This window comes from Haemorhous mexicanus, chromosome 3 (genome assembly GCF_027477595.1).
Source record: "Haemorhous mexicanus isolate bHaeMex1 chromosome 3, bHaeMex1.pri, whole genome shotgun sequence".
In the NCBI taxonomy this organism is placed as follows: Eukaryota; Metazoa; Chordata; class Aves; order Passeriformes; family Fringillidae; genus Haemorhous; species Haemorhous mexicanus.
The window spans coordinates 43,823,167-43,967,345 of record NC_082343.1 but is presented as its reverse complement, the minus strand read 5'-3'; the positions used below and the strand labels follow the sequence as shown (position 1 = coordinate 43,967,345).

General features: G+C 40.0%; 1 protein-coding gene and 1 long non-coding RNA gene across 7 annotated transcripts in view; one reads left to right on the top strand and one right to left on the bottom strand.

The window, feature by feature from the left end:
• Positions 1-5,832, bottom strand: part of LOC132324924 (uncharacterized) — a 9,161-nt gene extending 3,329 nt beyond the window's left edge. For all 3 annotated transcript variants that reach the window (XR_009485771.1, XR_009485773.1, XR_009485774.1), the window contains exons 1-2: positions 3,669-5,832; positions 3,044-3,163 (exon numbers count right to left, since the gene is read on the bottom strand). This is a non-coding gene — a long non-coding RNA (uncharacterized LOC132324924). The remainder of the gene's footprint in view (positions 1-3,043; positions 3,164-3,668) is intronic.
• Positions 5,833-49,116: 43,284 nt separating this feature from the next.
• Positions 49,117-142,637, top strand: GALNT2 (polypeptide N-acetylgalactosaminyltransferase 2). Of its 4 annotated transcripts, none has more exons than XM_059841583.1 (17): positions 52,927-53,059; positions 55,664-55,765; positions 101,955-102,045; positions 103,894-104,047; positions 109,028-109,126; positions 109,710-109,777; positions 110,678-110,743; positions 113,806-113,927; positions 120,527-120,614; positions 124,395-124,482; positions 125,017-125,120; positions 128,923-129,049; positions 132,497-132,589; positions 132,791-132,874; positions 134,643-134,769; positions 138,434-138,553; positions 139,762-142,637. In XM_059841583.1, exons 4-17 carry the CDS (start codon positions 104,013-104,015, stop codon positions 139,915-139,917), a joined length of 1,377 nt encoding a protein of 458 aa, XP_059697566.1. In that variant the 5' UTR covers positions 52,927-53,059; positions 55,664-55,765; positions 101,955-102,045; positions 103,894-104,012; the 3' UTR covers positions 139,918-142,637. The 4 variants fall into 4 exon arrangements, with proteins under 4 accessions (XP_059697564.1, XP_059697563.1, XP_059697566.1 ...); XM_059841582.1 differs by having other exon boundaries at positions 55,664-55,795; XM_059841581.1 differs by lacking the exons at positions 52,927-53,059; positions 55,664-55,765 and adding an exon at positions 49,117-49,164.
• The last annotated feature ends 1,542 nt before the right edge of the window (positions 142,638-144,179 follow it).

Genomic DNA, 144,179 nt, shown 5'->3' with positions numbered 1-144,179 from the left:
GAGCCAGTGGAGGAAGAGGGGAAGCTGTTTGCAGGGACAAGATGGTGTCTTCCCTGGTGTCCTAGCCTCCCTCCCCATAAAGCTGGACACCTAGGCTCTGAGTTTGAAAAGAAGCTGGCCTTAGAAAAGGAGAGGAAGCAAGTGACTCATCTGCCACAAGAGACAATCCCCCTGTCCAATTGTAACTCCAGGCACGGTGATTTACACAGGAAAAGCCCTGGTGCATTCTGTCAGAGAGGATGGTGAATACAGAGGGCCGGAGTTCACTGCCTGTGAGATGTAAGATGCTGGTTCTTGGTGCTGGGGATGGTTCCCCAATCCCCTCAGGCCCTGGTGCAACCAGACCTCTGTTACTGCAGCAGCCATGACATGGGCATGGTGAGGCTCAGTGGGATGGGGTGAACACCTCTCCATGTGCAGAGGATGGGAAACTGGCCCCAGCCTTATGTCTCAATTGCATCTTTTCCCTCATGGTCTGTGTTTAAAAGAAAAATAGACTTTGTCTGTGCTAAATTACTGGGATGTTTGTCTCCCCAGAACCCAGTACTCACACAGAACTGGGGCTGCAGAGCTGCTCTCATTTTTTTTGAGCTCTGTAGGAGAAATGAGTCCCAAGGAAACGCGAGTGTGTTTTCCGATCTTGAAAAAATGAGTATCTCGGTCCCTCCCCACCTTGCTGGAGTAATTCCCGTAAAATAATCATTGCTTTTGAAGCCAGTCCTACTTTCCTCTCATGCTTGAAAAGCTGCTCCCTCCAGCTCTGTGTACAGGCACTGATTGGCTCTTCTCCAAGTAATACTCAGTGAAGAAATGCCTGCTTGCGTACCTGCTGCAACTATTTACATTTCACTCTCTTTGGCAATAAATTAGTTCCACAGAGGTCTGAGCAACAGTTGTTTTGAGCAGGGAGGGAGTTTGGATTCTGCAACTGCATTTACACAGCCAGCCCTTATCTTCATGAATATAAGAGAGCAGGGAGCTTGTTGATGCAAACTAACACCAAGTGAACTGTGTTTGCCAGCAGAGCAGCTTCCCATGTGAAAACCCTGATTTCCTTCTTCTTGATGAGGCTGTGGCACAGCCAAGTCAAAGACAGAGCCTCTTTTTTTTCCAAACCAACTGTTAATGGACTAAGTAATTCTGCAGACCTGTCTTTCACATCTCACTCACTTTATATGCAGTCTAATTAATTCTGTCGGGGAAAATAATTGGCTCGGATCTGGTCGATCCAACTGAAGTTCTAAATAACTTTGGCTGAGTGGTATTTATACTGCAGCAACTAGTCTTGGGTGAAGCGCTCGCACGCGCAGAATACTAAGGCTGTGCTAACTTGGCACAGAAATAGCGCTGTGGTCCGTCAAGTGGCATTAAGTCCCATCTATAAAAAGCCTTGCAGCTGCCTCTGAAGTGTGGCTATCTCGGGAGAGGGGGAGGGGAGCACTCCAGCCTGTGTCGGTGCTGGACAATGGGCAGCACGGAAACGCTGCCAATCGTGGAGAGCGCGGAGTGAAAAGCTGCCCAGCTGCAGAGAAGTGATTGGAATGACCCTGTGGGGACACGGGAGTTGTTGAGGAATGATTTCAAGGGTGCAGTCATGCCAGGAAGGTGGAGAGGCAAGGAACAGTCAGTGTTGGGGAGGGTCCAGGTTTATGGACAAAGAAGGAAGATCTGGAGTAAAGGAGAATATGGGGACAGAGGGGAATGGCACATCAGAGGCAAAGAGAAGGCTGGTATATCTGTAAGCTGTGACTGTCCTCACTCGGGGGATGGACCCAGTGGGGGAGGATGGGCCTGAGTGCTGCCAGGGAGATGTTCTGACAGCTGGACTGCCATGGTCAATAAGTGAATACCATCCTCTCGCTGTAATGTAGGGTGGGGTGTTCTCATCTGTGATTTTTTCAAGGCACGAACATCTTGACTTTAGGACACAGATGGAAGGCAGGTGTTACTGTGCTGAAGGTCAGAACTACATTTAAAAGTACCTTTAGCTTTCTTCATCCTACAGTTTCTCTGTGAACATTTGGGCCAGCACATCTCTCCCCCTCCACCCAACAAATTTTAGATCTGCAGCCAGATCCTCACTCTCCAACTCAGCCTTCATCTCTGCTTGCAACAGCATCAGCCCACTCTCTTGGATCCTAGAGAAGGAAATTCGTCTTTCCATCTGGTCCTTTTCATCTCCTCGTTCAATAGGTAGCATTTGCCTGAGATAGCTCACCCCGTAGTGGAGAACAACAAGTTTTGTGCTGCTCTGACTGCTACAAAAGGTCTTCTTTCCTAAGCAAATTGTGTAAACTGGTTCTCCTACTGCAAGCCTCCTCTAGTAGCCTGTGCTAGCGGCTGGTCTCTCCAGGGAAGCCTGGGTAAATGAACAAGTGTGAACAGCAGCGTCGCAGCCTTTTGCACTTCCTTTCTCCCCAGATCTAAAAATAAGGTCTCATTTGTAAATAAGATATCTCCTATTTTTATAGTGCTTTTGAGATGCACTGGATTAATAAGTCTGCATCCTGATTCCCTCTCCAACCACAGCTTGTGCCCAGCCTGGGCAGTAGCTGTGCTTGTCGTGTCAAATCACAGCACGCTGTTGATGTGTTTCCATCCTGCTCTGGTGGATGCATCCTTGCGAAAGTGAGCGGTTTTCATTCCTGCTCAGTCTCTGATTTCTCCCCCGGGATTACCAACATGACACCGCACTGGCAGTTTCTGGTCTTGTAATGAGGACACCAGTCTGCAAAGCCTACCTAAGCTTCTTCCCAGGGAGTAACTAAAAGGTGCAGAGCACTCAAGTATCACCATCACACTCACTCTCCTGCTTCGTTTTTAGCCAAAAGCTTCCCGCTGACTGACAGGGTTTGCCAACACCTCAGGATAATTGCTGTCATTAAAGAACCTTGTCTCCTTTCCCAGCCCTACAAAGGAGCTCACCAAAGTGAACGCTTCTTTCATCTAACTCCCATGTTGACCCTGAAGTTAAATCCCTGCAGAAGTCAATGATACTGAAATGAATTTTCCCACAAAAATATGTGAGTGTTGATGTGCTTACCATGTAGACACTGGGCAGCCATTCTCCAACCCTCCTTCATGTGTCTGGATGAGGTTGAGCTGTGGGACATCATGGAGAAAGACTGCTCTGAGCAGATCATTTATCCTTCTCATTGATTACCTAAAAAAAGCAGAAGAGATCAAGCTGCTTGAGCTGCAATTGCAGCCATCATAAGCAGAATGGATCTAGTCTTGATGCAGCTAATTTGCAAACCACTAGCAATAAAATCATGGCAGCTCAAAGCCCAGGAGGCCATGTAAAATTGTGCCTGGAACTTTGTAGTGCTTATGGCAGTCTGAGCCACTGCTCTTTTATCTCGAGCTATGTCTGAGCCACCCTTGTCAAACTTATCCTGAAGGCATGGCACTGCTAGTTAGGCTGCCTTCAGCTGGGATGGGGTCTCTAATTTTAAGGAAGCAGCAAGGGATTGAAGTTTGTCCAGCTTCATCCCATGGGGTACTCCAAATGGGGCACTCTAAGTCTTCGGTTAGCTCCCAGAGCCTCCAAATCCAAAAAGGATTCTGGCTGTGCTGAATTCACCGCTGATGAATTAATCAAGAAACCTCTCGTGGTGACACAGAATGGATCCAAGCTGGTGGGATAGTACAGAAATCTTGTAACCTACCTCAGGATCCTCCTCATCCCACCACTCAGCTGGAGCAGAGTCTGCCTGTGATAATTTCAGCACTTTCAGATACTGTCCTAAGCAGGACCAGCTGGATGAAATCCTGTGACCTGTGTTATGAATGAGATAGGCAAGCTTTAAGTCTGTGAGTCTGGGAAAAAACCCCACCACCAAAAATAATACCCTGCCATGGGAAATTTCTGTGAGAGTGTTACCATTTCTCATTTTACCTTGAAGAATTTTCCCCATCCTTCCCTTCCCCCACTTATAGATTTATTTGGCTTCCTCCCTCTCAAAGCTCAATCCAATTAAACAAAAAAATTACTTTATTTATATGAGTATTCGGTGAACTTTACTCAGGAAAAATGCTGAATATACCAAAAGCAGAGAACATTTTTTATGTGACTAGGCTTTTCCTGGGATCTTTTTTCTTGCTCAGCAAAGCTCTTAAGTAAAAAAGTGGCTGAAACCTCACACTTCAATATACAGGCAAGTCAAACATCAGCGAAATGACAAAAACATGGAATGCTATTTTATCTGTTTTATTGGTCACTGAATTTCTTTTCCACATTGGGAGCATTTCCATACAAGAGATTAACAAAATAAGACCTTGATCCTCTGAATGTAAGAGGATTTTTAAACAGCAAAATTAAGCTCTTGGAATATAAGAATGGTTAGACTTAGGATTGTCTGGGCAATATTCATTTGATTCCCATTTTCATATGTATTATGATACCATCTTTCATCTTGTACCTACATACTTGCATACTAATTTTTGCCTGGGAACCTCTCCTACATTCACCATCTAAAATAAATTGTGATCTCATGATCAGCCATTTCATACTTTTCATCATTTCTCTTCATTATTCAGAGTGCATCTCATGCCTTATTTACAATCCGCTGTTCAAACTGTGCTGTGGAGGAAATGGACAGCAATTTCCTGATTAACTTTCCTGCCTAACCTCTTGTGGTACCATCCAAGCGCTTTCCAAGTTTTTCTGAATTTGTCTAGACAGCTTCTGTGTGAGGTCTAATAGGCTGCCTAGAGGCAGGGGTGTTAGAAAAAGATCTGGAAAATGGGATCGATAAGAACAAGCATTTGCAAGGCAGCCTAATAATGAAGGAGAAATGAGGCACGGATTAGCCATGGTGCTGTGTACAGAAGGACAGCTAGGAGCCTGAGAGAGGGCAAAAGTGCCTGTGGGGGAGCAGGGACGCTGGCTCTGGCTGTCCTGTGAGGGGCTTGGCTGGTCATGGCAGCAGCTCTGTCAGGCTGTTGATGCCATCACAGATCTCAGCAGCACCAAGCAGTCCTCCTCCCACCTTTCCTATCTCTTCTCTTCTGCTGGAAGGAGCATTTCCAGGGAGTGTTCTTCCTTCATGTCAGGGGCTTGGCAGTCAGACTGCTGCTAGGGGAGGATGTGCTGGACACGATGGGGAAGATGTGCTGAAAGCCCCAGAGGTAGGTGCCAACTAACACGAGCTGAAAACAGCCACAGCAAGGTTACTGGTGGGACATTGCATCAAATTCATCACCAGTCCATCACACTGCAGCTCCCTGGCAGTCCAGACCATGAGGCAAGGTCTGTATCCAACAGAAAAAAAGGTGTCTTCTCAGACATGGGATCATGATAATGAGGGGCTTCTCACCAGGACTAATCACTGGGGGGAAAATAAAGAGCAGGAGTCACTCTATGAGTGGCTGAAAAGGACAAGTGGAGATATTCCCCTTGCAGGAGAGCAAACACCTGTGCCCAGGCATCCTTCATCTCTTTTCCTGGAGTGTCCATCCTTTCTCCCTCTGAACCCACCCATACTTTTTTTCTGATCTATTCACATCTGTCTACTCAAGGGTGCCTCAGCTGGGAGGTGCAAGTGTTGTTACACCAATGTGCTAAAAAACCCAGGGATTAACAGGGATTAAGTAGATCCACATTTACACTGTTCATACCACTAGTGATTGTATTGCATGCTTTGAAATCTCCAGGGAATATAACTCTGGGTTTGCCATTCCCCAATGAGATTGCTTCTCAATTAAAAAGCAGTCACATTTTCTTAAGAGGAAGGAAAAATAGCTCTAAGAAGTGTTATCAGCAGAGCCACGCAGGTGGATTATGGATATAAATGGAATGTAATTGAATGTTTTGTAAGGGAGGAAACTTTTGATGTGAATTTATGGATTAGGGGGTTTATTTTCATAGTGAGCAAGGGAGGTATATGCATATACATACATATGTATATATATCTGTATTTTAGGTGTGGTACAGGTAGTTAATGCTTTGGACGATAACCGAATGTGATTATTCCTGCTTTTCCGATTTTCTGGCTTTATGCCTTTACTGCCTTTCTGAAACTGAAGCCTGCAAGTACATTAAAGGCTGAATCTTAGCCAGGATGCTGTCAAACAACTGTATTTCAGCAAAACTTAGTGTCATGCCTCCATGGCTCTGTCCTGAAGCTAAACTCCATGCCATGGAAATAGTATGGCAGAAAAGAGCATATTGAACCACACAAAGGTATGGATCAATGAAGTCATTAGCAAGGCAACCTTATGGGTAGGGGAGACAATGCAGAAACCTTGTGCAGTGGAAGCTCAAGAGCCCTCTTCAAGAGCAGGCTGCACAGTAATGACTGGTAATGCAGAGAGCGGCAACATATTAAGGAGGCCCTTTACAGCAACCCCCCTAAAACTAAATTTCCGGGAACAAAAGAGCTCTTCTCTCTCTTTCCTGCCAAGCTTTGTTGGATCTGTCGCACTGGCAACGTTCAGAGCCTGGTTCAGGGAGGGTAGCCTTCTTGCTGTCACCGCGGGTGCTGGTCCCCTTTCGTGAGCACGGTTGTCCCCTGCCCCTGCCTCCTGCTAAGCTCAGGGTGGGCACAGGGTAAGGCCCCCTTAGGGAAAAGCAGAAAAAGACAAACAGCAACTTTCCAGAGAGGACCTGGCACTGTGAAGCTGTGAGACTTTATGATTAAGCTGTAAACTGCCCCCTGTAGCCTCGCCTGGCTGGCTAATATCTTGCATAATAAATGGAATGAGCACAGAAAGATTTACTGTTTTGAGCATTTCTGTCCCTATTATGAATTCACCAAGTGGAGTGAAGTAGGCACCAAGCCTCCACGAGGCAAAGTAAATAAAATAGAATGAAAATCTAATTTTCTCTAGATTCACACAAGCCTTTAGGAGGACAAGAGGATTGCAAGAGATATTTGTTTTCCTACAGTTTTCCAATCATACTTTTGTTGCCTCATATCGCCTCTACATACTCAATGCCTGTTTATTTCTTCCCCAATCCATAAAAAGAGGAAATAAGTTGGGGAAGTCTAATTACTGAAATTTAATTAAAACAATTTAAAAATTGCTTAATCAATTTTCTAACAAGAGATCTTTTCGGTAACAGCTGTACACAGGCAATTTATTAGTTACCGAAGCCAACCTTGTTTTTTAATATAAACAGACTAATTAATCAGTGGTTAACTCTCGTAATGACCAGCTCTAGCATGTAATTATTGCTGCTGTCATGAAGCATAATAGCTTATTTCCCGGGCTTATTATGCAAATTGCCAACATTGACCACTCTGTAAAGTTTAAAGTGCTTTCCATGATTATCTCTCATTTCCACATTCTCGGGACATTTTGGAACACATGTTTTTCCTGGTGTGAAAAGCTTTATGTAGCTTTTCAGTTCTGCAGCACATGTCTGGGCATGCTGGAGAGAAACATCCCAGTTCTTCCAGGTTTTAATTACTGGAGGGAAACAAAAGAAGAAAAAATGTTCATTTCCCACGTTAGAGACCGGCTCTGTGCACACCTTTTTGGATGGGCCTGTGGATAGAAAGAACCAAGATCTCAACAGGCTGAAGTTGGAGGTATTTATTTCAGCAATTAACTAATTTTGGAGGTGAAGCCCTGTACATCCATCGAGGTGAGGCAGACCCCTGTGGAGGAGAGCCAAGAGCTCTCCACAGCTCAGTAGAAGGCAGAAGCCTAAATGTAGGCACAGAGGAAAAACAGCTCAATGTAAGACTAGCAGGAGAAGGCACAAAACCTCATGAAGTACCCAGAGCTCACAGACAGTGGACTAAGAGCTTCTTGGGGTTAGAAGAAGGGGAAACGAAAATATCACAGAGATGACCTAGTCCTGACCTTGGCCTTCAAAGACTTTGGGACAATGACCAAGATAAGTATAATACATGGAATAATAGCACTTAAAAGGAGGCATGGGCATTGAGTAAGGCATGAAAGTCTCTGAGGTGAATATGCATATCTGGAACATGTATCTGCAGACTAGGCAAGGGCACATGGACAGGTAGGTGGAGAGATTTGTGTGTGTGGACAGCCTGTAAATCACCTCCCAGCCCCTCCTTCTGCTCACCCCATGGTAATTGTCCCAGCACTGACCCAGTGCATGCACAGGGACACTGGGGCCACTCCTTCTGCTTCCCCATCGTTACCCAGCCCTGTGCACATTACGGAGTTAAAGATTATTTTTAACAGATCTAATAAACCTGAAATTTCCAGCAACAGATGCCAAATTTTATCATCTCACTGGAGCTGGCAATAAAGAGGTTCACACAAAGACAGCAGGAAGGAAAAGCAGAGTGAGCAGAGGGGCTGTTAGAGAGGAGGCAAGTGTGAGGCTATTGCAGGCAGCAGTCAGTAGGGCAGTAAAAGCTAATAAAACCTTGATGTACAAACCACACTAATCAAAGAACAGATATTACATTCCTGTCTCCCATTTCCTCGGCCTTCATGCAGCAGCTGGTGGGAATATCGAGCTTGTTTTTGTAGATAAACAGATCCCAAGTGAGCTATACCTGAGCATCTCTGTCAGCCCACAGATGTACAACAACCCTTCAAAATCTCTAAAATGAAACCATGAACTTTCATGAATTTTCTCACTGCCAGCTCTCCCTAGCCTTGTAGTATAGAAAGGGCTCAGAGCTTTGAAGGCTTTGAAAGTCTGAGTCAGCATCAGGGAAGAAAAGGAAGGAGGAAGGGAGGGGGAGGAAGAGAGGGAGAGGGGGCCTTTTTCCAGGACCCATTTTTGGCCTGTTAGACCATCTGTGTTAACTTCAGGACGGTGAAAGGAAGGAGTTGCTGCAGTGGACCCGGACTAGACACGGATCTAAATTTCTGCCTGCCATGACCACCCTGGTCCAACTCTTTGGATGAAGGCACCCAGTCCCCTTTCCCCATCACAAAAATCCTTCAACATCTGCAGCCTGCTGTGGGTCTGATTCACAACTGGAAAAAATGAGACTACCTCCTTAGAGAGACAGTATTACATATGATTGTCCGGGGCTTGTCTAGGATTGAACCAATTTTGAAAAATTTAGCCCTGTTCCACCACTGGTGAAGGCAGAATAAGCCCTGGACATTATTTTTGTCAAAGAAATAGTTTCTTTGTGTCTCATATCCAGAGCTGGGGTCAACCCAGCTGCCACCTAACTCAAACACCAAACCCAGAAGGAAGCAGAAGAGCAGCTCTGCCCGCTGGGAGCACGCTGTGGGAGGCAGTTGTTCTTGCCCTGGCTGCTTAGACCACAATAAGCTAAAGTATGACCTGAGAGCCTGTGCATTTACTGCCAGTGCTGCAAGATTGCATGGGCTGTAAACAGGCTGAGCGTGCCAGTAAGTGCTCCCCTTGCTGGGCCAGGACGGACAGACCTTTTGTCAGGGTCTGTGTCTGCTGTCACTGGACACAGCAGGAAGGATTTTGCTGGCATCAGTGGCTTTCAGCAGATGTAAAAGCAGCCTCCTCCTGCAAGGGCAGAGCCAGGCTCCAACAGTGATGGGCCAGACACCTGGATGCTGTATGTCCCAAACACCAGGAAGCAGCTGAGATATGTTGCCTGTTGTACCACTGTGACTGGAGAGACGAGAAGGCAGCCTGCCTGACTGCAAGGCAGGACAGCAGGAGGTGTGCTCAGCTGGCTGAACATTGCCCTGCATGTGTATTTCTCACTTATCTCAAAGGTTTTATGACTCAGAAGTTTGTTTTCATGGGTTGCAAAAAGGGAAATTTGCATTATTTCTTGTTTGTGTACCACAGCGTGTCTCCGGGAGCACAGATGCTCTTACAGCTCTTGATACCAACAGAGCAGAGATTGGTCTGGTCCAAACCATCACATTTTTACCAGGCATCAGGGGGTACCCCTCCCTCCAGGAGCTGGCAGAAGCAAGTGGTTTGGTAACTGATGTTACATCTCCCATAAGAAAGTGCATGGAATTAGGGCAGCCATATATTTCCTCCAATTTGGCATTGAACCGGAGGCATAGAACAAGCGTAATTTCCACATCAGGCTGGAGATGTAATGGGAAAGCCATCTAACAGGTGAAAAATGAAATGGCCCCTGACACGGGCAGTTAATCCCTCCTGCCTGTCACAGCTTTCCCCACTGCTCCCTGAAGTCTCTGTGCAATATAAACTGTGCTCATTTCACAAGCTCACTGCAGGCTAAGCAGCCGGTAATCGCCCTTGACTGCGCTGCTGGGATCATCTACAGCATTCGGCTCCTGGAGGGAAACCTCCACACTGCTGCTGGAAGGCAGCACGTGCTGTACTGCCCAGGCTGCTGGTACTCCAGGCTGGCCTGCAAAACCTGATGCTGAAGAAGCACAGGCTGTGCTGTGGGCTCTAAAAGCTTGCTGGCAGTCTGGGCACCCCCCTGTGCCTTCCTGACCTCAGCTGGGTCTGTGCACGTCACAGCTGCAGCTCCTGGCAGGGCAGTGCACGGGCCTGAGACAGCAGGAGTGGGACCAAATTTTTATTCACATTGTGGTGATCCAGGTTGCCAGCAGGCCCTCGGAATTTGGTGAGGGTGGAGCATCCCTGCCACTGCCATGGCCGGGCCTCACTGCCTGGAGCTGATGCAGTGGGGTCCTGGCTGCAGGGTGAGCCCTGCATGTGGTGTGTGTGGGGAGACCACACAGACTGGATAGTGAGTCTGCTGGATGGGCAGGCAGGTGGGTAACAAGCACAGGTTGCCAGAGCTTGGCAGTAAAAGCCTTGTTCAACAAGTGCCTTGCTTGTTTCACGTTCCTAAAAGAACAGCCACTTGCTTTCCTGTGCCTTCCCTCTGGGGTCCAGCATCCCAGGCATGACTTGACGTTTCCCCAGTCCTGGAGAAGCCCTCCTCTTTCTGCATTGGACCACTCTCAGATGCACCTCAACACCACCAGGGAAGTCTTTCCACAGTCCTAAAATACTTTCAATGGGTTTCATTAGCAAAAGAGGATCTGCTTTGAAAGTGATTTTTCTTTAGTGGATGTTTCTCTTTGCAGTTACCCTAACTTAACACTCTAGTCTTGATTTTTGCAGTATTTAACTGAAACCCAAGTGAGCTTCCCCTGCTCCCATTTTCTCTCCCTGTATGCTATATTTCCTCCCCTGAACATCAGCCCGCATTAAGTAAAGGCAATCTTTTTTTTTAATACCTGATATCTTCAGTGTTTGCTGCTTTGATTGCATTACCCCTAGCTCACTTATACCTACTGCATAAGCAAGGGGCTAGGAACTTTGTTAATTTTCAAAACAAAACGCATCTTTAGGCCTAGACCTGTATGACTGATGAGCAACACGGAGCTGTGGCTGTGGCTTGATTAGACCTTAACATTTAAAATAATTGAATCTCCTTTAAGTGGTGCTCACACTTTTTTTTCTGCCTACTCCTCAGCCACCATGAGGAGACATGGTGGAGCTCGATTAAAAGAAAAGGATTTCAAAATAGTGTTCCTATACATGGGCACCCAAACTGAATTTGAAATGTTTAAATATGCATGCCTGCTTTGCCTTCATGTTAATCAATCACAGAGGTGAACTGGCCCATTTTCTGTTAGCTAACCAATTAGGCAGCACAGCTTACAAGCTCTAAGTCAAATATTGGGCAAGATGGCTGTCTGTCACATTTGAGAAATAGATTTAGGAGTTAATGGTCTGTCCCCAGATATGTTATGAACAAAATGTTGGCCTAAATGTGTAGAATGAATTATTTACTGTGCACAAGTCTCACGGTTTTTCTCGTTCAAAATGCAAGAGAGTTAAACACATGCCATTATCTCCACTTTTCTAGATTCATAGATCTTAAGGCCAAGGGGGTAATTAAGACCATCTAGGTTGACCTGTAGCTTAATGCAGGCTAAAAACTCAGTTCTGATTATTTCTGCATGGAGAGCATAATTTTTGCTTGAGCAACAGCACATCTTTTAAAAAGACAGCTAATTATGGTTTGGAAACATCGTGTGTTACAGAATCCAGCACATCCCTTTAAGCTGTTTGGATAATTACCCTCGCTGCTAACATTTTTTTTCTTGTTTCTAGTCTTTTAGCTTTCAGCCGTGGAATCTTATTATGCCTTTACATCACCAGATTACAGATCCATCTGCCACCAGAAATCCCTTTCATAAAGGTTTGTAAGTCAGGATCAAGTCACCTTTTGTGTTCTCTTGAATAAGCTAAAAGCATTAAGCTTTGTTCATCTTTTACTATAAAGCCTGGTTGTCCCATCTTGGATTATTCCTGCAGCTTCCACCTGAACCTTGTCTGGTTTTAGTTTTTATTAGGCAGGCACAACATTTCCTCAGAATTGCCAAAATCCATAGCTGGCAATTCCCTGTCTGGGGGACTGCATTCAGCATCATAAAGCTCTGAATTAGTCATTAACTCAGAAAGAAGGGTGCATTGGGCACAGAGCTGAAACTTGCCTTGTTCTGTGTTCCTTTTACATTCATAGAAGCTAAAATCCAAGTCAGTAACATAGAAGGCTTAGTAGTTAAAAAACCCAGTTTCCTGATGTCAAAAACATATAAAAGCCAAATAATCCTATAGAAATAATTTGAAATGCAAGACATCACAGTAGTTTTGTTTCCCTGCAGCTCCAAATGAGTAAAGAAGAGGTAGAAAAGTTCAGAGGAGAAGTAGAAAAGTTCAGAGCAGGACAAGAAGAATGATCACAGATACAGTGAAAATACTTTCATTCACGGAGTGATTAAATAGACTAGACTTCGCCAGCTTGGAAAAGAATTGATTGAGGAGGGAAGGTGGCAGAATGCAACTGAAAATGAGGCAAAAAAGGTGAATGGCAATGACTGAGTGCAACAATGAGGGAGGCATCGAATGAAAAGACAGAGTGAACAAAAAGAGCTGCTTCTTCATTTGTCCTCTCACACACTTTGATGTTTCTTGTCACCGGGCCTGTGTGGCTGCTAAAAATCTATCTCTATATTCCAGAAGCAACCAGGCAAAGGAAGGGAAGAAAGATCCACTGAAGGCCTCCAATGCCAGCTTGGGAGGACAAGCAGGGTCTGGAGGGGTTGGAGGGGAGGTAGAGGGAGGTGCTGCTGGTGTTTGTGCTGCTCTGTTTGTACTCCAGGCAAGCTGGCTGCTGCTGGAGGGTCACTTTGGAGGGCCCTTGATTGCACTCTTTCCAGCTGTTCTCGTGGTCTTAAAATGGGAAGTGTAATTGGGAATTTTATGCAGTTTCTTACTGCATGCCCCAAAGCCACGCAGCTCCCCAAGAGAAAAAATGTTGCATTGGTAAGAAAAACCAGACTGGCTTGAAATAGGCAAATGTAGCTGAATACAAATGCACACACACAGAGAGGGAAAGGAGATAGTAAAGAATATCAATTAGAAGGATGGAAAACCAGAAAAAGTCTTAGTGAAGTGACAGGACACCAAGAAAAAACCTAAGGTAAGAGGGCCATTGGCAATAAAAGAAAGGTTTGACTATGTCTGCTAATACTAAAAAATTCCCAACAATGATTCTAGTCTGTAAAAACATGTTTTTAATGTAGAAATGTCAAATAGTTTCAATATATCTTGTTCCAAGTGTTTTTTTTTGAAAAGTCTGCATGAAGAATTCACAGAGGGTGAAGATGAAATCTGTTCCCTTCCAACAGTAACTTGGCATAATGCAGAGCTAATAAGCTGGCTGTTTTTAACCAGTTGGTCTGGATGCAGCAAGAACTTTAAAGAGCTGGATGAGGAGATGTGTGGGCTATTAAAGTTGGTAAATCATGGGAATGCTAGAAAGGCTTGCCTAGAGAAAAAGAGGATTCAGATATTGGTAATTATAGACATATCAGCCTGACATAGACAGTGAGCTGGAGCAAAATAGTGCAATCTTGTTAACAACAAGGCAAAAGAATAAAAGAACTGCACTTTACAGTAATCAGTTTAGGCTTAAGGTAAACAAATTGTTCAATACCATCATGGCACCACATCTATTTGTTTGGTGGCAGAGTTGTTTGGAACAATTTATTCATATTTGTCTGAGGTATTTGATATTGTAATATATATTTTTTTTGTTAACAATTATTCCAAATAACAAGTCATATTAAAAATATGGTAACATACTAGGTCTAAAACCTGCTGTTGAGTATAGGGCTATATTCAGTAGGGAACTCATGGCTTTCTTCACCTGTGCTGTCTAACCCTTGGCTGTATGAATGTCTTAAAAGCAAATCTCCAAATATTATTGAAGGCTGGGGAGACAGGATAATGAAGACACAACATTAAGACAAATCACTTCTTAGAATGGAAGCCTGCAAATACTGTGTACTTGAGTACAGCCAAAAGTGAAGTGGTTCTTGTAGGGAGGACGTGAGTAGGCTGCACTTCCAGAAAGGGGGATACTGCCTTGAGTAACAGCAACCCCAGAAGGGACTTGACCTATATAGCTACGCCAAGACCAGAAATCTGATCTTGGAGGGCTCCTTACCCTACAGGATCCAACAGTCTGAGCTGCAGCTACAAAGCTCCATTTTGAGCTAAGATCCATTCTTTTTAACACCGGGAGTTCCTAGCCATCTAACTCCTTCCTAAGATTTCTCACAGACTCTTTGTTGCCATAGAAGCATATAAAGCTCTTTTATACAGGAGGTCATTCCAGAAAAGCAATTTTCATTTTATTCAGTAAATGGACTAAAAAAAATTTCCATATGCCTACTCTTTTTGTGCTCTTTTACAGACCTTCCACAATTAGCCCATGGACACCTCAGGAGACCAAACTGGCCTATCGACCCCCTCTGCACACAAACACATTTCCATGAGTCTCTGAAATGGGCACAGTATTTCTGTGAGTTCCACTGGATTTTTACAAAGGACTCCTCCACCTCCTTGGTATTTTCTCATGTCAGCTGCATAACCATACTGTTGCATAGGATGTTAAGCTGTGTGCTCAGGCTGATCATCCTCACCCTTTTCTGTGTCCTGCTGTCCAGCTTTTAGGTAGTACTGTGTTCTTTCTTCCTACAGACACGATCTGGCTCCTACGTTCTGAACTCCCTGGATTGCTATGTAGAAATGAGGTGTCTCCTTCCCTACTTCATGCTCCCTTCTTTTTAGGCTCAGCCAGAACATTATCATTGATGATTTTAATAATTTATTTCAGATAGGAGTGTTAAATGCAATTAGCTTGCAAACTGATAGTAAGCAGAGGTCTTTATTGCCCAGCCTAATTCCTCACCATCTACAAAGACTCTTTGACTTTGAAGGGAGATGGATTCAGATTTGACCAAGCAAATTATGTTAGGATTAGGATGGTAATTTTGTACTTAGCTTGTTTTTTCTGCTTGGACTGCTAGACAACACTTCTGTCTCATTTATTTCTATAACAGCAATAAGGGACAAAGCCAGGATTCAATTGAGACAAAGAATGAAAGGCAGAAGAAATGTTCTTCAGTGGTACAGGATTGTTTCTCTCTGCAGAAGCACACAAAGTGCCTGTTTGTTGTGTGTGCAATTGCCAAGCTGAGAAGTTATAGACAATATTGATTTGGGCTCCCAGCTCTTTGGAAGCAGGCACTGGGTGGAAGCCAAGAAGGCTGAAGTCTAAATGCAAAGCTGTTCGGGCTCAATGAGCCATTCTTTGAGAGAGGGGACCCTTCTTTTCAGTGTTTGCACCTGTGTGTGTTGTGTGTGTGTGTATAAGGAGTTAACAGGAGGCAGCATTGTCCAGACACCACGGCAGGGAAACCAAGGGAAGGATACTCCCCACTAGCTCCTGTTTCCAAACTCTCTTGCTGGGTTTGCAGGCAGTCCGTGTGAACTCTTTCCTAGGCTACATTTAAGTGCTCTCAAATGGGGATAACATGATGCATAGCATGTTGAGTATGGTCAGAGGGGTCTAAATGAAAGCAAAAAAAAAAAAAAAATGTAGTAAGTTTCATTTTGAAATTTCACAAATCCTTTTCATAGGTTTTGATGGCTATTAGCTTCTCATATCGTTTCATGACTGTGTAAACCACAAACCTTCTTTCACCAGCCATGAGATGAGTTAATCCAGATTGATATGGCTTTTATTTTTTCCGGTAAGCCTTACAAGATTGCACAATAATTGTTTGACAGTGACTTCACACAGGTAAGAAGAAATATAACTTTACCACCTTTCTGGGCAGAGTGTTTGGACTAGATGTGGAAGGTGAAGTCTCCTTAATGAAACTTTTCTGCTATTTGAAATGTTTCTGTCATTTTCTCTTTCTGATGTGGGGAGCTTGCTGACAGAGAAGGTATTTCTCAATCACAAAACTGGTTGGAAAGCGTGAATTTGAATTCTCTTTTCTTCTTTTATGAACAATACCATTTCTATAACAACATTTACATGGCTTATGACTCTATCTGGTTTTTATGGCTTGTAAATGTGGAAAACGTGTGCCAAAGGGCAAAAGCATTCCCAGAGATCGATATAATACAAACAGCTCTCCACAGCCAGCCTGCAAGAAAAATGTGATGGTTGACAAATTCTTTGCTCCCCGCAGGAGCAAACTCTGGGTTCTTGGCTAACCTCAAGCGTACATCAGTTAAAGTCTATGTGGATGGCAGGATTTTGCTCACATCGGCATTGTCTGACCTCTCCATTTCTGCTGCATATCTGTGTCACCTCCTGATTGCTCTCTCTGTAAAATAATCCTCCTTAAATTATTTAGATACATATTCTGTCTTCCCCTTGGCTGCCGTTCTAATTCTGGCGAGTGAAATGACCTCAATTAGAAATTCTTGCTAAAACATACAACATCACTGAGAGGCTTGCAGTTTGTCTTGTCCCTTCTTGCTTTTCTTAAAGGCCCATTTTGTATGTGTTTGCTTGTCTGCAACTCATTAACTCCTGTCATTACTTTCCCTTAAAACAAAACTAAGTAGAAGATAATTATTCAGTTTGCAAAAAGGAATTAAAAAATGCCATAATTAAGGTTACAGTTTTCCTTTTTATATCCTTGAGGGGATACTATGTTCCCTAATTATATAATCATACAAAACCAAGCACCATACGCACATATGTGTGTGTTTTATATCAGCGGGGGGTTTTTTATTATTTCATTAGAAATGCTTCCAATTTGTGGCAGCAAAAGCAAGACTGGTGTGATGGCTGTTAATTTGTAACTCAGAGCCTTTTATTGTTGCTCATGTTACTATACTAATTAAGACATACAGTATTGAATGTCTCTTAACAACTCTGTTTCAGTATCACTTCCAAATATGCTTTGCACATTATTCTTATGTCAAAATCAGTAGTACCATGGTTCCAAAAGGAGCTGTTTTTTGACAGAGTACTTTAATTTATCAATTCTTGCAAAAAAATTGTTTCACCCCAGCATCCACTTACTTACGAACATTTTTTTTTTTTGTAGAAATGATCTGGAACTTGATCTGAAATTTAATTCTGTAGCCCAAAAAAATTTTATCACATTTTTACTTTTTATTTCACCTATTTGAAACTTCTGGTGATTCTTCATTCTTCATTCCCCCTGAGAAAATCAGGACTGATGACATTGAACTCTGACCTCTGCATGAGCCAGGGGTCTTCTTCAGGTCAGGCTTTCCAAGGTCACCCCTGGCTGTCACATCCATGTCATCTGAAGTTTACTGAAAATATGCTTCAATTTTTTACCTCATCTGTCCAAAAGAAAGGTACTTTGTGGAGAAAACCCACATCTGTCTGACATGATTTGACTTTCAAAAAACTCTCCTGACTCACAATTAATAAATAATTCTCTCAGAATGCACAGTTTATGGCCCAACTGTTTGATCCCTAATCTCCAATATTAACTGTGGATTAACTCATACTTGCCTGGTACTTTGTGTCTGTATCCTACATGAGAAGCTCTTTTGCAGTCTTTCATTAATCTCAGTAGTGTCTGGTTTGGACTCAGTATCCACACATGTCCTCCACAGGTTTGTTATTAACTAATTCAGAAACTAGGAAAACGTCCAGTTGGCTTTTTTTTTCCCCCCAAGAGTTCTATTTATTGACCCATTATTTTTCTGCAGTTTTCCTTTCTCCACTATGCTGATGACATTTCCTTTCTTTAATGATGACATTTCATTTCTATATTCTATAATATTAGAATAATACTTCTATATTTATACACTTTCTTCTTGGTTGCCTTTCCCCCTCTTTTTCTTGCCGTGTTCTAATGTTACTCATGTCTTTTCCTATAAATTCTGAAGATTGCTGCTCTGGTGTTTTTTTCTGTACCCACAGTTAGACCATCGTTTCTTTACTGGAATCCTGGAAGTATGGCCAAATTCCACCCTGATAGCATTTGTTGGATTTGGCAGATGAAAACCAAACAACCCACATCCGGCAATGGATTCATATGTAGATAGATTGCAAAATCAATCTTATATTTACTTCAAATATTTACTGACGTCAAAAGACACCTTTCTTCTTCCTCCTGCCTTTCCCTCTTCTTTTTCCCCCTTCATTTTTTTTTACCATACATCACCATATGCTGCATCCTGGACCGTGTCATGGGGGAACATCTCCTGGAATCTGTCTCCAGTCACCCTCTTGCTCCTAGCACTAAACACCTCTGGCATTCATGTTGAAGGCTGTTGGATGGGCAAGAAGGAACTGCTGTCTTCCCCTTGAGCCACTGGGCAGGAGCAGGAAAAAGAGAGTGGATTGAGCACAGCACAATTTTTTTCTGCATCATCTGATATCTCATTACAAATGTATAACTTAATGGGAAAAGAGGATTGGTTAAAAAAGTGATTGAGGCAATATCCAGGAAAAGGAAAAGTGTTTGAGGAAAAATGAGAAGCGCTCCGCTTCAAACTCGGTCAAATGAACATGACCTTGCTCTATTTTGTAAAACACTATTTCTGTTTTTTCATCATTTCTAGCAAATACACAGGAAAGGTGCTGACAGGGGAAGAGATTTATGGTGGCAAATTATAGTCTCTGGCGAAAGTAAGGGTAGCCTTTTTCACTGACTACAACAAGACATTTGAGATGATACGAATCCAGCTGTCTGCAGCCTGTTGAACATAATAATCAGAGAGGTACCTGGTGGGTTTTTTAATCTGTGTCAATTTATTATGTAGAGACTCCACACCTGGTGGCTGCGTGCACCAGTATCCAGTATTTTGCTGTCCCTGCTGCCAGTTACTATACCTCGTAAATCTTCTCACTGGCAACAGCACTATCACTCAGTTTTGACCACCTGTGTGAGAGCAGAAGAGGCAAACTAAACCAGACTGCTTACACCTACTGCCACTTTTGGTTTATTTATCTTTTTATCACTTTGCTTAGCAATAGTGCTTTGAGACTCTGACTGTGGACTGAAACCCTACTGTGCTACATGCTGTGCAAGGACAAAACAAAAAGGAAGTCCTTGCCCTGAATAATTTACTTTTTCAAGATAAAACCCACCCAGACAGCAGAAAGAGATAAAGGAACAATAGTCATCCTAGCAGTAGCGGTGCACCAGGATTATAGGCAGGGGATGTGGGTCTCTGCAGCATTGTCCCTGCAGAAGGATAATGGTTGCTTTAGCCAGGGAAATGGATGTTAGACCAACAGAGATGTGAGATGATGAGGAACAGGGTAAGATTCTTGCTGGGCAATTGCATCATATTATGAAAAACACGTGATTCGGAAAGAAAAGACTGTGGGACTAAGTGGAGAGCCTTGGAGCCCCAAAACATGAAGGGAGGACAGAGAAGACTTCCTAGCTGAAGGAACGGGAAAGAAATGCAGCAGCTGCCTACACTGAGAGTGATGGACCAGCCAAAATAAAGGATAAGGAGGAAGGTGGAATCTTGCAGTCTGATTTAGAACAGTCATTAAGACTTGCCTGTAAATCCCTTGCCAAATCATGTCCCTAATGATATATGAACAGCAAAAATATATCATTTTCATGTCCTCAATTCCTATGTGTAAAGCAGAAAAGGCTATTCACAGGCAGGTAGAATAAGCAGATGTGCAGAGAAAGCAGCATCCCTGTCTAAGAACTATGATTGTTCAGGAAAGAGGAAAAGGAAGGATTAGAAGCTGCTCACACCTTCTCAGCTGCACAGTGCAGGAAGAAGGGAGCTGCAGGGAGCTCTTGTAGAAGCCAAGAGCAGTGGCAGCAATTGAAAAAGGAAGCATGGGGAGTCCAGGAATGATGCTGAGGTTGCGAAAAGCACATGGAAGAGGAAACATGAGGAAAACAATTGAAATGCCAATAATACAATTGGCAAGAGAGCTGATGAAATCCACCAAGAGATCAGGAACATCAGGACAAGGGGGGTGAGGGAAGAAAATAAATATCAAGATGATGCCGATACACCCCTGTGTGTGTAGACAGTGGCCCATGGTTCCTGTGCTGCATCCAACAGTACTGCTTCTCCAGAGATGCTGGACAGGGCAGGTGGTGAACAAAGATGTTGGCCAGACACCATGGGGCTGGTGTCCAGTGAAAGGATTGGTTCTGCTGTGACCTTCTTCCCCTGCACATAACCCACCCCTGCCCCAAATTGCACACCTGAAACAGGCCATTTTCTAACCATCAGGACTTTTAAAACTCATCCTATATTTTCTGCTCATGGCTTGTGACAGCATCTTCTTTATGTTTATATTCAACTTGGGTTGTTTCTCTGTTTCTTCATGTGTGGATTTACACCTCTGCTTTGTGGTGTGTGAGATGGGGAGAGCCAACATAATATATGGCAGGTGATGTTTATTAAAAAAAGGAGGCCAAAAACAGAGAAGTGAATGATTTGGTACAGTAACTCAATAAGCTAAAACATATTTTACAAAAAAACCCACTGGCAATCGTGTGGTATAATATCACATGCTGAGCAAAATTCGTGGCTATGCATAAGTTAGTGCAGTGCCTTGGCAGATAAAAAGATTAATGAAATCTTCCCTTTCTGCTCACAGAAAAAACAGTTCCCACAGACTCCCTTAAATCACTTGTCATTGCCAAACTCCCATTTTCCTTTTCCATGAACTCAAAAGCCAGGGATGAAAAGGCATAGAGAAATTTTGCCAGCCTCCAGCTTCATATTTTCTGGCACCAACATTTAATTATCTCTGCAGGCATGTGGCAGGCAAGTCTGTTGCCATACATTTTTTATACACAGAGTATGAAATTTTGTGTGGTGACTAGAAGGTACCTGATGTGGGATGAGGAGATTAATTGGCTTTAAAATGATTGTCTGTGTATCATCAAAAGTATGTAGGGCACTTTACATACAAATTTAGAAAATCTAACTCACAGTGAAAAGGAAAACTTTCCATCTCCAGCTCTGCACTGATTTACATAGGCACCCAAATTAACCTGCCCATGCTGCTTTAGGGGACTTGGAAACCACTGGACTTGATCCAGTAAGCCCCATATGGATGTTTGGAGACAATTGAGGTGCCCCTGGATAATGTGCCACAGCTGCAGCTGGTGACCTGGAGTGCTCCAGAGTTCCCAGGCACTGCTCCACCTGCCCATGTGTCAGGAACTGGAGGACCTCTCTGGCAGCACCAGAGGAAACCTGGTCCCCAGGTGGCTTTGGGAGTCTCTCTGGGTGGCATTGAGCTCCTGGTGAGGTCAGAGGTTTGGGATGCCCAGGTGCTCGAGGTGCCTGGGCCGGGTGACAGCCAGCAGACACTGAGCTGGACAATAGGGTGAGAATTTTCCCTGGCACTGCTTTCCCTTCCAGGATGCTTTGTTAACACCCAGAACAGTGGTGGAGAGGACTGAAAAGTGAACTTAACATTCATTGTTTTCCCTCAGACAGGACTCAGCTGCAGCCTGGACAGCTGTTCTGTCTGCATTCTTGCTGGCTGTATTTTTCTAAGATGCTCATTATTTTAGGTGCTGAGTTGTTCAAACCCTGTCCTTCTTCACAGCTGCCCTTTTAGCAGCTCTGTGGATTGCCAATTGATTTTCTTTTACTTTTTACTGTATGTGAGAATAAAATTGGAGTGTAGAAGAGTTCATTTCCATATTTACAAGACAGATGCATGCTGGCAGAAGGAGTAACTACACTCATTATTCAGTCTTCCTTGTGGACTTTCTACCCTTCTTTTCAGACCCTGCTCATAGTCTCTGCACTGTCATGTCTTTCAGCTGCTGAAAGGGCTCCTCTTGGGAGGCTTGGTGTGTCTACCCAGATGAGCTGGCTGATGAGTGAGTTTGTTACCAGCACAAAGCAACATATGTAGTTACTGCGAATGTCACATGGAGACAAATAGTGTATTTTGACAAAAAAAAAAAAAACAAAACAAAACCCAAAAACCCAAAAAAGGGACTCTTTATCATGACTTTTTTTTTTTTTTTTGGGGGGGTTTGATTTAAAAAAATCATTCTGCTTTATTTGAATGCCCCTCCACTGTTAGTATTTTTATTTATGTATTTATTTTCATTCTCCCTTTGGAAGGAGTAAATGTAAAAGAAAAGATGTAAAAATATAAAATGATGGATTTTCCCCTCAGCAAACAAACCAGAACAAACCAGAGCTGAATATTTTTAACCAATTTCCCTAACTCACATGGCTCTTTGCATCAGCAAAGAGTGTAAAAACACTTAAGCTCTTGCCTAGAAAAACAGAGAGCAGCGAGCCCAAACTTTCCAGCTTGGTGGGTCATGATGTCATTGTGGTGTCAGGGTGGGCTGGATGCCAGACCCATTTCTCTTCTATCTGACTGGATTTCCTGCTCATGCACCATACAGTCCAGCACTCGAAACCCCAACCCCTCGTCAGTGCATTGCACAGCACAGGTCATTGGCTGCTGCTTGGGGACACTGAGCAGTCCCCCCGGCAATCTAAGAGCAGATTGTACAAACATCTGTCAGGAGGGCTGCAGGTTTAGCATATGATGAGACTTGATGGCTCCAGGGTCCATCCATATGGTTGTGGATGCTGCCCACAACATTCTTGTCATTCCTGGGGAGCTCCCAGGAGGTGGCCACCAGCAGGGCAGTAATGCTGCCTGATCTCCACCACCCTTTTCCTGAGAAATGCCTTCAGAGCAGGCAGACAGAAATGCACTCTCTGCTGTAGCTGCCCTGACAGCTGCTGGGAAAACTCCTCCTTGGTCACTCCCAAGAGAAAAGGTACCAGGGGCAGGCTGTGGACCAGGTAAATAGTCTTGGTAGTCTGCATTTGCTCTATATATGAACTGAGTTTGGTATTCTGGTTGCAGATGCCTCAGGACCTCTCCAGGTGACACACTAAGGTGCAGGTAAAAGCAATGCAGAAAACTATGAGTGGAAAAGACCCACAACAGTGAGACATTTGGAGGAAGACCAGCTGGTAGACCTCGAGATTTTCATCCTAAGGAGCTGAAGAGGTAGTAAGAAAGATGTTGAAGAGGCTGGAGGAGACTAGACAGATGGCAGCAAATTGGTGTGGGAAGCAGCATCCATCCCAGAGTCCTTCTGGAAAAGCAGCAAGGGAAAGCATTGAGGAGGAATGGGGTAGAGGTTCAGGGAAAGGCAGAGCCAATGGGAGCACTTCGGTATGTGATATGGGAAAGAAAGAAAGGTGGTGCACAAGAATCAGGCCAATAGAGGACAAGGAAAGATTGAAAAGCTAGGAAAAGAGGTTATCCATTGTACTGGTTTATACATGGTATGGTTCAGGGAAGGATTATGGTTACCCTGTGAAATGAGGGTGAAGTGACAGTAATAGCCCGGCAAGTGTGTGGCCCAGTATGAATTCACAAGCTGTGTCTGGCTTTTAATCACTCAGAGACACATCTGGCGAGGATTAGTGTGCTCATGACCAGAGCAGCTCCATTAGCTGTGCCTTCAGGGTGGGTGAGACAGTGGGCTGGCAGTGGCTGGAATGCAGTGAGATCAGGGATAGAGACTGAAAAGAGTAATTTGAAGCCAGGTCCTCTCTCAAAACCTCCAAGCAGTTCTTTGGAGGACCTCTCTGCTTTGCATGGACCACAGGGGCAGGCCAGGGAGACTCACCTCCTGCCTCCAGCATCCTCTGTGCCTGGCAGTGGGGAGGGCAGGCAGGTGGGGTGCCCCAGAGCTCCCCTTGCCATCCCTCAGTCATTGATGCCTTTGCCCTGTCAGCACAAGCAACTGAAATCTTGGTCCCCTCACAGTTTTATTCAGCCATGTGGCTTGCAGAGAAAGGGCAACACCAGTGTCATCGGCAGGTCTGTCGGCCTCAGCTTGGTCCAAGCAGTACTCAGACTTGCAGGGTGTTAGGTGAGTGCTGTGATAGCTGCTAAATGCTTCCCATGTGCTATTCATGTTCGTATTGTTCTTCTGAGCCGTGACACCTTTTTTCCATTGAAATGGTGTCCCCTTGTTGGCAGGCTTTGGGTCAGCAAGGAGGAGACCTGGCCTGATTCAGTTAATTCTGTAATCGCCATCTAACTGCTGAGAGAAAGCTTTTGGGAAGCTTCCTAAGCAGCCTAATGATTTTACATTGTGTACACCTAGAGAAGCACTCAGCCTTTCCAGCTCTTTGGTGCACTAACATGTCATGTAATGAAACCATTGAGCTGAGATTAGAGGGAAGCTGGAGGGGCAGGCAGCAGGGAGCTGGCTGGTCACAACTGTGTCTTCCTGGCACTTGTATTGCCAGGGTCACAGAAATGGGGGGAGTGGAGCATGAAATGAGTACATTGCTGAGAGTCTATTAACAAACCAAATTGATGTTGAGCTATCTAATAGGGAGACTGAGATTTTGCTCCAAAATCCAGCTGTTGCAATGTCACCCTCAGATTCTTAGAAAGCACTTTCCTCTCTCCAAGAGCTTGAAGGACATCTTTGTCTGAGCTCAGTAAATTTCAGTGTAAAGAGATGGCAATTTCTATTCCATCATGGAAGCTCTCCCATGCCTTGTTATTAATTGTTTTTAAAAGCTGAAGTTAAGTAAGCAAAATTGCAGTTGTTCTTCCCCTAATCTTCCAGCCAAGGGAGGGAGCATATATACAGATACTGCTCAGAGTACTTGAGAAAACATTTGTTTGTGGCTTTAAGTAAATTTCCAGTGGAGCCCCCCATGGGTTATTTCATAGTTCTGTGCTTAGAGAACTCAGCTATGGTTGTGAAGGACAGACTTCTGCAGCCCTCCCAACTGCTGGGTGGCTTATGCTCCTGTGAGTAGCTCCCAGAAGATTCAAGGGACTGCTTTTGCAACCACAACTAAAATTGCTCATGGGTTTCAGGATTTACCTGGAAAGCATGGTGGAGAAAACTCAGAGAGTGGAGTGGTTTCTCATGCTCCAAAGAGAAGAAATTGTTTTTATTTTGTTCTGTCATTCCTTCATTTCTTTCCTTCCCTTACTGCCTTTCCGTCCTTCCTGGCTTGCTTTCTCTTCCTTCTCTTCCTTCTCCCTCTTCTCCAACACAGATAACTCAAAAGCTCATTCTGGAATTCCTTTGTCCCTGCAGAAGGCACTGAATAGTGATTCCAAAATAGTCCAACCTTTCTTTCAATCCATAATTCATCATCCTAAATTGTTGCTCCTCACTGAAACCCTGAACAAAATGTCAGATGCAGCATAAAGAAAAGAAATCAAGCAAATGAAACAGGGACAAAAGGAAAAGCAGAAAACCCTGAGGGTATCTGCAAAGACAAATAATTTAATCCAAAAAGCCTTCTCAGGTCTCACACAGGAGATCTGACTTGTGCCATGTGTGTCACCCTGTATTAGGGGAAAGCAAGACTGGTCTCATCTCGAGGCGTGCTGTAGAGCGACTTACTGCAGGGGGGAATAAAGCAGAGACATGGAAAGACAGTAGAAAACTATTTTATCTGCCACCTGTACTTTCAAAAGCAGAACTGCAGTGAGTAGCCAGGCTTGGCTCTCTTGGGTGGAGGCCTTCTCCACCCCATGTCAGACTGTGGTTTGCTCAGCTGACACAAAGAGCTGTCGCTGACTGAGCCTGGTGGCCCTGCCTGATCCCTGTGAAATACTGTAGCAGCTATGGAAAAGCCGTGAGACTGAGACAGAAAAGTGGGATGGGGTCTGCTGGAGGTGGTGGTAGCATCTTCAGGTCCCTGAGATCTGTTCCCAGTGCAAAACTCCTCACGCCTCTGAACATGCAGGTTGCCTCGCAGTGATACACACGCCAACCTGATGTTGCACTAATATGGATTTTCTTGAGAATGGCTTTAACTGGAAGGAATCTAAAGAGTGAGTTTTGTGGGATTGTAACCTGTAGTTTATCTTCATCTCTGGCAGTGGTCACCTGGAAGCAGCATCCTTCTGTAACCTGTGAAGTGCCACCAGCTTCAGGTATAGAAGCAGACAGAATCCAATCCTGCCCAGATAGGATTGCAAGAGTAGGCAGGTAGGAAGATAGCTAGGCAACAAAGGATCCTGAGGGCTGGAATAATTGAATTGATATGTACTAGTCGTTCTGCCTCTGTTGAGGTCAATGGGGGCTCTTACTATGATATTCACAGGAAACAGGATCAGGCTCACTTTGGGGAAAAGATCAAAACTGGGGACAAATGCTTGTACATGTGATTGTGCCATGATTTGAATCTTGTTTGTTTTCCTGTGTTATCCAAGCAAGGATGTTGGAGAAATTAGATTAAAAAAGATTTTAAGCTCCTCCTGTCAAGAGAAAAAGAATGGAGAAAGCCATGGGCTTAGCAAATGCAATTATTATCCATTCATTCCCCTTATTCCCTTAGGCTTGTGGCATTCCCATTAGAGTTGTCCTTTATACATGCTGATTTCAGTTAGCCTTGATGCTCCAAATAATGCCAGAGGAAAAAAAAAAAGATAAACATATTCAAAGCCTTTCAAAAACTTGTTCTGCTGTGAGAAAGAGAGGTTAAGTCCTTGATCCAGCAAGGTATTTTAACATATGCCTTTATTTTAAGTGTGTGAGTTGTCCCATTGATTTACAGTCAAGAATTCTGCTGAAGAGGGGTCTTTGGCTTGTGCCTCAGCAACACAGCTACGCACGTGCTTTGCTTTTGGCATGTGTAGTCCTGTGACTTTCATGAGGACACTCACATGCTTGGCTGGCTCAGGGCTGAGGGAGAGTCTTCAGGAGAAGAAGCATTGCAGCACGGCCAGGGTTAGAGGAAAAAATGTCCCAGATCCGTGTCTCTGTCCAAGTCATCACCTCTCTCTCAACTGTTTTGCTCTGTCCAACGGTTTGTAGTTCCGGGATAAACCATAGTAGTGGGAGAGATTCTTAGGAAAAAACCCAAACTTTTACTCAACATTTTGGCCTTTGCAGTTCTGTCCTTTGCCAGACATGGAAAAGAAAAGATGTAGCCAAAATTTTAGAGTGTGGAAGAAGAGGATACTATAAGTTTGGTTTTAATCAGAGAGAGGCGCTTTGGAAAGTGGAGAGGAAACAACAATTTGGGTCTAATTCTGCTCCTTCTGGCAAAATCCCACCCCTCACCCTCTGCATGAGATCATTAGTGTGGCTGTTCTCCAAGCTGATAGCAGAAGTGCCTGGCTCGTACGCTTTGCTCACATGCTCAGATAAACCTCTCGCCAGTTTTGGGGCTAAAAAGGATTTCTTTCCCAGGTCAGCTGCAGTGACTAAGTTTCCCCCTCCTCTGCAGACAGAGGCACAGTTTGCTCCCCCAGACCATTTAGGATGATGTGTCAGACCTCCTCCCAGTGCCTTCTGTGAGAATAGCTTCCTGTAGGAATAGCGTTCTGTGGGAATAGCCTCCTGCAGGAATAACTTTTGGTCTTTTACTACAAGACTTGAACTTATAATGGCACACTGAGAACCATTGTAGGGTGGAGAAGACTGTTTCTCTGCCCCAGGTCTCAGCCCACACTGCCTCCAATGCTGGAGTCTGGGCTCAGCAGTCCCAAGATGGTCCCTTCTCACCCCATGCCCTCTAAAATCCAGCTAGTGTGTGCACTGTGGGGAGAGACACCCATTGCAAGCTGTAGCTCATTAGATGCTGGCAAATAAATATTATTTTTGTAAGGGAGTGAGGTGGATACATACACAGGGTGTGTTTTGTCTATTCATTTTGAGCTGGAATATCTTCTGTCTCGCTGTCAATGCACAACCTCCCTGCTACTTTCAAAGCAGAGCAAAGCCTCTGTGCCAGACGTGCCACTAAAGCTTTGCTGGGAGCTCAGCAGCCCAGGCAGCTGGAGCAAAGCACACAGAGAAAGGTCTGAGCATACTGGGGTGTGGGAATGCTGGGGAAAGGATGATGGAGTTGTCTGGGATTCCAGCTTCTTGGGCCTGACTCAAGGCTTTACACTTTGTTTATGCAATAGTAATCCCAAGCACTTCACGTGATAGATCCCTGGTGATGCATTTCGGGGGGGTTTACACTGATTTACAGTGCTCGAGGCTTTGGCCTCTGTTTTCCAAAGAATTTTCCAAAATTTTCTAATGAAAAATACCAGAGTGGTCGGATCAGTGCAGGGTTAGGTTACCTCAGTGAGCAGGCTGGAGAATGCAGAGAGCCCCTCTCCCCAGTGTGCCCAGAGAAGCCCTGGGTGAAATTCCTTCCAGCCTGCTAAGGGGTGCAGGATGAGGTCTGTAGGCACTTGTCCTCCTGGAGTTTATCTGCTGGCTCTCACAGCCTGTGGAAGACTGTCTGTAATGCACTCGACTCCCACTTTCAAAAGCTGTGGGGCACCCCTTGGAAGGCACAGAATTTAAGTCTCAGCACTGATTAACTCCTTCAGGCCCAAAGAGCACCCCAGAAATATCCTTCTCCCATTGCCTCCATTCAGCTCCGGGAGTGGCAAAAATGAGATGACAGTGCAATAGGGCCTGCAAGATCCCATTTCCCAAGTCAGATGAAACAGCAGTAGGATCCAGACTTATTCCCCATGTTCCTGCTGCTGTACAGCTCAGAAACAGGCACTGCTTTGCCAGTACCTGCTGGGGGGGGGTCATTTGGCAGGAGGCAGGGAAAAGAGGTCAGGCTCTGTGCTCTGCTGGAGCCTCAGACCCACCTCTGCATATGAACAGCTCTAGTAGGTCAGCCATGGGATCCAACTTGCCCTGGCTCTTTTTTCCAGCAGTAGCACTAGTTGGATGTCACACTTGTGACCCTCATCACCCTTGGTTTCCTTGTCCAGAGCTTCCCTGCAAGGCACTGCATTCTTTTGATGTAGGTAGCATCTGAGCATTTCTATCCAGGTAGGAGGAATTTGCTTGTGCTGAGTTTATGGATCAGTGGAGAAAGGGTGTAGGAGGAGAAAAGGGATGATGAGAACTAAGTGTGCAATCTAAACCAGAGTGTTTGTCAGGATTTTGAAGTCTGTGTAAACCATATTATTAATATTTAAACAAGGCTTGCTTTTGAATTTTTTTTTCTTTCTTTTTTTCCCCCTCTCCTGCCTTCTTGTTACAGGATTGCAAAACTCATTTCCAAAGAGGCTTATTTTTTTGCTGTTACTATTAGCAGCAGAAGTGATTTATATGCACATTGGGAGAATAAGTGCATCTAAAAGAAAAAAACATCCATCCTTTCTTCCACCTGTATCCAAACTTACTCTTTTTTCTTCATCTTTCCCTCAGGGCTCAAACACACAATGAACTTAGTGTGGTTTCTGGAGCTGCAATGGTAACCTGATAGTGTGTCCAGGCCCAAGAAAAGCCCAGCTTTGCCTTGTTGAAAGCAAAGTTTTAGTTTCAGGAGCTGGGAAAGGCTGAGATGTTAAGAATATTGTCTGCCTACAGGCAGTGAGGTTTCCTCTGAAATTCACTGCTCTGGTTAGAATTTGCGTTGCAGATTTTCACCTGGAATTAATTTTAATGATTCCATCATTAAAATGGAATGATGGCACAGCTCTCACATCATGAGAGCTGTGCCAAAACAAGTTTATAATGGGAACATTGTCTTCACTTTAATGGGAGCAATGAGAGTGCAATATCAATGCCTGTGAATATTTAAGCTTGTTTGGGCTATTTTTGGTATTGGAAATCTGAAGGTCTTCCTGAGGAGCCCCAGCCCAGCATCAGGCTGAAGTGTGGTGGCAAGGCTGTGGGTGGCAGAGCTGCTGGAGAGGGAGGCACAGACCGTGGCCACACCAGCCCTGCAGTTGGTAGTCTTGCCTGAATGCTTTTCTGTGCAAATGTTTTGCAACCAGAATAGAAGAGCTCAGCACCAGCACTGTGCTTACACTGTGGGAGAAGGGACAGACTTAACTGAAGAAGACTTTCTAAGGTGAAACAAGTGGCTGTGGGAGGGTTTTGTCAGGTTGGAACACATGAAGCTGACAGCAAATACCGTGCCTGATTTTGGTGGGAGGGTTTTCTCTTTGAGGTTGGTAAAGGTATGTTAATGAGTATCATTAGAATTGGATAACAATGCACTTCCATGTAGGGTTGCCTGACTCTCTTGCTGTGCTTTCAAGCTGAACATATGTTTTCAATTATTAACATGATTAATGGGAGTGAGATGACTTGAATCCCAATGAGCTCTATCTTGCCATCACGTGCAAACCCCTTGGTTATGGGTATGTTTACGCAGTGTGGAAGTGCATGATTTCCTTCTCTTTCTTGCCTTCTCTTTCTTTCCTTGTCCTTCTTCCTGGTCTTTGGAGGCCCAGGTCTAGGTGTCTAACTCTAAACAAATTTGGAGATCCACAATCAGAGCCCCTTTCTGTATTTGAGTCCCTGGGCTCCTGCCCCTGTGTCTCCAGGAGTGTGGGATATGGAAAGTGCTGTGTGGGAGCCAACTCATACTGTGTGCCCCAGCTTGGCCTGGGTTTTGGTCCCAAGTCTGAAAAGGTTTGGGAAACATGAAACCACCTTCTCCCCATCATCACCTGGAACAGCCTACAGGACACACAAATCTCCAATTCAGCTGAGACTCTCCTACTAATTTGTGTGGGCTCTAAACCTCCCTTTCCATTCTCAGCAAATTTTGCTAAGTTGTGCATAATTTTTCTCCCTGCTCTATGTTTTTGGGAAGGGAGTAAAGTTGAGGATCTAGAACAAGAAAAACAAACATTGAATATTCTTGTAATGCTTAATTTTTCTCCAGCTGTTAGACCCAGAGATCATCTATATCTTGGACCTTTCCCCCCACCCCCCTCAGCAGTTAAGTCCTGTTCTAATTCCTTCTGACCGAAGTATATATCGCTCACCCAAAATCTGAAACAATGTATCTGCCAATGAGTCATTCAGCACCTTAGCAAACAGAGGTCAAAGCAGAATTGTGCAGAATGAGTGTGTTTGCCAAAGATCCAATACAGAAATGGATGGAGAACACCGTCCTTCAGATCAACAGAAACAAAGCAGCGCCATGAGCGCTGGAACCAATGAAATCAGATTTCCCATTGTTTTGGGTCTGGTTCTTGAATGAAAGTTCCTATTTAATTTTCCTCAGATTTCTAGACTTTCAAAATTCGCTGTCTCTTGCAGATTCTGTGCGTTAAAGAGAGGGTAAGTTCATACCACATCCTTTGCCTCGGTCCCAATACAGATTGAGGTTTTCTCCTGTGTCTCAATGCATAGGTTTGTTGATTCTGTAAGAAACTAGCCATTTCCAGGTAAGCTGCCAGAAAGGTTTGAGATTGCAAGGAGAGCAGGCAGGTGGAAGGAGAATGAATTCTTAATTTTTTATCGTTGGGAAATGTGACTAAAACTGCTATACAGCGCAAGCACAGATGGCTTTTACAGTACCAGCAGAGTGTGCATGTGTGTATGCAGATAGACATAAGTATGAGCTAGCATCAAGGAGCTGTGTGACTAAATCTCCTTTTTAGTTTTGAAATATTCTATATATGTGTAAATATGTATATATACACATAGGCAAAATTTATATCTTTCTGTCTGTCTCTACACTTATATGTGTGGATTTTTCTGTCTAAGGATTCTATATATATTTAGAAAGAGTGTACAGAATTGTTAAATAGGCTGATATATGATTATTTGTCTTACTGCACTTTAGTAATATACTTATTATTTTCAGATTTACCAAATCTAACAAACAGGTTGCATATCTGGGCTCTCGAATTCAGCCGTGGAAGAGTGTGTGGGGGGTGTGTGTGTTAGTTTAGGTGAGTGTTTGTGTGCAGTAGGTGATGTGCAGCTACACAAAGGTTGCATTCACTTGGATGAGAGACAGCTACATATCACAAAAGCAGTAAGGCCACCCTAATAAATGCTATCAGATGGTCCCTAGTCACCTGTTCATGCTGCATCTTTCTGAGAGGAATTTTACTGCTAGCAGATGTGAGAATTCATGTCACAGGAATAATCTGCAAATGGTTATGGGTCGTATTTCCCTGTGTGAGTCTAACTGGGATCTGTATGAACTAAAACTTGCCTAGTAACAAACTATGAGGTCCCAGACTGTAGAAGCGTACAGTGATCTGCACTCAACTGCTGCTTTGTTTGGGTGAGCTGCCAGGACAGAGAGGAACATTACCAGTTAACTGATGGCATGCTAGTAGAAATTATGGACTCAAGACCATCACTGCTAGAGGTGTACACAGAAGTTGCTGTCAAACAGCAACAATTTCTGGTAATTGCCAAGCACAGGGTGAAACAGCAGTGCTCCATATTCCATTACCCATTCTCCCAGACATCCACTTCTGCTGAGGAAGGGATTTTAGAAACAGAACCTATATTTAAGGTCAATTGAAGTCTGAAGAGATTCCAATTTCTTTTAAAGATGCCATTATTCAGTGTAATGCATCACTATGAGCATCTGGAAAAGGCAGTTCAGGGAGGGAGCTGCTCTTATGCTGAGAGCTTGAGCAGGTGTCTGGAAGCAAAGCAGCTGATGTTTGGTTGGGATAAAGCAAGCCCAAACTGCGGCCTTAAATGAAAGCAAACTGCAACTTGTGAGAGAGCATGTATGAGACTGTGAGCCACTTTCTGCATGATACTTTATCAGCATCAACTGGGCTAAAGAGGTCATTATTGCAGATGATGGGATTTCAAGCAGGAAAGAGAAACTGGTTTAGCAAAGGGTGTTGATGCATGCTCATGTAGGGCATGCTCTTATGGCTACCAGGCTAGATCTCTTTGCTTCCTGCATCCTTGGCTGCCTCCACTTGGGAGAAAGCCATGTGTGTGCTATAGCAGGACCTGATAAAGAGGACTGACTCCTTCTCACATCTTGTTTTTCTATATGTAGTATGAAGTAAATAACACAGGACAGCCTGAGTTTTCATAACAAATGTTCATCATCTAGGAAGTGCCTACAATTAAAGTTGAGCGGGAGTCCACGGTGCAGCAGTGCTAGCTAGCACCTAAACAGGTTGCAGGGTTTGTCGCCCTGTTTTGGTACCAGTTTTTGCTGGCAAACTTTCAAAAGCCAAATCTTTGTATTTCATTCTCAGCATCAGATTGATCAGTCAGTTGGGCTCTTATGTGACCCTGCTAGAACCTCAGTTCTTGAAATATCTAAAGAGGATGGAGAAAGGGGGATTTCCAAACATGGGTCTGGGAACTGATCATCCAGGCCAGGGTCCAGTATGCAGTGGTGTTGGCACTGCTGAGCCCCCAACTCATCCTACTCAGGATCTGGTGCCCTGAGATATAGGCTGTGAGCTGTGTAGGGGTGAGGAAGGAGTGGAGGTTTGCTTTATCCCACCCCTCCTTTCCCAACACTTTGGGTGGGCTGGCAGCCCCTGCCAAATGGCTCAGGGAGAGCTGTGGGAGCACAGCAGCAGCTGTGCCCAAGCCTGCCTTCCCTATGCTTCAGTCACAGCCTTAACTCTCTTCCAGAGTGAATTAAGATAAACCGAATTAGGGGCTCTCTATTTCTGAATGAGAGTGTTTAATCTGCTGCTGATTATGTGCCATCACCTAATCCCCTTCCAAAGATAAATCAGTTTAATTCTTCTGGATGTCCCCATATCAACAAGCCCTGAATATGACTCTCTTCCCTGCCTAAGGTGGCTGGAGAGATAACCAGGTTTAAGGACATCTAGAGCAAGTGATGACTGGAGGCAGGCATGAGGCATGGCAATAACCTACTTCTCTACAATCCCATGAACGTTTTCCTGCGAAGACCTTTGTGTCTGTGTCAGCAGAGGCATTTGGTGGCCTCAGTAGGAGAGTGAGAGCCAGAAGCCTGCGGGTGCTGGTGTTGGCTCTTTCTCAACTCCATCACTTCACACGCCCAGAGCACATTCCTGCAGCTGAAGGCAGCACCATGAACAAACCCACATTCTTCTGCCCACATTGTCTCCAGCTGCAGTAAATCTTAAGCAAAATCAGACCTTGTTTAACCAGGAAAGTTTACTTTTGTTACTTCTTCTTGCAGGTTTCAATTTGTAAATAGTACTTAAACCTCCGTATTAGAGTATTTTACCACTATGACATGGCAGGCTGTCAGTACAGTGCAGTACTTTGATGAATGCCAGAAGAGACATAGTGATCTGGAAGCATACCAAGACCTGAAACTCAGTTCTGAAAGTACTGTGAAAATTTGCCTAAAATGTAGATGTGTATTGGTACTATTATAAAACTGAGAATCTTTGATTTTTTTCCTTGCAATAGGATGACACTGAGAATACAGAGTTTGCTACTGCTGTGCTGCAAATAATGGGGTTCAAACCCAGCCAACTCAGACAGAAGAATCTTCACTGCAGACTGTTAGAAGGCTGCTAAGAGCAACGACAGTTTTGCTGTTGGAAACTACATCTAGAACATCACAGCAGGGAACCTGAGTCATATTTTAAGTACTTTTGAATTAAATGTTTGTTTGAGAGAGCTATTTGAATGCCACCCCCTGAAAAGTCAGTAACTGCTCATACAGGACAGAACAGGGAAGCATGTATGCTTCCCTCTCTGTAGCCCCCAGTAAGAATGTGTTATAAGCCTCTATGTGATGCACAGAGGGTAAGAGTATTTGCATGTATGAAGAGGTGCAGCTCTTTGAAAACCAGTATTCATGATTTTGTTTTATTTCGGAAAACCCTGGGATGATGATGATTATTATCATTATTATCATTATTATCATTATTATTATTATTATTAATGCAACATCATTTGAGATGGAAACAAACTATTTTATTTCAGATAAAACAAACTACTTCATGGAAATTAATTGCAGATGGGCTGTTATTCATTTCACAAAATCACTATTTTTTTCCCAGTCCATTTTTTCTAAACCTGGAGCTATTTTTCATTTTCTCCCTCCTGAAAATGCACACCACACTGAAAATCCAAGTATCACAAATCCTAGATCCAACTTTCTTTCAGCGCTGTGTTTCACCCACTCAGTCCTCCTGGACTGGAAGGATGTGTCCATGACACATATTAGCTATGACCTGTTTTCCAGCCATGGCAAACCCCAGAAACAGAAGGACTCACCTCTGAGCAGTGGATTATATGACACACCCTCTCTGCTGGTGTCTGGGATTTTGGAAAGAAAAAATTTTTCATGCAGAAGATCCCAGATTTGTTCGCTCTGCCAGATGTTGGCTGAGAAGCTGTCTTTAACTGCTGATGTGAAAGCCCAATTTTTGAGACACACGTCATCTGGTCCAGACCTATCAACATATTGTAGCCTGTGGCTTTTAGCTGAGCAGGATGAACAGGTGAGAAATCACCTGAAGAAGATCAACAGGGGATAAATATTCCTCTCTATGTAGTGATGGAAGACAAGATTGGATAATGAGTGATCTTCTGTTTCAGCAGATGGCTGTTGTGCTTTCTTCTTGCTCTCTGCTATACCCAGAATAAATTTCAGTAACTCATTCGTAAAAATACCATTTCATCTTCTGCAAATCTCATGTTGTTTGTGAAGTACTGCTCAACTGTTTTGAGTAAATGTTTATTAGATGTTAATCGCATGGTTTCAGTATTTCTAGTTGTATCTTCTAAAGAACATAGCTGTGGTACTTGTGCCCAGAACACAAGTATCTTATAATTTCTAGTCCTTCTCTTCATTTCTCAAATTCTTCCTTATAGGTTGTCTTCTTGCACTTGATGATTTGCCTTAAATATGATTTAAATGTATTTGACTTAGAGACTTTTTCCCTTGGTGCTTGTATGACAGCATGATTCTTGTCTAGCTATAGTATTAATAACAATCACACAATATTTTCTTATCACAGCAGGGACAAACATGATCCTGTGGCTTCATCCTGCTTCCAACTGAATTCTGTGGGAATTCAGATAATTCCCTATCTATGGCAGGGGCGAGCTGGAGTCCATTACAACTGCAAGTCATCAATATCACCCTTCAATGTGCATGCCAGGGGCTCGGAGGTTCTGCTGGCTCAGGGCACAGCTCATCTGCCTGGGTGCCTTTGTGGGGAGGTCTTGTGCTTGGTGCTGCTCTGGTCACATCTGGGCATCCAAAGCTGAACTGGAGGGATGGTCAGTTCCTCACCCTGATCAGCAATGTTTCTGGTAGCACTAAGCCAGGCAGTGGCTCTTCAATGTTTGCCCGAAGTGCCTGAATGGGAATAGCTGAGATGCCAATTGACAGCAAGTAGCTTCCAATCCAAAACATTGAATTGCAATTTCAGATGCATTTAATACCAGCTTGAAACAGCTGTTGTTCATCTGCTTGTCCATAGTGCTGAATTATTTACCTGTTGGCCATTGCACAGCATTTTCTTGCTGCAGTTTACTGTTTTGCACCCTGTACTCACTCTCAAAAGAATAGTACAGACTCACAGAAAAACTCTGCATGTCAATATCCAGCAACTAAAAGTCCCTTTTATTGCTGCAGTTCATTTTTTAACAACATGAGACAAAGGACAATTTCTGAGATAGATGTTGTTGCATCAACACACACTTTTGGGCCTCCTGCACTTTTCCAGACTTTTTATTTCACTCAGACCTCTTTCACAAAAAACAAGTGACGTACCATAGACAAGTCTGGCAGGTCATCAAGATGTAAAGGTTGGACTGTACACTAAGAAAAAAATCAGATATAGTTAACACTTCAGTCATTGTTCCCAGAACACCATCCTTTTGGTTTATGGGCCTAAATATAGTCTGACTGGTAATTTATACACTATTTGACCTACCACACCCACAGATTATTGTTTTTATCACACTGGAATAACTGGTGAAAAGTAACAATTCCTGTACTCTGAGCTTGCAGTGGAAGCACATTTCCCAGTGCTGAAGGCAACGTGCCATGTCCAAGGGAGTTCCACACTCAAGTAATTTCCGGGTATCCTTTCGGTTCTGCTGCAGATTTTGTTATCGCTGTTTATTTACCGAGTGCTGCCAACGAGCTCGGCTTTGCACACTGTGTAAGAAAAGCACGCAGAGCCTGACTCCCAGCCAAGTTAAACTGGCATGTTGTGCTCTGATGAGTCTGGCTCTCACTCCCTTATCCTTGGGGCTTACCTTCAAAGGCTTTCCCTGCTGCATTTGGTACCAAGCTTATTTCATTTGCTAACTGTACATTCAAACACTGTTGGGGAACCAGCCTTGCCGAGAAACTGGGACTTAAATCAGCTGCAGTGGGAATTCCAGTACCTCATTCCTAAACCACACCAGTCTTCTTTTCCTTTTATTGTGTTTCTCTTATTTCTTTTATACCACTTCTTGCACGCAGAAAAACTTCTTACTGTATCTTACTGGAAGAAAACACCACAAGGTTTCTCTCATTCCTTTGAACATCAAATCAAAATTCTCCTGGACATGAATAGCATCACTTGGCGATGTGAGGTGCTGCACAGCCAAAAAGTTAACCTCCATTACTTTCCTCCTTGCTTGGACTTCTAAATGCTGTTCACCAAGGGGCTACAGAAAGTCTCACTTGTCTGGGGGAAGGCTATTGTATTTGCAAGGAAATGATGAATCTGACTCCATGTTCTCAGAAGGTTAATTTATTATTTTATGATACTATATTATATTAAAGGATATTAAACTATACTATACTAAAGAATACAGAAACGATACTTACAGAAGGCTGAAAAGTTAATAATGAAAACTCGTGACTCTCTGTCCAGAGTCCTGACACAGCTTGACCCTGGTTGGCCATTGAGTCAAAACACTCACACCAGAAATCCAATGAAACAATCACCTGTGGTAAACAATCTCCAAACACATTCCAAAGGAGCAAAACACAGAAGAAGCAAATCAGATAATTATTGTTTTCCTTTTTCTCTGAGGCTTCTCAGCTTCCCAGGAGAAAAATCCTGGGCGAAGGGATTTTTCCAGAAAATGTGAATGCCACAGAAGGCCATTTCCTTGTGAAGAAAACGTCCTTGTGAGCTCTGCAGGGAGCAGCTGAAAGGCTATATTCCTTTGGCAAACTGTGGGCAGAGATGTGCTGAGGCATCATGAGTCGTAAGGAAAAGTACATAAGAAAAGGGGGCACAGTTCTCTCCACTGCCATTTCTAGACAGGACCATGTCTCCTGGGAAAGCCCTGGGAACATCCCCCTTTGAAGCCCAGCAGAGTTTCTGTGTTTCTCAGAGCATTCTGCAGCACAGGCTGGGGTAATGTGCAGGTGGCTAAAGGCTGTCATGCCCTGCTCATGGAGGTTGTGAGCTCCCTGCTGCACCTCTTAGAGCTACTTTGCTATGCAAGAATGGGCTTACATCTCTCTTGGGCCTTGTATTTTTGTCACAGCAATGAGCTGAGCCACAGCTATGGCTCCATGTATTTATTAAGACCGTAGACAGACTTTGCAGTCCATGCTAAACTCTGCATGGCTCTAGTCCTACTGTTTTCATACTGAGCTATTGTGAAACTAGATGTTCCTTCAGCTGTAATTGTACTCTGGCTTGTAGTGTGCTCATAGCTGGAGGGATAAGAACAGAAACTTACCCCACCTCCAGGGAACATGAGTCAAAACTGGGACATGATGGGAAATGTGAAAAATGTGAGGGCTTCTGTAAGGACAATAGCCAAAAGCAATAAATATATAAGTAAATAAATCCATAAATAATTGAGGAAACATGTCCTCAGGTGTCATAAGGAAAGTAAGTGGAAGATGGGATAGAATTAGAGAAAGGACTGGAAGAGAAGGAAAGGAGAAGTTATGAGAAAAACAGAGTATTTTACCATGTGTTCATTTTTCTTAGGGGAAGTTGGGAGAGGGAATTGTGGAACAGGAAGAAAGGAAATAGAAACATTAAGATCTGTGCAAGTAAGGAGAAAAAGGAAGATGCTGAAAGATGTAAAAAAATGTTAGAAATAGTGTTGACGTTAGTGATTGGAAAACACAGGCTGTGAAAGGAAGCCAAGAGCAAGCAGAACCAGACTTTACTGTCCTCACACAAAACATCTACTGCTCAGTGTGATTAAACCAGTGAACTCAGAGGGCTGCTCTGCAGAGCAAAGGGCCGGTCTGTGAGAGAGAAGAGGTAAGAATCTGGCAAGACGGTGAGGTAGATGGAGAATTGGATGGCTGAGTACGTGCAAGAGAAAAAAAGAAAAATCAATGTTCCTGTGGAAAGGCTGATGCCAGAACATTATGGCAACAAATATTAATTATTCAGTTTCTGCAGAGCACGACTGCTGAGAGGCAGGAGCACTGGGTATGTTTGGTGGTGGCTGAATTGTGTGTTCACAAGCCCCTGCATCTGGGTGCAAGAGTGAATCTACCTCATCAGAAGTTTTCTTGAGATTTTTTTAGGAGTCACCTAAGTGCATCCATTCAGCGACCTTTTTTGGTGCACAGTGATACATCAGAAGCCAACAAGACCAAGTTAGCAGGAGTCTTCCTTTATTCTGACTTAAAATCCTTTTTGAAAAAAATAGCAATATGAAAATAAAGAAACATCATCTCAAAGACTGGAGATCTTCCTTGCACCACCATGCAGTGTTTTTATTATGGTTGGAAAATACTCTCCCCCTGCTCCAACAGACAACCAAATTCGTGTGGAGAGGTAGTAAAGCAAAATGTAGAAGCTTTTATGCAAGTAATTCTCTTCTTAGAAAGTGTAAAAAGGTGCAATTGCCTGAGGCTGTCATTCGGTTGATTGTATTGTGGGGGGTTTAGGGCTGTGAACAAGTAAGAGCCACAGTGAAACAAGGCAAATCAGCTCGGGTGGTGCTCCATTCTCAGGCAGATAAACTGCATCTTGTAATTTGAGGTTGTCTCACGCTTGTTGACACCACACCACTGTCAGCAGCACACGAGAGTAGAGACTAAGACAAACATTGCCCACACTGCTCCTCAGCACCAAGACAGGAGCAGCTGAGGTGATGATGGTGGTACCTTCATCTTCTTGCAGCACAGGCACTCCCTGTACTTTAACCTGCAGGGGGTACACTGGAATAGTGCTGTGGATTCCTCATTTTCTGGGCCCTGGTGGGCAGCAATTCACACAGACCTGCACTGCAGCCCATGGTTCAGGTTGGAGGGGTTCCAGCATCCCACAACTCAAGCTTTGCCTTTAGCAAGGTTCATCCTGGGATGGAGATTGAATTTTAGGGGTCTTCATGGACAGCTGAAGCCTGAATAAACCTTCTCTGCCTTTGACTACAGAGAGGACAAAGATTCAGGGTGATCTAGAAAATATTATTGGCAGAGTTCAATGTCAGAACAAGATCCAGGAGTGACTGGAAAGGGGTTATGTGTGACCACTGGAGTTTACTCATGACATGTAGCTTTGAACATACACAGCTCACCAGGGAGAGAAAGGGAATGGAAATTCCTCAGGACTCCTACTACTGGAAAATCCACACGTGAAAGCAGGGAGCAGAGTTAGATGATGACAATGATTCCTGCTTGTCCAAGAAAAGCATGAGAAAGGAAAGGTGACTGATCCTGAATTTGCAACAGCCAAAGTGTTGAAATGTCTGAAAAGCACCTGCAGCTCAGCTTCAACTCTGTGGTGCTGCAAATATAGAGGAACTGGATGAATCTTTTGATAAAATAGGATTGAGAATGTTGACAAGCTGTATGAAACCACTGAGAAAATTTCCCTGCTTCAAGCGGGATAAAATATACTGGTAGCACTGTCAGATCTCTTCCTAAACTTTTCTACTAGCAGAGTCCCAAGTGTTCCTAAGAATTATTAGCCAGTTCTGAATTTTCTTTCATCACCCAACAGCCATTCTATCAGATCCTCTGGACTCTTTCCTGAAAACTTAGCAAAGGAAGTAAGTTGCCTTTTCTTGGACAGTCTTTCATATACTGGAAAACTATTATTAAATCTCCCAGTGAAGCTTCTAGAGTGGCCAACCTAATTATACAAGCTGTTTCTGATTGGCCATATTCTATAAATGTCCTACGTTTTTCTTGTCTGGATTTTTTTTTAAAGAGTTACCCAGAGCTAGATCCAATACACTAGCTGGCTCTTCACCAGTGCATTGAAGAGCTGAATAATTCCCTATTGCATTTGATACTCCTGTAATAATGCATCTCATGTGACATTTGTCTTTCAGGAGATTTAATTGCTTTCTTCGTATTTGCATTGAGTCATATTCTAGTTCTCACATCCTTTTTCCCCCAGCCCTTCCAACTCTTTTATGATTTCTCATTTTGTATTTGTGCATTTGATCTTTCATTTCTCCATTTAGTGCTTCATGCGCATTGTTACTAAATTCTGTCTTGATAATTTTAGACTATTTCTCCAACATATTGAGATAATTTTGTATTCTGATCCCATCTTCTAAATTACTTCCATCCGCTCCCACCTTGGTGTCATCAGCAAATTTTATAAATGCTCTCTCCACTTCATCATCTCTGAGGATGGCAAGAAGACACCGAGCTAGATAATAAAAAAGTATTTTTAAACTTTGCAAAGATAAATAATGAGCTAAACTCTGATAAAGAACACTTCAGGCTGAAAAAGGTGGGAATATATATTAGCTCTAGGATTCCTAATCCCAGTTTGTGTGACAATTTTGCATGTACCTACACACTTCAGTAAAGATTGGGAAAATACAATCCTTATTTTTGTTAGAGGCCTTTTTCCCCTACCAGCCTAACTGCAAATGAAAAAAGATGCTGGTCAACTAAAGTATAAAAAAAGCCATATTGTATAGTACAAGATAGTACCAGGAAGAAGTTTAGTATTCCGGGAATGTACGGCACTAAAGTACTTGTCAATGTTGCAGTATTTTGACATATAAGTGGGACACGTCTGAAGCCTTATCTTTGCCCTCCATTGCCTAGTGCTAAGACTTGGCACAGTGACAGAATTCATCTTGCTCAGGAGTCAAGATGTTATAAGAGCCATCTCTAGGAAAAAAAAGAAAAAGAAAGAAAGAGAAGAAATGGCAGCACCTCTAGAAGTCTTATACCTCTGGGTTGGCAATTGCATCATCTATACTCTTGACATGCTTGGAAGATTTTGTCTGAACTCAGAAATGCACAATTTGTGAACTTGGTCTCTGAGAAAATGTCAAGAAGCATTGGATGAAGAGGATACTTTCCTTAGCCTTTGGGATGCTGCCAGTTCTCCCAAATTGCTGTCAACCTTGCCACTGCCTGTATGATTTTCCCATCTGTGTAATCAATTGACAAAATATATCTTTTTGTTTCCAGAAGGTATTCATCCTGCCTTCACTAGAAGTGTTTTGTTGTGGTTTTTTTTTTGTTTTGTTTTTTTTTTTTTTTTTTTCTCTGTAGGGTTGTTTTCATGCCTGGAGATCTAAATGGAACAATGAACTGAAAGTATAGTAAATTCCAGTTGTATCTGTTCAATTTTTTTGGTTGGTTCCAGCAAATTTCATGGTTTTGAATGGTGCTGAGCCAAATACCTCTGTACTGATTCTGCCTTTCTTTTCCAGAGAGCAGGAACAGGATCAGTGCTGGCTTTACCAAGGCTCCATTACTGGTTTGTATCTCAGCCCAGAAAGGCTAAGAGAAGTGTAGGCACTCGGTTGTGGTCCCATCACACAGGTACCTGTTACAAGTGCAAATGATCATAAGCTGTGCTGTGGACTCTGATCCACGCTGAGTGGGCTAAGGCCAGACCATTTCAGAGACAGCTCTTGAGCAGCACTGGGAGGGACTGAGCAGCCACTTCTCTCTGGCAGAGACTGGGAGCTCTGCGTATGCTGTTCCCAGCTGCCTGGGGCTGCCAGCTCTCCCAGCAGACACATGAAGCCCCTGCTTGTGGCAAGACCAGTCTGAATGCTTCTGTGCGTTTCTCCAGGAAGCAGAGGAAAATCTTGGCAGAGAGAGACTTAAATGGGAAGGGAGTAACTGATTACACACTAAAAAGACTCCTTGGCTCAGCTGATTTATTTATTCAAACTTTTCTCAGCTCTAAATAATGTCACTTGCCATGGGCCGTGCAGGATAAAAGCACAGTTCTAGCACGGTTTCCTGCACTGGAGAGGTTCCTCTCTATAGACTTTATTCTTCTTTGAAAGCAAAACCTCTCCACCTGGTAAATTCAGACTTCTCTCATATTTGCAGGTACATGCCCTTTGGTTTTGCATTTCTCAGAATGTCAGAAGCACACTAACTCCCCTCAGCATCTATTAGCTACTGCCTCAAGTTTTCACCAGGACCCTGTTTCCTTCTCTGTGGGGGTGGGGTGTGGGAACCCTGTCAGGGTTCTCCTGGCTCTTGGAGGCCCTTTCTTTCAAGTTTTTTTTTTCCTCTGCATTGCCACAGCACAATTTTTCAAGAACTAATAGAATGACATATGCAGAGGGACCCTGACATGCACTTGAGATCCAAAGTCCCCATCTTTCCCTCTCTCTCTCCATGAGTGATGATATGAGCTCATGGCTGATCAAATGCAGCCATTGAAGCACCAGTGGGATTCTGAACTTGTTTGGTGTCCAATCAAATTCTTTGATATAACTGTATAACAGCTCAATGTTTTAGTGACTAGGGGAAAAAAACCCAAAACAACAAAGCAGCTCTTCTGAGTGTATTAGGACTGCTGATGTTTTTTGGCTTTTAGAACAGAAAAGCTAACTAAAATAATAATCTTGTGAACTGCTTCATTTTTCCTGTTTGTTATTGTTACTCAAGCACATGGTATGCCTGGAGATAATCTAGCCAAGAAAACAGCATTGAGAGCAAGGAAACATTGTGGAAAGCCAACACAGAGCATCATAAACCCAGGGTACCTCCAGCTGCCAGGTTAATTATTATTTACTCACATGGTGGAAAATATGTGATTAATTAAAGCAAGAAAATACATTGTCCTTTATTGAATTTAAAAGAAGTCTGCCTGCCAAGGAGAAGGACAAAATATGTGAAACTGAAAAACTGAAGTAGGAGCAGGAAAGAGAAAGACACAAGCTAACAGTGGTCCTGCAGTAGCTGAGGCTTCCCATTGCATTCAGCCTCTGGCAGGACCCCATCAGAAAGCAGGGAAAACCACGATACTCAATCACTGAGGATACTCCTTTTGTTCTGGCTGAAATGCTGTGCCATGTCAGGGTCCTGAGGAAGTGTGGGAGCACAGGGAGATATTTCTAAATACTGTGTTTCTCTTCGCTGTGCAGGTGTGTGCCTGGCTAAGGTGTAGTGCCATGGCCCTTTTCCTGACTGGATCCCTGCCTTCAGGTGTGGTGGTGTCTGTAGCATCAAGCCACCATCTTCCTTGTCCTCTCCTTAGCAAGAACTCCACGCCTCAGCTGCTCCATCACACGTAACATGCAGGATCCTGAAAAAGCAGATGGATCAGGATCCTGAAAGGGCAGACAAATGGCTCAGACAAATAATGGTTTAGGTGAGGCACTGCCAGACTTGGCAGGGACTGTGTGGGTTAAAGACAGGATCCTGCTGCTGGACTGCTAGGATTTTTGCCAAGGTCAGTACAGTGTATGCACATTTGTCTCACCACTGTCACACTGTACCTCTGCAGGTACATCTGTGTCCTTAGGCAAGTATTTAGTGAGCTCCTCTGTAACAAGGACACACAGAGAATAGCTGGTAAATGTTTTATATGGGACAGTACACTCAAGCGTATTTGTTCCCATAAGAGTGTCCTGGGACATCCATCTAGAGGAGATTACTCAGACAGTACCAAAAAAAAAGTATACAGTAGAAGTGCTACTTGCAAAGATATGATACCAGAAACAGTGCTTTTCAGCATCACAGAGTTTTCTATTCCCAGAATCACAGCGGGAAGCATTTTCCAAAATGTGTGAGGTTTCTTTCCTAAACAAGTGATGTGTGAGAGGCTACAACGCAGAAGCTTCAGGTCCCTATTGCTGGGCTACCTGACCCAAGCAGTATATCCCCATACTTCAACAACTGGAGGGCATGTCTTCTCTTTTTCAATTCTTGCCTCTTTTCCCCCTTCCTCTCTCTGTCCCACTCCCTTTCCCTCTCCCTCTCTTTCACTCTCCCTCTTCTTCTTTCTGGGCCTTCTTTACCCTTGCCTCCTCTGCCATCCCTGCACACAAGCCCCATGAGCATTTTCATGCCCAGTTTCCAGTAGTGATACTTTTGTAGGAGTGTTTGGTGAGATTTATATGCTAAAGTGCAGGACTCTGGAAGCACTTTTCTTTTCTCCACTGTATATGACCATTTTTTGGTAAGAGAAGGAGCTCTATAGGAAACCTGATTATTTTTTTCAACTTACATCAATTTAACCTGTTGAAATGACTTGGCCTTCTACAGAGTCACTCCCAATTTACACCAGTGTGTGTGAGATTACAACTGAACAAAGTATTGCTGTCTTGAACTTACGATGAATTCCTGAGGCAAAAAATGTTATTTTCATAGGGGAAGCCTCATTTACACCCCTATGTGCTGGAAAAATCTAATTTACAAGTAAAAATAAAATCATTATTTGACCACCTCTCCCCAGGGTGCATGCCTCTCAGTTCAGATATGGTTTTGAAAGCTAGAGAAAACAGTGAGCAATATCCTGGTAGAATGTGAAAAGAAAAGGGATATTAACCTCAGCTGACAAAGTCACAGACCTTCAGCTCACAGGACAAGGACAGAAAGTTCTTTTATTTGATGTTTGGAAGAAAACAGTTGCTCCTCTACCTGAAACTCTTGAAAGAACAAAGGGGATGGAAAATACATGGTCTCTTCAGGGAAATCCCAGCTTTTCTTTCAAATTATTTTGTGTGATAGGCACTGGGACCAAGGTCATTGTGGTTCAGTTGTATTATGGAGGGGGTGGATCTGGCTGCTTCTCTTGAAAGAGGAAGAGTGTAAAACTAATTTCTCAAGGTTTGTTGTTTTTGGTCCTGTTTTCAGAAACAGTCTTTCATGATTTTAAGGGATGATGATAAAGGTTTGAAGCCAAACTGGTCGTGAAGGTTACAAATGGGGTCAATTTCCATCTCTTGTGGTAAGTGAGCCTATTTACTGTCTGTTCCAAAGTACTGAAAGATTAAACTTGGGAGAAATCAATATATGACTTCTGGAGAGTGTGTGAACTGAAAGAAACATCTCTTTCCCCTATTATATGAAATACATTCTTGAGTGTGATAGAGATGACCTGTGTAATTTGTTGTAATGATCTGGGGATCCAAACACAAAACTTTGCAAATTGGCAAATATGCAAAAGGAACATGACAAACTAATATATTTATTGATAATGTGTGCTGTCTGAAAATGGTACTTTTAATTGCACAATGAAAAATATTCTTGAGCAATACCCAGGAGTACAATATATAGCGTTGATAAAAATACATTACTGGGGTTTATTTGTTTAGTCACTGTTGTGACTAAAAAAGCAGATGTGGTGCTAAGGCAGGTGTGGGGGGAGTGGTGTCCTTCACCTGGTGCAGAGGATGAACAGCACTGCTAACTGTCAGATTGCATCATGTCCAGTGGGAATAGGCTGCTATGGGCAGCACACCACTTTTGAGGCATGAGCTCCACTACGTGCACCTGAGTGGAAGGCAGTAGTATGAAGATGGAAAATTATATTAAAAAAAATTAATCAAAGCCATCTGAGCTGTATTCAGCCTGTTCATGATGGCATTTCTGATGTGACTTGCTATTGTCAGTGATTAGAATGTTTCTCCAGAGAACTGGAGACCTGTTTGCGCTATCTCAGACTAAAGGCACATGCTTTAACTCCTAATAAGAGGGAAGTGGGAAAGAAGTAAGAAAATGCTTTCCACTATCCAGCTGAATCTAAAATATTGTATAGCAAGGAAAGGTTTTCTCCTCTGCCCTTCTGAATGATACACCATCACTGAAGAGAAATATTTACAATATCTCATCCAATACTCGCTAAGCATCAGGTTCACCCTGCCATCAGGGTCTGATATCCTGGGTAGCTGGTGATCTGCACCACTTATCAATCTTTTCAATGCAGAAACTTTGGAAGTCAGAAGCAGCTTTGGAAGACAAAAACCTGTGTTGCTTCTTGTACCCTCACCTCCCCTCTTACCATGCCTCCTTCAGTCTTTATAATGTTTTCTTCTTTCTTTTTCTCTTTTTTTATGGCATTCTCTGTAGTGAGCTGATGATGGTGCAACTGACTAAGAAAATCTTTATGTAAAGACATGAGCAAAACTTGCCTCTCCTAAAACACGTTGACTATGGAAAATCTTTCTCTTAATCTCCATGAATCTGATTGTAGGGTAACTTAGCTGCATTTTCTATGCTTTGCGGCAGCAAACTTGTATCATAGATAGTCTCAAATTTCTTGGCTGTAGCCTTATTGCTCTGGTTATAAATTTGAATGGACAAAGTACCAGTTGAGATTACAGCCGCATTGTCTGATGGGTTCACACTTGTCTTTGCTCAAAAATAGGCTTGTGTATTATGCATTAGCACATAGTGTTTACCTCTAGCCTCAAATTACTTACAGTACTACAGCTGCACTCCACTGCTACATAGTGTTGCTCGAGAGGAAAGGATGGAATTTCCTGCCTCGTCTCAGATTGTAGATCATCAGTCTTTACCACTTCTGGCAGCTATGACCTTTGGAATTTGGATAATTCCAACTAAGGAGTGTCAAATTACCTCAATCAAAGGTGAGGTTGTTGTTTCTGCAAGTCTCTCTCTACAGCTGATTCTCTCTTTCATCTATCATCACTCTCCTATGAGAGAGACTTCTGAGCCATATCACATTTTGATATCCAATTCAGCCTACAGAATACTGCAAGAGGTTTGTTTTGCTCTGCTGAAGTTCAGTCCAACAAGCAAAGTGACTCAGGAAGAATAGCTGGCAGTGGGACTGCAGTTTGTTCTGGCTTCTGACATCTTTAGTGGGAGGCCGAGCAAAGGCTGAGTTGCTCTTTCTTTGTCTTCACCACCCATAGGAAAGGAATCTGTTTCCTCTCCTAGTTGAACTGAATGACTCCAAGGAATGTTGAACTTTATTAAATAGAGAGGAGAGGGTTCCAGATTTGGATAATTTGCCTTGGAAGCATGAGGGCTTAAGCTGATACTTCAAACTCATGTGAGAAAGTACAGTGTTTACAATATCTGCATTGCATGATGTAATGTGTTGATCAATCTCTCATGTGGAAACAGCATAACAGCAGTGCTATCAGAGGAAATAGCCATTATTTTATGCTTTAAAAAAGAAGATACTGCCTTCTCAAATTCAGAGTCTAGGATGAGAGAGCTTTAGTTCTGCAACGCCTGAACATATTTGGACCTTGCCTGGCAAACCCTGTGGTCAGGCACGGTGACACACTGTTTTCAAGGTAAAATGTGCACGTACAATATTGCTGCTTGGGGTTTTAACAGTTCAAAAAACATTCTTGGAGGCTAACAAGATTTTCTGGAAGTGAGCCACTTTTGAATGCTATTGCCAGCACGTCTGCCTACTCTGGGTAGCATCAGAAACTCCACTGAAAAATTAAACAAACATAGTTCTTGGCATCTAAACAGATGGGAAAGGACATGTTGACTCCCAAGTCTTTAGCTGAGGAGGTAGTCTGTTTCTCATTGTTACCACTGTGCAGTGAGGAATTGCAAAACACCTACATAGATTTTCAGACCTGCTAGCTGCACTTAACCTTTAATCCTGCAAGTACTCAGCCATAAGCATATAATTTTAAATGTCTGAGTAGTCCAACTGACTCCAATGGGAATACGCACTGAATGAAGTTAAACATTTGCATAAACATTTTCAGGATCAGGCTCTTTCACTACAAACAGAATTCCAGCACTACAAACACATACTGGCCTCGTGCTGGGTCAAGATTTCAAGATATTAGTAGACCTATATCCTCTACAGATGTATTTTGAATTTCATGTAAATGTGGGATTTCTGTGTTATAAAACACCCTACATTAGGCTAATAAGTAATCTTTCTCATGAGAGAGGAGAAATTATTTACTTTGTGACATAACTGCATAGATTTGAAAGAATGTAATATGAACTGGATCACCTACGTTTTAGCTTCCACATATCAAAGAGGTTGTGACATCTTGAACAGTTATATTTTTGCCTTTTAAAGTCTTTTAAACTTATTTTCTATGTTTTAGACCCGGTCTGAAAATCCTTCTTCCTATTTTTGCAAGGACAAGATTGCTAGCATGAGTAAGAGGTTGACTCACTTATTCCTGAAGGTGAGGATTGCTTTCCATTTGCCCTGCAGAAGGATTTGTTCACCTTTGACTAGATAATATAACTTCAGAAAAGGATAAGCAACTTTTGTGTTATCCAAATTAGTCTGATCATCGTTGTGGCTGGTTTTGTACCCTCCCTTATATGAGTTCAGTGATGTTCCCTCTGGTTTACACCCTAACTAGATCAGAATTCTGTCCCTCAAATCTAGGTGTCTGCAGTGCAGATCAAAAGCAAAGTTTTGATAATTCCTTCTGCAAATTTCACTCCCATTTGTACTCTCACATGCTTGATCTCTTTTGTTTAAAGAGCTGTGCTTGATACAGAAGCATTTCTATTCTGTGAATCATTCTAGCAATGCTGCTTTTAAAATATGCTAATATTTTCTTTTGAAATGCACTGGAAAAATAATTAAAAATATCTTACATTTTTCTTGAATTCCTTCCTTTAATTGAAGTGCATTTTTTTCAGTTTTTCTTTGCTGACTAAACATGTTAGGACTTTTGAGGTAAAAAGATATCTGTATGCAGATGCATTGTAATAGAACAGGCAGCTTTTCCTAGAGTTGAATCAATGTAACATTTTCCATTCTAAACCTCTGTGTTTTCTGTGGTCTCTGAAATATAAATGATTCAGGATGAAATCTGCCGAATTGGGACTTTGTCCAAATGTGAATATTTTGGAAAGACTTGAACAAAACTGGTTCAGCCAGTTCAGAATATCAGGAGAGTAGAAAAAAAAATTCTTGATCTAAATAGACTCTTACAACCTTTTTTTTGAGCATTTCTGTAATTTATCAGTGGAAGGCTGAAAAATGAACTCTGACATGGAAATAGCCTTCCTTGAAGTAGGCATGTATCTGCTTGTTTGAGAAGAAATTAGTTTTGATTTGACTGAGTTATAAACCTTTGAGAACAGTGGTTGTGCATGAGCAGTGGATTATTTCGATAAGCTTGTGAAGTGTGCAGCTATGTAAGAATTTTCTGCACATGCACGGCTGGCTAATTTTGCTGGAAAGGGAAAAACCTATCAAAGCACATTGCTAAAATCATAGAAAATACCTGCGGCTGCAGGGAGACCTTTGAAGACCATCCCAAGATATTTAAGACTATGAAAAGGGCAAGAAAAGTTCCTGTAGGCTTTGTAGGGTGTTTAAAGACTAAGTGGTCTGCAGATTTTGTAAAGTTAAATAGGATTATGGCTTCCCTTAGCAAATGAAAGTGTATGATGTTTTCTGTGGTGACATATGTCATGCAAAGCACCCTTTCTCTCAGCAGTCCAGTGAAGGAATCTCCCAGCAGCAGAAAAGTTACTTCTCTATCTCATTGTAGAGCTCAAGAAGTAGGAGTTTATCAGGATGTTCCCAAGCTGGGGTGGCTGAGTCCTCTGATTTATACAGAAAACTTCGCTATTAGAAATTTAGCTTTGGAGTGAGGGGTGTTTATGTGTGTATGTGTGCATGTGTCTTTTTAGATGCAGGCACAGTCAGTGATTTTGGAGGAACTGCTCTCACTTGCATCAAACACACTCTGGATAAATCAAAAACTCTCATCTAGAATATCTGTGTGTCTCCTGGCAGCCCATACTCTCCAGTGTACATCACTTCAAATATATGATAGCTATTTGATCCCAAAACTTGTATTTTGATGAAATTGGGTGTCTGTCTCCAATTCCCTCCAAACTAAATTCATAATGCTCAGTTTATTGAAAGATTCATTTGCTCTGAAGAAATCAATCTCTTTGTTTTACACTCCCTGAACTTATTTGGGATTCCTTCCTTTAGAATCCCAATCCATGGGTCTTTTTACCCATGCTATCTCTCCAGCAGTGCTATGGCAGGTAGGAAGGTATGCAGTTATCCCCTGAAATCTCTGCATGCCAAACAACTTCTGCCCAGGTAGTGCCAACACTGACACAATTCACCTTCTTGACAAGACTGTCAGTGGACTGACTGTGCTGGCGAGCAGGTGAGTTTTTGATGCCATTTCTTCTACCGCTGGATCTTTTCCTCTTTATGCAATAGAATTTATGCCAGACCCTCTGGCCACATCCTGGCCCAGCTTGGTGAGCAGTCTGCTACAGAGGCTCTGTAGCCACCGGTGTGGCTGGACTGACAGAAGCCTGACATTGGTGTGGAGACAAGGAGAAATGTGGGGTACAGTCAGAACACGTGGGAGTAAAATAGTCTACGGATAGTACACAGTGAGATGACAGAAAAAAACCCAAAACAGTTCAAACCCAGGAATGCTCTCCTTTGAGTTGATATTATGCCTCTGACATAGAAGTGCTTTTTAATTCTTAGAGAACATGTCTCTTGTTAGTTTTGTGTTCTCATTTCTTGATGTCTCACAGTGGGATGAGATAGCAGCAAATGCTGAACAACAGGAAACTCATTGGCATGGAATAACAGCAGCATGAGCTGTGCACATGCGAGTCAGTGAACGAGCGACACTGCAGTGTCTGTCCTAGGGTGTTCAGGGGTGGAACTGGTTAACTAGAAAGACAGATAATTTTACCAGACAATGAGCCCATATCAACAGACCAGCCTCTAAGAGCAGAGCCTTATGTGGGTCACCCATCTGGAAAAATCCAGGCAGAAGCCCCCAGAGATCCTTTTAGGCCTGCGTTAGTGGTGCCCATGCTTCCAGATTGGGCACTGCTGTAGTGGTGACTTCAGAAGTGCAAGTGGAGCAGGTACGTGACGTCAGTGGGGTGGTGGGCTGTCAGATCCCACAGGGCCATGGAAAAATCTCTTCAATAATGTCATGCAGAGGGTAGTGGACATGTCCTGACAAGACTTTGTTTTCTGACCTTTGAGGCATAATGAAGACCTGCCTCGCTACCTACCTCAAGTGACTTCAGGGACAACACCTTCTTAGAGCACATTTTCCATTCTGAAAAGAGTCAGAGACACAACTTGGGTTGTGGTCAGTCTGGAATTTCTGGTGGCCTGGGAGCCTCTATGTGATCATCCAACATGAGTAGGGGAACAAGACAACTCCAAAGAGGTGAGAGCCACACACTAGCGCTGTATTATGGTCCTTGGAGGATGCACTGAACGAGGGCGCAGCCACTACCATCCGCTGTGAGCCCGGAGCACCCCTCATGTCCGAGGTGTCGCTGCGGCACTGCCCACGGCCCAGCTGCGCGGGGACGCCGCGCACGGCTGCGGGAGCGCGGGCACAGACACTTCGGGCTAGGGCAGGCCGGGGGTGCGGGGCGCGGACCGGGGCCAGTCTGGAGTTTTTGCGGTACCGAGAGTCACGGTGTAATCGGCCAGTATGAGCGGGGAGGGAGTGGGACAACTCCGAGGAGGAGAGACCCGCACAGCCGCGCAGTCCCGCGGTGCCCCGCCGCCTCAGAGCGGGGAGCGGCCTCCCCCCCGCCGCCTGCCCGCTGCCCGCGGGGCGCGGCTCCCGCCCCCCAGCCCGGCTCAGGCAGCGCCCGCGGAGACCCGCGACCGGCGGGGGGCGCCCGGGGGTGCCCGGCGGCGGGAGGGGCCGGTCCGGGCCGTGCCGGTGCCCGCCCTGCGGGGGGCGCGCAGCCCCCGGCCCGCGGGCGCGGCGGAGGCGGCGGCCCGGCGTGCTGCAACCATGGCGACGGCGGCGGAGCCGGCCCGCCCCCCGCGGGGCCGGGCGGCGCGGGATTGGTCGGGGGGCGGGCGCTCGCCCTCTGCCCCCTGACCCTGCGCGGCGGCGGCGGCGGCGGCAGGAGCGGAGGCGGCGGCTGCTGGCGGCCGTTTCCTGGTGGCCTGGTGGCGGCGCGGGAGGGAGGATGCGGCGCAGGTCTCGGCTGCTGCTCTGCTTCGCCTTCCTCTGGGTGCTGGGCATCGCCTACTACATGTACTCGGGCGGCAGCGCCGCTCTGGCCGGCGGCGGCGGAGGCGGCAGGAGGAAGGTGAGAGCTCAGCCCGGGGAAGGTGCGCCCGCTCCCTGCCCCGGCGGCGGGGCGGCGCGGGCCGGGCGGGGGGCAGCGCTGCGCGGCCCTCGGGCTGGGAACAGGGGCGGCGGCCGGGGCGATCTCTTCACCACCGCTCGCTCGCAGGCGGCGTGAAACTGCCCCGGGCTGCTCCTTCCCCCTTCCCGCCCGCCCTTCTCCAGCCCGCTTCCCGGAGGCAGATGGCTTCTTTGTGGACTTCAGACCGATTTCAGCCCCGTCGCGTCGCTCCTTATCCAACTGCAGCCGGCCACGTCCCGGGCCGGGGGAAGTTGGTGTGGGAAGGGAGGGTGGGGAGGGCCAGGGCTGCGCTCCGGGGCGGGGGGGCCCCGCCTGGCTCCGCTCCGCTCCCGGCACTGAGCGTCTGCCCCTTTCAGCATTCCCCGCCGGCACCGGAGTCCTTCGGGCTCATGTTCCCACCTAGAGAGCACGCGAGGATCCGAGCTGCTAATGCATTTTCCCTTTGGATGCAAAGCGCTTTCCTTTCCCTTTAGCTCTGTGTCTGAAGGGTACCGTTTTCCGACCGGTTTTGCAATATTCCAGGAAATTGCCGGATTTGTCATGTTTTGTGTCTGTGGCGTGGAAGGTCTGTCTCTTCCTTCTTACAGCAGCTCATGTTACAAGTGTTAGTAATGTTCAAGAAGTTCCCTGCGGACAATACATGAGTAATTTTTCAGTATTCTGGCCATCAAGTTATTAAATAGATTTTCCAAGGTGTTGTAGTAATTCATCGATCAGGAGCACAGCTGGAAGTTAAGCGCATCACAGTTCACGTTTGTGTCAATCAGAACGGGTTTTTGTGGCATGATGTGGACAAAGTTGCCACTTCCCACTATCTCTGCTTAGAAAAATTAAGTGCTTTTTCTTTTGTGGTGTTTCATCTGCAATAAAGAATAGAAAATCAAGAGCTTTTAGAAACTGCTGTTTAAGTCTTCTATTTTGAAATAGGAAAGGTGTAAAGTATCTCATAATCATGTAATTTTTTTACAAAAAACCCAAAATAGGGCAAGAGGGCAACTGAATGAAGTGCACTACACATGTACGTTGTTGTTTGCTAATGAATTTCTGCCTCCTGTTAAATGAAAAATAGTGTTCTGTAGGTCTAGCTGATGTATAAAAAGAAGAATATTTTTATCTTTCTTTGATACAGTTTGGTTCATCACTGTATGTATTCCCTGCAAAAAAATGCTGATGACTGGTTCCTGTGTCAGGTTGTGGAAGCAAATACTTGGACGGCTACTTATGTGAGCAAGGGTTTAGAGAATGAGTCACTGCTTGCTGATAATTGCCTCTCTGTCCTGTTTTTTATTCTCTCTGTACCTTAGGAATGTGTTCAACAGGGACTTTTGATGTAATATATTAAAGTAAGTGTAAGTATGTATTGCCACATACAAGCTCCTGATCCTTCAAAGTAGATACAATAGCAGAAATAGATCAGGCATGTGATAGGAGGTAAGGCAGTAGCCTAAAGCCTTTCTTGAAGAACCACCAGAGTGTATTTAGAAAGTAAAAGCAATCTTACACTGCTGCTGTATAACGGGATAAAGAAAAGCTATCAAGGCAAATGTATCTGCAGATAGGGAAACATTTTTAACTCTTATGGTGCGTTGCACTTGGAGTTTCCAGATAGATTTGCTATTCTGTTCAATTAATTTTTACTGCTGGGGAAACTGCAGTGTGGGGGTAGTGATTTGCCCAAGGTCACCTGGAAGACTTGGTGAGAATAAAAAAGAAGCCAGTATTTCTGAGTAAGAGTCTGGTGTTTAATCTGCTGGAACCTGTTGCTGTTTATTATTGATATTAGTAGCAGTTTTTATTATGGTTTTAAGAGATCAATGAACCTGTTACTTGCTTCAGTAGCATAATTTGGTGTCATTCTGCACAAAATTTAGTAAACCATACTGGTCTGGGTAATTGGGAAAGTTTAGTAAGGAATAATTTTAAGAAAGTGAGACATTTCATAGACCTGAGCCGAAGCCCAGTGCTGTGTTTAAAAATATGGAAGTTTAAAGTAAGGCCGTGGTAAGGAAGAAAGTAGGTACTGTGACCACAAGAAACAAGTGGGGAAATTAACTATTATATGTGGATTGGTGATTTAGGATTCTATTTTCTGTCAGTGAAGCATAAAATTTAATCCCAGGCTTCAGCGTAGGTTAGCAAATGTAAGGAGAGGAAGATGTGTATAGTGTAATAGCTTTTGAATCAGAATAAAAGGCTTATTAACTTAGTGTCAGACACTGGTGTAAAGCAAAAAACACAGACTGTCTTAAACTTAGGAGCAAAAACCCTGCTGTAGTAAATTTCTTGATGTGTATGACTTCCTATACTCCTTTTGACATGCCCACTATTTCAATATAATGGAAACAGAGTTGCTTATAGGAGAACACAATTTTTAATAAATTGTAGTCTCTGCTGTTTTCAGTCTATAAATTTACAAAAAGCAGGAGGGAATAGTTCTTCATTTGTTTAAGTAATTTGCATGTTAATTACAGATCTGATTGTACAAACAGAATGTGTTTTTCCATAAGGATTATATTTTTCTTTTTTTTTTTTTTCCATGCACAGACCTAATGTGTTATTCAGACATACTGGACTTGTTTGATATGGCACCCAGTCCTGTGATGTGTTGAACAGCACCAATTCTCTTTCTCTTCAGTAGAGTTGAAGGTGTGTGCCCTCTGCCAGGATTGCACCTGAGTAAGAGAAAAGAGTGATTTTTTTTTTTTAATTTGCTTTCCTTATTAGAGTAGTGTCAGAGTTAATCTGAGCTCCTGTTTATTTTGGTTCTTCATCTGCAGCCTGTCTAATAAGACCTGTGAAGCTGTTTGGATGTTGCAGGGTGTGGTACAGCCTTGATAAAGTCTTTGGCCCCTCTCAACAGTGGTGCAATCCACAGCTCTGTGTGCAGTGTATTGGCCTGCTAGGGTCTGAGCAGACATGAAAGAGTCTAAAGCACACAAAGTACAAGATGTCTCACTGGTAAATGTGTAAATAATAATAACCTGAAAAAAAAAAAAGGTACAATGCTTCTCATTCTGGACCTAGGCATAAAAACTGTACTAAAAAGAAGTGATGTATTCCACATCTGGAATTTTGTGTGTGACAACTTTTTTTTTTTTTTTTTAAATCTGCTTGAAAAGAAAAGGGTAGAATCAAAGCCTTTCATTCACAATGTACTTGAAGGGGACAGAAATATTTTGGGTTTTTTTCCCCCCTTCTTCCCTCCAGTGAATCTCCAATCAAAATTTTTGTGAACATGAGAGAGCCATGTTCAGTTGACTCCTTTCCAGCTGGATCACTGAGTTGTAGATTGGAAAGAGTGAGTCTGATTCACATGTCTAAAGGTTAGAGAAATGATTCCCATACAGAGGCTGTGACAGAGAAGAGAGCAAGTTGAAAGCCTAACAATTGTGAGACTGAAAAAAAATGTGGTCTACTTTTATGTTCACTAAATGTGTTTTATATTAGAAAGCCTTGGGAGTTGAGACTGGAAGTTCCCTTCTTTTCATGGATAAATTTCCTAACCCAGAGCAAAAGCAGTTCATGCTCTCTTAGACTTGCATAAAAATGCAGCAGCTTCTGCAAGATGGGTAGAAAGCCAAAGTCCTCCTGATGTGATCCCCTCCTATAACTGGTGTGAATTTGTATATTTGTCGCACAGATCTTAAATTGTTGAACCACTAAGCACTTGCACAATAGAGTGACTGAATTGGAATCAAAAAGAAATTTAAAAACCCAATACAACAAAACCTCACACCAAAACCAGCCAAAAACTCCAGCTGATTTCTAAAGAACTTGCTCTTCTAGGCATTAAGAAAGTAGCTCCATGTAATTGAGACCTTCAGGCTGGACAGAGGAAGGTCTGCATCTTGTTGAAAGTGCCAAATGCTTTGCTGCTGCCAAGAGAGAAATCCTCAGAGGCATCCCCAGAAGGAGGAGATCTGTGGGCAGAATGGGGATTTACTGGTGAAAGCTAAGGCATCCAGAGAAGCCTGCAAGGTTAAGCCACAGCTGAACCAAGGTTCGTAGCCTTCTGGATTTAGGTGCCAGAGTGCTGACAAGCTTTTGCATTTGTTGCCACATAAAAAATCTCAGTTGTTTTTAAGTAGAACATCTGTCATCTTCCACCCTGTCTAGAGGAGAAGGCTAAAAGCAATATTTCAGTAAGGAGTTATGGATCACTTTCACAGGTAGTTCCTACATTTAGAAACATTCTTTGTTTTCATCAACTCCACCCCCCTGAAAACCAAAACCCCAAACTGTCTTGAACTAGAAGGCTGTTACTCTCTTGACTCTCCAGATTTACTGGGTATAATGGAATGAACTGGAGAAATCTAATTTAGGGCTAGTTGAGCCACAAGGAGGCAGGCTTTTACTGTGGAACTGGTTATCCTGTACATAGTGCTAGTTTTCCCTTCTCTTCCCTTGTGTTTGTTTTGCTTTTTTTCTTTATTATGGAGCAGACTTTAGATAGGTGTCTGTACTGGAGCTAGCTGAGGTGAAAAAAATGAAGGTAAAGGCTGATGCTTCATATCGAGTATGATTAAAAACGTCTCAGTCGCTGGGTAAAGCAGGGGGAAAAGAAGCAAGCCTTGTAAGTTCTTGTTCTGGATGGATAAAACTTTAAAATAACTCCTTTTAGCATACACAAAGCTTTCTTTTCCTTTTTTTTTTTTTTTTTTTTTTTTTTTTTGGCCTCCTCTACTATTTCTGTTACTGGTAAAAGAGGCTTTTATTGACATTGTACGTAATGGCACACATAGCACTCTTCCTCTCTTCCTGCATAAACTACAGATTTAGTGCTTTTTTGATGGTTTAGGTAAGGAGGAAAGGAAATGTGTGTTGACTTAAGTTCATTAATCGCTTTATGTGCAACTTGAGTGTTTCTCTTGAGGTATGTGAAACAAAGGGGTTAAACTTCAAATCTGTTGGTTTCTTTCATCACAGGAAGGCATTGCCTGCTTTAATTTCTAAATACTGTTTACTTTGCCACATCATTTTTAATGTAACTTTAGTCCCTTATGTGTTGTGACGTTGAATGTGATTTTTGATACCTTGATCCTGAGACAAGTGAAGATATCAGAGGTTAAAAAAGTCAAATTGTCATATGTCCTTTTCTGTATCATTCACATCCTAGAAGGTGCAAAGAGATAGAAAATGATGTTCCTCTCTATAACAGGTAACAGTTTCTGCTAAATAGATCTTTCTTTTCTATGATTCTGTAATAAATGGGAAAGAGATTAAATGCCCAGGCACTTCAATAATAAATCTGTCCTCTCACTAGAATGTAAATGTCATACATGTATATTTTCTTAATCTAACATATGTCAATTGACTAAATTACTGTCTCGGCAATTCAGCCACTTATTTTTATGGATTACTTCATAAAACTTAACTTTGGGTGCAATGAAAAGGTGGTCTATTGCAAATTCTGCGCAGTCACTTTAGGTCTGTAGCTGTTTTCTCTTTTCCTCTCATTTTTTAAATGCCTCTTTGAGGGAGTTTCTTTGTTTGTTGACATGGAGAAAGAAATTCTTTGCTTAGAATACTTGTGTTGTCCCCTGCAACCTGCTAGGTTAGAAGCTGAGTGATACAGAGGCTATGGCTCTTGGATTACTGTTAGCTGCTTGTTTCATAAATGCAGAAATAGAGCAGGGCCGTAGATATAGAAGGGGTTGGAGAAACAAGAATGACTTTTTTGGTAGTTTAATACCAAATGGGGTAGTTAAGCACCTTTCCCTGTTATTTTTCCCTTTCATGTGGGTATTGTAGTAGTTTGCTGTGCTTCTGTGTTATTTCATTGCTGCTGTGGTTTGCTGCTTTCTGGAATCTCTGGTACAAAGGTTGTAAGTTGTAGTAATGTCCTTTGACAGATTGGTAGTCCACTAACTAATTGTGCATTTGCCTTACCTGTTTTTGTCCCATCACTCTTGTGATTTGGGGTGTATTGCAAATAAATGCCAGTAATTTTTGACATGTGTTCTAGACACTTCCAAAGATATAACATAAAAAGTGGTGGAATGGCACTTTTTTTGTAATTTAGAAAGGGCACAATATGACTTCATGTGAAGTGGAAAAAAAGTTACGAGATTCATCTTAATGGTGCTACCTCACTTATTCTTTACACCAGCCTAGAATAAAAAGATAAACTGTGTAAACAAATCTTAGCAAACTTAATTCTTAGTCTTCAAAATTACATGAGCATTCAACATTTTTTCCTTGGAAATCCTGTTATTTTTTCCTCTTTTGACTTGCCTGTCCTTTTCAGTTTTTCAATGTGATGTGTTATCTAAGTGTTTGTGTATAACTGGTACTGTTTGGTTAACATGATGGTATGTTAGATGAGAGAAATTATATTGTCTGCTGGAAAGCTGCTTATGATGATTCCTTAGTACAGAATAGAAGAGACACCTTTGTCATGGAGCTGGGTGTCCCAACAGAGTGACCCTTGTTGCATGCCTAGAAGCTGTTTAAAAACAATTCTACCAGGCAGCCTAGAAAATGAGTTTGCTTGGCTTTTGGTAGCTACATATAATTTATACATAATTTAATATGCAGTACTTTTGGTTAATTTAAATCAGTTTGAAAAGAAAACATTAGAATGCAGTTGGTCCTGTGAATAGAAACTGCCTAAATTAAGTCAGTGCCAATGATTTGTTTTAAGTTGATTTGGTCCACTTACTTTTCTTAAATAACCTACTCTTGACAGTGGTTAAGCTATAGTGATACAAAGCAATATATAGCCAGGTGGTGTACAAGCATTTTTTAACTCCCAGCCCAACAGTAACATTGGGACTAAATGTGATTTTTATTAGGACTTAGAAGAAGATATGTATTGCTAATATGTTGGCAATGCCATGTGTTGGCAAATCATTTGAATTCTAAAAATGAATCTGCAGGAAGCAGTGAGGCATTTGCAATTTTTTCAGGAATATGGGGCTGAATGTCATTGCCCGAATATATCAGGATATTGTGGAAGTGGAATATCAGTGTGGGTGTTACAGAAGGAAACGCTAAGCAGGTTGTTAAAATTATATATTGCCATCATGTAATGCAAAGTGGTGGTATCTTAAGCTATATGAATTTTAAAACCTGGGTGCAGTCTTTCATGCTGTTTGTTTTGAATTAAGTTAGGTGCCCTCTTCTCTTCTGCTTTTCTATTTCATTTAAGCTTTCAAAGGAATAGGGGATGGATTGAGGAGGGAAAAGGGGGGAAAAAGTTAGGTGTCCACATCAAAATGTTTGGTTTGTGTGTTTGGGATTTTGAAGATATGGCATAAGAGAATCTAGCTAACACTAGAAATTGAACCATTTCATGTTCCCTCTAAGTCCATCAAGTTCTTTCAAAGGAATCTTCATACAGGGACCTTTTTTGATAAGTGGAAGCGAAGATATTTGAATGTCTGATGTTTTTTCCTTTTCCTCCATTACTTGGAGAATGAATTTTTTTGTATACCAGTATCTTACTGTCATATCCAGAGTATATGTTTAGCTGTCATTCACTTAAATGTTCATTTGCCATGTGTTCTTACCATGAATTAAGCAGACCTCCTATTTATTGTGTCACGTGAAGTCATTAATGATCAAGAAAGTTAAAAAAAATCATCATGTGTTTTCCTTTCTATGAACTGAATCCTGTGTTAGAATGTAGCATATTTTAAATTTATATTTGGCTTATAGATAGGATTTTTTAAATTGTTTCTTTGTGTGTTTTTATTGGATCTGTCACATTGAATGTTAAAAAATATGACTGGCTTCCAGTGTAGCCTGCTAAAATTACTATCAAGACTATTGTTTTTTTCTTTTTTACTTTTCGTCTGTCTAAACTGTTTAATTTTTCCACTATCCCTGTTTTAGACAATAGTTTTGTTAATTGCTCAGGGTACCTGTATTGTCATTTAAACAAGTTAAAATATGGTAGTTCAGATAGCTCCAACTGTCTGAACTACCATACTTCAACTGACAGCAGCACATTTGTGTAAAGGGACTGTGCAGACAGATGTTGGTTTTGAGCTTTGCTTATCAAATGCAAATGGGAAAAGAACAGGATAGTAAAAGAACAGCAAGTTTGAATTTTAGGGCATTCCATATATCTCCGAAATTGCTATGTAGTGCACGTCAAAGGCAATAATTTGGATTTCTCTTCTTTGTAGCTGTGGTCTTGTATGGAAAAAAAAGAGCCTATTGAAAAGGTTGCAAGTTCAGTTGTTAATAACTTCTCTGAAGCTGTAAAATTGTCATAAAACCTGGGAGCTTTATTAAGGAAAGCAGAGAATAGCTAGAGATTCTGCTGAGTTCAAGCATTATTAAAGTGCAATGGACCACCTGTACTGAGTAACAGATCTGCTTGAACAAAAGGACTTTGGCCAAGGAAAGACTATGCAAAGAATTGGCACCCAGCTAATGCTATTGTGCATGAATTCTCAAAGAGCTATGACTTGATGACCAGAAAATGTTTTCTCCTTGTATTAAGTTCCAAATGTTTAGCCACCCTGGAGATACAAGCACAGCTGAAATTTGTTACTAAAATAGATTTTCTCTATCTGGCCTGTTGGTTTACAGATGGTCAATAAATACATGAGTGTGTGTATATAATTGATATATGTTTTGGTGATGTGAAGGTTTTTAAGTTGCTTGGTTTTTCTTTTCTTACTTCTTTTATGTGAAATGGGAAAGTCTGTTCACTCAAGTACACTTTGACTCTCTCGGGGCCTTGGTAAGGAAAAGGAAAGTTTTGTCCTCATAAAGTAGTTCATTTGGTAGCAAATTGCTCCCGGCTAATGGTGGACCAGCCTAGATACTTAGAGGTTACATTGTTCCAATATTGGGAAATGCCCCTGTGGCAAAACTGCTGCTGTGGTATGTGTGCCTACCAAGAGCGTGGGGGTGATGGAATTGCAGTATCTCTCTGCTGGAGCGTGTCAGTGTGTCACAAAATTAGGTCTGCACGTGTTGTCCAGACAGTGTAATAAGCTCTTGTTATGGTGGTGGCATGGCTCCTGCTACAGTGGAATGCCAAAGTCCTTCCAGTTGCTGTGGCACACCATCCATCGACTGCAGCCTTGGCATTATCTGAGTGGAGCAAATGGGGGCTGGTCTTTAGTCCTCTGACTTGTGCTCTTACAGCACAAGTAAAATGTGTTGCTTTGCCAGCATCCACTGAAATGAAGATGTGCTACGTCATTTAGCCTCAACAAACATCAAACTAACTGTTCCACCATGTGGAATAGTTACAACACATATACACCATGTTAGTGACTACTCTTTAAGGAAATGTTCTTTTTTGTCCCAGTGATGCAGTGTATACCTTCCTTTCAGTGTCCTCTGAAAGTGCTGTGGGTGAACAGTAATTGTAGCAAGTCCTGTAAGGACTCGGTGAGAAAATTGGAGCTGGATTCCTAAAAGAGCAGAGTCATTCTTAAAACCGCTTAAACTTTGATAGATGTCTATCAAAGACAATGTCCCCACCACATAGGCTAACCTGTGTGCTTTCTGTTAATAAGTATGGTTTAAGAATTTGCAGGTCTTGACAATTAAATTAAAGGGCATTTGAAGTCTGAAATAAGTATTTAGATGAAAAGTAGCGGGCAGTGGGCTAGCAAAGATCAGCAGTTTTTTACATTCTTAGCTTTCTTAGTTTAGTGTTCAAAAAGTAATGTAGAGATTTGACTTATTTGTACTGCAAACAGTATGTCTGAAGGCCCTTTTTTGATGAAACTTCTTTTCCTATAGAGATATAAGTGCAAGTGTTGTTTAGCCTGGTAGATTCTTAGAGAAAAGATTGAACTGAGTGACAGGTTGTTGATACCACCCCTGAGTTATCACAAGACTTAGAAATATGTTAGGGCAAAATGTATACTGATGAGAGAATAAAAAAAAATACATTTTGAAAGACTTCTCTGCAATGGCTTTCAGATTTCTGAAAGGCTTGGTAAGAATGCGGTATGTCTTGTTAAGGTACAGTTTCTCAGTTATTCCCAATACGTTCTGAATATTCTCTAGTAAAAATAAGCAAGAGATACCTAAAATATCTGTCTTTTTACAAAGCAAAAGCTATTTGCTTAAAAATCTATTTCAGTTACCTACTGAGATAACTAATGCCTCTTGCATCCTACATACAATAGTGAGAAAATCATGGTGCATCAAGGTGTTAAAATCAGCCTGCAATCATTTAATGTTGTCTCTCATGTGCGTGCAATTCTAAGAGCCAGAAACTTTGGCAAAGTCTGATTTTATACACATGGATTATCATGGTGTGTGACTTTTCAAAAAATTTTTTTTGGTTTTCTTTATTCCCTAGTGGTTGCAGATGTTTCAGATTTGGTCATTGTTTTTTCTTTTAGTTAAGCATGTAGAAAATATTTTGACAGTTTCAGAGTACATTTTCTAGGTTGTTTCTGTATAAGTAATCCTTTTCTTGGTAAACTTGGCTGTTGTAAACATTGTTCAACTGTATTGGAAAGAGTGATGAAAGGATACCACCACTTGCTCAAAACACTTTTGAATGTTGTGTTGTAGCACTGTTTAGAGTTCTGGTTCTGTTGTGCCAGAGATTGAATGGTCGTAACAGGTTATTTCTACACCATGAACTTAGAAAAGGGTTTATTCCCAGCAGGATTTAGATACCTGAGTATGAATGTTAGCTGTGGTCGTATGGTAGAAATTCTCATGTGTTTCTCTCTTGCTGTGGCCTTTTGCTCAAAACCAGAGTTGTTTTGTACTCAGCAAACTTTATTAGATAATTGCCTTTTATTGATTAAGTCTCAGTAATTGAATGAATTTCAAGAAGTTATAATGTCCCAAGTTATATGTCATATGGAAAAGATAGCTCAAGCTTTTCAGTCTTCAGCACTGAGGTACAATGGGACCTTGTGCTTCTTACTGAGCTTACTAGAGTATGGATCTGGAGCTGGTACAGTAGTCAGGCTATGCAGGGAGCCATGTCTAGTGTCTAATCTTAGTTGATGCTGACCACTTCTGAAACCCTCAGTTCACATATGTTCAGTTTAGTTTAGAATTGTGATATTGTAATGTTTATTTCCAAGAGCAGCTTACAGCTCAGGGGCAGGCAACAGTTTGGAAATGTCATGGTATTTGTTCAAATTAATTGTGATTGTGGCTGTCATCTCATGATGTTGTTATCCTAGTTTCTGAGATGAGTTTCCAGTGTAGAAGTATGGAAGAAAATTGTTGTAAAAACTGATTGCTTTTTCAGTTGTGCTTTGAATATTTTTTTTTTTAAGGGAACTTTTATTTGAATGACTTGGTGAAATCTTGTAGGGACTTAAAAAACTATGTTAAGAGGTTCTGGTTTTAGTACACCCAGTTTGTGATGAAAGGCAGTTTGTAATGTTGAATAAGCAAGGTGTTGGATGCTGGTGGGTGTAGGTACTTGTTAGTTTTTGAAGATATTGTCTTCTTTCAAAAAAGATGTGACTGGTAGAGAGCTTAGAGCCCTGCTGTACTTAAGAAGGCAATTTCTTATAAAATATTCCACAGAAACACTGACATTATCTGAGTTTAAGACTCTAAGCATTTGTTTATGTATGCAAAACAAATGTCTGTAGTTGGCTTTGATTATTAATACTTTTTTTGTTTGAGTCTTATATCCCATCTTATTTTGAGTTTATCGCTAGCTATATATTTATGTAGGTTATCCCCTTAGCTATATGACTTAGCTGTGTCCTTTCTTCTTGTAGTGTCATAATGCATTGTGAGAACCTCCTGGCACATGATATGTGGTTTTTTTAAAGCATAATTAGTTTCGACAGGTTTTTAGGTAGAGATTCTATTTTATTATACAAATGAAGATAGATGTAGAGCTTATTTTGGCAAAATGTGAGTGTGACTTTTGTTCTCAGTGTTTTGGGGTTTTTTTTGTTTAAAACTAAAGACAGTGGCCTTCTTGTTGATACTGATAGTATTGTATGAGAAACAGCAGCAAACAAATTAAGCATATTTCTCACAGTATTCTTGCTTAGTTTATGAACTTCGCAGTAATGCAGCTTGATATCAAGTGAGTTGAAGATATTTGTCTCCATTTGTGTTCTGTAGGCTAAAGTAATGCACTCCCTATCCTGGAGGAAGGTGATAGAGCAGGAGCATTAAATGATCAATCTGGAAAATGTGATTTCTCATTAGCATCTTATCAGAATAATTAAAGAGCTTTTTGTGATTGGCTAGGGCTTGTGGATATCAAATTTCTAGCACTGAATTCTTTTGTCAGCTGGAGGAAGAAGAGTCTCCAATGGGAGAGTTTTTTTGGAATTATTTCAGTTGCTGTTCTGGCAACTGAATGATGTTTTCATTTAGACTGTTCTCATGCTCTTACTGGCAGTAGGCTATAGCAGCTGGGATGGCAGCATGTTTGCTTTCTTGTGACATGGTTTAGTCTTCTTTTTCTGGCTTATCAATTTAAGACAATAATTGTGTAGTTATTTTCTCCTCCTGTATTTGAATGGCTTTTTGCCATTATACCAACAGTGAAGAAAATGGCAGTGGAATGATAGGAAGTGCTAGTGCTGCCTTCCCTTCTGGTTTTGGAAGTCAGACTTATTTTTGCATGCCTGAATGCTATTATTTGCCCCAGCACAATGATCAAGCACTTGATTCTTTTCTTCCACAGAATATCCTGAGTTGGAAGGGAGAAAACAAAGCTTTCCCAGGTCTGCCAGTGAACAGCAGCGCTTTCCAGTTACTGCAATGATATTAGAATGGATAGAACTACTTTTGAGATGGGAATTGTTTCAATTGTACTCTTTGAATAGAAGCCTAACATTGTAGGGGCTACATTCCTCCTGTTTCTTTGAGTGCCAGCATCCATAAATGTGTGGTCTTCATGTCCATGTTAACCTGAAGATTAATTCCCTCAATACTTAGGCGAGTATAGGCTATCTCACGTGCAGCACTGTGTACTTTTTCAGCTGTTAACTTAATTCTCCCTGGTTTTTCTGGAAGTGCAGTTCTAGCTCTTATGCCTATTCAAATACGAGAGGTGACTTTAACGTACCCTGCCCTCTTACTCCCTTGAGAACTGAATATGTGCAGCAGAAATTGTATTGGCTCTATTTGCCCAGTTTCTGTGCTGTGCTCCTGGATTTGTATTTGAATTTCTAGCAGCTTTGCTCTTCATATCATAGTTGAAAATTAAGAACTGTGTAAATTAATTGCTTGTTCTTTTTCCATGCAAGTATGTAAAGCCACTGAAACTTACATGGCATATTCCTGCCAGGCAATAAAGAATATAGTGTAAGAAGTGTTCTTGGGAAATGTGCCGTCTAGCCAGCAGCTTAAAAAGACAAAGGTAGATGGACCCTTGATTATTTTCTGCTAACTAGAACTCTTAGGATCTTAGATTTAAGGATTAAATTATTGCATCCTGGTAGAATATGAAAAGAAAGTTCAATATTTCAGTAAGTAACTTAAGCTAGGAACTGGCTGCTTCTATTTTTGATGCCCAAACCCAGTGTTTCTGTGAAGGAAGAAGGGCTGCAGGAATCTAGTAATTTTAATAGTATCTGGCACACACTGACATTTTACTTGTGTTCTGCAACAGAAAAGAGAGAGATAATTATACAGGCTGCTGCTTTGTTTTAAAGGCTTACTAGCTGTTGTACGTAATTTTCATCAGTTGCCAACCATGCATCCTGAGTAGAGAAGGAAGTAATGTGTTGAAGATAAGCTGCAGGTCATAAAAAAAGAAAGGTATTTTAAAGATGTGTAGCCTTTTACTTTGCTTTTGTCTATCTCAGAAAATCATCACAAGCCCTAAGAGAACAAATGTGTTTTCACTAATCTTAGTGTTAGTATAAAATCATGCCTGTATTGTCTGCACTCTGCATGAAAGTCAAATCCAGTTGAACTGAAGAAAATCTGGGGAGAATACCATGCTGCAGAGTTTTTTTGATGTTCATTTGTACTAATGGCAGCAATATATAATTTTAATTATTCTATTAAATTCTCTTAGCTTTTACTTCTACAAAACGATAAATAGTCTCTGTGCTAAGAATAGCAAAGCAGTTTCAGGCTGAGCTGTTCAGTATACCTATTTACCAAGTTTGCTTGCAGGCAAAAGCAGTTATTTTCTATTCAGACCAAACATGAATAGAAATCTGTTCTCTTCATGTTTGTTTGGTTTTTTGGGCTCTTGTATCCCTCTGCTTGACCGTTCTGTCACTTCTTGACGACACAACTGATTTATTTCTTTTTCAGTCATGTTTGGATTTTAATGGTGACAATTGGGTTTTCTCAGACAGTCAGCTGCCTTCAGATTTGCATTAGCAGAGAAGGAGGCTTTTAGAAATGGAAATTACGTCTATCATGATACTATGGTGTCTTTTTTGTCATCTCTGAAGAATGGCATGTATAGAGAGAAATAAAATATGTTGTGTATGAGTCTTCAAATCAAGCTAAGCTACGATAGTCATGGTGTATGATCCTAGGACACCAGGTCATTTTGATTGTACCCACTTTTGATGGATAGATTTCCAAGTAACTTTCAAGTCACAGTCATCTGTAAAAACTGGGTTTTGTGTCACCACTAATGATGTTACAAAGACTGTTGGAAATATTCCTCTGGGTGGGAAAACTCACAACTGGCAAAATTAAGGTGTTGCAAATCTCTTAAGAGAAGGGTCAGTTTACTCTGTAACCATCACTGTGACTCCAGCTATTGAAAAACTGGATTTAGGTTATCTTTAAAGCTAGAGTATATGTCCCTTTTTTGCATTGATGGCTCTTAGAGAACTCACAGTAACTTTTGGCTAGCAGTGCATCGGATTCTGGAGTATGGATTGCCTGTGGCCTCCATTGCATTGTGTTTTTTGTGCGGTACAAACCAGTTGGCACTGAACTTGTTTTTCAGTCTTCCTTTCTGCTTGGGCCATCACTGCTGCTAGTCATAGGCACTGGCTTTAGCAGTGTCAATGCTTATCTTTATGTTGCACTTCAGCTTATTTCCAAAGAGATCAGAAGGTGTTTTGAGGGATGATCTGCTATTACGAAAGGGAAGTTAAATTGACAGTGTAGTTTTTTGCTGGGGTTGGGTACCTACAAATTTTAACTTGTTTGCTATTTTTGCAATGTGGTTTTTCAAACTCTACATCAGTGGTATGCTTGGACTGTTCATTAGAGAAGCTGTTTATTTCACAACAATGTTGTTCTGCCAAGGCTCGATTTTGCAGCTGCCTTTTTAAAGATGCACTAATTCTGAATGTGTTGCATATTCAGCATCCCTCTCTGTCCATCTTTGTTTCCTAAATCAAAACCTGTCTTGTCACATTACTGTAAAAAAATTGGAATGAAGATTTCTACTATTGCAACAAGAAATAACAGGCCCCATTTTTCCAAAACATTTTTACCATTTGATATAAGCATGTTATTTTACTTTATAAACTGTCTGGTTGAGTGAAAGTGGAAAGTATTATGTCTTATAAATAAAGGCTAATTTAATCTGGTTGTGATATTTTTGCCATTGTACTGTTTACAATTTAAGACTTCCTAGATATGCTGGAGCTTGTTTCTTTTTGGGATTAGCAAAATATCTCATTGCTTTTTTTAAATCACCGTTTACTCTGGGCTACAGTTTGGAGTAAAAGTGCTGTTGGAGCCTTCAATTCTCTACATAAGGCTGCAGACCAATGCCTTGTTTTCTTCATCTTGGGTTATCAGACAGTTGTAGTTGAACGTGTGTTCCAAACCAGAGAAATGTTGACCTGAAATGTCACAAGGATAAGGACTTTGTAATAATTTCCCCTGTAAAGAACTGAGGAAGTGGAATAAAATCCATGTGTACAGGTCATTTGTGTTTTATTTTTGTCTGTTGGAGGAAATGCACTGTTACTGAACTATTTCATGGCATAATACCATGACCATATGGTCATGATTAATGCATAAGTGGACTTAATTAAAAATGTGACAGTCCTTTCTTTTTTTCCCCCCTCTTTTTCCTCTCCTCAGTGTGCAGTGCGAACTAAGGGGAATGAAATTTTAATATATGCTATTCTTTTCCTTGACAGTTAAAGAGAGTGATAACCTTTGGGAGATCAAGTAGGTCTTGGTAGCTCTTGATGGAGCATGTTGTTCTGTATAAAAAAGTCTTTCTTCTGCAGAGACTGAACAGCACCTTCCACATACAGTTGTCACTATAAACAAATTTTGGTGTGTAGTCAAATGCTTGAAATTCAAGTAGGGTTTAGTAGGCTTTCTTTGAATCATTATAAAGAAGTTGTACAGAGGCTACCAAACTTAAAATTAATGTTTGTTTTCATCATGATACTGAAAAAATTCAGTTTTTCGAGTGTTTTTCAACACTAATCATTAAGTGTTCAGATGATTAGTTTGTTCCTGTACCGAATTGCATCATCGGCTCTGCTCCGGGAAGGGAGCTTTGATTAGGTTTATAAAGGTTGCTGAGTCGGTTTTCTTCCTGTGCTGATTGGCTTTCTTTGGATCAGGTAACCATGTTGTCCCCTTTGCTGTTGTTTTCTCCCTTTCTCCTGATATTAGACTGCTCCAAGTACCTGTCTAGTTCCTGTTGTAGTTCTCTTTCTTGTCTGTTGATGTTTTTGACCCTAGTGCAAACTAGTACCCTCTGAGGAGGGAGTTATAAAAACTTTGTAATAAAACAAGAAGAATTTTGACCCCCTCCTGTTTAGAGTGAATCCTCAAATCAGTGTGAGAGGGGGAAGTTCAGAAACGAAGGAAAATAACATGATTATTTTCCTGCTGGTGAGAAGGTGTGACAAAATGCTATGCTGATGGTAACGAAAACCCAAGGAATATAATGGTCTTAAAAACCCCCCCAGTCATTCTGTGTGAGAATGTGTGTTGGGTGCCAGAAGGCTGGAAGGCAGCACTTCAGTTTGCTGCATCAGGCAATTTGATGTTTCAAACTGATCTTGGATATGAATCTTTTTCAAAGATTTTGAATGAAGGTTAACTTAAAAATGGCTTCACAAGGACATGTTAAGAGAGTTTCTGCCAGATCTGCATTTGTTTTCATTGTGGGTTTTCTTTTTCCGAAGAAATCTGCTGCAGTAGCAATCTTAGAGTCTGTGAGTTTGTGTGGCATGGCATATCTCCAAAGGCTTGGGGATTTGTTTTTGAAGAGTGGTGATGTAGTGACTTCTTTATTTTAGTTGCATTCAAAATCAACCATCTTTGTTCTGCACATTCTAAGATATTTGTTCCATGAAATAGATATAACCCTCAATATTTTTCTTTGGAAATTCTCTTGCCTTGGTGACATTGTCAGTTGCTTGGCTTGAAGGACTGAGTTTCAAACCCATGAGTTGGTATTTACTGAGAGGAATATAAAAATTAACATTTCTGCTTTTCACATCTGAGATTTGCACATATGTGCATTGATGAGAAGATTACAATATGTGAACTGCAGGGAAATATGCTTTACTGGTGCAGATGATCAAGATGTAGGTATGGGTAGAAATTACAGGAATACAGAAACTCCCTCAAATTCAGCTTTTGAAGCTGCATGTCAACAGCTAGATTCAGGAGTTGAAATTATAAGTAGTTCAGAGTCGTTTCTGGAATTTAAAATCTGATTTTGGTATTTTTGGTTGTAAGCTATACATTTTTGTATTTTGGCATAGCCAATGTAAGTATTTTTCTGATATAAGAAAAAAGCAATCCATTCAGTGGCTTCTTTTACTTTTTGACAGCAACACACTAGAATTCTTGCCTGCCATTGCTCCCTCTGACCACATGACTGCTCTTAAGGTTTTTTTTTTGTTACTCTAACCATGTGACTGCTTGTAAGTGGTTTTTTTTTTTGTCAATTTAGTGTGGTTTTCCAGTGGAAAGGTTAAATTTTTCATGCAGTCTTTCTTTCCCATTGCCATAATAGTAGTATTGCCATAATCTTGAGTAGCTTGTTTTCTGATCAGAAAGCAAGTCTTATGAAGTACTGCATGGGCACTTACCTTTTGAATGGGTGAATAAGTGAATTTATGCAGAAAGCAAGTAAACTGACATAATTATTTTGTTAAGAGACAGATTTCAAATATGTTTGATTCACTGTAATTGCTGATTGGCTAGTTCAGTAATTGGCCACTTCTGTATATTGTGCATCTGGTAGCTTCAGACTTTTGGTAGAATGGTCCTCGTCTTGAAGTTTTGAAAAATGTAATACTTAATTATCAAGCTGGCACCAACTCCAAAAGCAGTCATTCTAGAAATTGTTTCAAGACCCAAAGCTTCCTAATTCTGCACAAACTTTCATGGAAGTTGTTCATAAAGGAGAAAAAACAGGTTTTCCTTTTCCTGTTTCAGAATTTAATCTCTCAAGAAGAACATGTGTTTAGGGGAATGGAATTCTTGTGTTGAACACAGGTGCCCCTGTGTTTAATAAATGAATGATTTTGATAGTTTTAACTATTGTTATGTTTTTAAAGAATGTGCTTAGAAGAGCTGATTTGATTGAATTGGTTAATTTTAAACTGATTTTAAGCTATACATCTTTGTGACCTTTCTTGCGGAGAAAGGGGAGCATAAGAAGAGTCTCAAGAGGGGTGTTACTGAATAAAAAAGGAAGTCTGGTGTTGGACTCTTAGGTACTAATTTTCCCAGTTCCCTAATTTTCTCAGACATCTGTGCATGACAGAGTGTGTTTATACAAGTGGCTATGAAGATGTCTTCTTAAGGGGTGAGAGGCTGCATGGTACTGTATACCCTTATTAGCACAATAGTATTTAGGGATCTTTTAAAAATCCAAGTAGTAAATTTTAAAATTGAAAAGCTGAATCTGTCAACTAATAGTGAAGATGTTTTGGTACTTCTAAAAGTACAATGACTTTCTTGCTAGGCAATCTAGGCTTCCATCTCCTCCCTGATTTTGGGGTAGGCAGTGTGATAGGTAGCTTCTCATGATTAATCTGTCTAGTCAGACTCCAAAGAACAAGCCTATGGACAAATTGATAAACTTGGTGATTCTGTGTTATGTTGGCATCTCCTTTGTGTCTAAAAGGCAAGTAGTGAAGAGGAAAGCCTCACAGCCAGGCGTGCAAATACCCCTTCTTCTTTGGTTTTGCTGTATTCTACAGTAATAAGTGTAGCCTACAAAAATAATTCAGTTATTTTCTCAGTGCTTACTCTTTGTGAGATACTTTTTCTTGTAATGTGACAATTCTTGATTCTTGGATCTATGCCGGAATATTGATAGACTCTGAACTCATAGCTAAAAACATCCTAGGGAGTGCCATTGTAAAAGGCCATTGTAGATGGAAGTAAGTCAAAATAATTGCTTTGTGCATGTTGGGCTGTGCTGTCTGTGAGATTTTTTGTCAAAAGCACTGTGGGGTGAATTCACAACTACAGTAGAGTGCAAGCCTGTGGAATTGCTGCAGCAGAAATAGCTAGCGCCTTGGAAACGCAGCAGTGTGTCTGTGTTGCAATGGAAATTAGACCTGCTCTTCCTGCTTGTGAATGACCATGTATTGTCAGCCTTGGCTCTCTGAGGTGAGTAGGATATGCTTTACTGTTCTCCACCACATTAGGGTGGATTACAATATGGTTTTGTGCATGTGGCTTATGCTGTCAGGAAGATTTTACTCTCTAGCCATGATAAGACTTCATTTGTACGACAGTATTGTATAAAAAATACTTTACATCACAAGTTAAAAAGGAGATTCTGTAAGCACCAAGAAGGTTTGATGGCTATTCATTTTCAAGTCAAGTGTATGACTATAGCACTTCATTCAGCTGTGCTCAGTGTGGTGGGTTAGCTTAACTGGCCACAAGGTGCATGCCAAGCTGCTCTATCACTCCCCATCTTCATCAGGATGGTGAGAAAACAGAAAAAAAAGTGTGTGGGTTGAGGTAAGGACAGGAAGATCACTGAACAATTGCTATCACTGACAAAACAAACTCAGCTTAGGGAAATTGATTTATTGCCTGATAACAGATTAGGGTAGTGAGAATTGAGAACAAAAACTAAAACCACGTTTTCCTACCCCTTCCTTCTTTTCAGGCTCAAGTCTACTCTTGTCTCTTCTACCTTCTCCCTTTTATCATGTAACAGTAATGTAAAACTCAGTTGTTTTTTAATTTTCTGCTTGTCCAGCTCTTTAAGTGAGTAGAAACTAATGACATTACTTAAAACTGTGGAAAGATAGTAAAGCAAGAGTAGTCATCAAATCCAGTGCACAGTTCATAGGCACATTTGCCTCGTTGTAAAATGCACCAGCTTGTCTTAAACACAACTGGGAACTACAACTGGGGAAAAAGGGGCTTCTGTATCATTAGGAGCGTGACCATTGACCTCTAATGATTTGATACTATCTGCAGGAAAAATGTATCAGCACACATGTTAAAACCTCTTGGTTATCACTGCTGTTTCATTCAGCAGTTGGAGCAGTGTGTGTGTGTAAATTCTAAGCAGATGTGTTCACCCTCACATTTTGAGGAAATAGAAGTGCACCGTGTAGCACCATTGATATATACCAGTTACTAGTCTTGGTAGAGGTCCCATAAATGTGTGTGAGGCCTTTCATGTAATAAGTGGGTTATTAGACAACGTGCTGGAGAAGTGGCCATGTGTTCTCTGACAAAGTTTGGTTGCCTTTCAATATGTGTCACTAAGCCTTAGGTGGTTTTCTAAGAGTGTTGTGCTAGTGCCCTTTTGTTTGGTCTATAAAGTCTGGTAAGACAGTGCATCATCTGGAAGCAAAGCAGCAGTGATTAGGAAACAATTTTCTGTTTACCTTGTGAATGTCAGTCTAACTTAAAGCAGTTTAGCTCAGGTGTGAGTCTGGGCTCCTGCAGGAGCCCTCTTTTAAGCGTTTTATTAACTTTCATTGGTTTATGTGATCTCACTTACTGTGTATCAATACTTAGCACTAGATAATTTAGTGGGCAGTACTGCTGAGTACTTTGCTAGAGCGTTTGCTCTAGACTCAGCTGTTCGGCAGCCCATAAAGCAAAGAGGTAGGAAAGTAGAATTGGGAAAGGGAGCAGAAAAGAAGCTAAAAATAACCCCAAAACAAAACAGTAAAAGTTGAGGAAGGGCAGAAGAAGAAAATATGTAAGGATGTATACCAAAGTCTACTAACACAGCAGAGTAGGAATAGTTGCTCTGCTTTAGGAGAAAAGAGTTGGCAGAGCACAGGGAGTGGGCACTGTAGAGCTGGAGGAGCAGATGGGTCTTAGCAAAAAGAGGGTAGATCATAGAATGAATTTAAGTGTGTTATTTTTGATCTTGTGCCTTTAAAGTGACAGTGGGTAGACCAAACACCTGTTCTTTATCATCACTTTTTAGGAAATGTAAATAAGTCGAAATGTTAATTGACTTGTAAAACTTCACCTTAACTTACTTCTAAAATATTTGCTGGTTTGTTTGTTCCCTTTGGCATGCTGAATTTTTACTGTAAATGCAGCTGGTGTGAGCCACGTCTGTTACCTCATTGTTAATGTTTTCAATGAGCTGCAATCTGCTTACTGAATGCTTGATTACATAGAATCACAGTATTATTTTTGTTTGAAAAGACCTTTAAGATCATCAAGTTGAACCCTTAACACACCACTGCCAAGTCTGCCACTAAACTATGCCCTGAGCACTACAACTCCCTGTCTTTAAATACCTCAGTGACAAATTCCCTCAGTGTAGCCCTTGTGTGTTGGCTGTGATGGTTTTTTTATGCATTTGTATGTTTTTTCATCAGCCATCAGGGCTTACAGGAGTATAACCATGACAAATTTACATGTGGAAATAAGCATGGCCTACTTTATTTTGTGCTTGTTTGTGATTTCAGAAAGTCCTAGCGCTAAATTGTATGAAATTACAACCCTGAGATTTCTATAAGGTAGTGCCAGTATTAGCCTGCACAACTTGAAGTTATAATTTTTCTAATCATTCTTGATTACATCTTCATTTCTTGCATCCCAGGGATAATTAAGTGTTGACTGATTGTAGTGCTTTAGATTTTTGCTGACAAAAGCCTGCTTTAGAAGGTGCAAATTCCTGTTATAGTTGTCTTCTTCCAGCCTATATTTTAAGATACAAAAATATCACTTGAAGGCTGTCTAAGTAAAAGTGAAAACAATCTGAATCACAGTGATTGGCCTCCTTGAACTTCAGGAGCTGTAGAATTAGCTGACTTGAAATGGTGGTGCTTACTGGGCACATCTGCCTGTACAGTGCTGCTTATATCTGCCAGCCACTTCTACAGTTCTTTTGCTGGAGTCCAGGGTAGCAAAGAGTTGTGTTTTCTGCTGGGTCGTTACTAACTGAATTCAGGTAATAGAAAGTTCAATTATATTTCACAAAGCACCATACAAAGATCAAATGTGGAGCATCTGTAAATGAGATCTCTAGTTGAGAGTTAGCAAAATAATTACATTGCAATAGAATTACATTCGTTGTAGAAAGCAACTATCTATGGGAATTGCAGGAAATTGAAAGATGTCCTGAAACACTAACCATAAATGTAGAAGAGGATGAAATTCTGGTGATACTCTTCAGCCTTTTAGAGTGTAAAAGGCTGCTTTTTGGTGTGCCAGCTGGCATAACTGGTTGGATATCTGAAGTGAATCCCTAAAGAAGGAGAGGGTAAAATGTATACCACTCTAGTCAGTATACTTCTGTGATGTTCTATTTGTCGACTTGGCATGGATTTTCAAGAATTAAGATATAAGTTGCTGAAGATTCATCTGTAGTTCTCCTAAACTCTAAGAAGGTTTTATTTTGAATCTCTAAGAGATTTGATCATCAGTATTTTATGTGCGGTACAGTGAGTTACCATACTGGAATCTTTTTTATAAGAAGTACAAACTCAATATCCCATAGCTTTTCTGTAACAATTTTTTTAAAAGTATGACGTATAGCCTTGAAGATTTAAAATACTTCTTCACTTACTGTGAATATAGGGTTGTAATTTTAGATAAGGCAAAATATTCTTGGCACTTCTTGTGATAATACTTCTTTAGTTGATTCAGAAAATAGAGAGATTATAGTGATTTCATGGCAGAGTGACCACAGAAAAATTATTCTTAGTACTGAAGCAGACCTTGGTTCTGGCTTTTTGGTTTTGCTATAAAGCACACTCACAAGCAATTGTGAAAATAAAACTTTACTTATCTAGCCTGCCAGGTGTGTTAGAGGAGTATTGATTGTTCTTGAAATTGATTTAGAGATGCAGCTTGCATTGTGTCTCTGTGATGACTATATAAAATCTGTGGGCCTGTTCTACATGTGGAGGTTTTTTTAGTGTTTCATTATAAAGAGCCTCCTGACTGTGCAATTGGCACTGCTGTGTGTGCTGCCCAGGAAACAGGCACTGCCAGTGTGCCCTCTGAAGCTTTGCTACAGCCCTCACACCCCTGTGCAACTTTTAATGGCCCTGTGTTAGATGTGGAAAACATCTTGCTGGGAGGATGAATATGTCTAATGTTCCTTAATGGCTTTCTTTTGAAATATCTATAAATTTTTTTTTTAATGTACTAGGCAGGTTGGTTTCTTGTGAGAGGTTATATTTTGTTTCTGTAGTTTCAGAACTGTACTTCTTTGTCATTAGCAAACCATCAGTACATCCAGTCATGTACAGATCTGCCACTTTCTCAAAATGGCTTTGATGATGACAGTGTGATTTGTCAGTGAAGTCAAATGTGTGTTTTCTCCTCCAAACTAGTCTCCCTTGAATGATGAGTTTTGAAACTTGACTGTCAATTAAAACAAGAGTTGGAGCTTGATAGTTTGGGTGGAACATGCAGCTGAGGTATTTTGGATGGGACCTCTGATGTTGGTGGTTTCTGACAGGAAGGTTACAGTTGGTGCAGTGTATTGCAATTTCTTTGTTATTATTCCAGCCATTTCCATTTGAATTTCTTGTCTTCCATATTTTCTCCTTAGTCACTTTATCCATTCACCTCTGTTCTTTTACTGTAGGTAAAATTCTGGTAAATAGATGCAGAGGACTCTTCCCTTGATGGGTCGGTTGTATTGCATAGCACACTGGGTGTACAGGCATCTATGTTCAGTCAGATTCCTGATCACTCCCTTCCCAACTCCAGTGAGTCTTTCACAGTTCTTAATGCTTTTGAAAAGTCTCTTAGTAATCACAATGCTAAACAAAGGTTTAGTGGTTCTGATCCTGGACTGTGGGTCTGGGAAGAAATAGGTTTTATTGTTACCTTCTGTCTGCTGGGTCTAACAAAAGGCTTCCCAAGCAGTACAGTTTCTCTGGCCTCTGGTAGCAGGTGTAGCATTCATCTAAGCTTCAGCTCCCCCTGAACAGGGGAAGTAAATGTTTTCTTCAGGGTGCTGCAAAAAGGTCACTAACCTTAAACGGTCACTTGTTTTTATTGCCAGATTTTCATAGGTTATGTTTCATAGGTTATTTCTCAGATAAGTAATAATGGCATCCTTCAAATAATTAAGTTCATGTTTCTGTAGTGTTTGGGAAGGTTTTGAACAAGAATATTTGGACAGCAACAGGGATGCTTCACTGTAAATTTGCTTTCTATTAAGTCCTGAAAAACTGTCTTTAGGGGAGAATTAATGTCATGTCTGACTGTCATGAAGGAAGATGAAAAACATCTTGACTCTGCCTTCATTTAATGTGATACTCGTGTTACTAGTGGTTTGCTGCTATTTTAGAAAGCTGAGAGGAGATACCATCTGATCTGGACAGTATCCCTAGCTGAAAATTACTCTAAAATAGAGATATGCTTATCTGTTTAATTCCATGTTGCTATAGGCTTGTTCTGTACCTTCTAAATTTCTTTGAAGAATAAGGTCTGTAGGAAATAAATTTTTAGAGTAATTGGAATTTCTTTGGTAATAGGGGAGAAAAATGGTCAACAGTGCAAATTAGTATGAAAAATCAGCAGAAATTGAATTTTTTTTCTTTGTATGATCATTGTTTTGGCTAAAATTCTAAAATTCAAGGTTTTATGTCATCTTTTGTGTGTCCTTCTTAGTTTGTCTGAGTACTTGAAAATTGACACAAACTATATGCCAAAAAGATTAAATATCAAAATGCAAATTCTCCTAATACTTGGTCTTCCTTGTGTTGGTTCCCTATGTTGTTACCCCTTCATGCTTTATTTCCTAGAAATTTTATGCAGGTCTTTGTGATCAGAGCTTGGTGTAAACATTCATTTTATTACCCAGCATGGATGCCAGTTCCATGATGCTCTAAAGAAGTTAGGGGCATTGTTAAGGTTGCTAGCTGCATAATTATGGTTTTGAAAGTGAATTTGGACAGGCTGAATAATGAAGATGTGGCTTCTAATGAATGTCAAATTATCTGGATGGGAAAAAAAGCCTTTCAAAAATTGAATATGGGAGAAACATGAGTGTATTTCTACTTTGTAAGTAGTGTTCCAGACTAAGCAGACCCTGGATATTCAACACAGAACTTGACAGTTCAAGTTATCAGAGGAGAAGATGCACACAGGCTATCAGTTCAGTGAGGGGAGAAATTACTTCTTCCTTTACAGCTGAGTGAAGAAAAATGTTTCCTGTTCCTTAATGTGAAGGTGCTCTATTTTTAATAGTTTATGTCACCTATGCCTTCTACTAAAGTGTGACAATTAATAGTTGAAGTCCTTTGATACAACTGAAACTAAACTAATTTGGTGTTCTACCCTTTGTTCTCTCATTTAAAAACCAAATTTAGGAAAAACTTTGAGGGCACAGAGCAGTCTTGCAACCAGTCCTTCTTTTTGTATTGACTTTTAAAAGATTTTCACTTGAGCAAGATTTCACTTGGAAAAAGCATTGTGTCTCATTTCTTGCGGTTGTATTGCAAGTTGTTGGGTTAAGGATATCTTTTGGAGTTTGTATCTTCTGAAGCTGTGAAGTCTGCAGTGGTGTGGATTTGTGGTTATGAAAACATTTTTTCAGAGCATGACTGATCAATTAAGACAAGACTTTCTTCCTTAGTTTAACAGGAAAGGAGCATGGTTGCTTGTGAAGACTCAGGGGGGCAAGTGTAAAATGTTTCTCTGGGAATTCTAGTTGGTTTCTTGCAAAAATACTTCTTGAAATGCATGTAGAGAGGGAAATTGCCTTTCACTTGTGCCTACAAGAGAAAAAAAGTTGTATTTCAGGAGCTTATTTTTGATCTGTACTGAAACCTATGGCAAGGATTACAATACTCCAGTGGCTCTTGGGAGTTTCTTTGTAGATGCATTTAAGGTATTTTGTAAACCTTTTTAGATGCTGGTTGCTTTAAATGTCTTTCTGGAGTTAAAACAGTGTATGAAACTGCTTAGCACTTCTGGGCTGGACATGTGTGTCTCCCTTCAGTCTGCATGCTTGTAAGCATTCATGGTGAATTTGCACAGTATTTTTACTGAGATTCTCCTATCCAAGAATCTATGGTATTGTCTGATTTTTTTATTTTTTCCTTCTGTTCCTCATAGTCATGAGGATTTTGAATTATTCTGAAGACACCACAGAGAGATCAGATTTTCCCCAAAGCATCTCTGCAGAACTGAAAGATATTAGAAATGTCATATTACTAATCTCCAATATTGCTTTAGCAATTAGGTGGCTCTTAAGTGCTCAAAATCCCTTTACCAATTAATGATGACATGACTTTTAACTACATGCATCTCTGAAATGAGCTTTATGTGAAAGCTCTGCTTTTACATGATGAATGTAAATCCAATCTACTGGCAGAGTAGGGTTTGAAATGCCTTTATGTAAGTTTTGTCTTAAAACGTATACCAGATAGGTCTAATAGATGGTGTACTTGAGAGATTTTTCTTTTTTTCCCCTCCCTCTAACTGTCAAAGTATCTTTTTTGGTATTGAAGAAAATTCACTGTGTAGTTTTTTTCTTGTTGTTATGTGTGTTTGTGTAATGGTAAACCAAATTTTATTAGCTTTTTTTTTTTCCTCCTCCCTCCCCCTGTCCCAATTATTATCAGTATCAGCTTTTTTTTTTCAAGTGGAAGAATTGTTATAGCTCTGCCTTAATGGCTGCCTCCTTCCTAAATGACTTCTCTTCCTCAAGAGCCCAGCTGCAGGACATTTCTATAGCTTTATTACTTGTCATTTTTATAAAAGCCCTCTACCTTAATATTTTTCTATGATAAAGTAAGCCAGATAGTTTTTTTTTTTTTTTTAGATTTCACTGAAGCTTCTTCACTGAATCTCAGTCAAAAAAAGTTTGATTACGGCTCAGTTAAACTGTTGGTGGGGAGGGAAGGAAGATAGAGGTTTGGGGAGAATTGCTTTTGTAAGATAAGATGGAAATGTCTCAGTTGACTTATAGTTAACTTTTTTGTCTTCACCTGTGTAATACTGAAGAGATTTTTAACTGACTTTTCAATTTTTTTTTTCTCTTATCTGGGCACACGCCTACTATCTTGACTGTATCTGAATTCTCTCTTTTCTTGAAGTTACTGTCTTTACAAGAAACGCTGTGGCTTAGAATCAAGTTGGCGAAAAATGATTAGCCAACTTTTCCACATCCCTAAATCATTAGTAATTGCAGAGAACTAATAATCATGTGAAACAATGACTCTTGTTTTCTAAAAGTACTGTACAGGGGTTAAAGTAGTAAATAATTTATTTTAATGCAAATTTTATCTTTCCCAGTACCTTTCTCTACATTTGCAGAATCTTAATATTGTGACCTTTTGGTCAAGTAAAGGTTGGCTTCCAAAATGCCGTCCTTAGAGTAACTGGGAAATTCTTTTGTTGTCAGCATGAACTAATTAGTATCACATTGCTTGGCTTTTAACACTTGCTAAGTGAAATCAAATTAAATTGCACATGACTGTTTGTTTCCAAAATAGTAATTTTGGATGTTTGACAAATGGGCTTGCCTTTGTTATCACACCCTCATTCTGCCATAGTTTCTCCATTCAAAATGAAAATAAGGGTGTCTATGAATCTAATCAGAAGATTAATGAGGTAGCTTTATAGTTAAGTATTTCAAGGAGATAGGGCCTAATTATGTCCTCAGGTGCCTTAGACTGTAGTCATGCAAATGGAGAGAAATTGAATATTTCTTCTCTTACTGTGACACGTTTTGTTTGAAGTAACAACCCGTGCTGTTCAGTGTGAGATGGATGGCAAAACTGGCTGTTAGTCTCTTCTGCTTTTTATGCCATTTAGTTAGATACTCACTTGTGTGCCAGAAAGTGAGGCATTCCATAGGCCATGCATCATCAGGGAGGTGAAGGGTTGCCTGGTTTTCAGGCATATTTGTCAGTTGCTTTTATTGTAGTTAGGAAGTGTATTTTATAATAAATCAATCATCTATTGCTGATGTGTCTGATGGGCTCATCAGCGATGAGGCTCAAGTTGTATTTGCCATGAATGGCCTCACAACAAGGGGACTGGATGCACAACAAGCACCAGTGAAGCAAGCATGTCCAGGCACTTTGGTTTTTTAGTAGTTAAAGGTCAACAAAACTGCACATAATTGATTTGAGCTTGCTAAAAGTAGCAGTGAAGCAAAACCCAATGCTTTTTGTGACTGCAGTAAATTAATGGTGGAAAATATGTCTGGAGAAGAGTGATGAAGTCTAGTGTGCTTGCTGCTTTTCAAGTTGTTTTTAAGGACTAATTGATTATCAGTTGCTCTTTCCCCCAGACTTTTCTGAATCCTCAGAATAATGGCTTTCTGGCAGAGCTCACGGCTCAGCTGGCAGCTCTGAGCAGGCGGGTGGTGCCAACTTGTTCGTGGTGCAGGGGATGGCCCAGGGCCAAGCAGTGAGCCATGAACTCTGGGTATAGTTCTTCCGCAGGTCATTGTGGAGGCACTGAAGTGAATTCTGCCCATAGCACAGCCTTTTGAGTTAAAAAGAAAACTTCCATTTACTCAAGTTCTTATTTGTGCTGGCAGATTGGCCAAACAATTCAATTCAGCTCTCTTTCTTCAGTTAATGCTTCAGAAGGGTATGAGTCATGTTGCAACATGGGTGTTGTGCTTTCATTCTGAAGCCTTAAAATTCTCTTACAAACAAATTTTGTTAGGAATAGCTGTTCTTCATTTAAAAAAGAATCAGGGGAAATTCTGAATATAATACTAAACTCTGTGTATGTAGACTTGAATGTTGGAAACATTTCATAAAGAAAAGCTTAAATTCTTGATTTAAGAAGGGCTGAAAAAGTGAATGGGCCAGAATATGTTAACTGCATGGAAAAGGTAGCTGTAGCTGCTGCTGAATATTTGACTGTTCTGTAATGTTCTATTAACTTTATCTTTTAGATAGTTTGAGTAATGTCTACAGTGTATATTTCTCCAAGGGTTTAAAAACAGAAGTTGAAAATTCTTTTCTTTATAGTCACCTTCTCAAGATGGAAAAGCAATGTTACTAGGTAATATTTTAATGTACTAAATTATAGAATTCTCACAGATTTGCCAGATTAGTCTTCAGTCATCTGAAAGCAGAGTTGTTTTAGCAAACAGCACCTTAATTGGTAGACCAAGACACATATCTGGTGTAGTCTTAATAAATCTTTATTATTATTCTTAATACTTGAGTATTACTTAGAACAGAACTGCTATCTGCCCACAGATAAACATTCACACAGAAACTTTTGGGTTAGCACTTTTTTTTTCATTTTTATCTGATTTTGATAAAGCCCTTTTTTTCTTGTTTGCTTCTATATAAACCTTATCAGTGGTAATTTCATTAAAAACTATTTAAAAGATGAAAATTTGTTTGCTTGTATGTGAGTCATTGGAAGACTAATGCAAGAACTTGATAAGATTGTGAGTAGGAGGAAGAGAAAGCCACACTTGGTTTTCTGGCACTGCAATGAAATTTGGCAGCCTGACGATTCAAGAATTTAATTTCTTTATTAATACATTTTTCAAGATAGAAGACATGCACTCTGTTTTTCTAGGATAAGAGAAGTATTGATTGCCAGAACAGCTATTTCATTTTCTGTTGTCTCCCTTGAAGCTCTCCTCCCTTTGAAAGGAATGTTTCTGTATAGTTTGCTGGTCGTGCAGCAAAAGATCTGTTCATCCAATTTTTTTTTTTTTTTTTTTTTTTTTTTTTGCTAGGGACATTTTTATGCTTCTGCTGTGGTATTTGGTTGTATCAAAGTATCATGAGAGACCAGTGGAAAGGGAGAACTACCTTTTTTTGTCATATTGGTCCATGTTGCTGTGTAAGGTGCTGTAAAACAATTAAGAATTATTACCCATAGCCTGTGTTGGCTTCTGGAAAGGTAGGCTTCTGAGGTGAAATCTGTTTTTACTTTTACACAGAGATCATATCATGGAAATCTAGTTTGTTGCTAACAGATTCTTTTTTTGTTTGTTTGTTTTTGTTTTCTTGGTTTTTTTGTTACAGAAGTTCATATATTACTTTTATTGCAAGTTAGAAAGAGCTGTTTGGAAGTTTACCTGTAAGAATTACACAGTTATAGAATAGTTTGGGTTGGAAGGGTCCTTAAATATAATCATGTTCTAACTCCCCTGCCATGGGCAGGGACACCTCCTACTAGACCAGGTTGCTCAAAGCCCCATCTAGCCTGGCCAGGAGCAATTTCAGAGATGGGACATCCACAGCTTTTCTGGGCAAGCTGAGCTGGCACCTCATCTCCCTCACAGGAAAGAATGTCTGCTTGGTATTGCATCGAAACCTACCCTTTCCAGTTTAAGATCATTCCCCTCCCATATCACTACATGCCCTTAAGCATTAGGCACCTGGAAAATGAAAGATGGCACTTTTCAAAGTTTTGTACCTTTTTTAAGGATTAAATACATATTGTGGTTTGGCTTTGCTCATCCTTTGTTCCCCTTTTTCTTGTGTGTTTGAAAGGTTTCAGGAAAGGCGTGAGGTGTTTTTGTTTTGGTAGGTTTTTATTTTGTCAAATTATATAAATTATATTCAGAGCAATTTTGGTGTAGAAGTTAACATTTTTGAGAAAATACATCCTTTCTTTGGGGTCAGTAGGAATTAGAAAAATGCAAGTGAATTTACTACCAGAAAATTGAGTTGACTTGTGTTCTTTTTAAAATGTCTTGCACCTCGTTTTCAGGTCAGCCTTGTGGATCAGATTTAGTACATCTTCCAATGTCAAGAAAATGAGTGAAGCCTTCCAGGTCACAAAATCCTTTAGTTCTAAGGTCTCTGAGCAGTCAAGGTGACTGTTCTCACGACCAGATTCTCCTTTTGACAGCTTAACCCTGCTTGCTACCTTGGCTGGACCATGCCCTCCCAGGACATTGTTGAGCTATTTTTGCTGTAGTGTGCCCTCAGCTTTGCTAGCTCTGGCACATGAAGAGGATTAGCGTAATTGGTCTAGCAGAACACCTTCTGTTGAACATCTGGGTTCACATGTCAGTGCTTCCATGCTCTTGAGCCTCACAATTTTTGCCTGGGTCATAGCTAACATAACTGCACGCCTTGGATTCCAGACTCTAATGTAATGGTCGCTTGGAAATCCTTGAAAGGGTCTTCAGTGGAAAATGAAACCAAAAGCTGAAATGTGGTGCTCTGTTGGCGCTCAGGAAGAGATTAATAGATATTTTGATGGAAGGATGAGAAGCTTATCTTCAAAGTATTCTCTGATAGTTTTGAGTCACTACTAGAAGAGCTGAGCTCTGTCAAAGCAGAGCTTTCCTTTGTTCTCTGTTCTGTAGATCCCCGATGAAGAGCACCTGGACAGAAATGATCTGTGTCCACCAGCTCTGCTCTTTAGCCTTTATCCTGTGTGTCTGTAGTTCTTGCTGGCTGAGTTGATTGCTATTGGAAAAGGCTGATCTTTTGGTGGCATTGTGCATGTAACAAAATTGGGTTTACTTTTCTGTGTATTCAGAATTAGATATATAAAACTTATTAGAAATAAGCTTTAAGGTTTTTGGAACAGTTTTTCAGCTGTAAATAAACATGTAGTCAGTGTACATGTGTAAGAATATCCTTCTGTGTGCTGAACTGGAGTAGAAAGCAAATTAAGAATGCAAACTGCCAAAAGTCTGATATGAAAGCAGAGAAAACTAATTTTAATTTAGTCCTCTGTTGAAAAGCAGACATGTCTAGTTTATCGATAACACGGAGGAGCAAGGTGCTATTTTTCTTCCAGTAGATCTCCCATTTGCGTTCCCTGAGCCATGCTACCTACATTCTATTGCATTTCCTGCTTCATACACTGTATTTCTTACCCTAGCTACAGAAATTATTGCTAGTGTTTAACTGGTAATAAAACCACCTTATCATCAAAAGGGTACAAGATGTCAGTGCAGTTTTTGAAAAGCTGGGAGCTCTTAAGGTCATACTGAACTTTGCCAAGAAAATGCATTGTCATCAGGAAAGCAGTTCCACTTTTAAGGGGATGAAAATGTGAGAAGTAAGCTAAGTAAACATAGCCAGTCCTTTATTTCATCTCCAAAGGAATGATTTTGTTAAGAGAACTAATATTTACTTTCTCTCATCTGAACTATGTATTATTCATACTGTTATATAGCTTGTAGATATTCATGATTCAGATTCATTTTGGACTTCAGAGCAGATTTATTTTTTCTTGATCCTGCTGTTGCAAAGCTCTGGGTTTCTTTTCATTTTGGACAACCATTCCTTATGATCTCTGCCTCCTTTCAGGAAGTTATGGTAGAAGTAATCCCAAGATGCTTTTCCATTATTAAACCTGAGTACGCAGGGGAGTTTTTTCGTTTTTCTTCTCCCCTTATATGCATGTGTTTGCCTTTTGAGTAAACAGTATATTGTATTCTCTTTTCCCCATCCCTTCAGAGTTCCAGATGAGCCCCTTTCTTCTGAAAAGTCTATTGACTCTGCCTTAGTTGTGCATGTTCTGCATTTTTTTTCCTCAAATTGATTGATCTTTGCCCTCACTGCAAATTTTCCTGTAATTTAACCTGGGTGGATCTAAGTGGATACAAAGGACTAATTGGTTAAAAAGGAGAAGCATTATATTTTGTTCAGAAGAGAGTCCTTTTAATATGACATCTGAGGATTGATTGCTTATATTCTCCAGATGACCTTTTGTGTTATTTCCCTGCCTCACATATTCCCCCTTCTTCATATGGTTGAGATTTTATTGGTTGTGGAGATAGGTGCTCTGCAAAATTATTCCTAAGAATTGCAATCAAATAGGTAAACTGCTTGAGAAGTACTCTGTATTTTTTTGTTGGGAAGGCAGGCAAGAAAGAAAACAGCATATATAGTGAATCTCTTTTAATTTAAATCATTCTATGTAGAGAAGTGAATTTAAAAAAAATCAGTAAACTGTTTTAATCCAGACACCCAGTGGAATGCAACATGTGTTAGAAAACTGGGCTAAGAAATAGAAATTAAACAGGATAGGAAAAATTTACTACTTTAACATTTTCAAGTTGAAAGTGAGAAGATGCAGGCATAGGTTCATCCCTATATAAAGGGACACTAAGAAATAAAAGATGCTGCTTGCAGTCCACAAAGCTGAAAGTGTGGTTACCAGGGTACTATTTTCAAATACTATATTCAATAGATAAATCTTGAGTAATAGTTGATAAAACTTTGTATCCTAGGCTTAAAAAGTCCACTCTGCTTTTAACTTACAGTGGTGTCAAGGGTATCTCATTATTCCATAAATCCAATGTTATTATTAGTTAAAATATTTCTGAAAAGCAGTGTGAAAGAATATTTGAAAATCTAAAACTTGAATCGTTTTATTTCTCTTCAGTGAGGCTAGGAGCAGTGGTTTGTAGTCAGTGGAATGAACTGATGGTTAAGACAGAATCAATATCTTCCATTCAAGTGTAGTGTAAACTTCAGTGTATGAGTCTCTCTGTAAGTTTATCTTTGCCTCAAGCAGGTTGATTTCATAAATGCAAGATCTTCCTGTGTCCGAAAAAAATCAATAAACCTGTCTGTATGCACTGCTTCAGGCTTACTTTAACCAAGGATTGAACCAAGATCATTCTCCAAATTGTTGTTTGTAGCTGTGCATTTAATAAGATGTTGCTATTATTGTATCTGAAGAGAATTTAAACCAATAGCCTGATTAACAAGCAATTTATTTTAAATGTTTTTCCTTAAGAGAAAACCTATGGCTCTTATTTTGGGTTGTGGATTTTAAAAAATATTCAATTTATTACTGCCTTTCACCTACTTGAATATAATTCTAAAATGATAAGTTCCTGCTTCTGACTGACAATTCACCTCTTTCTTCTTTAGCAATAGGTCAGTTGTTTTCACTAACTCAGCTAGAAAAGAGAATTCTCTTGATTGTAATGGAAGCAACTGATACAAAAATAACCACAACAATTTTGTCCTACAAGTGTTCCAAACCAATTCATTGTATTTTGTTCACCTATGAAGGGAAACTCTTGGTCATTTTTCTGTGTATAATAAAGCTTAGACACTGCCTCTCTATAATCTCAACATTATTTATAAATATGTCCTCTTGCAACAAATGGTTAGCACTGGATATAGAGCTGATAATGGGTTTTTGAGTGTTTTGCCCTAAATGCTGATGGTAATGGGGTCACAAGTATGTGAGATTGTAAAATCAGTAATTTCTCTGTATGTGGCTCTGAAGCAGTAGCAGAAAATAGGCAGAGAGTGTTTAATAGAATACAACCACCTGGAATTACCATGTATAGATTTTTCAGCTAATGCTCATGGTGAGTAACTCCTTTGTATAACACCAGCAGTTAAAAATGTTTAGTGAAAGGGAGAGGGGCAGGATTGGAGGAGGTTGTGATGTTAGGTTGAGGAAATAGAGCTAGTAACTTTCAAAAGCAATATCAGAGACAATTGCTGTAACCTACTCATGTTTGTGTTACAGCTTGATTCAGTGGCACCTGATCAGTTTGAGCATCAAGGAATTCTGCTCTGGTTTTAAGGATTGATGAATCCTTTTTGAGGGAAGGAGTGTGGGTGCATGAGTGGAAAGGAAAAAAAGGAAGAAGGCTGGAGACATCAAGCATTATTGCTTGGGGCTGGCAAAAAGGTACCAGACACTTGGCTTTTGAAAAGAAGCATTCAGTGACTGGAGAAGTTAACGTGTATCTCCCCCTTCTTAAATTGTTTGTAAATGTTTCTTTGTGTTTCTGTAAATTTAGGGGATTTTCTCTTTCCAGGTTTTCTCTAGCACTTCTTTTTTTCAGCTTTAATCTCAACTTGTGGATAATATCTATCAACAGAATAACACACACTATGAGAGCAGGTGATCTAATCTATGTCTGTCTTTATCTGTGCTTTCCTGCAAGTGAAAAATAAATGAGTTTTCAAGGGATCTATATGTTTAATAATAAACCTTTTAAAGCTGCTGTTATCTAAAACATATGTATCCAGTAGTGAGAATTAAGTGTCAAAGACTTACTTTCCATTGTTACTTGGTGGGTCTGAAGTTTTTTCTTCATTTTCTCTAGGAAGTTTCAGGTTTTTTCTGGTCTGGCACGTGTGCGTCAGGCTTTTTTTTAGGCCTTCCTCCTGACCCAGAAACTCTTTTGATGGACTATCCTGTTCTTTCCTTTCTTATTAGTCCTCCTCGTTCTGCTTTTGAATCTGTTGCTCAATTCAAAATAGACTTCAGTGTGTCATCTTTGACAAGCTGTTTGAAAGATACTAGACAATGTAGCAGATAACGGTAGATCACATTATGACTTCCCTGAAGGAAAGGCTGTATTGTGAATTTAAATATTTGTAGCTCCTTGTGGGTTAAGATTAGAAAGCCTAATTTCTCACCTTAGTTTATAAATGCTTCTGCTTGTGTAGTTCTGTTACCCGTTGGAGTCTTAACTGAAATATTAAATTATGGTGAAGGTGCATCTAGGCTGCAATTCAACTGTCAGTCTGGGTATGTGAGTCAAAATATAAGGAATTTTGGCAGATCATATTTACTCATTAGTCTAGAAATAGCTTATGAGTTATTAGTCTGTGTGAGAAATGTGCTACACACTACTTCTCTGGAGCTCAGATTGTGAAGCTCAGCTTGTGTGCGATGGCTCGATATTTTGGTGCTTTTTTCCCACAAAATAGAAGCAAAATGGGGTAAGGCATTAGAATAATGTGTGGGGTTCTAAAACCTGGTGGCTCTAATTTTTTTGACAGCGTGACTGGTCTAAAAAGTCAAGCCATTTGACTGTACCCACTTTATTTATCCACACTATTCAAAGCAAGTCATTCAAAAGATAGGACATTCTGACTCATGTAGTTTGAATTCCTCCAAGTTTGATGAACTACTCGTTTCTTATTCTCTAAATATTTTAGGATCTCTCTTATCTTTAAAGACTTTTTGAGAATGCAGCTGTGGCTTGGGTTCAAGATGATTATTACTATTGTTTTTCTTAAGTTTAGTGAATTCTTGTTGCTCCTTAGGTTTTGTTTTGGTTGCTTGTCTTTTCTTTTTTTGTAGGAATATATCTCTTAATTTTGTTATTTGCTCTTGTGCTGTGATTGACTTCAACACTTCTCCCTCTTGCCAGAGACCAATTAATTACATTTTTTTCTTCTATCATCTAGTGGAAGTTTACATTTGTTATACTTTTGAAAGTGTACTTGGTCTTTTACCCTGTGCCTCCCCCCAGTTTTCTAGTACAACGTAAGTCTGTGATTAACTCTCTATATGCATGTGTATATGTTTTTGTGTGTGTGTATATATATGTGTGTATATATATATATATGGATATATACATACATGCACATCATACACATCAGTACAAGGAGTCTTTCTCCTCAAATCCTTTTGTTTTCTCATGTACTTTGGGCAGACTGAAATGTCAGTATATGGTGATATATAGTGAGAAGAGGCGGAGAGCTCAGTGTTAAAAATAGTGGGGTAGCATGTGTAGTGAAAACACTAGATGATAGGAGTGACATTTTGCTCTTGTCTGTTATATACCATTCATGACTTCCAAAGCAGATGATGGTTTTGATCTCATCTTCTGACATGTTTTGACCTTAAGGTTGATATTCCATGTATTTGAAGGTATTCTAGAGAATGGTACCTCATAAAGTTCTGCAGAATGGTTTAAATTTTGCCTGAGATGTTTCTAATACCTGGAGTTTGGCAGCCTGAAAGCAGAGTCTGGGTTGGGGTAATTTTTCCTGTTGGAGTCTTTTGAGTTGTTAAATTTCAAGACTTCTTCGTGTTTTGGTAGGTTTGAGAGCAGCAAAAAAGCTTTCTGCACTGCACTTGGCTTAGCTGTCATGCTTGGATCGGGCTTTAATTCTGGCTCTCCCGGATTTATGTCAGTTTCTGTGAGAAGGGCTCTTTGTGGAGGCTGTGTGAGATCATCACTAAGGGTGCACAGTTGGTGACCTCTCCTCTGAGAGACTGCAGATGAATAGGCCATAACTTCAGCAGACTTGAGCCCCCAACCTTTTGCTGTTAAGCCTTAGCATCCAGGAGGAGGTTTTCCATCTCTCTTTAGAATGAGATTAACTCCAGTGTGCCTGCATAGTGTGAAATCGCCTTGCTGCTTGCAAGTGTGCAGAATTCCTTGAGTGCCTCAGTAAATTGCCCAGTCTTTTCTAAACTTTTTTTCCCCTCGGTTTTTCCATGAATAAGTTTGTGTATTGTTAACTTTGTGTGCTCCCAGGTCTGATAGGTATCTGATACACAGTGGGAGTATTGAATGTTTTGCACACAGGACCTAAATTGTATCTAAAGAGCTCAATTTATACTCCTGGTATAACATTTGCCTGAAATGACTGCTTCCCTCTGTGCCTTACAATCTGCCTTTGCTCAGGGCTGGACTAACAGTATCCCAGCTTGAAGGACTACTTTTTCTGAGACTACAAACAAACTAATGCACCCCAGATTGGAGGAAAGGCAGTGCTGTGAGGAGCAGCAAGGCAAAATGCCTGATTTCCTGCCTTGAAGCTCTGGGTCTGTGTGTGGTAAAAATTTTACTAATAGAGTGCTCTAATAGCTTCCTGTAATAGCATGAGTTTGTGTTAACCTCAGTAGACAGAAAACCTTCAATCTTTTTCTTTTCCAGTTGGTGCCTTATTGCAGAATGGTGTCTTTCAAAGGAATAATCAGTTTTGTTCTGTTTTGAGCAAAGATCCAAAGACCTGCATTGCCTACTTCAGGTAGAAATCTTAGTACTAAAGTTTGGCAGAAGAAATTTGAAGTATAGATGTCTGTTATCTCAGGAGGGATTAGTATTTGTTCCTTCTGATGTTGGGGTCTGTCTTCCACACTTCTTGTCTTGTTTGTGTTAGGCATTTGTTTCATTATGGGATTGAGTTTTGATTTAGTAGTCCAGACTATTGCAGATAAAAGATGCTGTCTGGGTCTGGCAAAACTCAAAGATGTTATTAGCTATCATCCATGTGAAATTTGTAGTATGGAGCCTTTTATGTTTAATGCATTAATAGATATCATTTTCTGTCAGAATTTTTGAACTGGAGTAAAACTTCACAATAGCTGTGGACAATATTTTTTTAGTAAAAATCTGCAGTTAAACACAGATGCTGAAAAGTGATACTATGTGTACTGTGTCACGTGCCCAGAGCTGCAGAGACCTGATCATAAATCCTAGTGTTGGGATAGAGGGAAAATATGCAGAGAGTTATTGAAGGCAGAAGTCATCTGTCAAGCACAAGCTTCCTCTGAAGGTTATTTAATGAGAGGAGTTACTAAGTAATTTTTCAGACTCTTGGGACTTATTCCATCTCTTTGTGTTCAAAGATGACCTCCTTGAAAGAGGTAGAAGGAAATGATTTCCTTGTTTTTCAATGCCTTGATATCTGAATCTGAAGATTAACCTTTTTCCATTTAAAAGGAAGTCAAGATTTTTGTCTCAGTCTTGCTTTTCCCCCCCCTGTTGTTTTCTTAGAGACCATCACAATGCTCTTGCATTCTACAGAAAAGTTCCAAGACACAGGCAACTTTAATTCCATTGTCTCAGTCTATCTTCACTTTCCTTATGCCTGTGGTAACCTTCCATTATGGCTGAGAAAATGTGTTGGGATGTTGTGTTGATTTATTGCATTGTAGCTCTACAGATCTCATCCAGCAAAACATTCAGCTTGCCAACTGCATCTTGTTGGGTTTTTTTTCCCCTTTCTTTTTCCTTAATGCAAGATAGTTTTCTTCATTTAACAATTTCTGTCTAGTTTTGGTATAAAAGTCACCTTTCCCCTTTGCTAACAAATAGTAGATGTGACTGCCCCAGCAGTTTTTGTTTTAGATGTAATTGCATTTCTGATATCCTTTTGATCTCAGTTACATTTGCAGGTTTAAATATTTATAAAATAAAACTAAGCGAAAAGGATTTTATTCCAATTACTTTGTTTCTGCTCTTTGTGCTTCAAGATGCATGTACAAGTTATGGGGATTTTTTTGTTCTTCATTTTTGGTGCATGTGGTTCTTGTACTGCTGGTGAGCAATTTTCTTATTGTTTCCTTAAGATGTATATAGGTTGAGACTTACAAATGCCTGTGCTATTGGAATACTTCAGTATACTTACAGTTTTGGATGCATTTATGTTGAGTTCTACTTATTTATTCAGTACTTCACTTTTATTTCAATTAATTAACTTCAGTTCCCAGGACTTCCAGAAATATGACACTTTCTCACATAAGTAAATATTAAAATAATTTTGTCACCAACATGTTTTATGAAAAATCCTTTCCTTAGGATTTTTCCTCCTGAGAAGCTGAGAGGCCTCAGGAACAAAATGTAAACAATTCTTATCTGCTGCTGTGGAATGCAACAGGTGGATCTGTGATTGGTCTCATGTGGTTGTTTCTAATAAATGGCCAATCACAGTCCAGCTGTCCAGACTGTCTCAGTCAGAGACAAACCTTTGTTATTCATTCCTTTTCTATTCTTAGCAAGCCTTCTGATGGAATCCTTTCTTCAATTCTTTTAGTATAGGTATAATATATATCATAAAACAATAAATCAAGCCTTCTGAAACATCGAGTCAAGATTCTCATCTCTTCCCTCATTCTGGGACCCCTGCAAACATCGTCACAAGCTCTCTGTGCTTTCCCTTTTATTCCTGTGCAAAACTTTTTTTTTCTTTTTTCTCTTTAGCAAGTCATTCTTTAGGGAGCTGAGAGCAAGCAGTGATGAGTTTGAATTCAAAGAGGATTAGGGGTAGGACTTTGAAATACAGACTAATTCCTCAGACACTTCTGATATTGTAGAACTAACAAGAGGTGGCATTAAATCATGCCTGAGCATTTGTTGAGTAATTGCCTTCTTTCAAGGAAGAGAAATTTGTAGTGGTTTTGAGTGATGGGTAGTTTAATGTTGTAACTAAACTTGTAATCCTTTACTTGTAATGGGAACACGCCTTTTGGCATTTTTTTCCCTGCTACCCTAGCTGAGAAGGCTCCCTTGCATCTAGTACCTCAGATTTAGTGGTTGGTCCTGTGGTTTAAAAAAATCCCACGCAGTGAAATGACACATCCACACCTCTCCCCAGCTCCCTGTCAAGTTAGCCAAATGCGCTGGATGACCTGATGTGCCGCACCGGTGTCTGTAAGGGGAGCAGTGGGGACAGTGCAGCAGTTGGGGATGGAGATGTGGTGAGGTGTGAACAGCTCCTGTCAGCAGCAGCTGCCTTGTCAGAGTAAGCAGCACCAGCTCCACATTTGCTGTGCAAAGCATTGCGGCACTTTAGGATGATGTCGTTCTTTCTCCCCCTTACAGGACTAGTTGTTCCATGGGATCCTTCATCTGCTTTAAGTAGAATCAACTGGGATTGTTAAACAGGAGTTTAGTCTAATCTCATAATTTTTTTGGAATGACATGGCTTCTGTACCCCTTGGATCTGAATTGAGGTCTGTGTACTTGTATTAAACTATTTGGTCGTTCACGTTTCACATCTTGGAAAGCACTCGAGTGAGAAAATGAATGTGCACGGTAATTCTCAAACAAGAGCTATGGACTTTGAAAGAAACACAGTGGGCAGATACAGTTTGTGTATCAAGCCATGTCCTGTTTGGAAGCTGTTGCCACTTTTTCTTCAATTTTCCATTTCAGAAATTCATCAATTAAAACAAAGAACCCCAGAAAATAAAAACAACAACAAAAAACCCAAACAAGGAAGAAATACTGCTTTCAAACATTAGAAGTTATTGGATAGGCATGCTACAATTATTGCTACTGCCTAAGTATGTACTTTAAAACACTTTTAAACTATATCAGACATGATGACAAAATGTTCCTTGGAGGTGAATATACCAGTAAGATGTTTTTATCAAGTTGCAAATAGTAAAGTTTTGCTTTCTTTTTTGCTGTTGAAGTTTTGGGGGTTTTTTTGCTTGCATGTCTCTAACAGATCAGTTCAATCAGCTCCTTTTGATGATGATTTGTGATTAATATATTCTTGGATTTTTTTTTTTCCCAATCTAGCACAACTGAAAGAGCAACTTAAACACTATTGCTGCTGAGTGTGTACTTATAATATAAATCATGTAACTGTGTGTACTGACAAATACTTTCAGAACAGAAGGATATTTTCAACATTATTTAAAAAAAACCCCAAGAATTAACTTTTCAAGGGAAGGTCTTTTGTCAACATCAATATTTCCTTTTGGAAACTAAAATTGAGTGATAATGGCCTTTGATGTTACCCTTAATTGAAATAATCATTGCAAATGTTTTCTGATGTTTTATTTTCATAGTTTGTGGCAGGTAGTGCAGACAAGTGAGTTTTTTTGAGACATGATAAATTTATCAGGAAATACTGGATCCTGTTTATGACTTGCTGCCATTCTTAGAGGTGTTTATTCCTTGCTTTCAAAGCTACTGGTACACTTGAGATTATTCCCTCCTATCAGTCCCAATACCCTTATATGTTTCTCCTACTCTTCTTCCCTCCCCTTTCCTTTTACTATCTATCCTTGTACATTTATGCAACTTCATGAATCATGAGGATTGAGTGATCTTAGAAACAACAGTAAAGCCTTTCCATGACTGCTCTGCAGTGTTTTTGTCCATTGGTGTTCTGTCTGGGGTATGAGACCTTCCCCTCACTTCTGCTGCTAGTGTGAAGAGGTGACAATCAAGCCAGAAGAGACCCATTTTGCTGCTTGGGCACTGCACAGCAGGTGCTGATTCTGTTCCTGTCTTTGGTAGCCTCTGTGGAGATCTTTGGTTGGCAGGGCTTTTTTTGCCATGAAAGACTTCAATAGAAGTAGCCTCTAGCAAGAAGATGTGTTCTTAGCCACACTTCATCTGTGTGGGGGGTGTGTCATTGCATTGTCTTGCTGTCAGTCTGACAATCACTTTAGCTCTAGCAGTGTTTTTTCACTGTAGAGCTGAAGGAAATGAAAAGGGTGTTCTGGTTTCTGGGATTGCTGGGGTTTTTTTGTTTCCTCTTTCTGATGATATATTAGATTGTCAATTTTGTAAGGCAAGTAATATTTAATTCTCTACTTTCCTGGTAGGTGATAAGGTTGTCCCACTTAGTTCTGAAATTTATCACTAGAGTGGATGAAATCTCTAGGCAGTGGGAAACATGGTTTATTAGAGGTTACCTGGAGCTGCTGGATACCTGAATTCTCACTAAGCTGTAAAAGTGTTGGGGTTTGTTTTTTTAAATTTATTGACAGGTACTTACAGAAAAATTTAATTTTTTGTAAAATGCTGAAATACAGTCTAAAACTGTATAGCATTTATGGGCTAATCCGTTAATCCAGTGTATGCTATACCAATGTGGATATTTGGGAGAGAACTCATGCTATTATTTTTAGGGAATTAATGAAAATTTGAAGATAACCTAAAATATACTTGCATGCAAATCTTCATATTTATCTATACTTCTTGAAAAGCCTGACCTGCCTTACCTGAGATTTTCTGTTGCTCCTTGGCTCTTGTCAGTTGAGTAGGTCTATTGTACCCAGAAATTAAGTTGAACCTGAATTTCCAGTTCATCCTAGTTGCTGTACAAATAAGTCTTCAACTGCAAAGTTGGATGAGACTTCCCTCAGAGAATATATATACTTGTTTTCCAGAAACCTCAGATAAAGCATTATTTTTGTTTAATCCCATTCTAGGTTTAGAAAATGTCATGTTTTATAGTTGTTTTAGTACTTTAGCTAGTGCCTGTAAGCTACAAAATATGTACTTTGCACTAAGTAAAGGTAACATTTACAGAGATGGTGGGACACAAAGGCATTTAATTTTGTCTAGAGAGTACAGCTTATAGTAATTGCCATTTTCAAAATGTTTTGAATGTATTAACTGGGAGTATATCCAAACACATTTCTTGTATGTGCAGCTATCAAAGTATAATCTTGATGCTTTTCCCTGTTTTTTTTTTTGTTTTTGTTTTTTGAGAATATAAAATGTTCTTATGAGGGCTGTGTGTGTTCCTCCTGCTAGAAGCTTCTATTTTTGTTCTGAGTACTCTAATAGATGAAAAGAATGTGCCTTTGACAGCAATTTACTTACACTGAGTAAAGGAGTAAGAATGAAAATGAAATAAGCTTTGCTGTAATAATTTTGGACACTACCAGTGATAATCAAATATTGCAAGGTATATAGTTTTTCAGTGTTTATGCTTCACTTCTTGGTGTGCTTGGAAATGTCTGCCTTAGTATGCTAAGCAGGTTGGCAGTCAGAGGAAGTTAACATTTTTTCATGTGATATTTTCTGCTTGTCTTTTCTGTAAGAAGCTGCATTCCAGGCATTTTCAGAGGATATTTTATCTCTGTTTTGTATAAAACGCTTTTGCTGAGAAGGGAAGAAGTGGGTGCCCCATAATGTAATTACATTAAATTGCTAGAGTGCTTGCCTGGCGCACAGGAAAGCTGGATTCATTTACTGCAGCAGGAGAGACTGGAGTTGTATTTCTGGAGACTCCTTGGGAGGCAGAGAGTGAGTGCTGGTACAGAAATGAGGCTGAGCTGGACACTGGACTCCACTGAAGGTCCTCCTGCCTTGTAAGGAGCTGGTGCTTCAGAGCTTACTTTGCTAATGTGATGGGTAATTAAAAGATTGAACTGAATTGAGGTGGGGGGAAGGGCTCATACTGAATACAGAGGGACATACTTAGCAGCAGCAAAGAAAAAAACTTGGGTTTAGTGTGTCAGTGTCTTATCAGCTGTCAGATTCTCCTTATCTTTGAGTCTTTTTCTTAGGAGGAGCCTTTATGCATGGTTTAGGGATGTAAACTTCAGCAGGCATTACACTGTTGCAATGCCAAGTGCTGCTCCACACAATGTGGAAGTGCTTCTGTGTGTCTGGTCCCAATTACGTGGTCAGAACAGAAGTCCTGGGAGGAGTCATCTTGCAGTGAGAGTACCCCTTCCCAACCCATCATTTGGTGTGACTGATCTGTACCGCTGGATGCAGCACAGCCTTTTATTAGGCCAGCTGGATCAAATGCTGCTCTTTGAAGGTGCTGCCAGTATTCACTTTCCTCTTACAAAATCACCACTAGAAGAAAATCTGTCTGCAGTAGCCCTCACCTAAAAACAAGTTCTGAAACAGATATTAAACCTTAATATGTATTTTGTTCATCAAAGATACATTTCTCAATTATTTTGTCTGAGTGTCTACCTGACCAGGTAGCACATAACTCACAGCCATCTCTTGTGCCCAAATGTTGCATGCTGTTCAGCATCTATGTTGCCTGTGAGACGAATGGCTGGTGTTGGGAGCGCAGTCAGCTCCCACTTGAGATATTTCCAAACTCAAGAGCTTTTCAGAGATCTGTGCCGAGTTGCTACTTGTAAGGTCTGTGTGATATCTTAATGTATCTAAGGATGTTTCATGTTGTTAAGTTGTTCTCTTGATAGGAAGCCACTGTGGGGTTGAAGTCTCTGCTGTAATGAGATCTAGTTCGTAGCAGTTAAATGTCAAATCCGTGATATTTGAAACTATAATTAAAAGGAGAAAAAAAGTATTGTGAGACAAAAATAAGAAAAACAGTAGTAGTTTAAAGTGTGGTTTTAATTTTTTTATATAGAAGCAATACCTAGGGACTTGGAACCATTTAAAATTGGTTTTGATGCCAGGTGAAATAACAACTGACGGAGAATTGCTTTGCAATGCTTGTAAGGAATATAATATTCAATGCATACAAATATACCAAAACTAAAGGGAAGTGGTCTGGAAGATTTAAGTAATGGTAATGAAATTATCCACTAATGTACATCTGTGTATAATTATAGCTTTCTAAACTCAAATGGAGTACTCTTAAATTTCTCATGGAATACGATCATGTCTTGTTGTATATGTGTAGAAATGCTGTGAAAAATGTTTGAATCCTGCTTTGAATTTGAACTACCTCATCCTTTCCCTGCAGCAGAGCAGCTGCAAATGTGTAGCTAATCATTTCCTGAAACAATTTTTTTGAGCCTAGTTCTCAGAAACTAGACTTAGAGAAGCTTGATGTTTGTATCTTCAACATATCTCAAATTCAGTCTTGCAGCTAGTCTTAATGGAGTGAGTGAGTAGAGCAGGGAAAGAAAAGTGAGCTGTAATAGCAAGGTTTGTCAGTAGATGTGGGCTTTCTGAGGCATGCAGAGCTTGCAGTGTCCTGAAAGAAAAAGTTGAGGCAACTCCGTGATTAATCAGCCTAAAAAAAAATCCACCCCACCTTCAGATTAGTCAATTTTACCATAATGAATTGTGCAAGGTTATGGCTGCAAGGAGTTTTTTAACAAAATGTTAAATAAATGTGCATTCCTTAGTTTCAGAGCTTTAGGAATAGCAAAGGTATTTAGAGAATTGAATTTAAAAATTACATTTAGTGTACATTTATTTGTTATGTTAAAAATATTACTCTAGTATCATTGTAATATATTCCCATTGAATGGACTTGAAAGGTTGCAGTTTTGGTTTTTTGCCTGTCTTCTGCTACTGAATCAGAAATTAGTGGGAAGCAGTGACATGATGTGTAAAATTAAAACATGCCGAATCCCTGCAACACTTGCATTTTAGCTGGTGTGCACTTATTTTCTTGTTGATGTGTGTCCTGGCCTAAGAAAATAACTGCATGAGCAGTGCCTACAAAGGTTTTATTCTAGTGGTGTTCTTGTGCATCTAATGTGTGGTCAACGTCTCTGCTAGTTGGCAGCTACCTTTTTATTTTTAATAACTTCAAAGTGGTCGTCCATGTGCGTTTACATACCAAGTTGTAGCCTGAAATTGCCAGCTCTTTAAAAATGTCCAGAAAATATTATTTTAATGTAGAAAAATACAGTAGCCTTTTCTTTTTAATTTTTATTCATTAAATCTCCCTCTTGTGCTATCCTGATGAAAGAGCTGTGCGTCCTCTTAAGCAATTTAAGTTGCTTTCAATCTTCCCTTAAGCTTAGCTTTCTGTATGAATGAGTTTTGTCAGTGCCAGCATTGTTGTCTTTTACCAAGAAGATTACTCCTCAAAAGTAAGTGGCCTTTTACGATCACATTAGAAGTTGGGATTTTGTTTCACTCAAGGCAAGCTGAAAAAGCAGCTCTGTCTGTGGTGATGGCAGCATGGTAATGCCATTTGAACATGTGATTGATTCCTATAAAGCACCAAGTTACCATGCTGAAGCACTTTGCAATCAGTGATACAAAGCAACCGGGTGTGTTTATGTCTATGGTTTCAACAACTGCTTTCATCTCTTTTTGTGCTCTCAAGTTCTTGCTAAAGGATGTAACATCTTGTTTGCACTAAAAGGTAGGGGTTTCCCACATGTACCTTCCAAAGTCTTACTTGGATGAAAATTAGTGCTTACACCAGAGTATCAGTTTTAACTAAGTTGCTGATTTTAGAGCCGCAAAGTCTGAATCTAGGGCACAAAGTTCAAGGTGAATATCCCTTAATGCCCCATACTCTCCCATCACAATGCTATTGTATAAGGAGTCATAGGAAGCAAGGTGAGCATCAAGCAATATACAGTGGCAACTTCGTTCCTGGCAGCTTGGCTCACCTCAAAATGTCTGAAGGCTGTACCAAGTAGGTTCCTGAAAGGGTCACATTTATAATAATTCAAAATGGCATTTAACTGAGAGATTTCTGAATCTAACTTTGCCTTTGGCAGTTTGTTTATTTTCTGAAAAACAAAACACAACAGCACCAAAATCCAGAGTGGAAGAACTTGATAAATAATTACCCTCAATGGCACATGCACCTTGCCTAGAAGGGTTAATGGGAAGGCAGAGTTTTACCCCAAAGACTTAAAGGGAGCGGGACAGTGAGGAAGCACTCAGTAGTTTGTTTTGTTTAGTTACAGGAGTAACCCTTGCATTATTACTTTCATTATTATTTCTACTGTTGAGCAGATGTTTTGCATTTATTTTTTAACTTAGGTGGTTTTTAGACTCATTACAATCATCTGGAATAGTGAAGAGCTTCATTGAATTTTGCAGCTACCGTTGATACTTGGATTTCAGTGTTTCTGTAGTGTCTTTAAAATGCTGCACAAAGCCAAATATTGAGTGAAATACAACTTTCTCAAAACACAAAGTATCTATTTCACTGTGCTGGTGGGACTCAGTGCACAGTGACATATAATTTCCCTCATCAGTGTGAGTCATAAACATTTTCTTGAAATGTGTTGTGTGGTTTTGGGAGTGTGTTTTTGTGTTGGTGTGCGTTTTCTTTGTTTTTTTTTCATTGTTGTTGTCCTAAAGCTTTCTCTAAGCAGAGGTACTGATTGAGGTCCACAAGGCCCAGTAGCCCAAAGCATGTACCAACAAAGGGATATGTAGTATAAGAACCTGTTAAAATTTCTTCTCTCTAGCATCCTTGATGCATGATGCTATAAAAACATGCATATATATATAGTAGTACTCAGTTTTTAACTGACTCAGCTGTATTTCTTGGGGGGGGTGGGGAGCATCTGTATTTAGGTTTTAATTTCAGTATTTTAGAAATATGTTGCCTTTTTCAACATATTTCTAAATATTAGTGCCAACTTAGCACTTAGAGACTTAAGCTGAATTTACATTGGAAAGTTCTGGGATGCATGGGGACTAGCTGAAATAGTATCATTTGTGGTTGAAATGTTCCCCTGCATAACTTAGGCCTGTTCCAACTACTTACTATTCCATCAAAGAATTCCCCAGATGTGGCTTAGGAGCTGGGACAGCAGAGATATTTTCCAGTATGCACTTCATACACCATCACCCTGCTCTGGAGACTCTGGCAGATTCCTGTAAGAGATGAGAACTGTTCTGCACTGCTTGGCTTCAGTGCACTCAGTGATTAGTATAGGCATAGTGTTGTATCTTCTGGCATGTTGTAGTAAAGGTCTTGTCTTTCTCAGGGTAGTGCCAATATAAGTGGTTTTATAGATGGGACTCCTTCAGTGCAGATTTAGAAAAGGAAATGGAATTTCTTTTGGCAAGTGTGCAGGAGCAACAGAAGCTGATGGCACTTAAATCAGTTGGCTAAGTGTAGTGTACAAATTGGCATACAGTCCATGCAGTTCCTGGTTTTTTGTTTTAAAGTTAGCCTCTTCTCCACTTCTTCCAAATGCATAATGGGGTAATTCCAGCTTCATACTTTGTATTTTTGTGGTGATAAGAATGCAAAAGTGTGGTGGTCAGGGTTTTTTTACTTTCCCTGTTGAAATGAAAATGAGATTTATAGGTTCAGAATAAATGCGGGAAATGGGAGGAGGGTGTTGGTGAAACTATTTGCCCCCCACCCATCTAAATCTTCAATATCTCTGCAATCACAAATCCATCAGAGTTGCCTGAGAAGCCCAGAATAAACTCCAATGATATTAACACAGGAAAATATTTTGGAAGTATTTTTCCAATAGTAAGGCTGCCAGTCTGGATATAATTGCTAGATAACCTGATTTCTCTTTTCAAATATCTTTCTGCTTAGGCTGTTCCTTGTTAGAGCAGGGCTTTCTTCAGGTCTTCCTAAACCTTTTTGCCCATGTAGCTCCTCGGAACATCACTGATTATAAAAAGAATACCATCCGTCCTAATAGAAAAACCTAGTTTACCTTGAAGACACAAAACTAAATTAAGATTACTTTAAAGATTATGTACTTTTTTTTCCAGGAGGACCCAAATGATATTGACCCCAAAAGGAAAGAAGTGCGTGGCAGTGATGTGGAGGACAAGGCACAAAGTGTGGAGACACTACCTCCAGGTATTGCAGTAAGATTTGTTATGAAAGTTCCATAGACATAAAACATTTATCAGTGAAAGCCATAAAACACTGCCGTTGTTCTGATTCTAATAATTCTTTGTAGATTGAAAGTGCTGGGATTATTTTAGCAACATGTACTTCTCTGTGCTTATAGCGTCAGCATCCTTAAATCTTACCTGCTTCACTGCTTCTTTGAGATAAAACAATAGGGTGTGTGGTTCTTTGCTAGTATGTTTGTATTGTCCTTCAATAGGTTTGAGATACTGTAAAAGCCTCTGGTACAAAAGTAGTCCATTTCTCTTGGTGAATGATGCTGGCAGGCAACAGACAAGTCACCTTGGGACTGTTATTTTGGCTGAGGATTCAGCCAAGGTTCATATTTTCTTAGGTTTTTTTCTAGCTTTTGATTTGGCAGATTTTCCTAACTGTGCTGCTGGTGTACTTTATTTTTTCCTCATGCTTGCTCAGTATTTGTCACATGCTGGAAAATAACAGAGCAACGTGATTTTTATTTTGTTTGAGTGAAATCCTCATGCCTTGAGGATGAGTTAGGAAAATTAAGTGTTAAGGAACCTTCATTTCATGTGAATGCTTCCATAAACTTCTTTTGCTGCTTAACTGTTTCACATCAATGAGATTTCATATATCACTACAATTGACATACTAAAGCATGCAGAAAAATGAAAATTGACTTTGAATATTTTACACAATTGAAAAGTTTAACCTGTGACAAGGACAACTACTGATGAGATAGCATCACAGGTTTTGCTTCTCTTCTATGAATCCTTGTGTTTTGCTTACAAATATGTCTTGGCCAAACATTTGAAATACTGAGTTCTTGCAAAAAGAGCTAACGAAGGCAAGCTTTCTTTTAAGCAGCTGGGAGCTTCCATCCCCAGGAACATGTGAGTTATGATTTTACTTTTTCAGTCACAGGCTCTCCAGGTACAGTGAAAGCTCTTTGATATTGATGTCTTTTTTCTGTATCCTTTGGCCTACCTTAACTTAGCTACTGTTTGGAGAAGGGAAATAAGACTGGTTATATATGTATACCTTTTTGGCAAAGTCTTTGCTTCATGTATGTATTGAGAAATAAATGCCCAGAACTTGAAGAGCTTGGCTTATTTAAGTTGGTTTCTGGCAGATATTTTTGGTTATTTGTTCTGCCTAACGGACCTGCCTACAAATTCTGTTTCTGGTGTTTGATCAGCTAATTTTGCACCTTCCAACAGTTCTTATTTCCCTTTTTTTGAATGTTTATGTATTCTGGACCAAACTTTATACTTTCCCAGTGGCCTTAAGTAGCCTGTTTAAATACTAAAGGGAGTGGGAAGTGTCACAGGTTGAAAAGGAGAGCTATCAGAAGCTGGAAGGGTTGAAACTAGAAGTGAGATTAAGTGTGAAGTAGAGCAGGTCATGGCTTTTTTCACTTCATATGTTGATAGTAGTCTCTTATGGCCCGGTGTAACAGACAGGAGAATTGTTACTGCAAGGTATTATTAGAGTCTGGAATCAAACGTCTGAGGTGTCACAGACAGAACAGTACACCCTTAAATTGTTTTCTTTATTTTCAGTTAATATAGGCAAACTTCTGAATCCTTGTGGCAGTGAAGCTTGGTGTTTATATTTCTGTAGATTCATTGCATTGTTTTAAAAACTTGATACTGATTTTCAGGATGGTCTAGACAAGTTTAATATGCAAAAGTGAGTTTTGATGTTACACTGTTAACACTACTATTGAAGTTTAGTCACTTAATTAAATATTCCATCGGTTGTGTTTGGATTACTGAATGCTGTTCCTTAAATCATGACTGTTAAACTGGATATTTTCCTGTTGTTCTACTGTAGGAAAAGTCCGGTGGCAAGACTTTGATCAGGACGCCTATGTTGGTGCTACCGTGGTGCGATCCGGCCAGGATCCGTACGCACGGAATAAGTTCAATCAGGTGGAGAGTGACAAACTGCGAATGGACCGGAGCATTCCTGACACTAGGCATGATCAGTAAGTGCCCAACTGAGCCGTGTTGGCTTGGATTAGCCTTTCTGCATTTATTGCTTTTGAGCTGCTTTTTCTGAAGCAGGAGTTCCCAGCTTTAGAAAGGCCAGTAACAGTAAACTCCCGGATCCTTGAACAGTGGGTTAAGGAACAATACATCTTATTCAAGTTTTTCTGTTTCCAGGACTTGCATCAGCATGTATTATATATCCAAATTGGTGCTGCATTTCAGTCTTTCTTTGTTCCTGTTTATCTGGTGGCATTTCTTGGTTTCTGTGTTTCACAGTGAGGATGATCAAACAGTGCAGCAGGTTGCCCAGAGAGGGTGTGAAGTCTCCAGGCTTAGGGATATTCAAAGCCCGGTGCAGAGCCTGCTGTAGCAGGCACTGCTTCAAGGGAGTTTGGGCTCAGAGATCTCCAGGGCCACTTTGGATCTCAGTCACTCTGAGATTCTGTTTGTATGTGATGATTGTCAGCTCTAAACCTAAAGGAATCAATTTATTCACACCCTGGTAAACATAGGACAGAATTATACTTCAGGCTGCTTGTGCAGTTTCAGGAAACACCACCTTTCACAGTAAGGAAAGATAATATTTGCTATTGGTTAGAGAAGACCTTTATTTTAAAGAGGATTTAATAACTTGCATGAGTCTTGCTTAAAAAAAAGTTGCTCATTAGGACTTCGTAACTTGAAAATACAAAACCAGGCTTGGTTTGGTTTTAAAAACCAGGGAAGCCAGTCTCGAAACATATTATTAGCCAACCATATGTGGTTAATTTGCCTAGCTAATTCTACAGTTAGGATGAATGTACATTCACAGATTTGTAAGTAGAAGAAGCAAAAACAGACCCCAGAAGAGGAACGAGAACAGGAAGGTTCCTGTTTTCTCCCAAAAAGCTCTTTAATCAGAAATGGCCTAGTGAAGAAAATTTGGGTAGAAACTCAGTCATTTTTGAAATCCCTTGTATAATAGTGTGGGGTTAGATTTCTTTGTGCAAAGTAGTTGTAGATGGAGTAAAGTAAGTAATTTGTTGTTTATTGCATGTCAAAGTAGGAAGAATCTGGTGTTTCACCTGTTGTCAAGAAAGCAGTGAGAAGCACAATGCCTGTGATGTTGTACTGAGGAGTTTAAAATTATTTATTAATTTTCTTCATAGCATATACTTTTTTTTCCACAAGAAATGTATTCTAACTTTTTATATCAGGTATTCTTTTCCAAGAGATCAAACTCAACTACCAACTTTTAGAAGTTTCCATGATTCAGATATGCTGAATTTGGAAGTTTTTAGATACGTGATAACGTTGGGGAAGGAGGGGGACATGTCTCTGAAGACAAAGGCTGTCTGTTGAGAATAACTTAAATAAGAGAGACATCCAGAGATAAACTATATTACAATGGTCATGTTTCTTTTAACTGTAAGTCTTGTTATTACATGTTGGCTTGCATAAGTGTTTCCACTAAACAGAGCTGAAAAAGAAGCCAGAGAGAGAGGTGTTACTGAGGAAAGGCTAGATCTGAGCTGTGGTTATTACTTAGACTGTGCCATGGAGCGGATTTAAGTGCCTATCAGTCTGTGAATAGTCATCTTTTAAAGAAAAAATGAACCAAACAGTAAAACAAACTGAAGCAATCATTCTTACAAGCTGTTCTTAATGAGTTCCCTGCCATGTTGCATTTAATTTTCATTCTGTTTTGGGAAAAACTTTCACTGCAAAAGCTGAAAAAGCTGCATGAAATACTTTTTTGGGAAGTGTGCAATGGAAAGAACAAAAGCAATAGCCATGGGAAGAAGAGTATCTGAGCATGAGACACTTTGAAGCATGTTAGTTTCTAATAAAATTGAAGGCAACTGGGTTGAGCTCCTGTGGAGCTGTTGCAGTCTCCTTTAAGGAAAAAAGCCTGGGTGAGAAAATATTTTGTTTCTTCTTAAGTAACTTGTTATTGTATTGATGTGTCCAAGAGGCTCATTGACTTTAAAAAAATTACATAGCAGAATTTTTTAATTATGAAATTTTCTAGACTTTTTAGGAATTTCTCAGGATTCTGCATTACATATGTAGATGCGAGTGTAGCTATGCATCTTTTAATAATATATTGGTAAGTCTTTTTTTACATCATGCAAACTTTTACTAGCAGGAAGACAATAGTTTTCCTCATGCTTTTTGTGAAAGCATGCCAGCGGTACCACCAGACACTCTTTGGTTCACTCATTTTAGCTGCTTGCCTTTGTTTTAAGCAAGAGGAAGAAGGGAGAAACAGGCAGATGCAACATAGGAAAGGAAGTGGAGAGAACTCTGAGCAGGAACGTGGATTCTCACTCCAGCTGATGCTCACAACTACCACTTGAGCTGATGCTCACAACTCCAAGAAACCTCTGTGTTTCCTTTCATTTCATGGTTGATTTGGGAGATCCAGAAAGCAACAAGTGGGTGTCACAGTTCTAACAGCAAACTCATAGAGCTGTCCTTCTGTCAGCATGAAATAGTTTCCCAAGGAGAATAAAGGATTAAATACCCCATGTTTTTTGTGGACCAATGTTTCCCATGTATGCTTTGGACTAGTGATTTCTGATCATATCTTCTAATTGATGAGATGTGATGATTTTTAGGAATTACTGTCAAGTACTAGAGCTGCACTAAGCTGTTTTCTTTGTCATTTAGCACCTATTAGAAGCTTCTGACCTCACACTTAAGTTCTATTCTTAAGTAGAGAAGAAACAAACTTTCCTGTGTCTTTAGTACCAGTTGAAGTGAATGTTCTCCTTGCATCGGTTAAAATGTATATTTCTGTCAAAAAGTGGTTTCAAACAAATCAGAGGTTTTGGGAAAAATTATTAATTAAATGAACCAGTCCAAATCTCTGGGGGAAGGAATGTACTTTTCATGTTTTAACTGATTTTACTGACCTATGTTAAACATTGAAGGTCTTGATTGAAATTTTCAGTTCAAGTTCTGTCTTAACTAAATTTATTTTCTTACTCTGTATGTAAAATTGAAGTGTTGCAGCTTGAGGAGACAAAGTTTAATCTTTGTGCCAAAAATAATGACATTGTTTCTTTGGTTTGAATTTTAACTGTGGCCCTGTTGACACAGCGGAGTAGGAGGAAAACTGATACTGAGTCAGTTAAAACAGGAATTTAAGAAGAGCTGAAAACAGTGATACTTGGTGAAACATTCCTCCAGTTTTATTTGGATGACTAGCAGTCTTATTTCTCCCTCAGAAATACACAGCAGTGCTCTTCTCTTGAGTTTTCTTAAAATTGAGAGGCTTCATTGCCTTGAGTAATTCCCCCTAATATGTGATCTGGCTCAAGTGCTCTCTTCTGCAAAGAGATCAATATAAGTTTAATGTGACTTTTTAATTATTCTAATGCAAGTGCTTTGTGTGATAGCTGCGTGCACAGTAGCTCTGTCCTCTGTGGGTAATTTGAAAGCTAGCAGGATAAAGAATATCTTCTTTGGCACTGCAGACTTCGGAGTGTAATAATTGCACGTCTTTTAGCTGTCTAGATGAATTGCCAGGAGCTCACACTAGAGGAGCTGCTCTTTATTTTTCAGGAACACAGACATTTGAGGTTTTTCATTCCACGCTGGGCTCTAGTGACAAAGCCATCCCGTACACCCACCACAGAGCCGGAGCAGCCCTGCTAATCTGACACAGCAGTTGCAGGCTTGGCATAGACTCTGTTTTTGTGCAGAGCCAAGTGAGGTCACTGCAGCAGGAGAATGTTTTGTTTCATGCAGGCACTAATGTGTGTGACACTATGCTTGTGTTGGATCAAAAATACCACAGGTTGTTGGGCTGTTGTAGGGTGGGCCAGGGGAAGAAGCACATTTCTGCTTTCTCTCTGATTCCAAGAAGCTGGAGGTTGTATTGTTTATGGTGCATGTTGCAGATGTTTAATTAGGTATGGAGTGGGCTTTTATACAGGCAGAAGTCTAGATTTAGAAGTGTGGGTGGCAAACTTCTCTTAAAAACTGGTCTGATTAATACTGCACAGATTACAGAAATTGAATTGCTGAAATAAGTACTGAAATGAATCGCTGAATTTGCTACAGGTATATGCTAGTTGGGTTTATTCTTTCTGAAGACAGCTTGGCCTGTTAAAACTCTTAATTAAAGGACATGGAAGAAATACATCACTGATGTGTGTCACTGCACAAATGGCAATCAGTATTGTGACTTGTCACATTGTAATGCTTTTGGCATAAACTCAATATACATTGTTTTCTAGAACTGTTAGTTTCTAATACAATGAGCATAATATCTTTTTTAGGTTTATTTTATTAGATCAAAAAGCTTAACTGTATGTAGTCCTGAAGGAAGCATTTTGGGATTCGCTTCTTTTTGCTTATTAATTTCAGGTTTCTAGAGGTGATGAAAAATGGGTTGACATAGAATATTTATTATCTTTATGGTTTGGAAGGATATGGTTCTGTGTTTAGTCGGCTCAGCATTGTCTCAGCTAGCTCTGTTTTACAAATTCTGAATATTATGATCCTTACAAGTTCTCATTAGAATAGAAAACTAGTTTTAGCTATGAGTGTGGCCAGGATGTTACAGGAGCTTTAAAAATAAAAGAAGAAATGGACACATGCCTTTCTAAAGAAGAAACATGTGGTAGCCTGTGAACTGTGCATTTTCATTGAAAATACGCCTATTGCCTTGCATGTATTGGATGCTTTTAGTGTAAAAGAAGGGCTCTAGTTTCATACTCAGCTGCACAAAAGACATTTGACATTTTGCAATAATGATGGTCTGGTGACTTGTCTGAACCTGCCCATATCTGCCACTGTCTTTTGTGTACTAAAACAGCTGCCAAAAGTGTCAAAAGATAGGTTGATTATAATCTCACTTGAAAACAAGCTATTTCATTCCTCTTAGGCAGCGTGTCTGAGTTTAACAGATAAATGCTTTGCAGTGTAGGCAGTCTCCCAAGCCTGGGATGTAAAAGGCAGAAATGACAAGGTTTTTTTTCTTTCAGGTGCCAGCGGAAACAGTGGCGGATAGACTTGCCAGCCACTAGTGTGGTGATCACCTTTCATAACGAGGCAAGATCTGCTTTGCTTCGAACTGTTGTCAGGTATGCATCAGAGAGCCTAGTTTTTCTTTAAGGCCATTCATTTCTGTCAGCTTGTGATAAGAAAGGAAAGTAACAACCCATTATTGAACTATTCTGAACTATTTGCGGAGGAAAAGGTATCTCAATTTCATTGAGATCTTCAGTTCTTACATCCTGAAATAGTGATGTTAAACAAAATTGCTCACCTTAACTAAAATGTATGAAAGTATGGGACTGATTATCAGATGATGTTTGGAGGCTGGCTGTTCCAAGAAAGAGTCAGGGTAGATGGATTCCTAGGTGATATTTGACTCAAAGATATCTGCAAAAGTTCTATGTTGGACATTGTCGAATGCACTGATTTCTGGGGGCTTGAATAGCGGGGGTGGGAGAGGTAGGGAGGCCGGGAAGAAGGAACATACAAAATTATACATGGGCCTCTTTTCACGCTTTTTGTAAGAACAGGCCAACAGCTGTTGTTGAAAGTAACATCCTGGGCTAGATTCTGCTGCAGCTTAACTAAGTAACTGCTTTTCTGACATTATTTTGGAAAATTAACACTGCTGGAATGATTTTTTTTTTTGTTTGTTTTGGTCTGTTTCAGTGTCCTTAAAAAAAGTCCACCACATCTTATTAAGGAAATCATACTAGTGGATGACTTCAGTAATGATCGTAAGTACTTTTAGAGGATCCTACTTTACTGTGCTTATTCTGGGAAGATTTCTTGATGCTGGTAGGTGAATCAGTTGAGAATAGGACCCATGAATAGGAATTGGCAGAGACTTCGCCAAAACCAAGTCTTAACTCTTCCATATCTGTCATTGTGGAGATGTGAAGTCTCTATAAATATTTCCAGTATATCTTGTCCTTCACCTAACAGGAAATAATAAGTGTGTATCTTTAAAAAGAGCCTTTTCATGTAACGTTATCTTAAATAAAAATAAAACCCATGGTTCTTGCAAGAAATGTTTTTGTAGTGCTATTTTAAAGGAATGCCTGTCTCCATCAGTCTCTCAGAAAAAATCTTACTGAATCTAAAATAACTCAATGTCTTGTAGGTACTAGGGTATCATGACAGAAGTTTAAACAATGGAAATGGACCTCTGAGTAATATTTCTTAGAAGAAGCTAATGTATATATTTGCATTAATACTTTTACTAATACTAGCTTAGGTCAGGTTTGTCTTAATGTTGATTAGAAAGTAAGCTTTCTTATAGGCAAATAAAGCAGTTTATTTAATCTTATGGAAGTTTTTTTCTCTCTATGCAATGTAGAAACTGTCTAAAATAAGCAAATAGAAAATAGTTAAATAAAATTATTTCAAGACTGTAAAATTAAGCTAGCCTTAAGTAACATGGTGAAGGTAGTAATTTCTTAGCCTGGTAAATTTTCTTTATTTCTTATGAGATGAGTAACTAATTATGACCACAAACATTTTCACCTATAAAGCTTTTGTTTTCTTTGAAGATGGCCTCTCTTCTGCCATGCAGTGTTGGATGCGAAACTAGCTCTCATCACTTGATTTTTTTTTTCTTTATTTTTAAAATTCTGAATTTTTTTTTTTTTATTAAGCGGATGATGGGGCTCTCTTGGGAAAAATTGAAAAAGTACGGGTTCTCCGAAATGATCGGCGAGAAGGTAGGCTTAATTTTAAGGAAGTAAGATACAAATTCCACTGTGCTACCTTATCTGTTAGTTTTCATCAAGTCTTTTAATGGAACATTCTGCTTTACTTTCCTTATTGGAAGAGAGATCTTCACTTTGTAAATCTACTAGTAGAAGGAATAAAAAAACGTAATTGTGCAGGTAAAACCAGTAATCGTGATTGTTTCCATATTGTTCTGTGCATAATTGCCCATTGTTGCCTTTTACAGTGTGAGCTTCCTTCAGGAATTGCATTTAATCTTCAACCTTTCCTTTTTCTTCCTGCACTGAATCCTAAGTTAAGCTGCTTCCATATTATGCAAGGTCTCACTGTAAAATGTATCTGTGTTTGAAATGATGCAGCTTAAAAATAGCCCTCTTTTTTTGTTGGTTCTCTAATTAGATATCATTTTATGGATTTAGTTGATGGATGGCCAGACAAATAATTTGCTTTGAATTGAGGGTATGAGCAGCCAGGAGGGCTGAGACCAAGTATGCTGTTTTTTCTGAAGCCAATGTGCCCTGTAACAAATTTGTCTTACATTTGTGTTTTCTTCTATGTTGCTTTGTAAATTGTGGTCTCACATCACTGAGCCCTTCAGTCAGCAGTTCACTGACAGTGGAGTTTCAAGTACTAGATGCAGACAACTGTTATCTACAGCTGTTTGAAATAATGACTGAGATTTGGCAGTTGAAATAGCTGACTGAATTAGCACATATGTGCTTGCTAATTTTATAAGCTGTATCTTCTAGACTGCTGGCCTGGCCGAGGGAAGAGCTGAAATCATTAGATTGTCAGGAGCTGGAAACTACATGCACAAAACATGTGTTGTCCCATAATTAAATTAGTGCACTAACTGATGGGCTCTTAGTGTTTAAATATTCTGTTTGGAATATACTTGTGAACAAAGGCTTATTAGGAAAGTAGGTCTTTTATGACTTGCCATGGTTGCCAGGTTCTGAGTAAGTTAATGTCATTTTTCAGTGTATCACTTGAAGATGGATATAGCAGTAAGGGAAAAAACAGAATGAAGTAACACATTTTTGATGTTTGTTTCTTTTAGTAATTTTAAATATTAATTTGTTATCCATATACAAATACATGCTTAGGAATGTACATCAGTATATCTGAAAATTAAATATAATTTGACAAATGTATTATGTCAGAAGAGCACAATTGTTTGCAGATAGAAGACAGAGTATTAGTTTGCATCTTGTGAGATTAAGATTAAATATTACACATACAAATTAAATTTTAAAGAGAATTTATGAAATCAACCAATGTGTAGGGTGCTAAGAGTAGGTCAGTAGTATGAACAGTAGAGGAAAGCAGTGTGTTTTAAAGCAAAACTTAGCTGAAGAGATGGTGTCAGTGAAGGGGGTGACATTAACTGCCTTTCTTTCAGAAATAAATATTAGCAGCTGTTAGTCTCATCTCTAGTACCAGAGTTTGTTATGGGAACAGATGTTTTTGAGGGTGTGGTAGTCTACAAAATAAATGTTCAGTGGAACCTTTTCAGCTCTATTCATCATAATCCTGAATGTGATTGTGGAGGACTCAATGACTAAAGTGCTCACATCCATTTTTTTAAATCTGAAATTAGAAACACTGTTGTGTGTTTTCTATAGAATTAGAGTAAAACAGTAGGCTCTTCAACAACATTATTTAGAAATGATAAGCTCTGGGGAGAGGAATTTGAGAAGTTAAAAAAAAAAGTAAGTAGTGCTTGAGGAATGGTTTGAAGTGGAAAAACTGAACAGGACAGATTCAAAGGGTGAAATTAAGGCACCAGCACTAAGTCAGTGAGGTACAGTTAGATGTCAGTGTGCCACAGATAAAATGTAGAATGTTGGAGAGCCATGGCACAGCATCTATCTGGAACTGTGCTCACAGTTAAAATAAGAGATAGGAAAAGGATCTTGATGGGCCTGTTATTGAATGTTGGTTAGAGCAAACAAGCTTTTCCTCTTAAGCATCTTGTGTTCTGTTGGCATAATCATGTTTTGCATATTTATTTTGTAAAGGGAGGAGTAAGTAACAGGCTTGACTCATTTGCAGTATTTCAGTTGGGGGAGGAAAATGCCTGAACAAACCAGAACAGATTTAGTGGGAAACAATCAAGAAAGAAAAAGAAAAAGAAAAAAACCCAAATTTAAAAAAGGAAAAAAAAAAACCCCAAAAAATCAGACTTGGCTTTGGTCTCACATGACAAAAAGAAATCAATGAATTTTTGAATAGTAGTAGAAAAAAGTAGGGAGGAAATTTGTGAAGGAATGGGAGGAAGCTTGCTATGTGTGTATATATAGCAAGGGACTTTAAGGATTGGTGAGGTCATCTAGTGAACAAATAGTAAAAGAAAAGGAAGGAAAGGAGCAGAGTAAATCATTGAGGGTATCTATGTAATCAAGACATGGAGAAGAGAAGAACCTTTTGGTTTTGCCAGAAGTTTCTGCTTAAAGTTATCTATTCAGAACTGACAAACCCCAAACAAACTGCAAAACAAGAGAATGGCTGTAGTCACAGAGGAAAGACAAATGGGTTGGGGTAAGGCTTTCAGATGAGAATTAATGAAGCATGGTTATTTCTTGAAGAAGTTCATAGAAGACTGTACAGACTCTGGTAAGTACTAAGATGGGGCGTGGCATAAAGGTTGGGAGGGTAAGTTAGTGATGGTGCTTTCCTTAGTTGCATAGTAGAACTTGAGGAGGCATACTTGTTTTCAGGTCCAATCTTAAGATTTATTGGTGTAAATACCACTTAGGGTAATACAGACCCATCTGTTTTCATGTATCACTTGTTTTGAAAAGGTACTTGGCTGCTTCTGCTTAAATCAGATGGAAACCTGTAGAGTGCAGTAGGCTGGGCATTTGCAGGCTGTTTAGTGTGACGTCATTTCACTGAATTTTTAATGAGCATCTGATTTTGATAATGGAGCTTGTGTATTTGCCCTGTCTGAGTAATTTAACTAATTACTAACTTAGAATGTAATCGTTTCTCATTACTGTTGATTGTTTTCCCCAGGAGGTACTTAAATATTTCGATCTTTTCTTCTCAGGCCTGATGCGCTCCCGTGTCAGAGGGGCAGATGCAGCACAAGCCAAAGTGTTGACCTTCCTGGATAGTCACTGTGAGTGCAATGAACACTGGCTGGAACCACTTTTGGAAAGAGTAGCTGAGGTTAGTAAAGAGTTGTAAAGTAATTTCCTGAAGAAGCAGCTTTTAAATTGTAAAGCCATCTGGTTTATACTAGATTAATTTTATTCATTTTCCTAAGGAAGCTTTTTCCCTGATTTAAGATGATGGAGATGATTGGAGTGTTCTGTGATTAAAACATATTTTTGTTCATTTAATCTGTGAACACAGGAACATAAAATCTGAATATTTATTATTATCTTTGCAAGTAATTCAAATATATGCTTTCTTGGTTCTTTGGGGACTGCCTCAGTAAGCTGAAAATCTTTAGAGCAAAGTATGATTCTCCTCTACCAGTATCATCTTGATGTGATTCAGTTTACCTGAATCTTTATGCCTCATTAAGATTCAGTGTGATAACAGGAGAGCAGATGACTTGTCAAACCAAAATTCTCATGGAAACTAGCAGGAACTAGAGGCTCTCAGCATCTATGAAAATGATGCTTAGTCTGTGTCCTGGAAAAGCAATTGAGAAGACTGAGAGTGAAACTAAACTGTTTTCTCCAGGGGTTGGTTATACTTGTTAACTTGCTCTGGAAGAACTCAGTTGAAGTGGAAATTGAATGAAGTGTGATTCCAAAAAAGCGCTGAGAAACAGTCAAGACAACCGGATTTTTTATTCTTTCTTAATTGCATTCCCTTTCTGGAAAGCTCGTCTTCCAGGAAAGGTTTGGTTCCAAAATGCTTCTGATCAAAATGGCTTTGCTAAGCTACTCTGGTTAATGCCCAGTTCTTCACTTACCCACCTTATGGTTTCCTTTGCATTCTCCAAAATCACAAAGGGGGAGAGAGAAGGAAGTAAACCCTGTATACTCAGTATGCCAATGAAGAAGCTATCAATTGATGACTGATTTTCTTTATTTCTTTATGCCCTCTGTGATCCTTTCAGAATCATAAAATCATACAGGTTGGAAATGACATTTAAGATCATTGAGTCCAGCTGTTACCCAAGCACCTGCCAAGCCCATTATTAAACCATGTCCCTGAAGTGCTCCATCTCTACATCTCTTAAATAAATACCTCGGGGGTTGGTGACCCCTCCACTTCCCTGGGCAGTCTTTTCCAACGCTTGACCACTCTTTCAGTGAAGAAATTTTTCCTAATAGCCAATCCAAATCTCTGTGATGTAACTTGAAGCTATTTCCTCTTTTCTGTTCTTGTTACTTCTAAGAAGAGACTGATCCCCACCTTGCTGCAACCTTCTGTGAGGTAGCTGTACACAGTCATAAACTCACCCCTGAGACTCCTTTCTCCAGGCTAAACACCCTCAGCTCCCCCTCAAAAGGCTTGTGCTCCTTCATAGCTCCCCATTACTCTTCTCTGGACACATTCCAGCACCTCAGTATCTTGGAGTGAGGAGCCCAGAAAAGGACACAGGATTTGGGGTGTGGCCCCAGCAGTGCTGAATACAAAGGGATGATGACTGCCCTGGTCTTGCTGGCCACACAGTTGCTGATCCAGGCCAGGATGCCATTGACCTTCTTGGCCACCTGGGCACATGCTGGGTCATGTTCAGCTGCTGTCAATCAGCATCCCCAATCCTGTAGTATTGCGTGAAATTGTGACCTGAGTGCAGAACCTGGCACTTTGTCTTGTTGAACCTCATAAAATTGGCCGTAGCCTGTTATATTTACTGGGTGTTCCAAAAATACTGCAAGTTGCCCAAGACACATCCGCAGTTGAAATCCTGTTTTGGAGTAGAAATAACTAATCAGCTCAAACCTGGTACCTGTTAAAGTACCTAGTGCCTAAAATGCCCTTGAGCATGGGTACCATAGCTCTTCCTCCTATTTTTTTTACCCATCTAAAGTGTTGCAGCTTCAGAAGGTTTGGGGGAATTTCTCTGTAATTATTAACTAGGAAAATTAAACTTGAAGGCATAAAATATATCTCTAAAAGAAGTGGAGAATGCTTGCAGCTAAAGCACTAATGAATTCTAGAACATGGCAACTGTTTTCAGACCTTTTGTGTAAACTATTTGAATCATCTATTTATTCAAGAAATAAGAAGAGAAGTGGTTGTTTTGGTCAGCAAAATCCTGCATTTGGTAAGACATTTACTTGGTAATTTTCCCGTTTCTCTTCTGTATGACTTTTTGCGGGTCATACTCATTTATCTTTCTGAAACTGATATGGAATTTGAAAAAGTGTTACCTTTTCATTTTAGCAGAATGTAAAACCTCTTGTTATATTGCTGGCAATTTTGTGAAGATCCAGCATTGAATGGGGTGTATTAGGTTGGAGAAGCTGGTGCATATTTTGCTTTTTGCTGCAGCTACATTTTAGTGGCATGTGAATTATTAGATCCTTCAAAACTCGCTGCTTCCAGTTGTCACCATAGTACACAATAATTGTGTACCACTGAACAGTTTTCAACTGTATGAATATATTTTTCTAGTCTTAAAAGATTGATGTACTGTTAAATAAATAATGAATATAGAATTCCATTTAACTGTCATCTGCAAAGATTCCCAGCCAACAGCTATGGGGATTGAAAAAGCAGCTTTTAGGTTTTCTGGTTGTTCAAATAATTAAGGCTGGGTTAGTGTTTATGTATTGTATATGATAACTCTTTGTTACATTAAATGGATTAATTCAGCTCACAGGGCAGTATATGTTAGTTGATGTTAATTGGCAGCATTTTTTGGTAGTCTCAGTGACAAGAAGCTGAATAGACGTGAACTCTTTTCTGCTCTCACTGGTAACATTTTTCAGGTCAGGGCTTCTGTTCATGAATACTGTGTTTTCTGATAGGCAGCTGCATTTATAGTATATCTGGTGGAAAGTGTGTTTTGTTCTTCTTTTTTTTCTTTTTGTTCCAGAATTGCCCACTTGGCATTTATTTCTGTTGGAGTTTTAGGAGATTAGCTGTGTGTCTTACAATATAAGAATTTATAGCTTCCAAGAAACAGTCTGACTCAAGTCATTTTTACAGAACTCTATCTGAGGTACTATAACCACTTTAGAAAGCTCTCTCTCTGACACCTGAGATGTCAACCTTTCCTCCTGAATTGAAGCATGATCCATCCCACAGTTTTATTCTATAAGATGGTTTCCTGGTTAGAATATCTTCCTTTTTTCAGGAGCCATGTTTGCTTAGCATTTCTGGAGGGGATCTGATTCTGGTAGGGAGTTTTCTACAGCAACTTGAGCAAAAGCTCAATGCAGAAGCATCATATACACAAGGTGACCGCTTTAGAGTTCAGAATGTGTATAGATACTCGTGTAACCTAGAGCTGGTGTATCTTTTGCTCCTTCCTGGAGAGTTTTCTGCTTGATTTCTAAGGCTACCTTTTATACCCTCTAGATTTTTTTTGTGTGTATGTGATTAAATGAGGAGACCAGTGGAGGTTAACCCTTTGATTCCTCAAAAATGTCAGCAAAGTAATAAGTATACACAGTTCTGAAAGCATCTATAACTACTAGAATTTCATGGGCACCCATCTACTTGGCTTTTTCCTTTTCAAATTTCTAAACACTTGGACACTCTGTTCTGAGAATTCAGCAATTGTGTGAGAAAAATAAATTGAAAGATTCTGGTGCAGCACTGAACTAATCTGTTTTCATAGCATAGCAGTAAATCCTCTGTCACATTTAGGAAGGTATTTTTAAACAGAGATGATCTTAAAAGGAAGAAATAACTAAGATTAAGAAGTGAGATGTGGTTTGCTTTTTCATGTCTGTCTCAGATTTTTTGACTTTGAGTGAGTCCACTTTCAACTGATGCTAAAAGGAAAATATTTATATTTTCTCAAGAGTATTGTGAAGTTTAATCTTTGAAGTGTTTTGAGACTTTTAGAAGGGGGAAGCAATGAATGCAGAATCTCTAGGATAATTTCTCATGGTTTATAAGAACAATATATAAAGCCTAATTCTCTAGAGTATTCATAACTTTCTTATAAATTGTCAAGATGATGTGGTTTGCTACAAATTTTCAGGTGCTAGAGACTTGCAGTGTTTGCAGGCTATTTCTTTTCATTATGTTCACCAAGAAGTACATGGCTTTCCAGTTGTGCCTTCCATTAGAAGGCAAAAGATTTTCTACATTAAATTATCCTAAAGCAAGGTACTTATTTATCCATGGTGTGATTAAAGAAACCAGCTGCTTTTTAGTCTTTTAAATGAGTGAACTCTGTAATTTGGAGACTTGCAAGCTCTCTTTTAGCAGTCTCTGCATTAACAGCTTTCTAATCTCTGCAAATATTTGCCTTAAGAATGTACAGAGCTTTTTTCTGCTTTGCAAATCCTGTAATTTCAAGTCACAGAAGGGCAGCACATTTCCAAGCCAACAATGTGAGGGTTATACATCGGACTGAATGCACATGGCCTGGCTATGTGGCTGTCAGAGAAACAACTGGGAGTTAGGTGTAGCAAGTGGTGTTGCACTGATATTGATAGAAATAATCAGGCCAGCAGTAAAAGCTCAGATGTATAGAGACAACATGCTACCTGCTTATGTAGCTTGGTGGAGATAAGCTGAAGCCTAAATGAAGCTCTGCCTAATGTGGCACCTGATAACTTGGGCAGCTTTTACCTCCAGGTTCAACTTGGCCAAGTAGATCCATTTGAAAAACAAATCATCTTCAAAAATACTTTTAGAGAGGGGCATAGATGTATAAGCTGCCTCAATTTCAGCTAAGAAATAGATGAGAAACAAAGGAAGGATGTTTTCATTTTTTGTCTTTTATGCCCATAGTTATACTGTAAATAACTGGACAGGTTGATATCTTCTGTCTCATCAGTCTTTATTTAAAGGAATTTCCTAATTCTATCACTATATATAAAATCCCTAAAATAAGGACATGGGTACATCTAAAGCATTTCAGTGATGTAGGAAGGTGTACAAACACACACACACACACACACACACACACTACTTTTCAGTGAAGGTGCAGTAAATTGTAATTGCCTCCCAAGTACAACACAGTTAGCAAAACTGTGCCTTGCTTGCCATTGCAAACATGGGCTTGAGGCTATCACTGGCAGAAACAGGAGCCAGAGATGTGATCCATGGGGGAGTATGACAGGTTGGCCTTTTTTTGTTTGTATTTCAAGTTTGCTTTAGACCAAACAAATTAATTCTCAGTAGGAGGCCAGATTAGATGTTGTATTACATTTCTCATAAAAGCAAATTTTTAGCCTGATTGACATAGCTGCAGTGATAGTAGAGGGAATGGAAAAAGCAATGTGTCTTCAGCTTTTCACTTAGTCTTCAGCTTGAATTCTCTTGGGCTTGCTTGAATTCTTCTTTTGGATGGTACAGAAATTCATGACCTTTTGCTCTCTCAGGCAGAATAACCTAGCAGATGCTGTTTTGTATAGTTAGGGCTTATTTAAAATCAGCAGAGATTGAATAATTAAGGTTAAATAAAAAGAAAATGGGTTTTAAAGGTTCTTATTGGACCAAGCAAAGCATTTGTCTAAGTTGCTTTTAAGTCTCTTCTTATGACCTCAAGCTATTTTCATACTAATTTGGTTCCAGTCTGCTCTGTATAATACTGGTTAATAAGGGTGACATGTTACTTGAACCACTGTTTAGAATATATGTGTTTCAAGACATACTTATAAAATAAATTCCTAAAATTGAGATGTTTAGGTTGTATTTCTTTTAACCATGAGAACAGTTTCTCTATAATAGGAGTTACCAAAATATCTCCTGTTTGTTCAAAACATTTTTTTTATATTCACAGATTTAATGATATGCTGTTCTGAAGTTATCTGTTCTCTGAATGAGGTTAAATTGTGCAGCTCCAAACTTTTATTTTGAATTCAAGCAATAACTCATGGAGACAAACTGGCTTAACCATGATACTGCATTTCTAACATTAGATGAGTCTTATTTTAGAACACTGAGGTCTTGTGATTCTGCTGGATAATACGCGTGGAGTTGTTGCAAAGATTTTTGTTCTTAAACTATTTTGGCAAAAACATTAGCTAAAATAATTAACATTGCTCAGAGACCATGGTTGGATAGAGGACTGTGGTTATCTGTACCACTGGAATCTTAACTGCTGGAGATTAACAGTATCCATGAGTTTGAGGTGCTTTTTAGGTTCTCTTTCCTATCTGAGTATCTGTTATTGAAGTGTGATTCTTCTAGTGTGAAATGGATTGGCATTAACCTAAGACCTTTCTGATTGTAGAAAGTCCTAAGTGTCCCTTAAAGGTTACAATAATAAGACTGTAGTCCACTGCATGGCTGGAGACTTGCTGAGAAAAATATGAATTGTCTGGATGCTTTTCTTTGCATTGCATTTAAGAGTAAGAACGGAAGGGCTGTTTGCTTGACTGCCTTTAGAACCACAAGTTTGCTGTCTTCCTCAAGAGCAAGTCGGAAGAGGGGGATTACTGAATAAAAGTAGCCTAGATGAGAAAGAGGATTTCCAGTCATACCCTATGCTATGGTTTCTGCTCTCTGAAGCAGTGCTGAGCAGTGCTATTCACAGCACGGGCTCTTTGGAAGTAGGGGGAGAGCTGGGGAGACATGCTAATGAAATCCTGCTGAACTGTTCAACATCACATCCTGCCTGAATCCTTATATATTGATTTCATTATTTCAATATTACTTTCTAACATTTATTTTAGGACAAGACCAGAGTTGTGTCTCCTATTATTGATGTAATTAATATGGACAACTTCCAGTACGTGGGGGCGTCAGCTGATTTAAAAGGCGGTATGTACCTGTACTGGAATACAGACTTTAAAAAACCCATCAAGAATCAAAGCTCATAATCACTGCAGTTGTGGAATGGGCAATTAACATACTGTTCTTCCCTTTCCTAGATCTAGTTTCAAGTTCCATAGGTCACTTGCTTCTTGGCTTGGATTTTAATTGGCCTTGCTGTTCTCTCCTTTAAAAGTTCATCTTTATTATGCTAATTCTTATAAGTTTATGATGCCTTTTACCAATATGAAAGACTTGCTCCAAGGTTTCTAGGGTTGTGTAACTGTGTCAGGAAAAGCTAATAGCCAGAGCATATGGTTTTCTTTTTAGATAACACAGGCTTTAATTGCTCATTAGTTTAGAAGCCCATCAACAATGCAGTGTTTATGAGGTTTTTTTTCAATATGCTGGTTTACTTAAAAAATTAAACTCTTCTGAATAAGCAGAAGGCTTTGGAATGTGTTTTAAAAAATAAATGTTTGTTAGCCATGAGCTGTAATTGTGAAAACACTAACATGTGACCAAGAAAATTTGTAGTGTTTATACCTTTGCCATTGAAAATATCCCCCTTTAAACTGAGAAGTACTACAATTTCAATATGTCTAGGTAATGTAAAGTATTGACAGCAAATAGCAAGAAGACTTTTGAAGCCCTAAATAAGAATAAATAAAAAAGTTATTCTCATCTTCTTTCTCAAAGAGGGAGAGGGCAACTACATGCTAAACTCCTTACTTATTACAGATTTTTAAAACTTTTCAGTGCTAACAAGAATCTAATATTTAAAATAGTTGTTCTCTATCCACTTACCCCCCTTTTTAAACTATTATTTGTAAATAGATCTTCCTACAAACCTGGAAACAGAACTGTCTGCATAAAAGGTGTAAAATAAGCCACAATATAAAAATTAGAGTGCTGTTCTCACAGTGTCCTATCTTTTTCTGAATGGACTTCCTGAAGTGAGGAAGAAAAAACCAGTTTGCAGTCTATTCTTTTAGATTCTAGTCTCTGACTGGTCACCTAGGTTTTGGCAGTGAACTAAAATAAAAGCAATATTTGCATAATGTTGCATATGCTATAAGTTCACGAGTGATCTGGAGGTGAGAGGTTCTATATCCTTTTAATTAATGTTTTGAAATGACACCTGTGGTGCATATATTCACAGTGTGCTAATATATAGTTCTGTTCTATTGTATGTGCCAGCATTATTAAACCTTAAGGCCCTTACCCAATCTATTCATTAAATATTAACTACAGAAATCCCTATGCCATTGTGTGGCTTTTATTGTTTGCAGGAGGAGGAGGAGAAATTCTTTTTTTGAAGCCTTCGATCAGTTGCTGCTGGGTTCATGCTGAATTCTTCCCAAGTTAAACGGGAGAGGATTTGAGAGATTGTTTCACTTACTACTGCCCTTCATGCTTTATCTTTGAATCTGTGTTACCTAATTCGTTCATTTATCTATTATTTTTTAGTACTCATTTTTTTTCTTTTGTACACGATAAGAGATTGGGTTTTTCATTTTTTTAAGGTGCATGAATCCTACGTACTTCTGATTGAGGAGTGAGAAACTGTCTTTTTTTGACCTTAATGAAGATTTTGTACGTACTAGTGTGCCAAGCTATTTGAGGGTCACTTGAAATATAAATAATATATTTGTCAGTTCCCAAAAGACAGATTGCCATGTTAGAGGCACTACAACATTTGGCACCACAGGACGCTTTCACTGAGGCAAAGTCTAAACATGGAAACCGAACTATGCTTTCAACCTTAGGTACAGTGTCTGTGTGGCTGAAGCATGGAGAGTTGAAACAGCTGGGACAGCATTTGTGCCTGGTCTGTCTTGAAAGGACTTAATCACCCAAGACAAGCAACCTAGCAAATGGTACACACTTTTTTTCTAAGTGGACAAGTCTGAAGTAATTCCCAAGTGTGGCCAAAACTAAATCCATGCATTTAATGTTACACGTTCTTTATTTGGTTGGGTTTTTTTGTTTTGATTTTGCAGGGGGGGTTTCTGAAGCTGTTTATGCCACCCTGAGAAACACCACGATAACTGGAACAAGTTATAGTTAACTGAGAGCTAATAATTTAGAGTATGCCTGTGATGCAGTTTACACTGGATAGAGTTTCATACTGGATATGCACTGTGTTTAAAAATACTCCTTTTACAGAGTTACTGATACTATCTCATTGAGTGCAGATTTTTCCCAGTCTGTGAAAATGGAGACGGAAAACCAGTTTTGAATGGGCAGAGACTTTTTATACACTTGTTCAGTTTGTGAGAGTGCTGTGTTCCAAAAGAGACCCCTTGTGTTCACTGGAGTACACAGTAACTGCCTCTCTCACTGCTGCTGCAGCAGAACAGTGTGTTTTTCAGCTTCTCCCAGATGCAAGTAATTTTGCTGGCTATCTAGGATGAAATGTGGCTTTTTAACTGCATGGAATTATTGGAACTCATTTTACTCTTCATGCTGGAGGCTTTGCAGTGCTGTGGGTTGTAGCCATTTTTTCAGTTTTGCTACTTGGAGTTTTGGAGTAGTTTGACAGTCTTTCATTTTTACAGTGCAATGTTTCATGAAATACTCAGACATGGAGAGAAGGAGCTGCCATGCATGCTGTAAAGACTGTTCAGGGTAATTTCTGTATTGTGTGTGATAAGTATCTCGTGAGTTAAAGTGAAAACTGCAGAGTTTTTAACTTCCTTCATCAGTCACTGCTATGCACCTCTACGGATGCAGAGAGGCAGTTTGTAGGGCTGTAACTGTTGTCTGTTCACATTAGCTTTTTTCTCCACTCCTCCACAAAGCAATTGCTTTATCTTTATACTGGAGAATGAAAACTATTGACATCTGTGCACCAGAACTCTGGAAATCATTCATTACATGACCTCATAGGATCTAAATGTGTTTGGCAGCAGGCAGAGTGTACAAGGCTGATTTGCTAGGTGTACTGGGAGAGGGCTATAGGTCTTGTGCAGTTTTTTAATAGATGTTCACGATTATGAGCATAACACAGCACAAAAACTGTTATGAAAGTGTTTCCTATAGGAAGTTTGTCCTATACCAGCTCTGTATCATTGCCTAAAAGAGGTCATTTATTGGCTCTGATGAAGAAAGCTGCTATAGGTGACCTATCAATCTTGTCTGTTCTAGTGATCTTTGTGCTTCTGTGCTTAACTCACGACAGGCCCAGACCAGTTTTTACTGTGTGTTCACACCTAAATATATATGCATAAGAAAAGTAAGATTTTGGTGCTCTAGTACTTGCCTCAGGTCTAAACAATGATGCATTTAAAAACACAATGTTTTTAAAGTATGAAGTTAAAAGAATGCTGACAAGATAAGTGGAACCTACTTAACTTGGTGTGACCTTCATGATGGAGAGCTCTTGCTGTTAAGAGTACCTCCAAGAGTTCTGCATAAAGCCTGTGTAAGTGTAAATATGAGATCACTGTTAAAGAGTGGAAATGCAGTTATTCAGTAGATTGTTGGGAGCATTTGTAATGGCTGGAAGATCATCATATGATCTTTTCTATTTGATATAAGGAAGCCACTTGGGTTTCCCACTGTGTGAAATACATGAAGAAAAGAGATCCAAAGTTATTTGGTGGTTGAGATTTACTCTTTTTTCTTTACCTTTCATCTGGACTTCTTATTTGTTTTCTACCCAGAATTTTGCACAAGTTTAAATTTTTCATTTTAATTACAGTTCCTGGTGTTTTTAATGAATATTGTTACTACAAGTTGAATGATGACCACAGTAATTTTAACATCCTACTTTTCTTCTTGAAGGCTTTGACTGGAATCTTGTATTCAAGTGGGATTACATGACACCAGAACAAAGAAGAGCACGACAAGGAAATCCAGTTGCTCCCATAAAGTATGTCTGTACCACCATTTCTCAAACTGATTGTAGTTTGCAATTAAAGAGAGTTAGAAATCATCTTCTTTGAGTCTGAAGGAATATTCACCATATCTTACATCAAAATTGAAATTTCATTCATGTATATGGAACAATATGAGATTCTCAGAAATAAATGATATTTAAAAAATCATTTAAAACTCACTAGTTAATTATTTACCTTTAAAGAAAAGTAGATGTCACTCTGTTTAAAGTTGGTGTGTTTTGAGGGCTAAAAATACTGCATCAGTTTTAATGGTTTTTTTGCTGGCACGAATTGCCAGCCTTAAAGTAAGTGACTTGTGTGCCAAGTGGAGATTTGGAAGCTGCCTGAGAAGGTGGTCATGGCCATAGGAATGCGTGGAAATAACGTTTGAAGCGATAGATGCAAAATAAATTCCATTCAAAAACATTGCCAGTTTTTTCAAGAAGCTATTAATCTTGATGTACAAATAATAGTTACCCTCATGTTTATGGTTTTGTGACTAATTTATGTTTTTCTTGTTTCTTTAGGACACCCATGATAGCTGGGGGATTATTTGTGATGGACAAATCCTATTTTGAAGAACTAGGGAAGTATGACATGATGATGGATGTTTGGGGTGGAGAAAACCTAGGTATGTGTATTATTTACCTTCTGATCAACCTTGAAAGAAAGCAGGTTTCATCATTGCCTTTACAGTCAAGGAGTCATGGTTTTCCTGATTTTGTGCAAAGAGGGTAAAACCAGCGTTTAAATTTCATACACTTTATTGGCAAAATCCAAAACGTGTATTTCAATGAAAGAATTATAACAAATGAAAAATGATATGCTAAATATGAGGGAATAAAAGTATAAGCTCATTGAACAGTGACTTTTTTTGTAATGGAAGTTGGTTGATAAAAAAATTGGAGGCTGTAGATAGATAATTAAATATAATAATGTTAAAATGCTGACAGTTGAAGGCATGTTTTTAAGATGTTGCTTAATTTAATCATGAAAAGTGGAATGCAGGAGAATGAATTTAATGTTCTTACATACACCTCAATAAAACAATTAACTTAGCTGACTGAAGAATTATCTGTTTCTGAACTTTGCCAGTAGTATTCTGCCTGGCATCTAAACTTAGTGAATTTTGTAGTTTTATACCCCTTCTTTAGCCCTATGAAATATTAATGGTTGAGAAGGCATTTTTTCTGTAAGTCCTTTTTTTCAGATGTTGACCTGAGTGAGATTTAGGCAAGAGGGAGGAGGGGCTGAGAGAACTTGTTCTTTAGCCATTCTCCTTTGACCTGGTGTTTAAATCTGGCATTAAGTAGGTTTTTCTGGCTATTTGCATTACAGCATTGTGCAAAGGTTTTCTCCAGTTAAGGCCAGCATACCTGTTTTAAAACAAGAAATATTTGAAAGGAACAAAATTTTGCACCTCCTCAAGAATTCCAGTTTGTCATTTAGTTTATTTTTTTGGGGTAGAGATGCATCTCAGACATTCCAAGTAGTGCATTTTAGGAAGGCTTTTAAGCATAGGAGCTTCTCTACTGCACATGCTAGCTGCAAAATCCTGAAATACCTTGAACTTGTAAAAACCCACGAGTATTTTGAGTTACTGAAATCTGCATATGCATTAAGCATATGCTTGGCCTACAAGGAAATGTCTGCTGTTTGGAGACATGGTAACCAAATGTTCCACCCTGTTGTAACGCACTGAAAAGTTGGAAGGGGTGTTCCTACAGTCCTGTCTCTGACCATCCTGTGCAGTACTCAAAGAAACCCTACGGGTATTTTGAGCAGTTACATTCCTTGTTTCTGTTGTCTTGCTTTTTTGGCTGTATATTGCTAAATTGTATTTATGTAAACACAATAATTTTTCATTTTTTAAATGTCCTGGAAAGTCATTGGATAAATTTAATGCAGCAATACTCTTTTCACTCTGAAAACCACTTTTGCCACTCGAGCACTTAAATATTTGATTAGTTACAAGAGTGTTCTTGAGCTACTGAGTTTTTTGCTGAACACTTAGCAACTACCTTTATGCTTTGATAATTGAGGCCTTAATAGCAGGAAAGGGCACAAGCAACAGCTTCTTTCTGTTGGATGCCAAGGGATGTTTATGTTGCTCCTGCTGTATTCAGTTCCTCCCCTCCAAGGGAAGAAAAAGTGGAGACTTAGGGGTGCCTGAAAAGCAGGCAGAAGGCAGCTAATGGTTTCTTCCTAGTTGTTGGACTTATTGAAGATGAGTAAAAATCACATGGCATATGATTTAATTGGCAATAAATGACACATGCACCAGATAACTGGAAATCTGTGATGTGCAGTTTAAAATTCAATGTGCACACTTGTCAGGCCTCTTTACTCTCAAGTATAGGTCTACATCAGGGGCTTGGTGTTACATGCAAATAAATGCTAAATGAACTAGCAAAATAATTCTGCACATCATATTAATTTATAAAATCTAGCATTTTCCCTTCAAGCATTTACAGAGCAGCTGTTATGAGGTTTTGTTCACATGTCACTAGCAGTTTGACAAATTTTAAGATGAGCCTGCAGTATTTTCTCTAAATTGCCCAAATTACCATGAAGATAGGTACATTCTCAGACTGCTGCTAAATGTAACTGGTAATGCATGTGTGCTGTACAAAAAGTGGATCAAGATTAGTTCAATCTCTTCTCTAACTCAGAAACTTCAGTTCTCAGTATGTTTATGATGCTTTTTGATTAGCTTAGGAGAATCAGAGTATACCAGAGAGCTGGGTGGACCTTGAGAAGGTTTGGGACTAATTTGAAAACCTAGGCTTTTCTTACTAGTTTTCCTAAAATCAGGGAATGAGTAAGACATTCCTTGTGTTCTGTATTGATGACACACTCCAATAAAAAGAACAAATCTGTTATAGAAATGTAACTTGATCTCATAAAGAATTTTTGACATGCTGCTTATTCCTTTTCATTTAAAAACTATGTCCATTGAACTTGCTCTGGGAGATGTCTTAAAGGACTTTGTGGAGTTGTTTTGAGTTTTAGTTGCTGCATATTTTTTTCTTTTTCCATGCAGGCTTTAGAAGCCATGTTGGTGCAAATAAGAATTAGTTTGCTTCTCCCTGTATTCTCGTCCTTTGCTGTGTTTCCCACTGAGCTATTTTGTGTAATATTCACTTTTTTTGAGATTCTTCACACTCTAAGGTGCTGGAAGGTATACAAAAATGAAAAATTAGTTTTTGCCTGTGGTCTTATGTGAATACTGTCAGACAATGTTGTCATTCATGTTTTTAGAGTGTGATCTGTCTATAGCTTGAGCTATGTTGACTATCTAGGTTTCATTAATATGGCCATCAAGAAGAAAGGCAGTTAACTTGCACTGTCAACAGCTGAAATCACAGCATCTCTTTACTTTTATTTTTTTCTAAATTTTTCCTGGACATGCAATGAAGATGACATATTCTCTAACTTGTGGTTGTGGGGTTTTATGTTCATTCTGGTTTTTTCATATTTAGTTTTTCAAGTAATTCTGCTAGTATTACGTCTGTGTGTGTGGAGGAGGGCTTCTGAGGGAAGAAAGCATGCCACTTAGTTTGTCATAAAAGATAGATACTGACTGCAATTTAGAGCTGCCTTTTTTTTTTTTTTAACCTATGTAAAAACACTGAATAGTTATGACGAGGCTTGAAATTAAGGCTGTCTAGTAGCAGCTGTTGCACTAAAGGGGGAATCATCAAAATTCAAATAGTCCTGCTGGAAGCAGCCTTCTTACTGCACTGACTTGGAATTAATGTGGAAAAGTTATCTCTCCAGGTGACTTCTGCCATCAGAAGTTGAAGTTGAGAAAAGTTCTAGACCTTTGTGTCATCACTAGCTGGCTCAGATCATCAGTTTGGCTTAGAGGTGTACTGTCCATAACCTTCAATTTACAAAAGTTATGTTCTTATTTGGTCTATCCTCAAGTCAGCATTGACTTGATATAATTCCTTCCACTGTTTGGGAGTGTTTGTTTATCTGCTGTAGTAACTTAACAGCTCAAATCTATTGGTTATTTTAGTTTACCTTGATTTCACTTATCTTCAGTTATTCTATTTTCAGCTGAAAATTTTTGTTATAAATTAGATCATTATTTTATTTGTTAAATGTGTCTGCTATTGTTTGCTGTTCAGATAAAGCTCATATACCTAACTCACTAGCAAATTGCAGCAGGATTTATGGATTTGGGCAACACTGGTAACTTCAGATAAGGGAAGATACACATTTTGCTTCCAAGATAGTATGTTTGTTTCTGCTGAGCTTGCAGAATCATAAATGCTTTAGATATATGCCTTTTTTTAGCCTAGAACTTATAAAAAACTGTCTTGCTTGATCTTCTCAACAACAATCACTTAAAGCCTTCTCTGTAAATATAATACAAAATAACAGTATTTTACACTGTTGGTCTTTCATTCCTGTTTTTATTTCAGAGATCTCATTCAGAGTTTGGCAATGTGGTGGGAGCCTAGAAATCATCCCATGCAGCAGAGTGGGTCATGTATTCCGCAAACAGCATCCTTACACGTTTCCCGGCGGGAGTGGTACTGTGTTTGCAAGGTGAGTGCTGAATCGCAATGGTTTGGGTTTCCTCAGGCAGTCAGCAGGTGGCAGTAATTTCCTTTTAGGGATCTCCTCCTTAGAAAAATTTGCAATATTGTCTGTCATGGTAAAATATTAATTAAAAAGAAACTAATGACTTTGAGTCAGCTATGTAGGTTGAGAGAAGAACCTGTGAGCTGAAAGAGGGGAACTTCTGGTAGACACAGACTGAGAATCTGGAAAATAAGGAAATGCTTAGCTTGGCATTTCATCAATATTGTGTGTATTTGATTTTAAAGAAGGCTTTATTTTCAAAACTGTCATAAAGCTTCATTTGTAGAAACAGTTTCATTGTTCACTAAAAGCCACAATACACTAAATTATGAATATGCTTTGCTTGCTTTTCATTAATACATGATCAGCATGTGAGATGCAAATGATTATGTAGACTGATTTCAGTATTTATGCCAGTCTGTTGGCAACTTGGTTCTCTATAATATTTGCTTTTTCTGTGCTATGTTTAAAAATGCATTTTCTATAGACCTAGGAAATTGCAGTTTTAAAGGCTTAGATTAATATGCCTGTTAATTTTCCTGTTGGTACCCATGCATAGCAGTAGCTGAAATACTAAGCTGTCTCCTCAGTTTCCCTTCTATAAAGTGCTGTGAACAGCAAGTTCATTGTGGTTTTGACTTAATATGGATAAAAGTATTGCATGAATGTACCAAGGGCATTTTGATCAAGGCTGTATCAGTTGTAGCTGAAGAATCACTGTAGGTTTTAATTTAGAGGCTTGAACTTGATGCTCAGGCAGCCAGAGAAGTACAAGTCTCAGCTAAAAATTCTGTGGGCTAAGAGCTGGAAGTAAAATTGTTTATTTACACTTGAAGGGATATGGAGCCCAAACTCTGTTTAACATGAAGCAACACAGAGTGCAGATGTACTTAAATTCATAAGAATGTTCTAAGCTGCTGATATTTTTGGACTTGTGATTCACTTTAGACTGAGGAATCTCCTTAGGGTGTAGTTCTTCCCTTCCATGCTGGTTATGCCACCAAGGTGACTTTATTGAATTTAATATCTGCTAAAATAAAGTCACTGTCCTGTTTTTTTCAGTGTAGTAGGCATTCTAGTAATTTTTTTCTTTTTTCCCATTCTTTGAGATGTATATTTTATGCTGCAGTGAAAAATGAATAATAGTACTTATGTGAAAACAAAAGCTAGCAATGAAGTGTCCTCAGTACATCATGTCTCTGTTCCAACATTTATAGTGTGCATCAGGAGGGTTGAAAGCTTTACCTTTTAAACTGTGTTATGTAAGCTTGGGATGCAACTGGTGTAGTTTAATGATGTTTTGAAATGACAGTGTCATAACAAGGAGCATGGCTAACAAAAGTGAATAAATGTATGAATATACTGCGCAATTTTCCCGCTCCTGCAGCTTTTCCATCTTTGGGGTGTTGCCAAGGTACTGCTTTTCTTGTGCTGTAAAGAGCTTTCTTGGATGTCAAACCAATATAATGGGATGCCTTAAAATCCATTTTAGCAATGAGAGGATAAGAAACCCTAGGTAGTAGGATATCCTTGTAGTACAGGTGTTATAATACACGTGTGCAGGACCATGGTGCCAAGAAACTTGGTGCATGGAATCTGTTCTGGTGGTGCAGTTGGGACGTGTTGGCTTATGCCACATTGGTCTCTTAGCTGTAGGCTGCTTGTTCTGGACTCCTGTCTTTTTAGCTGGCTAGTCAGTATGCATTGCCTTTTGGCAGCCCAAACAGGTTGGTAATTTTGGGTGAGAGACTGGGAGTCCTGTTTCATGGGAAGGGAGACCAGATCACCGTGTCCTAGCTGTGTGATGTGGGCAGGGACAGCTTGTGGCCAGCAGGATTTGTGTGACCAGTGCTGCCTTAACCCAGCATTCCAGTGAGCCTTGCAGGCCCCGGTCTGCTCCAAGCAAAGCTGCCTCTGATCTCTCAGTGCTCTGTTTCATCAACTGGCTCAACATTTGGTGCACCCCATACTGTGTTCCTCAGCACCCTGAGTTCTTTAGGGCCTTGCTATTTCAGGCAGTTCTCAGCATCTACACAGTGCCCATATTTGTGTCACTCAAAGCCTGAGCTGTTCTTCCTCCATGAGTATGGGCCAGTGGGATACAGGCAGGCATTCTGGTCTTGAAAGTGCCTTTGGGGTTGTTAAACCCTGGCAAACAAAGTAGTTCCTCTCTCACCACCAAAATCTGTTTGGCCTCTGGGCATCCAGGCTGGTTGCTGGGCAGACAGGAGGGGCTGAGTGGCTGACACTCACACAGGCCTGAGAGACTGAAGGTGAACATACATTCACATAGCTTCTAATCTGAATCTAGTAGGATTTTACCTACAAAAAATTAAATCAATCTTTGCAAGAAAAAAATCTGTCCTCAAACAAAAAATTTATTCAGGTCAGTCTTGTGAAATTTTTATTCCCCACACTGTTTTTGCTCAGCAACCTGCAAGCCTCCTCGCTTAATCCTGATTATGTTTTGTCTTTTGAATTGGAAAATCATATTAAAGTTATTGGCTTACTGAGTTGACTCCAGTTGCTTTAGGTGAACTTTCTGCCAGATGTAAAGTAAGCTTTAGAGCATGGCAGTTGCAATTGAAATAAGACTTACTTTTCAAAGCATTAAATTATGAACAGTAGAAGTAAATGAGTTTTACATGGAAGCCTGGGGAGGGGAAAAGCCATTGGACCATGTTGTAGTCCAAAAGGAAATGTAAAGACACCAATTATATAAATACAGGGATTTTAGTTAGAGATGTTTGATTAGAAGTAAAACATTTGGATTAGGATTTTTTTCACATTTATTAGAATAATCAGTCTCTCTCAAATTTTAAAACATTTCCTCTTACCTCAGCCACAGAAGACTTGTTTCATAGCCTTAAGTATTGTGACAGCTTGGGTCTTTTTGAAGCTTTGAGTGCTCTACTGGTAGGAATACAGTGAAGAGTGAAAATATCTATATCTTGCCTGTATTAGCATATTTTTTTTCAAAAATGTAAAAGACATTTTTTAAATATTGCTAGTTGTTTTTTGTTTCTAAATAGTTTGCTTTATCTGGGTGAACACTCACTGAATTTGTCTTTTGTCAACTTACTCTTATAAAAAGATCAACCAAACATCAACCTAATAAATTCCATGAAGTTTGCAGAAAGACCTAAGAGATGTGTGTTAAATCCTGGATGAAAACCTGAAGCAGCGATGAGTGTGGAAAAGATTTAAATTTCATTATAAATGCATTGATTTTAGTTATGTTACTCTAATGGTTTTCTATTACTTGGGTCTTTTATAGGGAGTCTGCTGTGTGACTTGAGGCAACTGAGTGTATAGTACTGGGAAGGGTTAAAATCAATCTGAGGAAAAATTGGATGATTTAATTCCACATAGAGAAAATATAACCCATGTGTCTCATATGATTGTCCCTAGAAATACACGCAGGGCAGCAGAAGTCTGGATGGACGAGTATAAAAATTTCTATTATGCAGCCGTGCCTTCAGCCAGGAATGTACCTTATGGCAAGTAAGTCACAAGTGCTTCTTTGCCCTATTTGTTGATTCTTCATGACATAGCACCTTCTGAGGTGAAAGCGATGCTTAATCTGGTGTTGTCTCTAACATGTATTTCTACAGTTCTACTGTTCTTGAGTTTTCTGTGTATTCCATAAAATACATGAAGACAACAGCCTGACTCTGAAAACTCCGTTTTTTTTCTCTCCTCTAGTATTCAAAGCCGAATGGAGCTCAGAAAGAGACTTAGCTGCAAACCCTTTAAGTGGTATCTTGAAAATGTTTATCCTGAATTACGGTGAGTTTGGCTGAAACAGAGTTCATATGGCATTTTATTTTTTGCCCTCCCCAGAAATCTTTGGTTTTTCTTCCTCAATCCTTGAATGTGTAGAGGATGTGTTTTACTTTATCCATGAATGCAATGCCTCATGAGATTTATTTGGTTTTTTTTATTAGTTCTGTTCCTAAAAAGTGGTTTTTCCATAGTTAGCTGCTTTTTCTACTTATGGCAACTACAGCTGCAATATTTTAGGAGGAGTGTCCAAAGGACTGAACTTACCTGAGCCTGGAGTTAGTCTCCTACCCAAGCCATTTACTCAAAAGCACATACTGTGTATCCCGTTGTCATCCCTTTAAAGCTTTTGCCTATGCCTAAGCCCATGCCTAGTTAAGTGAGGAGACTGAATCTTGTTGCAGTACAAATGATGACATTCAGCAGACAAGAGGGCCTCGTGTGTTTGGCAGACAAGGGTAGATGTCTAAGGCTCTGAGAAGCTGAGTCTCCTATTCCTTCTTGTCTCCTTTTCTCTTGTCACTGAATAATCACTGACTTCTGGGAAGGGCTGAGAAGAGGGAAGTGAGGGATGACACTGCAAACAGTTTTTGTAACATGAACATCCTAGCTAATGAGAAATCCTTGAAGAGAAATACTTCTCGAAAGGATAGAAATATTTTGGTTAAATAATCCATTAAGAAGCATGTTGGTCAGATCTGAGCCCACTAACTAGTCTGACTAGCCTGTCAACCTAATACTAGTGTAGTGGTGTAAGATATTGTGTGTATCTTGAGAATACTTAAGAATACTTGAGGTTTTTTTCCTGGGGCCACTTCATGTCAGCGGTGCTAGGTAACTGCTAGAGACATACAGGCTTGAGATGCAAAAGCGGCACCAGCTATTACAGCCCCAGTGCAACACGTGCAGAACCATGCATACTAATGAGTCTCATAACTTACTTCCTCAGTATCATGTTGGTTTTTCCTTTATTTTCTCTTAAGAGTGCCAGAGGATATTTGGTTTTGTTTAATCTGTGAGAAAAAATGTCTCTTCTGGAAAATGCGCTACCATAAGCATTACTTACACATAATATTGTCTTGTTCTGTCATCCCTCATGTGCTCATTCTGCTGGGTTGAATTACGATACTCATATTATAGTCTGGAGTTTTTAAAGGCTTTGATATGCCCTTGTTTTACTGTTCAACGTGAACTCATGGGCTCTACCCACAGCTGTACTTTGCTGAATGGACTTGCCTAGGGGTTTCCATGCTAGGGGTGTACTTCATGTGCAACCATTAGAAAATAGATACCAGAAAAACTTTGGTGTGTTTTTTTTTTCCCCAATTCCTAACCCCTTTTTTAACATTTCAGTAAAAACAGTCTGAGAAACAGGTAGTGTCCTATTTCTGCCACAAGCTATCTTGTCTGAAACGACAAATGAGCTAATTGATAACACTAAGCTTTGAGTCACTTTAAATGATAAGTCATCTTTGATTTGATTTTTGTGCCAAGTCTGTATGTTCACCCTCCTTCTCTGGTACAAGTCTTCTGGTACTGTGTGTGTGGTAAGCTTGCAAGTTTACTCATGCTTGATCAATTCATGATTAGATAATTGCCTGTCCTCAAAAGATGATTGAGATTTTCACATGATAGTCATCACTTATCCTTAACCTCTCATCTTAAAAATACTCTGAGTATTTTTATAAACAAGGAGTTAAAAAAAAAAAAATTAGAAAAACCTGCCAAACAAACCCTGAACTGAATCAAGCTTATATTTCTGGTTTTGTTTTAGGGTACCTGATCATCAAGATATAGCATTTGGGGCTTTGCAGCAGGGTACCAATTGCCTTGACACTTTGGGCCATTTTGCAGATGGTGTTGTTGGAGTTTATGAATGTCATAATGCCGGGGGAAACCAGGTCTGTATGCCATTAATTTTGCTTTCTACAGTAAGTCTTAAGAAAGAAAGTGAAGCTAAACTTTTAAATTCAAGCAGTTACTGTGTATTGGTGAAAGAAAGATTAATCCAAACCAGCATACCAGTTGTTGTTACAGATGGGCCAAAAAGCTTCTCCCTCAAATATAATTTTGCATTTTCAGGATTAGAATCTGAGCCCGGAGATTCATTCAGTGAGCACCACATTATCCCCTTCCTTAGTCACTAATAATATGTGCTTTTGCACTAGAGTCCATAGCTTCCTTCCCAGGGGTTTTGTACTTGCATAGAAAGCATTTTCCAATGAAATGGTGTGTTTGATTTTTTGGGGGCGATTTTTACTTAAGAAAATATTTGGGTTGCATTAAGCAAATGGCCTAAGATTAGCAAAATAAAAGAATGCTTTGCTGTGCTGCACTGTTAGTCATTTACTGTTTGCAATAGTGGAGTATAAAAAAAATCTGTCATAAATCCCCATTTGGCTCTTCTAGAAAACAGCGGTGCCTAAATGTTCACTCACAGTAAGGGGAGTGATTTAACAAATCCTTTCTAATCCTACTCCTAAACTAATTGTAAATGTGTCAGCTCTTTAAATGAGAGCATTAATTATGTCAAAGAATCTATTTATGCAGTTGTGACTTAGTTATCATTCATGAAATACACACAGAGGTTCTCACTGCTTTGTGTGCTGCTTTGTCACTAAATCCTTGTCAGATTAAACCTGACTTTAAATCAAATGTAATATTCATACATTTGAATATGTAATACTGTGTCAAGTACAGCTGTTAAAATAGAAGGCTGACCAATTAAAAACTACTCTTGAATGAGTGTCAGAAGTTTGCTCTAATTTAAATTAGAAGGGGAAAAACCTAAAATAAGATGAAGCCTAAAATGAAGTAATTTCCTGGAAGATGTATGATTACAAATAATTCAAATCAACATGTGAGAAATGCCTCCTTTCCCTATCATTAAAGAGACTTTATCTGTGGAGGCTTTTTCAATTACCTTTATGAAAGTACTCTCATCTTTTCAGAAATCACCGTGGGGTTTTTGGGAGAAAGGGTAGATGTGTCACAAGTGCCTTGGAGCAGAAATCTTAGAATTTTCTGCTGATGTTGTGTATTCTGTGTAGATACACAAAGTTATCTTCCTCTTTCAAACTCCCCTCCCCTGAAGCTGACCCTCTACTTCCTATGTTTGTTGTTTTTTTCTGTGGCACTGACCTTGACAAACCATTATGCACTTGCTCTGAACAAACACCTTTGCGAGGACATTCAGACAGTTAAGAGGCAGAATGGCTCACACCCAGGCTTTATGTCCAAGCAGAACTCGTATTGGGTTGAAAAGAAATGACGGCATGGGAGGAGAGGGATAGGGAACAAACCACAGTCTTTAGATCTGTACTTTGTGTTTTGCACCTTATTCTTATCAGGAGGTTTTTCGGGGAGTTAAGGGCATTACAGGCTGTGGCAATCTTCTATAACTTGAGGAGTGTACTCTGTCTTATGTTCAACACAACTTAAAATGCAAAACCTAAGTAAAAATGGGATTTCTGCCCCCTTTTTCACCTGCTCTCCCCTCCTCCAGGTTGATAGAACTCAGTGGTAGTTGTGCACCTCCAGAGGGGCTGAATCACTGCTGGTGTGCTTGACAATATGCAAATATGGTGGTTGTGATAAAGAGCTAAAGGTAAAACCAAAAGCATTTATGCTCAAGGGGAAGGTTTCAGGTTAGCTTATATACTAATTTTTTATTTCTGATTTGACACAGATTTTCTCAGATATTCTGATTTTTGCAGTAAAGCTATCCAATTTCCAGCCTGTGCCCTGAGCATATACACTGCTTACCGTTCCTCCTCTGGTGTAGTGGAACTTGTTCCATCTTACCTCCATTATAGTCACAGTTACTGACCTGTGGAGGAAAGTATCTATACACTGTGTCTTGTAACATGAGAGGCCGTCATGTAGGTGTTTCCAGCAACAGAGCTCAGAGCTTTCATGAAGCAGCTGTAGTTTGGCTTTTAAAAGTGTTAACTTCTTGCATAATTTCTGTTGTGGCTGGGGCTCATACAGCTTTTTGATGGAAGGGTAATAAAGGCAATAATTTCAAGGCTCTAACTCTGACTGCAGGGTTCTCAGATGCAAGTTTTACTACATCCCTGGTAGTATTTTCAACTGTCATTTTTCACTATAAATCTTACCAGGGAAGAGTTCAGGGCTGTTTGTAATTCCTGATAAGCTCTGAAAAGAATTTGCTTAATTCCTTTAGTTGTGGCTAAAAAAAGCGGCTATTAATATTTTATTATACATTAATGGTTCTTGTTGCCATCTTACAAACTGGACAAAACTGAGAAGGCAAGTAATTTTGCTGTCATCTGTGTTTAGCATACTGAGAATAAAAGGAGAAGTTATCAGCTTAAGAGTTTGGAAGACAAAGGGATACACAGATTTGTCCTGGTTTTACTTTGTTTTCCACAGTTGTCATCATTCTAGTACTTGCAGAATACAGTACCCATCCAGTGGCTTGGGACCTGTGTGATTGTGATTACAAGTAATCTCTTGGGTTGCAAATTCTGACAGTGTTCTGAGCATCTCTTCCCAAAGAGATTTAATAATTGTTAAATCTGCTGCTGAGTATCAAAGTAATTATACATTTCTTTTATTTCTGAAACACTGATTACATGCAAAATAACATTTAAATGTTATTTAACATACAGGCTTGGCCCTGTATGTCTAAGGTTTTGTATTATGCAACTCTAAATCCTCTTAAGTTGCTTGAGAGAAGCTAATCATGCCCTTTTAAGTAGTTTATAAGCATGATTTGGATCATTAGCCTGGCTTTAATCAAGTGGCTTCTTTCCTCAAAGGATAGTTAGACAAATGGAGACCAGTGTGGACCCTGGAGACCAAACTTGAAAGGAGAGAGGCATATGGAGAGGGTCTGAATATCAGTGCAAGATGAGGCTCTGGGTGAAAAGATGCTGAGATCAAACAGGCTGGGCAGCAGTACATACAGAACAGCTTCTCTTTGCTCTTTATTTAAGAGTTGCATATTTAAATTCCTTTAAAAGAGATTCTGTTGTACATCATGCCTTGGATGGGAGGGAACATTCTCTCTGTCCCTTTTGTGTATTGCTTTCTGGTGTTCTTTATTGTATGAAGAACTGCTGTTTCCTCAACTGTGGTCCATGTGCTTTGTTCAGTGTGTGGGCAGGGTGCCCAGTGGTGCTGCAGACCAAGCTTTTATGTATATAATTTTATATATATATTTACAAATTTAGAAATCCTTCCACACAGAAGAAAAGGAAAGGTGTGATACAAACATACACACACACATAAAAATAAATACCTAACTAAATAAGCATTTGGAGGAATATCTCCCACGAGGCCGTGTGACTGCCCGCAGCAGCTGTGTAAAGCCAGCAGAGGGAGCAAACAGCAAGCGCAGCCCTGAGCTGATGGGGGGACACCGAAGCAATTGGAATTAGTTTGAAATGGACTTTTCATCTCCTGCCCTGTGGGAAGCAATGAACTGTTCTAATGCCAGTACATAGCTATTTGCAGGATTTTAACTTGAGCTGTGTATGCAGAGGTAGCATGTGTTAACATACACAATTTTGTACATTTTTCGTTTCTTCCTTTTTGTAGGAATGGGCCTTAACAAAGGACAAGTCAGTGAAACACATGGATTTGTGCCTTACTGTTGTGGACAGAGCTCCTGGTTCACTAATAAAACTTCAGGGCTGTAGGGAAAACGACAGCAGACAGGTGAGTATGGCATGACTGCACTCTACAATCAGTGGGGTGAACAAGGATGGTGAATAAATAATGCACTGGTGATCTGTCATAGCTTCTATAGGCTCTACTTTTACTGTTGTTTGTGTGTGTGAAGCGAGGATTCATGCTGTCATAAGGGCAGAATAAGCTTTATCCCAACAGGGCCTTGTGTAAATGTTTCACCCATTGATGTGTAACAGTGTTTAACTGCCTCGTGCGCCTTCTGGAAGAGTTTGTGTATTCCACGATGTCTCAGAGAAGTTTGAATATTGTGTATGCTGTTTCTCAGAAGAATGTGGTTTGGCTTTCCTTCTTTTCAGTTGTGGCCTGCTTAGAGCAGCACTAGAAATCCTTAAATTAATTTTTATCAATGCAGCATTGTAACTTCATCTATTTCCCATGCCTGAGGAAATTCACATTTGCAGAGTCATAGCATCTTTTTGATCTAGTCATAAAACAACTCATCTCTTTCTGCTCAGTCATCAGTTCTGATCATCTGCCAGCTTCCTTGCTTCTATATCTGTTTTTGCAGACAGGTAACTGAAACACTGTTTATTGATGAAGGAAGGAATATTCTTTCCATTTTTCAGAGAAGGAAACTAAGAAGCAAGATTTTCTTGATAAGGTTTACAGGCATAATATGGTAGACATACAAGAGAAACCACCACCCCCTTCTTTTTTTTTTTTTAAATCCTGTATTTGGGATTTATTCTGTCCTTGATATCATCTTGGACAAAACTTTTGACAGCACAGATAGCTTATCTTCTGTAGAATTGAAAGGTGTCTGGCAAATTTCTGGATTTCTGTAGTTGTCTATAGTGAATGTGCTTCTTGCTTCTCTATGCTCACTATTGTAGTGGTATGTGGATGGATTTTGATTCTCATTTTTTTCTTCAGACCAAAGGTGTCACACAGGTAACAAGGGGAGACACAGTGTATTTGAGAAGTTCTGAACTAGAGGGAAATGTGTTGGTGTGTTCTGTGTCTTGCAGAGTGTTAGCAGAAAACAGCTGCTCTGGCAAGGCTTGCCAGAACTTACATACTCTTACTCAAGAATCATTTAAACTGCTCCTATTATTGCAGTTTGTACACATTTCCAGGCACAAGCCAGGGAAGCTTGTGAAGACTGCAAAGGACATGATGTAGAATTCTTCCTTTTTCCTGCTTTTCCTGGTCAATAACTGTATTTTCTCTTCCAGAAATGGGAACAAATTGAAAGCAATTCTAAACTGAGGCACGTTGGCAGCAACCTCTGTCTAGACAGCCGAAATGCCAAAAATGGTGGTCTCACCGTTGAGATCTGCAATCCTTCTTTGTCACAGCAGTGGAAATTCACACTTAATCTGCAGCAGTAGAAGGACTTACAAGCAAAGTGCTGTTTCAACTGAAAAACATTGGGCAAAGTTTTGATTGAATTACTGATGTATTTCTTAAAACTTTCCACGGAACTTATATACCTCAGTATTCCACCTTTATCTGAAAGTAGAGTGCTGAAGCAGACACCAGGGATCCAGGGGACTTGGAGCACTGCAAAGATGTCACTGAGCATTACTTCACAGGAAGAAGGAATTGTGCTGCAGACTTCAACTGTTCCTTTCTGTCTTCAGCTACTACTTGCACAGCAGATAATTAACTCTAGGAACAACTGACGTATTGTAAACAAAAGGATCTGAAGAAACATCTGTGGGGAACAGTGTGGGAGGGAGGGTGGGAAAAATTACTAGGAGAAGGTCATTTGAAAACTCCATTGGAATAGAAGTCATGGTTTGTCATTTCCAGAACCAGAAGTGTCATTTTGAAGTTTCTTTTTTTTCTCCTGTGTGTACTTGGTAATTTGAATATGAACTTTTCTATGATGGACTCTAAATATAAATATATGAAAGTATATATATTGTCAGCTCCCAATGATTTGTATCAGTTTTCATCATCCTATAATTATCAACAAAGTGATTGACATATGCATAACCAGAAATTGGATCGGAGTGCTAGGAGGGAGAAACTCGGAGGGTGCGGATTTTGTGCTGCTGGGTGTGATGTCCGTGCTAACACTGGATGCTTTGCTTTGCAAACTGGATCTTCTTCTTAACACTTCACCCTCGCTGGAGATCATGAAACTCAGGAGGAGAAAGAAAATAGCAGAGGAAGTCAATGCATCTGCCCAGATGATTGCTTGGATCGTTTATTCCAGCTTGGGAATTCATCACCCGTGCTCTGGATAACGTTAAACCTGTACTTTATATTTGTGTTGATCATTTCTGTAGTACTTTGTCTTTAAAATATTTCTTCCTTTGTTACAAAATTATATAAACTGCACAGAGCTTTTGTGCAGGTGTATTGTTTCAGCAGAGTTTTATTCTGGGCCCTAATGAGGAAAAAATTGTCTCAAACTCCCCTTTTGAGTTGTAGAAATAAGTTAGAATTGAAACACCACTGACAACAGCACAAGATCTGAATTTTAATTTGCAAGGATGAGCAGCTATGTAATATCTCTGAATTGCACTTGCTTAATTTATTGACCTACTACTGGGGAATTTTCTTCCATTTTGTTTCTTTAAATGTAGCTTTTGAATGAATTCAGGCTTGACTCTGGGAATCAGCCTGGATACCTACATAGCCTATGTGTTTTTAACCATAGAACTTGTGCATTTTGTAGCTTCAGTCCAGCTGATGTCATTTTTATAAAACAATGCTGTCAAAGGTAACCCCAACTTTGACCTGTCCTTTCTTATGTTTGCATAGACTATATACTTTTTTATTAAAAGCAAATGCTTCAATGAGCTTTTAAAATGAGAAGGAAGGTAAAAAAGTATTAATAAGTATTAATATGACAGCATTGACAACAATTAGTGCAGACATGGAATGCCAGGAAGTGGTTTTGGAAAGATGGATCTTGGGAAAATATAAGGGTTGATCACAAGGAGATGAAAAACATCTGCTGTACTGTAATATGCTGGTACAGTTCCCCTCTTTCTTTGTTCTGGAAGTAGAGTAGTTCCTGATTTTTTCTTTTCCCTTGGCTGTACCTGTGCATCAGGTGTAGAGATGGTACTCTCATGGGCAAGGTGGCTTCACTGTGCCCATAGATACCTTGCCTGTCTGAAGTTATGACCTGCAGGTACCTTTTGGATGGGGCCCTTAAATCCAGTTTTACCCATCCATCATCTTCTGACTTTTGAAATAAATAATTAATACTTTTTCTCTGCTTATCCACAATCCACTTTCTCCAAAACTTGCCTGTTTTAAAGGCCAGTGGGTAAACTATTTTCAGCTTTTAGTCTCTCCCTGTAGCCTTTTGACCTAGCTGAGAACTTGAAGAACGTATTTCATAAACATAGCAATAGATGCCTTCATCTTTTGGAAAACAAATGCTGAAATATGAGCTCAGCAGCAAACCAGTTGTTTGAGGCTTTGGAAAACAGAATTTAAAAGGAAGTTAAAAAAACCCAAGCACTCAGCCTCAACTGTGGAGGTATTTCCATTCACAGCTTTGATCTGATTGAGGGTGGTACTAACTGAAATCAGCAGCTGCAACTCTGAATGTTGACCTTCCTCTTATCTCTGAATCTGAATTGCTAGTGAAAAGAAATTTTAAAAAAATACATATTCCATTGCTTTAGTCTTTAATGACTGCAATATTCATAAAGTAGGAATATCTTTTCAGTAATTCCCCATGGATGTTGTGCATAGGGGTTTTAATATAGGAGCTGTATGCTTTTCTTTGAGAGAACAGACAAGAAGTGGTATCCTTTTGTTATGTTTACATGACAGTGTGCCAAAGTTACTTACTGTGATTTTAGGGGTTTTTAATGCTGAAGAAATTCATCTGTTTGAAAGATAAATTAAGAGCCCTTGAAGCAAATTGTGATGGAGTCTCCTGAGAACTTTTCTTACCGTCTTCAGAACAAGAATGGTGATACTGTTTATTTTGCAGATTTTCAAAACATAGTTTGGAAACAGTTTTTTTCAGTTGGTTTGAAAAGTCTGCTGTACAGAGCTTGTACTTGTTCATTTTATAGATGGAAACCATCCTTGAAAATTTGTTTAACTTAAATAAAGAAGAATGCTTTATAGATAAGTGTGTGCTGGTTAATAGAACTGAGTAAAGCCAGTAAAAGTCTGCCTGGAGCTTGTAGGTTGAAGTAGTTTTCAAACACTTCATTTCACTTGGTTGCTTCGTGAAGTTCCTGTTCTATAAGTGTGTATATGTAGGTGTATATTTGTATTTATGAAAAGAGATTTTGTTTGTGTTTAATACTATAATTTTGAGGAAATGGTCTTATTTTAGAAGCTGTATTACACTGAGGAGAGGGCTAATGCTGACTGTATAGTCACCTGAAAATATATTGTCTAGGCACTCCTCCTCCTGTCCCTCTAGGCCTGAGCTTCTGGAGATCCCCACTGTGCCCTCTTTGCTCCCAGCAATCCCTGTGCCAGGGCCTGGTGCAGCTGCAGCTCTCAGCCCCTCGGGGTGCCTGTGCTCATGGGCTCCTGGGCAGGGACGAGATCATCTATTGTAAATATTTAAACAAAAAAAAAAAAATCTTTTTTTTAAATAAAGGCTTTTTAGAGGGTAAACACTCCTCCAGTCTAGTTTAGAGAATTTGCAAATGAACCTGCACCAGGACAGCTGGGGAGGGAGCAAATTCCACTTGGGAGGTGTGAAAACAGAATTCTCCTGCTGCCTTTAGAAGAAATGGGGATGCCAACAGGGCATCCCCTTGGCAGAGCTGGGGTACAAGCTGAATGGGCTGAAGATGGGACCGAAAATTTCATCTGCAACCTTCTGTGCAGCCTCAGAGGGCAGCTTTTGGGGCACACCATTCTTTCCCACTCCATGGCATACAGGGCTAGGTTCTTTGCTCCTGGTCTAAGAAACTCAGCTTTGCAGTCAGCCCCAAGGGCAGGATCAGCCAGCAGAACCTGCAGAAGCATCTATAGGAAAGAGTGAAACATTTCCACTCTCAGTTGTACTGACTGGAAGAGTTTTGCCTAGCAGCCTGTGGGAAAGGAGAAGTCATGGGTACAAACTTCCTCTATGGAGCAGAAGTCAGTGACTTTCAAAATCTAAATGAAATCAAGGAAATAGATCTTTAATATTAATGGCTGGCAAAAATAAAAAGGCCTTGTCAAGCTGCAGTAAACAAAAGGAACAGTTTTCCATCTGCTGATTATATTTGAGAATTCAAATGAGGATTCTGTATCTTAAATGCCCTTTAACACCTGGGAGCTGGGAGGTGATAGCTCAATACAATTACAGAGGGCTTCTGGCAATAGAAGCTTTTAATCTAATCCAGTGTTAAATGTAGGAGTCTGTTACATCTCTGCCTAGTCTTCCATGTTTCCTGTGTGTACAGCTCTCAGCTCACTTCTCAGTGTAAGCAGCAGGAATGAACCATCCAGCAAATTTTTGCATTGCTGCTGACCAGAACTCCCTTGTTGCCATGTTACCTGAATACATAGATCTGAAAAAAAATTCATTTTCTAGAAATTCAGGTCATGCTTTTTAGCAGTTTTTTTATGCATGGGTTTACTCTGCTTGTTTGTTGCTGTGCATAAAAGCAGATATTTTTATACTGCTTTTATAAGGGAATGTTTAAGCTTTACTCTTTGGGGATTT

Bases quoted from the DNA above. Each gene is read 5' to 3' on its own strand.
- GALNT2 (XM_059841580.1), top strand. From the start codon at position 52,937: ATGCGGCGCAGGTCTCGGCTGCTGCTCTGCTTCGCCTTCCTCTGGGTG. The intron at 53,060-101,954 runs GTGAGAGCTCAG...TTTTTTTTCCAG, and splicing joins GCGGAGGCGGCAGGAGGAAG to GAGGACCCAAATGATATTGA. The intron at 110,744-113,805 runs GTAGGCTTAATT...TTTTCTTCTCAG, and splicing joins CCGAAATGATCGGCGAGAAG to GCCTGATGCGCTCCCGTGTC.